The 101,119-nt window shown below is 48.8% G+C and overlaps 5 protein-coding genes and 1 long non-coding RNA gene across 10 annotated transcripts; 1 reads left to right on the plus strand and 5 right to left on the minus strand.

Moving 5' to 3' along the window:
• G6PC (glucose-6-phosphatase, catalytic subunit) lies at nucleotides 28,599-38,497 on the minus strand. The gene is given in 5 exon segments (NM_001113445.1): nucleotides 28,599-29,110; nucleotides 31,029-31,144; nucleotides 32,028-32,133; nucleotides 34,666-34,775; nucleotides 38,268-38,497. Coding segments are annotated over 5 exon segments (1,074 nt in total).
• On the minus strand, nucleotides 59,038-69,720 carry LOC110256000 (membrane primary amine oxidase-like). Of its 3 annotated transcripts, none has more exons than XR_002337101.1 (4): nucleotides 67,209-69,720; nucleotides 61,056-61,733; nucleotides 60,190-60,319; nucleotides 59,038-59,926 (listed from the first exon to the last, which is right to left on the minus strand). XR_002337101.1 is itself a non-coding variant. In XM_021066974.1 (4 exons), exons 1-4 carry the CDS (start codon nucleotides 68,593-68,595, stop codon nucleotides 59,651-59,653), a joined length of 2,079 nt encoding a protein of 692 aa, XP_020922633.1. In that variant the 5' UTR covers nucleotides 68,596-69,720; the 3' UTR covers nucleotides 59,038-59,650. The 3 variants fall into 3 exon arrangements, 2 of the variants coding, with proteins under 2 accessions (XP_020922633.1, XP_020922634.1); XM_021066974.1 differs by having other exon boundaries at nucleotides 61,448-61,733; XM_021066975.1 differs by lacking the exon at nucleotides 60,190-60,319 and having other exon boundaries at nucleotides 59,771-59,926; nucleotides 61,448-61,733.
• Nucleotides 74,295-77,759, plus strand: LOC110256001. Its single transcript, XR_002337102.1, has 2 exons — nucleotides 74,295-75,218; nucleotides 75,587-77,759. It is a non-coding gene; the product is annotated as an uncharacterized LOC110256001 (long non-coding RNA).
• On the minus strand, nucleotides 76,330-84,221 carry LOC100520329 (membrane primary amine oxidase). The gene is given in 5 exon segments (XM_021066973.1): nucleotides 76,330-78,310; nucleotides 79,854-79,983; nucleotides 80,390-80,675; nucleotides 82,472-82,810; nucleotides 82,813-84,221. Coding segments are annotated over 5 exon segments (2,289 nt in total). The 5' UTR covers nucleotides 84,071-84,221; the 3' UTR covers nucleotides 76,330-78,034.
• Nucleotides 84,701-90,681, minus strand: AOC2 (amine oxidase, copper containing 2). The gene is made up of 4 exons (XM_003131393.4): nucleotides 88,378-90,681; nucleotides 86,115-86,400; nucleotides 85,749-85,878; nucleotides 84,701-85,409 (listed from the first exon to the last, which is right to left on the minus strand). The coding sequence occupies exons 1-4, from the start codon at nucleotides 89,960-89,962 to the stop codon at nucleotides 85,143-85,145; spliced, it is 2,268 nt and encodes a 755-aa protein (XP_003131441.2). The 5' UTR covers nucleotides 89,963-90,681; the 3' UTR covers nucleotides 84,701-85,142.
• Nucleotides 90,826-98,579, minus strand: PSME3 (proteasome activator subunit 3). 3 transcript variants are annotated; one of them, XM_021066248.1, is made up of 12 exons: nucleotides 98,510-98,579; nucleotides 98,018-98,397; nucleotides 97,300-97,332; nucleotides 97,114-97,176; nucleotides 96,814-96,918; nucleotides 95,564-95,612; nucleotides 94,517-94,629; nucleotides 94,216-94,284; nucleotides 94,002-94,069; nucleotides 93,848-93,902; nucleotides 93,642-93,728; nucleotides 90,826-93,043 (listed from the first exon to the last, which is right to left on the minus strand). In XM_021066248.1, exons 2-12 carry the CDS (start codon nucleotides 98,057-98,059, stop codon nucleotides 92,963-92,965), a joined length of 765 nt encoding a protein of 254 aa, XP_020921907.1. In that variant the 5' UTR covers nucleotides 98,060-98,397; nucleotides 98,510-98,579; the 3' UTR covers nucleotides 90,826-92,962. The 3 variants fall into 3 exon arrangements, with proteins under 3 accessions (XP_020921907.1, XP_005668846.1, NP_999513.1); XM_005668789.3 differs by lacking the exons at nucleotides 98,018-98,397; nucleotides 98,510-98,579 and adding an exon at nucleotides 97,435-97,524; NM_214348.1 differs by lacking the exon at nucleotides 98,510-98,579 and having other exon boundaries at nucleotides 92,911-93,043; nucleotides 98,018-98,060.

The raw sequence follows: 101,119 nt of genomic DNA on the forward strand, positions 1-101,119 counted from the left end.
CCTTGCTTACCTATAATAAATGGCTTCATTTACATAACAACAAACAAAGACAAAAAAGAAAACAGCACTCTAGATTCCCATTTTCCAAGGCCCCCTCTGTACCGATGTTATCAATGGCTACAGTAAGACAACAGGGAACATTTTTTTCTTTTTTCATCTTTTTAAAAAAGCTGAGGCTTAAATGTTCCTTCCATATTATCTCTCAATTTTTCTCCGTTTTCCTGAAATTCTACATCTTTAGCTCACTTTTTTTCCGGCTTCTTGACTTCCTCTAGCCCTCTCACATCCTGATGGTTGATGGAGAGTAACAGTGACATTCTGTATTTCTGGCTATTTCAGTTATCCTTAGCTCTAAGCAAATTTGCTCTATAAGATCTATTTATAAAACCTTCCACACGAGGCTTTTGTGGCTAAATATGCTTGAGTTTATAATATAACCTGATGGACACATACTCAATTTGCTTACTGCCTCTGAGTTTATCTATCTCAGAGACCCAGCTTCAATTGTATTTAAGTGGTTCCTTTTCTTTCTTCTTTTCTTTTTTTAACTTGCCGTATACATTTTTTTTTTTTTTTGGCCACATCCGAAGTGCGTGGAAGTTTCTGGGCCAGGGATGGAACCTGCTTCACAGCAGAGACCTAAGCCACTGCAGTAACACCAGATCCTTAACCTGCTTCACCGCAAGAGAACTCTGCCTTGTACATATTTTTATTCACTTTATTCCTGGTGAAGGGATACTGGTGATACATAAACATTCCAGAAAAAGATAAAAAGAACAACTCTAGGAGTTCCTGCTGTGACACAACAGGATTGGAGGTGTCTTGGGAGGGCTGGGACACAGGTTCGATTCCTGGCCCAGCACAGTGGGTTAAGGATGTGGCGTTGCTGCAGCTGCAGTATAGGTCAAATCTGCAGCTTGGATCTGATCCTTGGTCTTCGAACTCCAAGTGCCACTGGGTGGCCAAAAAACAAAACAAAACAAGAACCATTCTATGTGGTTTCATAGCCACGGTGAGAGAGGGGGACATGCGGGTGGAGAGGGAGCTTGGGCAACGTGTGAGGAAAGTCGTGGCTGCAGACTGGCCCCAGTGGTGTCGACAATCACCTGAATATGAACTTGTCAGGATTCTAGACATGAACAAAGCAGGGAGACTGCCAGACCAACAAAAGTTTACCACCTGTGCTTCTTGATTGGAGCAAACAAATAATATTTGATTCCTTTGATGTGTTGGACACACTCCAGCCAAATAAAGAATTCAAGAAAGAGAAAACATAGGAGGCAAGAAACTGAAACTGAGAAATGCAGAGAAAGAAAAGCGGCTTTACATGACCACGAATGTTGAAATCCTTCAAGAGCTGATTAGAAACTTCTTTAAAAAAAAAAAATAATAATAAATTCCACAATTAAAAAAAAAAAATCACAAAGGCGCCCTGTTCAAGAAAGTCACGCTCTGAAAATAAAGCAAGATATAGTTTTTAAATGACTCTGAGACTCAAACAAGCCAAAGAGCAGCACTGTCTAGACCACGAAGGCAATTACCTTGCCTCCCTCGGCCAGGTAATTCAGGGTGGGGGTGGGGAACAGGAGGACTAAGGGATGCTCTAATTTTGTGTACCATCGTTTTGGATTTATAATAGTAGCTAACCACACCCGTTTCCCCATGATGCTTTTTGGTGTTTCTTTTTCCTTTGACTGCCTTTTATAGGATGCTTTTACAGGATCTTTTTAGGTGATGTCTTCAAATTATTTGCCAATTGCTATGGCGTGAGCCGTGACCAATTTCAACAATTATTTACTGAGAGCCTCCGTGGGCCAGACATTATTCTAGGTGCTCAGTGAACAAAACAGCTCCTGCCCTCGTTGAGCTTACCTTTCAGCGATGCAGACACACCATAAACAGTCAGTGAGGGAAAACAAAAGGAAGGGAGCAGGAAAGGGAACGAGGCTGGGGAATGCAGAGGGTGGAAATGGGGAGAGGAAAGTAGTAGGGAGGGTGGAAATTTTAAATCAAGTGGTTGGTCATGGGAGGCTTCACTGAGAAGAGGAGCCTCAGGCAAGACTTGACAGAGATGTGGGCGGCAGGCAAGCAGGTGTCTGAGGGCGGAGCGTGGAGGCAGGGGGAACAGCTGGTGTCAAAGGATCAGGCTGGACCATACTTGGTCTGCTGCAGGGACTGCAAAGAGCCAGAGTGGGGACTGCAGTGGCAGGAGAGGAGCAAAATAAGGGGCTTTGTCTCTCCACTAGCCTCCCACCCCCGACCCTGGCCCATGGGGTGCGTGCAGCTCTTGCTCTGAGTGACATCCCACACACTGAAGCATCTTAAACACAAGGACCACTGCCCTTTCGCTATTTATTTATTTTTGGCCACGCTCACGGCATGTGAAAGTTCCCTGGCCAGGGCTCTAACCTGAGCCACAGCAGTGACCTGAGCCACAGCAGTGACCTGAGCCACAGCAGTGACAACAGCAGATCCTTAATGGCTAGGCCACCAGGGACCTCCAAGGTCCTATTTTCAAATAATCGCTGTGGAGTTCCTGTTATGGCTCAGCGGGTTAAGGACCCAACATTGTCTCTGTGAGGATATGGGTTTGATCCCTGGCCTCACTCAGTGGGTTAAGGATTTGGTGTTGCAACAAGCTGTGGTATGGGTCGCAGTTGTGGCTGCGATCTGGCATTGCTGTGGCTGTGGTGCAGGCTGGCAGCTACAGCTCCAATTTGACCCCTAGCCTGGGAACTTCCTTACACCCCAGGTGTGACTGTAGAAAGAAAAAAAAAATCACTATGGCTGTTCTACTGCAGGAGGCAAGCGAGGAAATAGGGGGTCTGTTAGCAGGCTGATTCTATAATCCAGGGAGAGAAGATGGAGTCTTGGATCCAGATGACAAGTGGTGGGTTCTGGAGAGACTTGAAAATTAGAGCCATTGGGATGTCCTGACCAAATAGATATGGGAGTAGGGAAGTCAGAGGGGGTGAAGGACCACTTCTGGGCTTGAAGAATAGCACCAGTTCAGGAGGGGCTGGGGCTGGGGCGCTGGAGCAGGATCCTGGAAGCCCCTTGCTGCACCGTTCTTTGCTGTGGTGGTCTTGGGGGAGTCCCTAGCAAGGCACCAGGACGAGGGCCACTTGGGGAGCTCTGCACAGTGTGTCTGCTCCTGTGATTACCTGCTAAAAACAGCTCTGGATATTGTGCTTATAGCTTAGCTTTCTCCATGCTTTTCTCTGGGAGAATGAACCTAAAAGTAGGCTTGGATCCTTAACCCACTATGCTACAAGGGAACGTCCTTAAACAGTTTTTTTAATTTAAAAAATAGGTTTTTGGAGTTCTATTGGCTCAGTGGTAACAAACCCAACTAGTATCCATGAGGATGCAGGTTCAATCCCTGGCCTTGCTCAATGGGTTGAGAATCTGGCGTTGCCGTGAGCTGTGGTGTATGCATGCTGCAGATACAGTTTGGCTCTGGCATTGCTGTGGCTGTGGCTGTGACTGGCAGCTGCAGCTCTGATTCTACCCCAGCCTGGGAACTTCCATGTACCATGGGTGCAGACCTAAAATAAGACACCCCTCCCCCCCAAAAATAGGTTTTCGATGATCTGGTTTGATATCAGAGAGGTCTTTTTTTTTTCCATTTTGCTTTTTTAGGGCTTCACCCGAGGCATATGGAAGTTCACCCGAGGCTAGGGGAGTAATAGGAGCTACAGCTGCCAGTCTGCACACCATAGCCACAGCAACGCAGGATCCGAGCCGTGTCTGTGACCTACACCACAGCTCACAGCAATGCCAGATCCTTAACCCACTGAGCAAGGCCAGGGATCGAATCCGAAACCTCATGGCTCCTAGTCGGATTTGTTTCTGCTGCACCACGATGGGAACTCCTCAGAGAGGTCTTACGATTTTTATGGGACAGTTGAATAAGTTTACCTGAAAACAAATGTTACTTATTAAGATATATTAGCTAATTTAAAAAAAAAAGTATAGTAAAGAAAGAAGAAGAAAATTAGGGAATGCCTGAGACCTTTGGACCCTACAGTTTTTATCCTGCCATTTTGCTTCAGAGGGTATTTTTAATTCAGGAGGCATTTTCTCATAAAAGTACATACTTTAAAACCAGAATGAGGTGTTCCCACTGTGGTACAATGGGATGGGCAGTGTCTCTGCAGCGCCAAGGTGAAGGTTCAATCCTTGGCCCCAGAACGGTGTGTTAAAGAATCTGGCATTGCCACAGCTGTGGCCTAGGTAGCAACTGCAGCTCAGATCTGATCCCTGGCCCAGCATCTCCATATGCTGTGGGGTGGCCCAAAAAGAAAAAAAAAAATCAGAATGATACCATCATTAATGACTTTTTATTAACTCCGTATAAGTTGGGGATTTAAAAAAAAGCACAGTGGTCCAACCTACTCTCTCTCTCTCTTTTTTTTTTTTTTTTGTCTTTTTGCCTTTTCTAGGGCCGCACCCATGGCATATGGGGTCCCAGGCTAGGGGTCGAATCGGAGCTGTAGCCACCGGCCTACGCCACAGCCACAGCAACACGGTATCCGTGTCTGCAACCTACACCACGGCTCACGGCAACGCAGGATCCTTAACCCCACTGAGCAAGGCCAGGGATCGAACCTGCAACCTCATGGTTCCTAGTTGGATTCGTTAACCACTGCACCACGATGGGAAATCCTGGTCCAACCTACTCTTAACATTTCCACACTTTTTTTTTTTTTTAAAGTTTTAGCGAAATCTCTAATATTATCTGATAAAATATTTGTCTCAGGTTCAGCAGTTCTGATTCATGTTGCTTTCTTTTCATTACATTCAATACTTCTTACTTCAAAATGTTAGCAGGAGTTATTTCTGAGTAATGAGCTTGGGGTGACTTTATTGTCATCTTTATACTTTTAGGTCGTTTCTAACACTTCTTAGGGAAATGGTCTTTGTAATTCCTTCATGTGATACTTTTCTATTCAGAAAAAGCCAGAACTATGATTTTTAAAAACAGAATTAAAAGGAGTTCTTGCTGTGGTTCAGTGGGTTAAGAACTTGACACAGTATCTGTGAGAATGTGGGTTCAATCCCTGGTCTTGATCACTGGGCTACGGATCCTCGTTGCCAAAAGCTGCAGCATAGGTCACAGATGTGGCCCAGATCCAGGGTTGCTGTAGCTGTGGCGTATACCACAGCTGCCTCTCCAATTTGAGCCCTAGCCTGGGACCTTTTCTATACCGTGGGTACAGCCATAAAAAGAAAAACAAATTGAATTAAAGTACCCTTCTAGAACAAATGTCAGTTTCTCAAATATTGACTCAGCAAAACAATAACAACAATAACCAAATGTTCTCTGAAACCCTCTCAGTTATGATCTTACTCCAGAAGGAGTCATTGTCTTAAAAGGATGTCTGGCTTTGGGAGGCCAGTGTGCTGGCCTTGGTCAGTGAGTGCGTGTGCGTGTGTGTGTTTTGGGGGTTTGCGTTTCCTTCTGTTTATGGAAGCACAGGTTGGTCAGTTAGAACAAGAGGACTAGTCCAATGGATATGACTGTCAACAAAGAGATGGCATGGTGTTTGCCAAGGCACATGAGGAATAAAAAAGAGAAGGAAATACGACTGTATTGTGGGTGAAGGAATATAACTTTAAGCAGACATATTATAGATAAGGTAAAATAAAAGATTGTATGTTGGAATTCCTGTTGTGGCTCAGTGGAAATGAACTCGACTAGTATCCGTGAGGATGCAGGTTCGATCCCTGACCTCGCTCAGTGGGTTAAGGATCTGAGTTGCCACAAGCTGTGGTGTAGATCCCACGTTGCTGTGGCTATGGTGTAGGCTGGCAATGGCAGCTCCAATTCGACCCCTAGCCTGGGAATTTCCATATGCAGCAGGTTTGGCCCAACGTAATATCAATTGGGAAAAATCATTGTGAATGCATGACCTTTAACAAAAATTTTTTCTGGTTCTGACCCTGACTGTAGCCCATTCTGCCAGCCCTTCTGCCCGCCCCGACTTTCACTAAAAGGAATTGAGGCTTTTTTTTTTTTTTTTTTTTTTTTTTTTAGGGCCGCACTGGCGGCATATGGAGGTTCCCAGGCTAGGGGTCAAGTCAGAGCAGCAGCCGCCGGCCTACGCCAGAGCCACAGAAATGCGGGAATCCAAGCCACGGCTGCAACCTACACCACAGCTCATGGCAACGCTTGTTCCTTAACCCACTGAGTGAGGCCAGGGATCGAACCCACAACCTCATCGTTCCTAGTCAGATTCGTTAACCACTGAGCCACAACAGGAACTCCCTGAGACTTCTTGAGGATGATTCTGCATCTTGGAGTACGGAAAACTTAGTATGGGCCTACAAAACAACGGTTTCAGGTATTTAATTTTGGGGGGTGCAATTTTAAAAGGTATTGTATTTTTGTATTCCTTTTCTAATATTTCATTGTTAGTATACAGAAATGTGACTGGTTTCTTTCTTTCTTTCTTTCTTTTTGTCTTTTTAGGGCGGCACCTGTGCCATATGGAGGCTATGGGTTGAATCCAAGCTGTAGCTGCCAGACTATGCCACAGCCACAGCAATACAAAATCCGAGCTGCATCTGTGACCTACCCCACAGCTCACGGCAACCCCAGATCCTTAACCCGCTGAGCTAGGCCAGGGATCGAATCTGTGTCCTCGTGGATACTAGTCAGGTTTTTTAACCACTGAGCCACGATGGGAACTCTGAAATGCTATTGACTTCTGAATGTTAATCTTATATCCTGCTGCTTTGCTGAATTTGTTGATCAGTTCGAGCAGTTTTCAGGTTGAGTCCCTAGGGTTTTCTGTATGTAGTATCATGTCATCTGCATACAATGACAATTTTACCTCTTCTCTTCCAATTTGGATACCTTTTATTTCTTTTGTTTGTATGATTGCTGTGGCTAGGACTTCCAATACTATGCTGAATAAAAGTGCTGAGAGTGGGGAAAAAAACAACCCTTTCAGACAAGTAGTGGTAGAAGAAGAAGGAAGCCAGTGACCAAATTGCAACAAGCTTTTTTATTTAATGGCCACACCCACGGCATATGGAAGTTCCTGGGTCAGGGACTAAATCTGAGTATGCTGCAGCTGCAGCAACGGTGGATCCTTTAACCCACCGCTCGGCTGGGGAATCAAACCCATGCTTCCTCAGGACCCCACCTGTTGCAGTTGGGTTCTTAACCCAGTGTGCTACAGTGGGAACTCCCCAAATGGCAACAATTTTGACAGCAAAAAGAAAAATACAATTATGATTAACTGAAATAAGTTGTGTGTGAAAAACCTCAAGACAAAAAAGTTGATATGTGATTTCTTAAAAGGATAAATAAATCAGAATATGTTAATTTTAATCAATAAGGGAGTGTCAATAAATATGGATTTTTTAAAATTAGTAGGCTTATACCATTTTACTGTGTAATCAGGAAAGAGTGACTACAAGAAATTCATGTGAAGCGAATAGTTCTGAGAAAAGTTAGAAATTGTATCAAAACCAGGAAAAACTGATCAAGACTGATGGTCACACAGTATGTGTGGGAGGTCTCACTGTTGATCAACCACAAAGTTTTCTAAGATGAAACATTACCCAAATATTCTTTTTTTCCTTTCTTTTATGGCCACACCTGCAGCATATGGAAGTTCCAGAGATCGAATCAGAGGTGCAGCTGTAGCCTATGCCACAGCCATGGCAGCACCGGATCTGAGCCACATCTGTGACCTGTGCCACAGGTTGCAGCAACGCTAGATCTTTAACCTGCTGAGCAAGGCCCAGAATGGAACCCAGATCCTTACAGAGACAACATCAGGTCCTTAACGTGCTGAGCCACAGTGGGAACTCCGTTATCCAAATATTCTAAAGACGAAAGCTGAAACATCCAGAGCTTACTGTTAATCATAATGAAATATGATAAAGTATGCATACATTTTTAAGAATTGCAGCAGGCCCTTTCAGTATGGCATGCCATCTGAATGAGAAGACAGTAGGATTGGGCTCAGCAAGACTGAAGAGGGCACTATTTTGGTGAGAGACACCAGGTTTCAAGGGATGAACTTGTACAATCTATTAATGTAAGGCAAGTTTAAACAGAAAACAGGAGCTTGCGTTGGAAAGTACAACCAGATCCATACCCTAGTCCAGAATCTAGAGGTTTATAATGTGGAAACCTAATCTTGGTGATCAGAGAGAGTATTCTTTTTTCTCCTGGTTCTGAAGGTTACTGTAACCCCACAAAGATGTAGGGATAGAAATTGCTGTCAAACTAGGGAAGTGGAAGGAGACCCCGAGAAAGTAAGACAAGAACACATAGGGATGATGGAGGTAAGAACTGGCAGCCATGCCATTAAGACTGATGTAACCGCTTAGGTGTAACTGCACACGAATGAGTTCTGTTATCTCTGTGGTGTTTTGTGGGTATTTTCTCTGCTTTTATGATGGGCAAAGCATCGTAAAGGGGACAGGGAACTGGAGCGTCGCAGGGGCTGAGGCAATGGCGTGATTGTTGGTTACGCCATCAAGAGGTCTGTGACCTTCAACAAGAAGATAAAGTCTCACCCTGAAAGCCCTGGGGTTGAAGCCGGGTTCTTGGTCTCACCCTCGAACCTTTGGGAGTGGATCTATCTTGAAAAAATAGCAGCAAGTCTTAGTCACGGCTTCCTGTCATCAGCTGCTTCGAGAGTTTGTTCCCCTCCTCCTGGGTTGTAATCGTCTCCGGGGAAGAGGCCAAAGTTTCTCCATGGCCGACCCTGTCCTTTGGGTTTTCAACTTCTTTCTAATGTTCACTTGGGAGCCTGTAAATGGCTTCATACTGAGTCACTTGCGGAACTCGGAGCTCCTTGAATCTGTAATTTGTTAGCTGGTTTTTCCAACTATTTTCTAGCAAATAGTTGTCTGTTTTTCATGCCGTCAACAGAGGCTTTCTGAGGCCTTCTCTGTGTTCGGCCCCGAGGTCAGGTTGGGTGGTGATCAGAGCAGGCACCCGTGGAAGGGGTGTGGGGAGCCATGCCCGGGCTTCGCAGGGGCTCTTGATCTAGGTTGGAGGGTGCAGGGTGGGCAAGGAGGTTTCCTTGAGACAGGGATTGAACGGGGAGGAATTTACTCTATGCGGTGGGGGAAGTGTTCTGAAAAGAGGGCTGTGCACACGCCGGGAGGTGCCCTCGGAAGAGCGCCCTGGAGGAACCAGACAGAGTACACAGGCCAAGGTGAAGGGGTGAAGGTGGTTAGGCAGATGAGGCCGGGATCTAGCTGACTCATGGAGGCCATATAAGACTTTCCTTTTCTTTTTCTTTTTCTTTTTCGGTTAGTGCTTTTTTGAGATCATTCACATAACGTAAAATTCTCCTTTTAAAGTATACAATTCACGTGGAGTTCCCGTTGTGGCTCAGTGGGTTAAGACTCTGACTAGTATCCATGAGGATGTGGACTGGATCCCTGGCCTTGTTTGGTGGTTAACAATCTGGCGTAGATGTGACTGTGGCGTAGGTCGGGTGGCTAAGGCTCCGATTCAACCCCTAGCCTGGGAACCTCCATATGCCTTGGATGTGGGTCCTAAAAATAAAATATAAAGTATACAACTCATTGGTTTTTAGTAGACCCACCAAGTTAAATAATCACTATAATCAATTTTAAAATATATTCATCACCTCCCAAAAGAATGCTTATACCTTTTGGCAGTTACCCCCATTCGCCCCGTTTGGGTTCTGGACCCAGTTCCAATGTGTCTGTGGAGGGCGTTTCCCAGTCCATCCAACAAGCAGTTATCAGATACAGCCTGAATGCCCTACGGTTCAATTCAACTCAATTATTATTATTTATTTATTTATATATATATTTTTGCCGTTTTTTGGTCTTTTTAGGACTGCACCTGCAGCATATGGAAGTTCCCAGGCTAAGGGTCGAATTGGAGCTGTAGCCGCCGGCCTACACCACAGTCACAGCAACACAGGATCTGAGCTGCGTCTGCGACCTACACCACAGCTTGTGGCAACACTACACCACAGCTCGCGGCAACACTACACCACAGCTTGCGGCAACACCCGATCCATAACCCACTGAGCGAGGCCAGGGATCAAACCCAAGTCCTCATAGATGCTAGTCAGGTTTGTTAACTGCTGAGCCACAATGGGAACTCCCAATTCAACTCAATTCTGACACTCACTGTCTTCCTGGAGACTGGGTCAGATTCCGAAGCTTAAGGGCTCAGTTCTCCAAGACTGCCCTCCCCTCCACCTCCCACTTCAGAGGCCAGTGGAGAACCCAGTTGTCGCCTGTGCTTCTGACACACTGGCTGTAGATCAGAAGTACCACTGATCCCCTCCTCGGGTTCAATTAATTTGCTAAAGTGGCTGGGAAAACTTGAAGAAATGTTTTACTTACTGAATTACCGATAAGAGGATATAAGCTCAGAAACAGCCAGACAGAAGGGACAGCAAAGCCAAGGTGTGGGGAAAGGGTGTGGCCTTCCAGGATCTCTCTATGCACCCCACTCTCCCCAAATCTCACAGTTCAGCAACCTGGAAGCTCTCCGAACCCTGTCCTTTTGGGTTTTAGGGAGGCTTCACTACAAAGGCACATCGATTGGCACACAGTCAGTTGATTGTGCCATTGACTGTCAACAGATTCAACCTCCAGACCCTCCAGTGACCTCCCAGGAGGATGGGACGAAAGTTCCAACATTGTAATCACGTGGTTGGTTCCCCTAGCAACCAGCCCGGTCCTCCATCCTCCAGGGCTTTCCACCAGTCACCTCATTAACATAAACTCGGGTGTGGTTGAAAGGGGTGTGTTATGAATGTCAAGACACCTTTATTGCTCTTATTGCTTAGAAATTCCAAGGCAGGAGTTCCCGTCGTGGCGCAGTGGTTAACGAATCCGACTAGGAACCATGAGGTTGCTGGTTCGGTCCCTGCCCTTGCTCAGTGGGTTAACGATCCGGCGTTGCCGTGAGCTGTGGTGTAGGTTGCAGACGTGGCTCGGATCCAGCATTGCTGTGGCTCTGGCGTAGGCTGGCAGCTACAGCTCTGATTCGACCCCTAGCCTGGGAACCTCCATATGCCGCGGGAGCGGCCCAAGAAATAGCAAAAAGACAAAAAAAAAAAAAAAACCAAAAAACAAAAAACCAAAAAACCCCCAGAAATTCCAAGGCTTTTAGGAGCTCTGTGCCAAAAACCAGGGACAAAGACCACATATATTTTTTATTATACCACACCAGGCTGGTATGTTTTGAATTTGAGGCACCTGGGAGAAATCCAAGTCAAATGGGTCGTTGAATGAACAGTTCTAGAAAGCAGTGGAAATTGGTCTGGACGAGAGATGTTAGTTTGACAGTCACTGGGGGATAGGCAGAGGCCCTGCAGGAAACAGGTGGTCTGCTCCAACTGGATACTTGGGGGAGAGTCTAAGAAAGGCACTGTTTATTAAAATGTGGCTAGGGGAGTTCCTTCGTGGTGCAGCGAGTTAAGGATCTGTCATTGTCACTGCTGTTGCTGTGGTTACAGCTCTGGCTCAGGTTCAGTCCCTAGCCTGGGAACTTCCACATGCTGAAAGTGTGGCCCCCCCAAGATGTGGATGGGTTTTTTATTTTTTTGTCTTTTCTAGGGCCGTACCTGAGGCATATGAGGTTCCCAGGCTAGGGGTCTAATCAGAGCTGTAACTGCCAGCCTACACCACAGCCACAGCAACGCGGGATCTGAGCCACGTCTGTGACCTGCACCACAGCTCACAGAAGTGCCGGATCCTTAACCCACTGAGCGAGGCCAGGGATTGAACCCTCAACCTCATGGTTCCTAGCTGGATTCGTTAACCACTGAGCCACGAGGGAACTCCAATGGATAGGGTTTTAAAAAAATTTTTGTTTATTTTTTTGTCTTTTTAGGGCTGCACCTGCAACATATGGAAGTTCCCAGGCTAAGGGTTGAATAGGAGCTGCAGCTGCTGGCCTAGCCACAGCCACAGCAACGCCAGATGCTTAACCCACTGAGTGAGGCCAAACCTGTGTCCTCATGGATACTAGTTGGGTTTGTTACCACTGAGACACAAGGGGAACTCCTGTGGATAGGGCTGAAGGAAATCAATTTAAAAAAAGGGCAGTAGCATGGGGCCTGCAAATAGGGAGTCATTGACCCCACCCCCTCCAGACCAGAAAGGTTACTGGAAGCCACAGAAGGCTGTGTGGAGAGGAGAGTCTAACAGGAGGCTTTGGTAAGGGGCACACCTTGGGGAATAGATACTCTGGCCTCCCTGTCCCCTCTCATCTCTTGCTTGTGCTTCCCACCAGCAAAACCCAAGTGCAGGCCCAGGAAAAGGAAGCCTGATGTTGTCTGTCCAGGGCCCCCTTCAGAGTCCAGAGTGGGAGGCAGAGGGCAGAGAGAGCCTCTGGAGGGGCAAACAGAAGTAGAGGGCGCAGATGGTAATTTAAACCTTGGATGGACAGGAGAACAAAAGAGGCCTGAGACAGAGCCTTGGGTCCTTGAGACATTGAAAGCTGGGGTGAAGGAGGATGAGCAAGCTGGCCAAGGAGGTACGATCACCAGGACTATCCTAGAGGCGAATCAAAGACTGAGACCAATGTCAGTGTTTTTTGTTGTTGTTGTTTTTGTTTGTTTGTTTTTTGCTTTTTAGGGCCAAACCCATGGCATATGGAAGTTCCCAGGCTAGGGGTCAAATTGGAGATACGGCTGCCGGCCTACACCACAGCCACAGCAATACCAGATCTGAGCCATATCTTCGACCTACACCACAGTTCATGGCAACGCCTGATCCCCAACCCACTGAGCGAGGCCAGGGATCGAACCTGCAACCTCATGGACACTAGTAGGATTTGTTTCCGCTGTGCCACAACGGGAAATTTGACCACTGTCAGTCTTTTTTTTTTTGGTTTAATTTTTTATTTTAAAAAATTCTTTGACTTTATTTTTATTTTTTATTTTATGATTTTTATTTTTTCCATTATAGTTGATTTACAGTGTTCTGTCAATTTCATTGTCAGTGTTTGCAGAAATAATTACCCCCACACAGAGGCATAATTTTCTTGCTTTTTACCTATTTTTTTCCTTTTTTCTCTTTTTAGCCCCACCTGTGGCATATGGAAGTTCTGGGGCTAAGAGTTTAATCGGAGCTGCCGCTGCCAGCCTGTGCCACAGCCACAGCAACTCAGGATCTGAGTCGCATCGGTGACCTATGCCGAGGCTTGTGGCAACACCAGATCTTTAACCCACAGATTGAGGCCAGGGATCGAACCCACATCCTCACAGAGACAACATCGGGTCCTTAACCCACTGAGCCGCAATGGGAGCGCAGATGCAGGGAAAATGGAATTGCTTTTTGGGTTTCCCTCCAGACCACAACCAACCCCGTCTGCGGCAAGAATCCCCGCTATCTCACCAGCGCTAGTGCCCCCACCTCCCTGCACTATTACCTGGTGCTTCTTCTGGACCATCTGGCAGACTGCCTAGGTCTGAATTCTAGCTAGCTGCAGGACCTGGCTCAAATTACTTAACTTCCCAGCTTACCCATCTGGAAAATGGGAATGGTAATAGTTGTGAGAATTAATTCAGGTATCCTAGGTGAAGTACCAGGGACATAGTAAATGCTCAAAACCATGCAGATGCTCAGTAAATACTTGTTAAATGAATAAATTACTTCAGTTGAAAAAACTATTAAATTAAGGGGAGTTCCCGTCGTGGCGCAGTGGTTAACGAATCCGACTAGGAACCATGAGGTTGCGGGTTCGGTCCCTGCCCTTGCTCAGTGGGTTAACGATCCGGCGTTGCCGTGAGCTGTGGTGTAGGTTGCAGACGCGGCTCGGATCCCGCGTTGCTGTGGCTCTGGCGTAGGCCGGTGGCTACAGCTCCGATTCGACCCCTAGCCTGGGAACCTCCATATGCCGCAGGAGCGGCCCAAGAAATAGCAACAACAACAACAACAACAACAAAAAGACAAAAGACAAAAAAAAAAAAAAAAAAAAAAAAAAAAAACTATTAAATTAAGGAGTTCCCTGTGGCACAGTGGGTTAAGGATCCGGTACCATCATGGCAGAAAGCTGGATAGCTGCTATGGCACGGGTTTGATCCCTGGCCCAGGAGCTTCTGTGTGCTGTTGCCGGGGCCAAAAAAAAAGATAAGATTCTACTTACCTATGTGGTAACCATAAGAAATTTTATGAAAAAATAATTGAAAATCTTTAGGGCTTAAAATTTCTATTACTGTAATAAATAAGTGTATTAGCTTTAATAGTAACCTAATGTTATATTAATTGAATAATCAACTTGCTGGCTTTCAAAGAAAGAAGAAAGTGTTGGTACAGAAACACTCAGAGCACTGAAAAAAAACTTGGGCTTGGAGTTCCCATTGTGGCCCAGTGGTAACGAACTCAACTGGTATCCATGAGTAGGCAGGTTTGATCCCTGGCCTTGCTCTGTGGGTCGAGGACCTGGCGTTGCTGTGAACTGTGGTGTAGGTTGCAGACATGGCTCGGATCTGGTGTTGCTGTGGCTGCGGCATAGGCCAGCAGCTACGGCTCCGATTGGACTCCTGGCCAGGGAACCTCCATATACTGCAGGTGTCCCCTAAAAGAAAAAACAAAAAAACCCGAAAAAGCTTGGGTTCACCAATATCCAAGGAGTCAAGTTCTGGAACTTTCCCCCGCAGGGATGGGGCACAGCTAGGCATGTGGACAAGGATAAGGCAGGGCAGGAATTCCCTGGTGTCTCAGTGGGTTAAGGATTCTGTGTTGTTCACTGCCATGGCCCAGGTCACTACTATGGCGTGGACTTGATCTCTGGCCCTGGAAATTCTGCATGCCATGGGCAGGGCCAAAAATAAACAAATATAAAGGGATAAGGCAGGGCAAGTGGGCTTCAGTGAGCAAGGAAAGGTCATTTGACCCAGAGTATTGCAAGGTATTGAAACAGAAAATATTTAGTTTGCCTTCGTTTATTTTTTTATTTTATTTATTTATTTATTTTTGTCTTTTTGCCATTTCTTGGGCCACTCCTGCGGCATATGGAGGTTCCCAGGCTAGGGGTTGAATCAGAGCTGTAGCCGCAGGCCTACACCAGAGCCACAGCAACATGGGATCCGAGCCACATCTGCAACCTACACCACAGCTCAGGGCAACGCTAGATACTTAACCCACTGAGCAAGGCCAGGGATCAAACCTGCAACCTCATGGTTACTATTTGGATTCGTTAACCACTGAGCCACGACGGGAACTCCTGCCTTAGTTTATTTTTAATTATTTGTTTTTCTTAAACTGAAGTTCTTTTGGATTAAAAAGGAACACCTGTGACTGTGCTTATGTAAGAGAATGTTCTTGTTCTTAGGAGGGAGATATGTGAAGTACTTAGAAGTAAAGGAGTCCTGATGTCTGCAAATTACCTTTAAATGAGTGATCAAAAATAACATGTAGGAAGTTCCCATTGTGGCTCAGTGGTAACGAGTCCGACTAGTATCCATGAGGTTGTGGGTTCAATCCCTGACCTCGCTCAATGAGTTAAAGGATCCGGTGTTGCCATGAGGGGTGGTGTAGATCTCAGACACGGCTCAGATCCCTTGTTGCTGTGGCGGTGGTGTAGGCCAGCAGCTGTTGCTCCGATTTGACCCCTAGCCTAGGAACTTCCATATGCTTCAGGTGCAGCCCTAAAAAGCAAAAAAAAAAAAAAAATTATATCTATATGTATATAAAGTGAGGCAAATAAGACAAAATGAATAGTTGATGATTTAGACGGAGGGCATATGGAAGTTCATTGCACTTTACTTTTTATTTAAAGTTTTTTCAAAATAAAGAGTAGGGGAAAAAAACAGTAATAACTGCTTAGTATAGAACAACTGAGAAAAAATAGAAACATGGAACGAAAAAAAATACCCATGATCCCACCACTAAAGATAGTCAGTGTTGACATTTTGGGGTATTTCCTCTCATTTTTTCTTAGGCATTTAAAAATCATATTTGCTATTACTATATATACACACAGACACACTGATAGTTTAAATGAGATGTTTGAATAACACATTCTTTCAATTTAGATGAGTAGACGGGAAACACATAAACATTCATAAGTTTTTAAAAGAACCTAAAATTGGATAGTCCAGTGCATCATTTAACCATGTACCAGTCCTTTAACCATGTAATACTCATTTTTCTTTTTTCTCTCTTTCTCTTTTTTTTCTTTCTTTCTTTCTTTCTTTTTTTTTTTTTTTTTTTTGTCGCTTTGCCTTTTCTAGGCCACTCTGGTGGCATATGGAAGTTCCCAGGCTAGGGGTCTAATCAGAGCTGCAGACGCTAGCCTACGCCACAGCCACACCAACTGGGGATCTAAGCTGCATCTGCGACCCACACCACAGCTCACAGCAACGCTGGATCCATAACCCACTGAGCGAGTCCAGGGATCGAACCCGCAACCTCATGGTTCCTAGTCAGATCCGTTAACCACCGCGCCATGATGGGAACTCCTTTTTTCTTTTTTTGCTTTTTAGGGCCACACCCATGGCATATGGAAGTTCCCAGACTAGGCATCGAAGCAGAGCCGCAGCTGCCAGTCTACACCACAGCCACAGCAACTTGGGATCCAAGCTGCATCTGCAACCTACACCACAGCTCATGGCAACACTGGATTGCTGACCCACTGAGCGAGGCCAGGCATCCTCATGGATACCAGCCGGATTTGTTTCTGCTACGCCACGACGAGAACTCCAACCAGTCATTTTTCTATTGCAGGACCTGAGGCAGACTGGTGGGGAGGTCAGAGCTGAGGTGTGGTGGTCTGTTGCTTGGCTTCGAATCTGGCTCAGGCATTTCTTGCTCTCTGACCTGGAGGTCTTAGATTTCTGATTCTGCTTCCTCATCTGTAAAGTGGGGATAATAATGGGTGTTGGGAGAATGAAGCAAGTTGTAAGTGTAAAGTCTTCAGAAAAGTAGCAGGCACATCACCACCCCATCACCATCACGGTTATTAGCTCGAGGAAGCGGATGGTAAGCATGACTCAGTGGGTTAGTTTTGACTTTTTTTTTTTTTGGTCTTTTTGTTGTTGTTGCTATTTCTTGGGCCGCTCCCGCGGCATATGGAGGTTCCCAGGCTAGGGGTTGAATCGGAGCTATAGCCACCGGCCTACGCCAGAGCCACAGCAATGCGGGATCCGAGCCGCGTCTGCAACCTACACCACAGCTCACGGCAACGCCGGATCGTTAACCCACTGAGCAAGGGCAGGGACCGAACCCGCAACCTCATGGTTCCTAGTTGGATTCGTTAACCACTGCGCCACGACAGGAACTCCTGACTTTTTTTTTTTAGGGCTGCACTCGTGGCCTATAGACGTTCTCAGGCAAATTAGAGCTGTAGCTGCCAGCCTATGCCACAGCCACAGTGGTGTGGGATCCAAGCTGCATCTCTGACCTACACCACAGCTCACGGCAACGTGGGATCCTTGACCCACTGAGCAAGGCCAGGGGACAGGGATTGAACCCACGTCCTCATGGATAGCAGTCCTCATGGATACAGCATTCACGTTAGAAGTCACCTACAGATGGCGATCAATCTGAACCACAAAGGCGCGGAACCCGTTGATTTCTCTCTCTGCTGGTGCCATCACCCCAAAAGCAACAATGACAAGAAAACACCTTCTTTCTTTCTAGTTTCCACCTCTCTCTCTCCCACCCTCCTTACCAAGTCTTCCCGATCACTTGTCACTTGCCAGCCAGTCTGAAACTCTCTCCGTCTCAAATAGTGTCAGCTGACATTACTTTGCAGAACCTTGAGTGTCATTTTCTTTTTTATTTATTTATTTATTTTTGTTTTTTTTTTTTTTTGCCTTTTCTAGGGCTGCTCCTGGGGGATATGGAGATTCCCAGGCTAGGGGTAGAATCGGAGCTGTAGCCACCGGCCTACGCCAGAGCCACAGCAACACCAGATCTGAGCCGTGTCTGTGACCTACACCACAGCTCACGGCAACACCGGATCGTTAACCCACTGAGCAAGGGCAGGGATCGAACCTGCAACCTCATGGTTCCTAGTCAGATTCGTCAACCACTGCACCACGATGGGAACTCCGTGTCATTTTCTATTCAGGTTGGAATAGAGCTGTTTCACTCCAGTGCTTGTGGAGCAGCATTCTATGAAGTTAGCCTTCCAGAGCTCTTCTCGGAGTGCAGAAAAAGTGCATCCGTCCTTATTTTTGTTTTGTTTTGAAAATTTCTAACTCCCTCCCCTAATGAAGCTTATGGAAGAATAAGAGAAGATAAAAGGTCATTTATGGTATATCGTGGGAAACCCAGTTAAAACATTTGAAATGACCCAATAGACCACAGTCTGCCTAGAGAAAATTCTGGCAGTGGGTACCAAGAACTATGAAACTTCTCAAACCTTTGACCCAGGAATACCAGTTTTGGGAATATACCCCAAGGAAATAACCCAAAAGGGAAAAAATGTAATTTGTGCAAGGATGTTCATGGGCTGCTATTTATAAGAGTGAAGAACTGGAAACACTCCAAATGCCATATAAGGGAACGGCTCGGCAAATTATGGTATAGTGACACGGAAACACCCGTGAGTGATTTTCAAGAATAGGAATGTAGACGCTGCTGGCTCTAGGGAATGTGTAGATTAATTTATTTAAGTGACAAAGAATACCGAATGGAAAGTTTACGGCTATGTAAAATGCGTGGTGCAAAAACGTTTGGAAGTGAATTTTTTTTTTTTCTTTTTTATGCTTTTTAGGGCCGTAGCCCCAGCATGCGGAGGTTCCCAGGCTAGGGGCTGAATCAGAGCTGCAGCTGCAAGATTACGCCACAGCCACAGCCACACCGGATCTCAGCCGAGTCTTTGACCTACACCACAGCTCAGGACAACGCCGGATCCTTAACCCACTGAGCAAGGCCAAGGAATGAACCCTGTCCTCATGGAGACTAGCCGGGTTCGTTTCTGCCGCGCCACAACGGGAACTCCTGGAAGTGAATTCTGAGGAACAGGAAATGCGCTTCAGAGTTGAGTTTACTACGTCTGCTGTAAAGTTGCCTGTGCCTTGCTATAAAGTTGTAATTACTGGAAAGTTGTAAACTGCTGTGAAGTTGCAAACATCTCTTGCAGTACCTTCCAGAGCCTGACCAATTTGACAGCTCTTTGAGCAGAGAAAACAGATAAGTGTGACGTAAATCAACCAGTGGGTTTTATTTTGCAGCAAACCCTCTTCATAGTTATGTGCCAAGGCCTGGGAAAATATGACCTCTGGCATCAGAAGTCTTTGCTCTAGAATCGAGAGTCACCACAAGTTGCAGAAAAGACATGCTAGGGATTAAAACCCATTTGGAATTAGTCCACTGACCCCTGGCAGATCAATCCTTAGATCTTGCTTAGGGCTCACCAATAATCAGCCAAGTGGTGGGAACCTAATTTTTTAATAAGGAGAGAGGAGGAAATTCAATTTCAGAGGCTAGAATGAATCAGAGATGCCAAAGAAACATTGACCAAAAGTAATACCGACTCTTCAATTACTATTACAGAGTCAGGCTTACAGTAGACTCACACTCCTTTTTTTTAAAGAAAAAAAAACACCCAAAAAACAGAAAAACAAAACGAGGAATACTAGGGTTCAGAATGGGAAACTGGACAGTCATATCAGGAAACTAAGAGGACATTAAATCAAGGAGCTGTAAAAGGAGTTCCCATGGGGCTCAGTGGGTTTGATCCCTCTCCTAGGAACTTCCACACGCTATGGGCATGGCCAAGGAGGAGGTGGATACATACTTGTGTCAAGTTCAGGTGTATATAGAGGTTTTTTTGTTTGTTTGCTTGTTTGTTTTTTTTGCTGCACCCATGCCATGTGGAATTTCCCGGAGCCACAGCAGTAATCTGAGCCATACCAGTAACAATGCAAAGTCCTTAATTACTAGGCCACCAGGGAACTCCTAGAGTATTTTTGAAATGATACATCTTGGATATGAGGTTTTTTGGTTGTTTTGGTGTTTGTGTTTATTTTTTGGCCACCCTGTGGGGCAGGTTGGAGTTGCTGGGCCAGGGATCAGATCTAAGCCACAGTTGCAACTTACGCCAAAGCTGTGGCAATGCTAGATCCTTTAACCCACTGTACAGGGCTGGGGATTGAACTTATATCCTGGCACTGCAGAGACATCTAAGATCCAGTTGTGCCACAGTGGGAAAGCCAAGATTTTTTATCTGTTTGTTTTTGTTTTTGCCACGTTGTACAGTGGCTTGATGTGGGATCTCAGTTCTGAGATGAGGGACTGAACCCAGGCCACAGAGGTAAGAGCACCAAATCCTATCCACTAGACCACTAGGGAACTCCCAAATATGAGTTAATTTTTTTTCTTTTTAGTTTCTACCTGCACTATACACACTTTATGAGTTAATTTTTAATGACTAGAAAGCAAGGAAACATGTTCATTGGAATGAACTGTTATTAGTTAAAGTTTATACATAATTTAAAGTCATTTTCCTAGTGAACCTTATGATCATCTGAAGGCTATTTGGCCTGGGATGGATTTTTTCCCTTTCTCCGTCTTAATTTGGGCAATAAGACAATCAAATTTGGATTTTTTTCATCAGGAACTAACAGAAATTAAAACAGCTTGTATCAACAGTATTGGACATTGAATTTTGCAGCAATGAGAATTATGTCATCTCCTCTGCCTTCTCTGAAGAAGTCAAGTCCAAGCTCAGGGAACTTAAGCACCAGTGTTAACGCCATGTGTCTTAACTACATTCTTTGTTTGTTCATCTAAGAATGTGTTTTGTTTTCCTCATTCCTCTTCCTGGTGATTTAACAGTGTTAAGTACATCCTGATCCTTTGGAGGGGGGACAGTTTGTCCACCAAATTCGTACAATTGGGGCTCCCTCCAGACCCCACTTTTCTTACTCTAATTCTCTGGCTCCCTCCAGACCCCACTTTTCTTACTCTAATTCTCTTACTCTAAAACTCTCAATCCGGCTACACAATTCATCCTGTGTTTAATGATGTCCACATCTGCGGACTCCTGGAAACACATTCAGCCTCAGGGTCTCTACAAGAGACTTGAAGTCAGAGTTCCCGTCATGGCGCAGTGGTTAAGGAATCCAACTAGGAACCATGAGGTTGTGGGATCGATCCCTGGCCTTGCTCAGGGTGTTAAGGATCCCGTGTTGCCGTGAGCTGTGGTGTAGGTCGCAGACGCGGCTCGGATCTGGCGTTGCTGTGGCTCTGGTGTAGACTGGCAGCTACGGCTCCGATTCAAGCCCTAGCCTGGGAACCTCCATATGCCACAGGAGCGGCCCTAGAAAAGGCAAAAAGACGAAAAAAAAAAAGGTGGGGGGGGATTTCCCGTCGTGGCGCAGTGGTTAACGAATCCGACTAGGAACCATGAGGTTGCGGGTTCGGTCCCTGCCCTTGCTCAGTGGGTTAACGATCCGGCGTTGCCGTGAGCTGTGGTGTAGGTTGCAGACGCGGCTTGGATCCCGAGTTGCTGTGGCCGTGGCGTAGGCCGGTGGCTACAGCTCCGACTGGACCCCTAGCCTGGGAACCTCCATATGCCGCGGGAGCGGCCCAAAGAAATAGCAAAAAGACAAATAAATAAATAAATAAATAAAATTAAATTAAAAAGGGGGGGGCTTGAAATCAAGAGTGGTTTTACTTACAGGAACCCCGATGCAATGACTCCTGTTACTTTCACAGGGTGACCTCGTTGGAGGGAAAGATTTTAGAATTTAGAATTTAGAAGAGTGATGATAAACCTCCCACCTCAGAGGGAACTGAAAGAGGGGTTTGCCTGGTCCACTAGAATGAGCACAGCAGTGCCCTGATGCAGAGTTGGCAGACATTCGCTGGAGGAAAGTTCTTCCAGGTCAACTGTGATCGAGCCTCCTTTTCTCCAGTTTGTTACAGGGTTTCTCAATCCTGGTGCTGCTAACATTTGCAACAGAATAATTCTTTGTTGAGGGTGGGGAGGAGAGCTGTGCAGTGTAGGATTTTAGCAGCCTGTGTGGCTTCTACTTGCTAGATGCCAGTAGCACCTCCTCTAGTTATGACAAAGTCTCTAGGTGTCACCACAGGTCACCTAGGAGGCAAAATCCCACTGAGTTGATTAGATATTTTGCGTGGATTGACCCCTGTCTCTGAAGACAATGGAACATCCCAACTTCTTCGACTCTGCCCTGGGCTTTTCAGCTGGATCAGCCCAAAATCAAGCTTGAGAGAAAACATCTTTGCATTCTTGACTCTTCCTCTCACCAAGCTCTTCTCCAGCATTTTCTTACTCTTTTTCAAATTCCTTTCCCCCAGTTAATCTTCTTCCTCAAGGGCTGAATATTCTAGGCATCCCCAAAGAAAACCTCTAACTAGTTGGAGATTTGAGCTTTCAAGTGAAAAAGACCAAAGTGGGCAGAATCCTCCCCAGGGATTTTATTTTTCCTGAAATGGGTTGAGTTCAGCTCCCCGCCCCCCAACTTGAAGTATTAACTCACTGGTCTGACAGTCATTCTGTTTGGGGTCACTTGCACTTTGGAAGTTGTTAGAAGCGTATCATGCCGCTGTCATGGAGCTTTGTAGGTAGGAAACGAGAAAGGGCAGAGTTCTGGAGATAACAGTTTTGCAGCCACTTGTAAGGAGGGAGTCTGCTGACGAAGCTGGGGGAGCCAGATCAAAGCCTGGAGCTGCTGTATCAGCTTTTCTTGTATGAGTTCTGATAGCTGTCGGGAGTGAGGGCCTCACCTAAGGCTTCCAGAGCAAAAGAGCCTTTTGGAGGCTCTGGGGCAGTGGCCATGGGGGTCTCACGGCAGTCTGCAGGGAGGCATGATGCCATTGAAATTCCACTGCAATCATCGTATAGAGGACAAAAATGGACGGATAAGGAGGGGCATTGACAAAGACACGGCCAAAATAAAGGAAAATGGTTTATGCCGCTTGGACTATCAAGTCAATTAAACCAAATCACACTTGTCCAAAGGCTCACTTGAGTTTGTTACTAGGCTGGATCAAATGGGGACCAGTGGCAGTATGGCCAATGGGCTGGGGTTGAAGGAGATTAGAGTAAAAGACAGAGGTGAAGAGATGAAATTCTGATGGCATGCCTTGGTCAAGGAGTCCAAAACAGTCCACCATGGAGGAGAAGGAGTTAGGTCTTCATTCTTTTTGCCCTAGAGAGAAGCAGTGCAGCTCATAAAAGATTGGAATCCTCGGAGTTCCTGTTGTGACTCAGTGCTAACAAACCAGACTAGAATCCATGAGGACAAGGGTTTGATCCCTGGCCTTGCTCGGTGGGTTAAGGATCAGGCGTTGCTGTGAGCTATGGTGTAGGTCACAGACATGACTCCCATCTGGCGTTGCTGTGGCTGTGGTGTGGGCTGGCAGCTGTAGCTCTGATTGGACCCCTAGGCTGGGAACTTCTATATGCCACAGGTATGGCCCTAAAAAGGCCAAAAAAATAAAAAAATAAAAAAAATTTGGAATCCACAGTTGTGTGATGGCACAGAATGTGAGAAGTCTGACCAGCCTTCAAATGTTGAAGTGCTATTGAGCTGATCGGAAGGCAATGACCATGGAATGCAAAGATCAAAAGAAGAAATCCAGAAGACAGCCTAAAAGAAAGCATTGAAATTTGCTGACTGGAAAACTACTCTCATGCTAAAAAAAAAAAACCCCAAAAGCCCATAAAAACATCAAGTTGTTTCTTGTTGTAGTTACACTCCTGCCCTGGAAAGATTTATGAAAGCAAAGGGAGAAAGGAACACATAATATAATTAGGAACAGGCTACCTTCAACACAGTTATTCTAGCTGTGGCTTAATTTGCTTAACAGACTCTGGTCCTTGTTCAAATAAGCTGGCTGTACTATTTATTCCCTTATGTCTTTCACTTCTGTTTCAATAGCTGATGACCCCGCTGCTCAGGTAAATGCAGGAATCAGGCAAAAGGGAGATTGTTCTCTGCTAAGAATCAGGAGACCTGAGGACAGGTTACTCATGTGACTTAAAAGAGTTATTTTACCTTTTTAGGCCTTCATTTCTATGAAATGAAATGAAGGCCATATCTATGAAATGAAAAAAATTTTTTTGAATAGAATTAATAGTGAGCCAGTTGAAAAAATTAGGGCCAATTCAGGAAAAATGAAAATATTAAAAACTTTTTTTTTCTTTTTAAGAAGACAGCAAATAAGAGGCAGTTGTTTGTGTTTTGTTTTGGTTTTTTTCTTTTTATAGCCACACCTGAGGCATATGGAAGTTCCCAGGCTAGGGGTCTAATTGGAGCTTTGGCTGCTGGCAGGCCAAAGCCACAGCCACAGCAACCCAGGATCTGAGCCATGTCTGTGACCTATACACAACTCATGGCTGTGAGTTCTTTAACCCACTGAGTTAGGGGATCTTTAACCCACTGAGCAAGGCCAGGGATCGAACCCACAACCTCATGGTTCCTAGTTGGATTCATTAACCACTGAGCCACAATGGGAACTCCCGTTATACCATTTCTAGTCAATTCTTTCCTTAATAACTTTATCAGAAGGCTATGTGGCCAGAGTGTTTTCCATTCTCAAGAGGCCTTTAAAAAACTCTTGTATGCAAATGATATTTTGCTAATTTATTTATACATATATAGGCCTTCAAGGTATGTGTCTTAGTCTGGCAGTTACTACAGAGTAAAATCAATAAACATTACTGATTCAGCAGCTAAAGTAATGATTTTCAGAAAACAGCTCAGCAAACTTTGCAGGTTACAAACAACGAGTCAGTTGATCAGGACTGGAGCTTCAAATATCCAGGTATGTCTTCAAATGAAATGCTCTTGGACCATGTATTGGAACAATAAAGCCATTGCCAACAAAAGTAGATGGAATCCACAGACATTTCATCATGTTAATCTGATCACCTGATTAATCTTGCTTTGAAACTTTTCCAAAGCAAAGAATCAGACAAAGTTTTCATATAGGTATGATCCTAGGAAATCAAAAGAGATGGCAAAATCAGAAATACTGCAAAATTTTTCCTTCCTAAGCCTTTGGGAAAACAGTCTGGTAGTTCCTTAAAAGGCAAAACATAGAGTTACCATTTGACTCAGAAGTTCCACTCCTAGGGAAATACCCAAGAGAAATGAAATCATGCATCCACATATAAACTTGTACACAAATGTTCATAGGTTCATAGTGGTTTTATTCATAAAAGCCAAAAAGTGGAAATAATCCAGATTTTCATCAACAAATGAATGGATAAACAAATTTATCCATACAGTGGAATATTGTTTGACCATTAGAAGAAATGCAGTACTAACCCATGTTACAGCATAGGTGAACCTTGAAAATATGTAAGTAAAAGAAGGCAGACACAAAAGGTCCCATGTTGTATGATTCCATTTATATGAAATGTCTAGAACAGGAGATCTATGAGATAGAGTAGATTAGTGGTTGCCAAGGGCTGGGTGGGTTGGGGTGAAATGGAGTTTGACTTCTAATGGGTATGGGGTTTCATTATGGAGTGACAGAAAATGTTCTAAAATCTATTTGTGTGGCGTTCCCTGGTGGCTCAGTGGGTTATGAATCTGGTGGTGTCACTGCTATGGCAGGGGTTTGACCCCTGGCACAGAAACTTCTGTATGCTGTGGTCACAGCTAAAAATAATTGATTTGAGGAGATGGTTGTACCATTCTCCAAATATGCTGCAAACCATTGAATTGCTCTTTTTTTTTTCTAATATGGAAGTTCCAGGCCAGATCGAATCTGCACCACAGCAATGACCCAAGCCATAGCAGTGACAGCACCAGATCCTGAACTGGCTAAGCTACCAGGGAATTCCAGAAGTTGCACTTTCTAAACGGTGTCTGTCTAGGGCAATAATACAACCATATAGTGTGTGTGTGTGTGTGTGTGTGTGTGTGTGTGTGTGTGTGTGTGTGTAGCATCCCCAAGGTATCTCGTCAAATCAGATTGACTGCTAAACCAATCTATTAAACTGTGCTGTAATATAACGTGGTCCTTAGTTTAAAACTGTCATTGATCATTTAAATTTATTTCTATCCTGAGGATTCACAAGTCCTTTCTTTCTTTCCTTCTTCCTTCCTTCCTTTCTTTCTTTCTTTGTCTGTCTTTTTAGGGCTGCACCTTCAGCATGTGGAAGTTCCTAGGCTAGGGGTCAAATCAGAGCTGTAGCCGCTGGCCTACACCACAGCCACAGCAATTCGGGATCCGAGCCGCATCTGTGACCTACGGCATAGCTCACAGCAATGCCGGATCCTTAACTCACTGAGCGAGGCCAGTGATCGAACCCACATCCTCTTGGATACTAGTCGGGTTCATTTCTGCTGAGCCACAAGGGGAACTCCACAGGTCATTTCTACGGCAAACATAAACCTGTACGTGGGGAGCAGATCTGTAAGGAGAAGGAGGAGGAGAAGCTCCCTTGAGAACCTTCAGACTTTCTTTAACTGTAGCCCAAAGCCTTGCTGACAACAGGTTACTGGATTCCATAGTCTGCCAGTCCTGCTCTGCCACTATGACTTACATTCCCGGATTGCTTAGTTTGGTAGCGACTCTGCCTATCTGCCCTCAAGTTGCAGTTTGACCCCATAGAGCAACTCATGCTCCCGGTGGTCTGCCAACTAATGTTCAATCTTGGCCAACGATATTGTTCCTACGTTGATATGCTCGCCTCTACCTGCGTCCCCTGTGGACACTTTATAAGTCTCCCCAGCCCTACTGGGATTTCTGGCCAGCCCAAGACAAAACACCTCCCTTCTCCAAAAAAAAACCTAAGTACACAGAAACCAAATTATTTGTTTAGGGAAATAGAGAAAGAGCTAGAAATTTAGCTGAGCCAGAATTAGAACCTTCAGATCACACTACATCTAAAATATAGTAATCAACAAGACTTCATTCTTAAGTAAAATGTTATTTTAATAAAATACTGCACGTATATATTTTTCTTTGCAAAGATGTTATGACCAGGCTGGTTGGTGTGAATATACGTTGAGCTATATAACTAGTAGCAAAAACAAGGACTCTCAAATAAATAGGCTTCAATATTTTTTTTTTTTTAGGACATATTCTGCAAATGAATTGAGACTGGACAACAGGCAAGGAGGAGGCATTGGCTTTTCCTCCAAGAATGTTCTTGATCGGCTTGGGACAGAGAAAGGGGTCATATCTGCCCTCTGGGAATCAAAAGTAACATTGGAGTGACCTTCTGGAGAGAAGAATCCTGCCCTGTCCTTGCCATTTTGCCCAAGATTTCAGAGCTTAACAGAAACATACAAAAGCACCACTTACAGAGTCGCCTTTAGGCATCTGAGGATCCAGCAGGGTGGGTGTGAAATCAGTGGAAAATTCTGGGGAAAGCAGAGCGAGGCTAAGGAGGAAGATCTCGTGTTATGGAGGAGAAGCTGACTTTGCCTGAATGTCCTGACCTAGTATCTGGGTTACTGCAGCCATTTGGAAATCCTAGTAAATACAAGGATTATGGGTATATAATAGGAAAATACAAGAAGCAGAGTTACCTCATTAACCATCTTTTTTTTGGGGGGGGTGTCTTTTTAGGGCCAGATCCACGGCCTATGGAAGTCCCCAGGCTAGGGGTCGAATTGGAGCCACAGTTTCCTGCCTTGTCTGTAACCTACTCCTCAGCTTGACTCATCACTGGATCCTTAACCCACAGATAGAGGCCAGGAATCTTCTTGGATACTAGTTGTGTTCTTAACCTGCTGAACCACAATGAGAACTCCCTAAACACAGGTTTTTTTTTTTCTTTTTGCTTTTTAGGGCTGCACCCGCCACATATGGAAGTTTCCAGGCTAGGGGTCAAATGGGAGATGCAGATGCTGGCCTACACCACAGCCACAGCCATGCCAAGATCTGAGCCACGTCCGTGACCTACACCACAGCTCATAGCAATGCTGGATCCTTAACCCACTGAGCAAGGCCAGGGATCGAACCCAAAACTTCATGGTTACTAGTCGGATTCGTTTCTGTTGGGCCACAACAGGAACTCTCCCACCCCCTCCAACCACTTATTTTTCCTGCCCATACCCTCGTCACATATAAGTTCCAGGGCCTTTTGCAGCCTATACCACAGCTGGTGTCATGCCTGGCAACACCCAGAGACAAGGTGTATTACTAACCCACTGCAGTATAGTGGGAACTCCATATTAATAGTACTTTAAATTGGTCCCCCCCAATTAAGAGTCCTTTACCTAAAGATTCTACTGTAATTGAAGCCATTCAGATATTGTTTGACATAGAATTTGCATGGTATACAAGATATTAAACAATCCTATCAAAACTACTGCTCCTTGCGCCTTTTTTGGGTAAGGATGAGAATGAGTAGAAAATTCAGTTGTGATCCCCAGTCTGGGATTAGGAGCTGGCCCTACCAAGGAATCTTGCTTTTGTATATTTAACAGAAGAATAAGTAAATATTTAGTGGGGGGAAGGAATCCAGAATGTCCCAGCTTCTAATAAGGCTTTCTCAAGAAGCCTCATTAACATTTCAAAAAACTGTCACCCAGTACAATCAGAATGGCAAAGGAGGAAGGAGTTCTGAGCTGATTCTAGCACCTCTGGCCTCAAAACGGGCTGGCAGAAAAGCCTAGAAGCCACCCTCTATCCTTGGCACAGTCATCGTCTTTCAATACTGAGGACGCCACATCTGTCTACAAAGTCTTCTTGTCGGGCTGGCCCAGGGCCCGGGAGAGGCAGTAGGGGATGAGGCTGACAGATGCCAGGGGCACTGCCGCGCTCTTGCAGAAGGACAGGACGTAGAAGATCAGCTCGATTTGGGATGGGGGTTTCAAGGAGTCAAAGAAGTGCAGGAGGACGAGGGAGGCCACGATGCAGCTGAGGCGGAACGGGAACCACTTGCTGAGCTTGCCTTTGCAGCCCTGCCTGTACATGCTGGAGTTGAGAGCCAGACCCAGGCCGAAGAGGGTCCCCACGTTCTTGAGGAGGCTGGCAAAGGGCGTGGTGTCGATGTGGACCCATTCTGGCCGCTCACACCTTCGCTTGGCTTTCTCTAGGGTCCACGAGAGGTCAACGCCCAGCCCCTTTAGCAGCAGGTAAAATCCAATGGCAAAACTGAACAGGAAGAAGGTAATGAGAAAATACTTCTTGAGGCTGGCGTTGTAGATACTCTGAATGTGGCGGAAAGTCTCAGCAACTGCAATGCCTGTGTGGAAGAAAATGACTGTGAGAAGCGGGGAGGACTCTGGCCCTTCAGCTACAAGTGGGTTTGGAGTGATGGGTGACACACCATCTATCCCACCACTGGGGAGTTAAGTCACCAATTAGGGGGTCGCTTGGTTTATTCCCGTGTATGACTCCAGCCTGTCCTCATCCATAGATCCTTTCAGGTGGAAGAGTCATGCCACATACTTCCTCCTATCACAGGCAAATTTCCTGTTGGGGGATCCTCCTGTCTTACTTGAATCCCTCTTAGAGACGAAGAGCTCATTCCACTCAAGCAGTCCATTGCATCTTTACATGGATTTGATCATTAGAAAATTCTTCCTCGGAGTTCCCGTTGTGGCTCAGTGGCTAACGAATCCGACTAGGAACCATGAGGTTGCAGGTTCGATCCCTGGCCTTGCTCAGTGGGTTAAGGATCCGGCACTGCCGTGAGCTGTGGTGTAGGTTGCAGACGCGGCTCAGATCCCGCGTTGCTGTGGCTCTGGCGTATGCTGGCGGCTGCAGCTCCAATTCAACCCCTATCCTGGGAACCTCCATATGCCGCAGGAGCAGCCCAAGAAAATGGCAAAAATACTAAAAAAAAAAAAAAAAAGAAAGAAAATTCTTCCTTGTACTCAGCTAAAACCTATCTCCTTCTAATGATATTGATTGGTCTCAGTTGTTTCAGCGAAACTTAATAAGTCGTAGGAGTTCCTGTTGTGGCTCAGCAGAAATGAACCCAAATAGTATCCATGAGGATGGGGCCTCTTTCAGTGCGTTAAGGATCTGGCGTTGCCATGAGCTATGATGTAAGGTTGAAGACTCGGCCTGCATCCCAAGTTGCTGTCGCTAAGGTATAGTCTGGCAGCTGTAGCTCCAATTCCACCCCTAGCCTGGGAACTTCCACCTGTTGCAGGTGCGGCCCTAAAAAAGAAAAAAAAAAAAAAAAAAGAATAAGTCATAAACCTAGAGCATCTCTTAGCACATTCTTTTGTTTTTTTGTTTGTTTTTGTTTTTGGCTACACTCCCAGCTTATGGAAGTTCCAGGAATGGAATCTGAGCTGCAGCTGTGACCTATGCCACAGCTACGGCAACACTAGGGCCTTAACCCAATATGCCATAGTGGGAACTCCTCTGTTAACACATATCACACTTAAAAGAGACATATTCTTCTCTCTAACTTAAACATTCCCGCTTGTTTTGAGTATTATGAGCTTCCAGACTCTTGCTCAAACATGGAAGGCAGGACTAAATGCCGTGTTAATTTCCTGGTTACCACGAGGCCATCATTTCCCTTGTTCTCAACATGCTTTGTGAGTACTGCTCTGCTCTGCTCTTTCAGATCTCCAGGGGGAAAACCCTCCAATTTCCCTAAGGCTTTATATTCCAGTGCTTCCCACAAAGTCATGAAATTCTTTCTTACACTTAACCTAAGTCTTTTCTGCCCTTTATTAACTGGATCTAAGAAAACAAAATATTCAAAACTCAGAACCTATAATAAAGACCAGCTGTGGGTTTCTATTAGGTTTGCAAATGAGTTTATTTAAAGAAAGAGCTTTTTCCAAGGACATTTTGTCAATTTGTTACCTTTGGTAGGTTTTCTTTAAATGAGCGGCCACTTTCAATTGAAGATCAGTAAGAAATAAAGAATGTAAAAACCTCGGAGATTTCAAGCGAATTCAACTGGGTAAGTTAATTTGATGTATTGCCACTTCTCTGGAACATACTCAATTGCATAGATCTGGGCACTCCTACAGAAATGAGTCATTGCAAATCACCCACCCTTGACTTTCAACCTACTAAAATGCTAACAGCATTGATTATACACAGAACGTAGCCGGAGTGCTGGGGATTTTGTCCTGATTCGGGAGGAAAGGGATAGGTGGGGGTTGGAGGGAGGGTGCCAGAGCAGCTGGTACCTGACAAGACTCCAGCAACAACTTGATGGGGGAAATGAGCAGCAAGGTAGATTCGTGACAGACAGACGTTCAGCTGCACAGTCCAGAATCCCAACCACAAAATGACATTCAAGCACCTGCAGCGGAAGAGGCAGCCATAATAGAACCCAGATATAAATCCTTCGGCAAAGAGAACAGTCTTGGCCGGAATGTTAGAACCTGACAAACTCAAATGCCATCAGTGGAATTTTTGTAAACTGAGGCTTGTATGCAAAAACTCAAAGATACCTGTGGCAGGTGGTGAACCCCTGTGTATGTGAATCTTTTTTTTTTTTTTTTTTTTTCTTTTTATGGCTGCACCTGCAGCATATGGAAGTTCCTAGGCTAGGGGTAGAATTGAAGCTGCAGCTGCTGGCCAACACCATAGCCACAGCAAAGCCAGATCCGAGCTACATCTGCAACCCACACTGCAGCTTTTGGCAACACCAGATCCTTAACCCACTGAGCAAGGCCAGGGATCGATCCTGCATCCTCATGGACACTATGTCAGTTCTTAACCGTCTGAGCAACAACGGGAACTCCTGTGTATATGAATTTTAACCTCTGTATTTTATGTTTCATAATTAGGGATTTACACACCCAGAATTCCCTGTAGTAAGAACGTCTTCTGCTTCTTTGTTTCTTTTAACCCAGATGGGCCAACTCAATGGTTAGTAGAGAAATGGGTTTTTACTTAAAGCCTGCTTTTGACCTTGCTAGCTGATCTTGAGAAACCCCTTTGCCATGTTCACCTTTATTTCTTCATCTATAAAATTAGGTGTTGCACCCGTGGGTCCCTTCCAGCCCTAACATTCTGTGACTCTCATGTTCACCAGCAGCAGAAATGCCACAGCTCTCATTAGCACCAATCCAAGGTATGGCAGGGGCTGGGGGCATGTGAGGAGAAGCACGTGGTGTGTCATCTACAGAGAGAGCCGGCTCCTGCCCTCCACCACCCACAACCCAGAGCTGAGTTCTCACCGAAAGCCGTAGGTTGGCTTTTTCTTTCCCCGAATGATAGAGAGGGCGGATGTGACCATCACATAGTATACACCTGCTGTGCCCATGGCATGGCCAGAGGGACTCCCTGAAGGACAGAAAAGAGATGAATGAAGGAACCAAAGGTGAAAATTCTCCATCTGGGAGATTGCTGGGGGCACCATCCATCCATCCATCCATCCCACCATTCATTCATTTATACATTTAGTCATTTATTTAACAAATATCTATTGAGCTCCTACTACATGCCCAGCACTGTGCTAGGCCCTTGAGGGCACAGAGGTAGGCAAAGTCAGAGAAGCCCCCAACTCTTGGAGTTATACATAGCCTAGAGATCACACCAAGAATCAGCAGGTTGGATATATAATTGCAAACCCATCTGCCCTTCCTTACCTCTCTTCCACTCTCTCTTTGCTCACTCTGCTCCGGCCATGCTGGCCTCATTGCTCTCTCTCTCTCTTTTTTTTTTTTTTTGGCCACACTCTTGTATGAGGAAGTTCCCAGGCCAGGGACTGAACCCGTGCTGCCACTGCGGCAATACCAGGTCCTTAATCCGTTCTGCCACACGGGAACTTCCATCGCTGCTCTCCTCTAAACACACTGCCACCTCAGGGTCTTTGTGATGTTGCTCTCTCTAGCCAGACACTTCTTCCTCCAGAAATGTATTGGCTAACGCTCTTGCCTCTTTCAAGTTTTCGATCAAATCTCGCCTTCTCAGCAAGTCCTGCCTTGAGCACCCTGTTTAATACTGCAAACAATTCCCATTCCGGATGCCTCTTCCCTGAGAGAGAGGGTCCTGAGATGTGCTGCCCAGATCCCTTCTGGACTGAAGAGCTGATTTTCCCTTTTTTCTGGTCGAGAGTGTGGCTGCAGACAGCCCTCAGCCCTCAGACTTCTCTGGGCATTGTCAAGCCATTTATCTTTCTCTCTCTTTCTCTCTTGATTTTTTTTTGGGGGGGAGGGGAGGGCACAGATGCCACACATGGAAGTTCTCAGGCTAGGGGTTGAATCAGAGCTGCAGCTGCCGGCCTACGTCACAGCCATAGCAACTCCAGATCCAAGCCACATCTGCAACCTACACCACAGCTCCCGGCAATGCCAGATCCTCAACCCACTGAGTGAGGCCAGGGATTGAACCCACATCCTCATAGATACTAATCAGGTTCGTTACCACTGAGCCACAGTGGGAACTCCTGAAGGGTCATCTTGATCAGGGCTACCTTCTCCTGTGGGGAGCCCGCACCCAATCGCTGGTCTCTATTGGGGCATAAAGCCCTGGTCCCCTTGAGTCAATTCAGAACTCCTGTAGAGTCGGCTGAGACCGAATCACAACTAGGCTTCTTCTGCCCAGGTGGCTTTGGTCCCTTCCTTCTACAAATCCTGCTCCCAAGAGTAGCTTTCCTCCTGCCTAATATTCTCTACCTGAGTCTGCTTTCCAGGGAACCCACAGGTAAAGCCTTGCTTTTCTTTTCTCCTCCTCTATTTCCTCCTCTTTCTTTTTCCTCTAATAGCCTATATATTTTACTTGTGTATTATGATTTGATATCTCTGTCTCTGTCTCCTCTCTCTCACACACACACCCCATTCAAATTTAAACTCCGCGAGGGAAGGGAGCTTTTTCCATTTTATTTACCGAGGTATTTCACTGCCTAGGACAGAGCCTGGCACAGAGTAGATACTCAATAAATAACATCTGGGAGTTCCCGTTGCGGCTCAGTGGTTAACGAATCCAACTAGGAACTGTGAGGTTCCCTACCCTTGCTCAGTGGGTTAAGGATCCAGCGTTGCCGTGAGCTGTGGTGTAGGTCGCAGATGCAGCTCGGATCTCGAGTTGCTGTGGCTCTGCCGTAGGCCAGAGGCTATAGCTCTGATTTGACCCCTAGCCTAAGAACCTCCATGTGCCATGGGTGCAGCCCTAGAAAAGACAAAAAAAGACCAAAAAAAGAAAAAAAGAAAAAATAAATAAATAACATCTGAACGAATGGATATGCTCTGAAGTGAACCTAGGGTTTGTGAGAACAACAAAGTTCCACGCCCTAGTCTGGGGGTCAAAGGTAGGGTCCCTGAGGAAGGGACACTAGTACAGAGACCTAAGGGTGAGCGAAGGGATTGAATATTCCTTTCCCTCCTGAACAATGAAATCTGTCATTTGACTGAACAGTGCCTGTTTGGGTATAACTAGTAACATCCAGGCAGGGTGTGGGGTCGGATGGTCAGCTTGGGAGGACATACGTCCCAAGGAAGCCTCTGGGAAGGATGGCTGGGGACTCAGGCCTCTGCCGAGTGCCCTGCCCTGGACCAAGGGTCTCAGCACAGTTACTCTCATGAGCCCTTTGCCTGTGAGGGAGCTCTTCCCTCTCTGGACGAGCAATTTCTGCTCGGGAAACATCAGGCTGATTTCCAAAGTGGCAGTTGTACCTAGGCTATTCAGAAAGGCCTCGCAGATGTGAATTCCAATGGAGGGGTCCCACCCCAAGACCATGGCCAGAGCTTGAAGGAGTGGCTCTGCTTGTGTCCCCTTCAAGACAACTTCGCCCACAATGAACGTTACTGGGTGTCCACAATGAGCAAGGTCCCCCCCGCCCCCAGCTTCTGTCTCTACAAGGACTGGGCTTCTCACCTGGGCCAGTCTCACAGGTGACTGGGAACTGCTTTATCAGTGGCACCGAGGTGTTGCTGTAGTAGTCAGTGTCCAGGACCCACCAGTAGGGGCGCTGTCCAAAGAGAATCCTGCAAAAAAGCAGAACCAGGGTCTGGAGTTACTGAAGAAGCCCTTTTGTTCCACGCGAGGCTTCCAGAAGAGAAAGTGGCTGGAGGAGAAGGTCCTTATGATTCTACACAGAAAACTGGTAGCCTGGCTGCCTCCAAGAAGGGGAACTGGACAGCTGGGAAGAGGTGGGCAAGGGAGATTTTTTATATAACTTTTGAATTTTGCAACGATTTGAAGGTGTTATTTAGTCAAACATAAATAAATAAATCCAGGAGTTCCCACTGTGGCGCAGTGGAAACCAATCCGACGAGTATCCATGAGGATGGGGGTTCGATCCCTGGCTTCGCTCGGTGGGTTAAGGATCTGGCGTTGCCCTGAGCTGTGGTGCAGGTAGCAGATATGGCTCAGATCCTGTGTTGCTGTGGCTGTGGTGTAGACCAGCAGCTATAGCTCCGATTCAACCCCTAGCTTGGGAACTTCCATATGCCACAAGTGCAGCCCTCAAAAGAAGACAAAAATAAATAAATACATAAATAAAATAATTTTTTTTTGTGTGTGTGTCTTTTTGCCTTTTTCTACGGCCACTTCCTGTGGCATATGGAGGTTCCCAGGCTAGGGGTCTAATTGGAGCTGTAGCCGCCGGCCTACGCTCGGGGCAACGCCAGATCCTTAACCCACTGAGCGAGGCCAGGGATCGAACCTGCAACTTCATGGTTCCTAGTCGGGTTTGTTAACAACTGCGCCATGACAGGACTCCTAATTTTTTTTTAAAGTATGGTTTTCATTGTGGAAACAGGTGTGAAAGTTTGGTTGGGAGGCCTCCTCTGTCCTGCGGTGGTGGGACAGTGATTTCTCACTTAAATGAGGGGCGGCCACTAACTCTGAGCTCTACTAACTTCGAGAAAATACATGGTTCTTTAACTGAGAACAAATGTTTGGAATAACCCTTTATCTTTTTATTTTTTAATTTTTTTTTCCCTTTTCACAGCCACACCTGTGGCATACAGAAGGAAGTTCCCAGGCTAGGGGTTGAATGGGACCTGAAGCTGCAGGCCTACAGCACAGACATGGCTGTGCAGGATCCAGGCCGCATCTTCGACCTACACAGCAGCCTGCAGTAACACTGGATCTTTAACCCACTGAGTGATGCCAGGGATTGAACCCAAAACCTCATGGAGACTATGTTGGTCTCTTAAACTGCAGAGCCACAGTGGGAACTCCCTATCTTTTAATTTTTTTATTTTAAAAATTTATTTTATTTTATTTTTTTGTCTTTTCAGAGTTGCACCCGTGGCACATGGAGGTTCCTGCTGGCCTACGCCACAGCTACAGCAGTGCAGGATCCGAGCCTCGCCTGCGACCTACACCACAGCTCACAGCAACACTGGATCCTTAACCCACTGAGCAAGGCCAGGGGTCAAACCTGCGTCCTCACGGATGCTAGTCAGATTCGTTAACCTGAGCCGAGACAGGAACGCCCCCTCTTTTTATTTTTTAAGATCATGTTCTTGGAATTCCCGTCATGGGGCAGCAGAAATGAATTCAACTAGGAACCACGAGGTTTCGGGTTCGATCCCTGGCCTCACTCAGGGGGTTAAGGATCCGGCGTTGCCATGAGCTGTAGGTCACAGGCGTGGCTGGGATCCTGCGCTGCTATGGCTGGGGCTATGGCCTGCAGCTGTAGCTCTGATTCGACTCCTAGCCTGGAAACCTCCATATGCTGTGAGTACAGCCCTAAAAAAAAAAAAAGTAAAAGATCATGCTTTTGAACACGGGAAGTTACAGACAAATCTCGGGTTTTTCAATAGAAGTTTCAGGATCCCGTCAATATGCTTTGGGCTTCTGAGCCCAATAACAATGTTTTCTTTCCTACTCTAAAGGACTTTTCTTATTTACGGCCAAAGAAAATTAGAGCTAGAAGAGACCTTAAGAATCACCCGACAGTGAACGAAGATAATTTCAGGGATGGGAAAGGTCTTAGAGGGCAGCTGGTCCAACCTTTTCATTTTCTAGATGAAGAAATAGAGGCCAAACCAGTAATATGCTAGAGTCAGCCGGTCCTGGCTAACAATTGTCAAATACGCAGGGTTTTTGCAAGCCAGACCCATCGGTAGCTTGGAAAAAGTCACAATGAGGTAATACACACAGTAGAAACTGGTAAATACTAAAATCAGGGCTTTTTACCCTGAAGAGCTGGTTTATCGGCAAGGAATAAAACATAATTCCTTTTTTTTTTTTTTTTTTTTTTTTTTTTTTGCTTTTCTTTTCACACCTGCACTTATGGAAGTTCCTGGGCTAGGGGTCAAATCAGAGCTGCAGCTGTGGCCTACACCACAGCCACAGCAACACTGGCTCCAAGTTGCCTCTTCAACCTACACTGCAGCTTGTGGCAACACTGCAGCTGTGGCAATGCCGGATCCTTAACCCACTGAGCAAGGCCACGATCAAACCTTCATCCTCATAGACACTGTGTCAGGTTCTCCACCCACTGAACCACAACAGAGACTCCTAAAACATAATTCATTTTTTTTTTTTTGTCTTTTTGTCTTTTGTCTTTTGTTGTTGCTATTTCTTGGGCCGCTCCCGCGGCATATGGAGGATCCCAGGCTAGGGGTTGAATCGGAGCTGTAGCCACCGGCCTACACCAGAGCCACAGCAACGCGGGATCCGAGCCGCGTCTGCAACCTACACCACAGCTCACGGCAACGCCGGATCGTTAACCCACTGAGCAAGGGCAGGGACCGAGCCCGCAACCTCATGGTTCCTAGTCGGATTCGTTAACCACTGCGCCACGACGGGAACTCCCTAAAACATAATTCTTAAGAGCCTTGCCCCTGAAGCCAGCCTGCCTGGGCTCAAATCTTGCCTCTGACACTTACTACTTATGTTTTTCTAGTTGTTTAACTCAATTCCTTAGTCTCTTCATCTATGACATAGTAGGAACTACCCTAGGGAAAAGTACTTAGCACATGGCCAGGCACATACTAAATGTTCAATAAATATTAATAATTATAATAATGGTTAAGGTGCCAGAGATAATCTACGTTTACAGATTATAAAACAGAAACTCAGAGTTTTGCTATGAGCTCCCTAGGACATACAGCTGGTAGGTGTCTGAACAAGGGCCACCTCCGGATTATTTCTAAATACCCCACCCTACAGATTTTTAAATTGCGGCATGTTTCCTTTTTTCACACCTCACCCCTCTTCTTTCATACATGTGTCTTTATGTCTCCTATGCTGCAAAGTAGTGAAACTGTTGCTTTGGTTATAACCTATAATTCACTAGGTCCAGCTGACCGTCCATCCAGATGAAACGGCCTTTCCTGTATCTTCAGCTCACTGATAAGGTTTTCTGTCTTCCCTCTTTAGGCAGATGATCCGAAGTCGAGGGGAGTAACCTGCGGCTTCCTGAAGAGCACAGAGAAGGCAACTTCCGGTGGACGGACATTTCCAGAGAGAATGCCGGCCTCCTTCCTTGCCAGTCTCCTCTTTGTCTGGCTCTTACTCACCACTTAAAGACGAGGTTGAGCCAGTCTCCAATCACAGCTACCCAGAGGAGTTTGATGCCCACAGCTTCTTGAAGATGGAACCAGATGGGGAAGAGGACATAAAAGGCATTTCTGAGGTCCGCGATCACAGATACCAAGATGAACCAATCCTGGGAGTCCTGGTAATTCACCTGGAGGTAGCGCGTTGATTGGATCCCAAAGTTATGGAGAAGGTTCATTCCCTCCTCCATCCTCACTCGCTGGCCCCGCAGGAAGCCTTCGGCTGCGCCCTCTCAGTTATTTCAGACTTGGCACTGATTGCTCTGCTATCAGCCTGCGCCTTGCCTCTGTTTTATACACCCTGTATCCAATCTGTAGGTCAACCCAGCCCTGATCTTTGGACTCAAAAACCACTTTTGTCTAAAATCTATTGATCAAAGGTGCATCACCAGGAGGTTGATGCAAACATGTTCAGCATGATTTACGTAAAATAGAAAAACATGCACACAAAAACAGCCTGATCAGCCATGGACTGGCACAGCCAATTATTAACTTTGGCATTGCTGCTTGACAGTGCAAGGGGCTGCCCTTCTGGCTCTGAAACCTGGCCAGAACATAGGACAGAGTCTAAATCCACGCTGGTTCTTGCGAAGATACCTGATTTCCTAAGTCTGCAACTTCACTTATTTGGGGACAAAGAAAAGTCTCTGAGCTCTAGCTATTCAACTGGTAAATCATTAATTTGAAAATGTTGGAGTTCCTGTTGTGGCTCAGTGGTAACAAATCTGACTAGTATCTATGAGGATGGGGGTTCCATCCCTGGCCTCATTCATGGGGTTAAGGAGCTGGTTTTGCTGTGAGCTATGGTGTAGGTTGCAGACTTGGCTCAGATCTGGTGTTTCTGTGGCTGTGGTGTAGGCCAGCTGGTATAGCTCCGCTTCGACCTCTAGCCTGGGAATTTCCATATGCCGCAGGTGCGGCCCTAAGAAGACTAAAATAAAATAAAATATTGTAAGCTCTCTTGTACTGGGAACTATCATCTTGCTGGGCCTTTATTATTATTATTTTTTCTTTTTCTACTGCACCTGCAGCATATGGAATTACTTGGGCCAGGGATGGAATCTGAGTCACAGCTGCAACCTAAGCCACAGCCACGGCAACACCAGATCCTTAACCCACTGCACTAGGCTGGGGATTGAACCCACGCACCACAGAGACAATGCTGGATCCTAACGCACTGTGCTAAAGCAGGAACTACTTGTTGGGGCTTTCTTAATTGAATTAGGGTCTGGGAAATGTCTCTGATTTGGGGATCAAATCCTCTTCCCAATATTGACTCCATATCTCTTAGGGCCAGACAATAATCATTGCTGAATGCACTGGTTAATTGTTTAATGTCCTTAAGTGTAAGCAATAAAGTAAATGTATGTTCATGAAAAACGATATGATGAATATATGGTTTTAAATAAAAACACCAGTAAACTGGGGACTCTGGAAAGGGCTTCTCTATTTATTTATTTATTTTTTTGTCTTTTGTCCTTTTAGGGCCGCACCTGCGGCATATGGAGATTCCCAGGCTAGGGGTCTAATCGGAGCTGTAGCCACCAGCCTACACCAGAGCCACAGCAATGCCAGATCCAAGCCACGTCTGCAACCTAAACCACAGCTCATGGCAATGCCGAATCCTTAACCCACTGAGCAAGGCCAGGGATCGAACCCACAACCTTATGGTTCCTAGTCAGATTCGTTTCTGCTGCACCACGACGGGAACTCTGGGCTTCTGTATTGTGAACTTTCTTTCATTTGTACTTGTAGAGAGATAGAGAAATAGAGAGATAGATCGATATAGATAGATTGATACAGATATAGATATATACAAATAGTCACCAGGAAGTCAATACAATGCTATTGCAGCCATGGATGTAGACAAGGAATAAATAAAGTAGCAAACACCAAATTAAGTGAAGCAAAGCTGCCTGCTCACCCCCAGGAGCAGAAACCATCCTGCAGCAGCACAGAGACCAAATCCTCACTCTCAGGTGACCTAGACTGTGAAGGGAACAGGGGTGAACTCAGGTGATGCACTGATGCCTTTTCAAAGATAAGAGCCAGTGGGATTAGAACTTGTTAAAACCCACCTGAATTCCTCATTAGTAAGTCCATGGTTGCTTTATAAGGGGTAGTTCGGGGACAGGGCAAAGAAACTCAGAGCAAACGAGTTTGTAGCAAAGGTTGACCACATTCCATGCTGGAAATGATTAAAGACTCATCCAGGAGCTGTGATCTGGAGTGTCATCTCCACCCCCCAGGCTCCTTTCCAGCTCCAGCAGAATCCAACTGCCCTTGACCGCATTGTCTCTGCTGGTCCAAGCAGCTCTGTCCCGCCACGCCTAGTTTGGAAAGCAGGGATAATGGTAGTGGTGGTGGCCATGGGTGGGCTGCAAATGACACACGTACTTGTAGCATGGGGGGGGGGGTTCCTGCATTGTCGGGACTGCTTGGCCAGAAGTAGTGTCCCCTGAAGAGGAGGTGACCCCTTCCTTCTACCCAGATAAGCCTTTCTCGAAAGTATTGAGTAACTATTGTGGTGATCCCTGGGGACTAGAGTTTCTCTGGTCTGAGATGAGTCAAGGGGAGAGCCTCTGACAATATATACAAAGGCCACTGTCTCAGTCTCCGCCGGGCTGCTAGGAGCCAGAGTGTCTGAGCTGGGTGGGGTTCCATCACGTGCTCAGCATATGGGCAGCCAGGAGGAGACCTGTCCCCTGGAGGCAGCTCAGGGAGAATGCTCCTGTAGACAAGGAGGTGACACAGGGCAGGGAGGAAGTCCCTCTGGCAGGCTGCCCACCAGGCAGGGGCACTCTCTTGGTCAGAGCAAGTGGTACATCATGAGACTCTTTGTCAGTCTCCCGCTTTCTAACTTCCAGCCCCTTCTTGCCACCTCCAGCAAATTTTTATCATGTCCGGACAGAGGTGAGGCCCCAAAGGACTTGAGTCTGCTAGAAAGCTGACTGAAGAGAGAAATGGTGGAGCTCTCAAATCCTCAAAGGATTTATTTGTGGCTATTTGTGGTAAATATTGTGGGAGAAGCCTTTGAGTTGCTGGAGGTTTAAGTAAGAATTTACTCTAGTATATGTGCTGCTGAAGTGAGCACAAGAATTCACTTTTTTTTTTTTTTTTTTTGGTATTTTGGGCTGCACCCATGGTATATGGAAGTTCCCAGAATAGGGGTCGAATCGGAGCTATAGCCACCAGCCTACACCACAGCCACAGCAATGCCAGATCCGAGATTCACCTGTGACCTATACCACAGCTCATGACAATGCCAGAGCCTTAACCCACTGATCGAGGCTGGCGAGTGAACCCGAGTCCTCATGGATAATACTCGGGTTCATTACCACTAAGCAACAACGGGAACCCCAGTATTCACCCATTTATAGAACTCTCTCCAGGCAATTCCCATTGTGGTGAAGTGGAAATGAATCCGACTAGTATCCATGAGGATGCAGGTTCAATCCCTGGCCTCGATCAGTGGGTTAAGGATCTGGCATTGCTGTGAGCTGTGGTGTTGATTGAAGATGTGGCTTGGATCTTATATTACTGTGGCTGTGGTGTAGGCTGGTAGCTGCAGCTCCAATTCAACCCCTAGCCTGGGAACTTTGATACGCCATGGGTGCAGCCCTAAAAAAGCAAAAAAAACAAAAACAAACAAACAAACAAAAAAAACAAATAAATAACTATCTCCAGAGAGGGGATCCCATTATCCCCCTCCAATCCCTGGCATATTTCAAGTTCTCCAGTTTCATTTAACAAACATTTCCTTAGCAAAGCACCACACCTGGCTCTCTGAGGAATTCAAAATTAAACCCCAGGAGTTCCCGTTGTGGTATAGCAGAAACGAATCTGACTAGGAACCGTGAGGTTGCGGGTTCGATCCCTGGCCTTGCTCAGTAGGTTAAGGATCCAGCATTGCCGTGAGCTGTGGTGTAGATCAAAGACATGGCTCAGATCCTGCGTTGCTGTGGCTGTGGCGTAGGCCGGTAGTTGTAGCTCTGATGAGACCCCATAGCCTGGGAAATTCCATATGCCTTGGGTGCAGCCCTAAAAAGACAAATAAAATAAAATAAAATAAAGCCCAATTGGAGTTCCCACTGTGGCTCAGAAGATTAAGAGCCTGACTATTATGCATGAGGGTTCGGGTTCGATCCCTGGAGTCACTCAATGAGTTAAGGATCCAGCGTTACCCGAAAGCTGTGGCATAGATCAAGTATGTGGCTCACATCTGCATTGCTATGTGGTTGCTGTGTTGACCCCTAGCCCGGGAATGTAGAAAGAAAAAAAAAAAAAAAAGAAAAAAGTTAAACCCCAGGTGTCCTCAGGGGTCTCCACACCCTCCCTAGCGGGGCAGGGAAGCCAGACACTTACTTAACTATGTCAACTTCGGGATCCTTCAATGGAAACCAAACCCATTTATACGAATATCAGCCAGCTCTCTATTATTTTGTCCTTGGCAGAGATGACTCAAGACTTATTAAAGCCCGCTGGAGAAACGACAGCTAAGTCTAGGAATCAATGAAGATGGAAAATTATGTGGATCCCTCTTTTCCAGGCCCAGGAGCTGGGCACTTCCCAGGCACTCTCTCCGCAAACAGAAGTTCAAAGGCTTGGGGATCTTGGTTTGGGAAGAACATGACGGCGAGGTGCCAGAAAGTACAGTCTTGTCTGCCCTTAAATAAGTGCAGCTGGTTCCAGTGTATTTGGCATCTTCTTGTCCCAGAGCAAGGTTGACTCATTCACTCAGACAAGCTTCTTTGCTGACGGGAAAGCAAAGGCAAAGGAGCCTTAATTGACCACGCACCTCGTCCAAAAATTGCTTTTATTACCCAAAAGAAACTGTGATTTTATCTGCAGCCAAGTCCTCCATTCTAGCTGGGGCTCTGGGTTCTTTTGAGAGAGGACTTGCCTTTCTGCTCTGCTGTGATCACTGCAGTGGGTCTTGTCTGCACATGGTAGCAGAAAGGCCAAACACGACTTCAGTCCAAAGCTTTGTCTGAGTATCAGCGCAGAAATCTCTGAAGGGTTACAGCCTCAACAGCAAGATGTACAATTTTATTTTAAAAATTTTAAGAAATTTCTTTTTTTTTTTGAGAAAATGAAAGGTTTTAATTAATCTTTCCTTTACATAGTTTTCTCGTTTATAGCCTACCAACAAATAAATTCAGGCATGTCTTGGGATCACTTTAAAACCTACCTCTATTATGTCGTCTTCTTTGTTTGTAAAACCTTAAAGCAATTGCCTCTGTTGAGGCAAGTTGGGATTTGCTATGTTTTGTTACCTTAACCTTAAGCTTTACTGTAAGCTGGGTAAACTAAAATTATAGATCTCTTTTATTTTCCAAGTTGTTTCCCTCTAAGAAATCCCTTCTGTCGTTTTCCTAAGTAAAAAGACTCAAAATGTTTTTGAATAGGCACTGTAACAATAATGACCTTGACTGAAGAAGAAATTTCTATCCAGGTACTTTTTTCCCCTACCAAGTGCTTGGTGGTGGCGGGTGAGGTGGTGGTGTTTAGGGATAGACAGAAGTTGGCTGGATCACTGCTGTCACCTTTGATATGAGTAACCCAGATCTTTTTTTTTTTTTTTTTTCTTCAAAAACATGTTGGTAAAAACAGGTGGAGGGAGAGGTGGATTAATCATTGCCAGCCAGTGAAAATGGCTGACTTATCTCCGGAGTGGTGAGAAAGTTCAACTGCAGGACCTTGAACTGTGCATCTGTTGACCATGTTAGATGAGCGTGGTACATGTCTCAGGATGTGCTGGACATTTTGTCCACAGAAAAATGATGGAGAGCATTTACTTCATCGTAAACAGTTCAGATTTCCTGGCTCATTATCTTCCTTCTGTCACCCTAGGGTCTGTCTTCTACCAAAATCGAATAAATCATCGGAGCCTCTATGGGAAGCACAGGCTGACCACCTGCTTCCTCTCCTCCCTCTTCCTTAATCCCCCTCCCCAGAGAAACGGTTATTCTCTCTAGAGATGATCCCATTTCCATAAATGGTCAACCAGTTCCCTTATGACCAGAAGGTAGACACTTCTGCCACTCTCCATCAGCCCTTTGATGGTGCCAGACTGCCCCAGAAGCTAGGAAATATTCTTGCTGTCAAATCCGATCCTTCCTGCCAGGAGTTAAACTTTGTTGATGGTACATGGAAGAGGCAGAGGCAAGGGAAGGAAGTCTCCAAGAAAGTGGTTGGGACTACTTGGGAGAAGCTCATTTTCTTCTTCATCCTGGTCTGTGCTTCAGAGTCAGAGAGGGGCTGGCCAAGGAGAGACGGGAAGGATGACTGGAACCGAGCATAAAACCCTGACCTGCTGTGCCTCCTTGCTTCGACTCATGGATTCTTTGGAAGAATTGGGACCAACTAAAGAAGGAGAGGAGGAGATTGAGGCGTCATCAATTGCGCAGCCCTAGCTCAGCCTGATGGCGGTGAAGTGAGGTGGGGGTTGGGGGGTGCGGGATAGATGTGGGGGAGAAGACAGAAACATCTTCAAGCTTCTAAGCAGGCAACCCCCATTGCCATTGCTGGGATTAAAAGGAGAAAACAAACCCCCCAAAAAAGCAAATAGGGGGATTAAAGAGCTGTGTGACCTTGGATGAGTCACTAGAGTTCTCTGAGTTTTATTTTTGTCAACTGCAAAATAAGACTTGGTGACTCTCATCTACTTTGCAGTTTTAACAGTCTCAGAGTTTTGGGTACTTCTTTGAAAGCAGCTCCAGTGATGTGGGGACTGACTTTTAATGATCTAATAGAAATAAATGATTCATTATTGCCAGAAGGAAAATATTATTTTCTTCATATCTTTTTTTGTTTGTTTGTTCATTTAAATTGAAGTGTAGTTAATTTACAATGTTCCGGGTATACAGCAAAATTATTCAGAAATATGTATTCAAAGTATTATACACTTTTTCAGATTTCTTTCCATTATAGGTTCTTATAATATATTGAATACAGTTCCCTGTGCTATAAGTAGGTCCTTGTTGTTTATCTCTCTTATATACAGTGGTGTGAATCTGCATATCTTAATTTTAATTGAAGTACAGTTGATTTACAAGGTTGTATTAATTTCTACTGCACAGCTAAATGATTCAATTATATGTACATTCTTTCTTAAAATATTCTTTTCCATTATGGTTTATCATGGAATATTCTGCGTATGTTTTATTTGGTTTGGTTTGGTTTGGTTTGGTCTTTTTAGGGCCATATCCGAAGCATGTGGAAGTTCCCAGGCTAGGGGCTGAATCAGGGCCACAGCTGCGAGCCTACACCACAGCCACAGCAATGCAGGATCTGAGCCACGTCTACGACGTGTACCACAGCTCACGGCAATGCCAGATCCTTAACCCACTGAGCAAGGCCAGGGATCGAACCCGTGTCCTCATGGATACTAGTCAGGTTTGCTATGCTGAGCCACAGTGGGAATTCCTCTGCATATTTGTTTAATGAAAATATTTTCAAAAGTAATGTATTCACATGGTTAAAAAAACTCAAAGGGTTTGAAAGATTATTCAGTGAAGTCAGTTCTTCCTTCCACCTCTGGGCATCTTCCAAACATTGGTGCTACCAGGACTTAGCCAAGCCCTGAGATGCACTGGGAGTCAGAGAAGCCCCCCACAAGTGGGAGCTGGCTCCCTGCATAGAGCCTGTCATCCAGCTGGGATCCAGAATGGGGGAGGGGATCATGCCTTCCACCTTCTTCTCTTCCCGCTGCTATTTTTCTCCCCAGCTCTGCCCTGTAGTCCTTTAATCAACTCTTTCTTTAATTTTCAGAATTTTCCTCCCAACCAAAACACTCATGCTGTACAGTCAGTTATTAGTCCTTCCCTCTTCCGGAGTCCAGTTAGGGGACATAATTAGGAAATTAGTAGTCTTGGACCCTCTTAACCCACACCTTACCCCCTCGGAGAGTTCCTAAATGAAGACCGTGATGCAGAGAAAGAGGAAGAGGTGAGGCCTGGAATTGTCAAGAAAACAAACTGTGAGGTTTTCCCCTCCCCCAGTCCTCAAGAGGGCCAAGGAACTATTCTGAGCTATAAAAACACAGCAGGGCTCTGCTAGGCAATAAACAGCTGTCTGTCCCGCCAACGCCTGTCTCCCTGGACACAAGTCCTTACTGTGCCTGATCTCCCGCCAGCGAATAGGAGAGAAGGGGGGAGAAGGGTGAGGAGAGCCTAGCATACCTCCCTCCTTTAGGATGAAAAAGAAAGGTTGGTTTTATTTTTAAGATTTGAAAGATTTTCTGCACTTTAGTAGGTTTGAGTGGAAGGAGGGAGGTGCCAAGGTCATGTAAATCCAGGGGATCTCTCCAACCTTGAATTCCAGAGAGCAGGATGTGAGTTGTTCTCTCCTCAACCTCAGCAACTTCAGCCTCCTTTTCTCTACTGGGAAGTCACCATGACCCTCTCACTGTCAGATCTGCTGCTTGGCTTTCTCTCATCCTTCTTCTTTGTTAATATTTCAGCCACATCCAACACTTTCGACAAGGTAACAGCCTTGGAACGCCCACCCTTGCTGTATTCAATGTTGCTCCAGCAAGGTCTACTCTCCTTTCTCTTCTTCTTCCTCCCATCGTCAGGGTGAAGTTAGACCCACTGGACACCGCCTGACAGTCCCACGCATTTCCCAAATGTACGAGTTCCTTCCAGATCTGTTCTTCCTGCAGACTTCCCTGCTTTGTAAACACATCTCTTCCTCCTCTGCCCTCCTGCAGGTATGGAGTTTGGCAACTTTTTTTCTTTTTCTTTTTTGGTTGCCCCACGGCATACGGACTTCCCAAGGCCAGGGATCAGATCCAAGCTGAAGTTGCAAACTACACTTCAGCTGTGGCAACACCAGATCCTTTAATCCCCTGGCCCAAGCTGGGGATCAAACCTGGAGCTGCAGAGATGCTGCTGATCCTGTCGTGCCACAGGGGAAACGCCTGAGCTTGGAACTTTTGGGTCATCCTTGACCCCTCCTCATCAAGTTTGGAGTCTTGCGTGATTTTCTTCTCTGGTGTCCACTTGCCAGTCTCTCTGACTAGACCTGTGAGTCTATTTATTTATTTATTTATCTTTTTAGGGCTGCACCTGAGGCATATGGAAGTTCCCAGGCTAGGGTTCAAATCAGAGCTGTGGCTGCCAGCCTACACCACAGCTGTACCAGATCCAAGATGTGTCTGTGACCTACACTACAGCTCTCGGCAACACTGGATCCTTAACCCACTGAGCAAGGCTGGCGATCAAACCTGCCTTTTCATGAATACTAGTTGGCTTCAATACAGCTGAGCCTCAATGGGAACTCCTTTTTTTTTTTATTTATTTTTTATTTTTGGTCACACCCGTGGCATTCAGAAGTTCCTGAGCCAGGAATCAAACCTGTACCACAGCAGTGACCTGAGCTGCAGCTGTGACAATGCTGAATCCTTAACCCCCTGAGCCACAAGAGAACTCCCTGATAGTTCCTTTATTACCTAATGATTGCCTATTCCCCTCCTTACTTCCCAACCCAAGCCATCTTACAGACCCCTGGCAAGAGCAAAGGACCCTTCTTATAATACTGTTCTTTTCACTTATCACCTGAAAAACATCCAGTGCTTCCCATTGCCTATAGAATGAAGTTCAAACTCAAGCTCACCCACAATCAGACCCCAGTCTTATGTCTTGCAGCTCCTCACGTTCCAGATATACTAATGGTCTTGGATTTCCCACAGGAGCCTTTGTTTGCCTAACTGTGCTCTTCCCTCCATCTGGAATATAATTCTCCCCAACTCCACATGTCTACAACTTTCAAGGCCAAACTAATGAAACCTTCCCGGTCCACTGGTGCCCACCTCTCAACAGTTATAAAGGCTCAGACTGACCCAAACTCCCTTAGCGTGTAACCATTCCTATCTTAGAGCACTTGGCTTGTTCAGATGTTGCATTACAGTTTTCTCGCATTTACCGTCACCCTTTTCCTGCTATCCTGAGCCCTGAGGACCAAGAAAGCATCCCTTCCAGTCTACAGAAAAGAGTTCCGCTTGCATCTCTGGTGTCAGTGTGGTGGCTTGTTTAGATGGCTGCAGTGATTCCTTTCATTGCTGACACACAACCCTTTGTATTATGACTTTGCCTCTCTTTCTGTCAAGATGTGAAGTTTCTGTCTCCATCCTTTGAATCTGGGGTTGATCTTGTGCCTTTGCCATTGCAACATTAACAGATGTGATATAAGCAGAGGCTTGAAAAGCATTCACTCACTAGGGCTTGTGGGCTTCAGCTGGAACCCTGGACCACAAAGGCAAGCAATCCAGGCTAGCTTACTAGAGACACAAGGCTGTATCACATGGCCTGTCTGACAGCTGGCCCAGCTCCAGACAGGTGAGGGAGGTCCATCTTAGGCCACCCAGCCCCAGTCCATCTGCTGGGTATCTGCAGCCACGTAAGTCATCCCAGGCTACTCCAGCAGAACTGCTCAAATGAGTCCAGCCCAGAGGACCAACACACAGAGTAATGAGCAAATAAAATTGTTTGTTGTTTTAAGCCACTATTTTCCAGGGTGGTTTGTTGCGCAGCAACTGAAACCCCCAGTAGATGCTGGTTAATAAAATATTAAATCATAGCATTCACTGAGCATTTACGGCATGCCAAGAACTTAGTCTTGGAAAATTACAGCAATTAACTCATTTAGTCCTCATAAAAATCCTGAGTTTGGAGTTCCTGTTGTGGCTCAGTGGGTTAAGAACTTGACATAGTGTTCCTGAGGATTTGGGTTTGATCCTTGGCCTCGCTCAGTGGGTTAAGGATCCTGTGTTGCTGCAAGCTGTGGGCACAGGTCGCAGATGCAGCTTGGATCCTGCATTGCCGTGGCTGTGGTGTAGGCTGGCAGCTGCAGCTCTGATTTGATCCCTAGCCAGGAACTTGCATGTGCCACAGGTGCAGCCCAAAAAAAAAAAAAAAAAAAAAAAAAAAAAAAAATCCTGAGGTTGAGTTCCCACTGTGGCACAACGGGATCCATGGCATCTCTGCAGTGCCACAACACAGGTTCAATCCCTGTCCCAGCGCAGTGGGTTAAAAGATCTGGAGTTGACACAGCTGCAGCATAGGTTAAAATTGTGGCTCAGATCGGATCCCTGTCAGGGAACTCCATATGCCACACAGCAGGGAGAAAAAAAAAAAAAAAAAATCCTGAAGTCGATTTTATTACTGTTCTCATTTTACAGGAGAGGAAACTGAGGCACAAGTGGTTAAATAAGTTGCCCAAGATCACGCTTGCCACCTCCAAACCTCAGCATCTAGCTCCAGAAACCACACTATAAAACACGATACCACGTTGCCAAATGAGGAAATCTTTAATTCATTGCTTTGCTGCCTCAGAAAAACCCTTCCCAGAGTTCCCTTCATGGCTCAGCCATTAAAAACCCGACTAGGATCCATGAAGATACGGGTTAGATCCCTGGCTTCACTCAGTGGGGTAAGGATCCAGCGTTGCCGTGAGCTGTGGTGTAGGTTGCAGACTTGGCTTGGATCCCGCATTACTGTGGCTGTGGCTGTGGCTGTGGCTGTGGCTGGCAGCTGTAGCTCCGATTCGACTCCTAGCCTGGGAACTTCCATATGCCTTGGGTGTGGCCTTAAAAAAAAAAAAAGAAAGAAAGAAAGAAAAAGAGGAATTCCTATCGTGGCGCAGGGGAAACGAATCCGGCTAGGAACCATGAGGTTGTGGGTTCGATCCCTGGCCTCGCTCAGTGGGTTCAGGATCTGGCACTGCCATGAGCTGTGGTGTAGGTCGAAGACGTGGCTCAGATTTGGCATTGCTGTGGCTCTGGCATATGCTGGTGGCTACAGCTCCGATTGGACCCCTAGCCTGGGAACCTCCATATGCCACAGGTGCGGCTCTAAAAATAAAAAAGAAAGAAAGAAAAAGAAAAAAGAAAAAACACCCTTCCCCACAACCATGCCAAATTCTATAGCACTTTGGGGTCCAGCATCCAGCTTATGCTTCTAAGCCTCCCACACCATGCCCCCTTGGGCCAACCCCAGGCTCTGAGCACCTCCTCTTTCAGGGAAAACCTAATGTGGGGAACTGGTTTACAGACCTGCCAGTGTCCACCAACTCAGAAACCTTTCTGTCCCATCTCCTCCCTCCTGCAACCTTGGCCAGATGGCTGGTTCCAGCAGTTCAGGTCTCGTCTGGAGAGGAAACACTCAGGCTCAGTGTGTCAGCATTGCCCTTTGTCCTTGTGTCCCGGCTTACCCTGTGCAGCAGGAGTGATCACTCACTCAGGATCTTTGGGCTTCCGTAGATCTTCCTTTGTAAAATAGATCAAGGGAGAAACTGGAGGAGTTCCCTTGTGGCACAGCAGGTTAAGGATCCAGTGTTGTCACTGCATCGGCCCAGGACGCTGCGGTGGCACAGGTTTGATCCCTGGCCCTGGAACTTCCACAGGCTGGAGGCACGGGGTGGGGAGGGGCGGGGAAGGAGGAGAAACTGGATATGAAGTGGTTTTTTACAAGACAAAGAATTACTTGAATATAACAACGGACATTGTTCAGATTTCAACAAAGATGTATTTATGCAGCCACGATAGGTGTGATCCCATACTGGGTGCCAGGCCGTTGAGGCCAATGGGACAGGCTTCTTTTCCCAGAGAGTTCAGGTTCCAGGATCGGGAGCGAGGGGAGGACATGTGTAGATAATGAACTAGAGTTCAGCCTGTGAACCTTCTTTGTAGAATTCTGTCCCAAGAATGAAGGAAGCAGGGAGAACAAAGGCACCAACAGGGAAAAGGGATGTGGATGATGTTTGAGTTAGGTTTTATTTTTTTCTTCTTTTAATTTTGTGTGTGTGTGTGTTTTGCCTTTTGGGGCCGCAGAGGCATGAGTGGATGGGAATGGGCTCGTTGGGGAATTTTCCATGGTTGGGGGCGTCTGGCGTGCAGCGCATCAGAATGGGTGTGGCTGATGAACCCACTGTGCAAATGATCTAAGATGCCCTGGACAGAATAGGAAGCTCTGAAGATTTGTAGAGGGCACTTAGCCCTTTATAAATTACAAAGGAAAAATTATAGGAGGGAGAGGGAAGGAAGATGGGAATGTGTTTACGTGGAGTCTGTGCTCAGGAAGTTAGACGCCAAGTCTGCGGCGAGGCTGGCGTGCCCTGTGTCTGGCGGATGCCTCCCGGGAAACCCCACGATGGTCACCTGGGAAATCACCACAGTCCGGGGGAGGGACCTAGATGGGAGACCAGCTTCTCAGCTCACCAAGGGGGATGGTCTTTTAGGGGAGGTCTAAGTTTTTTGTCTTTTTATGGCCGCACCTGAGGCCTGTGGAAGTCACAGGGCTAGGGGTCAGCTGGCCTATGCCACAGCCACAGCCACAGCCACGTGGGATCCAAGATGCATCTGTGACCCATGCCACAGCCCACGGCAATGCCAGATCCTTAACCCACTGATCAAGGCCAGGGATGGAACCCACATCCTCACAGATACTGTGTCAGGTTCTTAACCAACTGAGCCACAGTGGGAACTCCCATTATTATTATTTTTAATTTTTTAAAATAAATTTTATATACCATTTACACAAGAGCTATAACAGACTCGTCCCTTTTCTTTCCATGACTGAGATGGGGTGGGAAGCTGGCCCATTGAGCTATGAATCAGAGGCAGCATTTTGTCTTGAGGTCAGTCTGAGAAGGCCTGGAGCCTCCAGCCACGTGGCTATTGTGCCCTCAGGGCTAGACAAACCCTGATCTTGGGCCAGGTCCTCTTCTCCAGACGCGGGTGGACTGTCACTGCCAGGGCAGGCTCTGTCATGCTCCTTTCCTGCGCCTTCTGACAGACACATTCTTTTCTAGATTCTCTCGTCGGGCTCCTCTGGCTGGCTTGGAACTGATCTGCTGGTCCAAGGTGTTCTCAGCCTTGGCCACATGTTAGAATCAGCTGGGGGAAATTTAAAAGCTGCTAATGTCTGAGCTTCACCTCCAGAGACTAATTTTGTTGGTCTGAGGTGTAGCCTGAGTATGTAGTTTTACAAGCTTCCCCGTGACTTCAATATCCAGTCAAGGTCGAGAGCCTTTTTTTTTTTTTTTTTAATTTGCTTTTCAGGGCTGCACCTGAGGCATGTGGAGGTTCCCAGGCTAGGGGTCAAATTGGAGTTACAGCTGCTGGCCTACGCCGGAGCCATAGCAACACCAGATCCGAGCTGCGTCTGCGACCTACACCACAGCTCACGGCAACGCCAGATCCTTAACCCTCTGAGCAAGGCCAAGGATCAAACCTGCATCCTCATGGTTCCTAGTCGGGTTCATTAATCACTGAGCCACAAAGGGAACTCCGAAGGTTGAGAGCCTTTGCTAGAAGGCAACTGCAGTTTTCTGCTCTGGTCCACTGAGTGCTGGTTTTTGTCCTAGAGGGACACTTACATTGGAACAGGTGCCAAGTGCTGCTCAAGCATTACCTATTTAACTCTTTTCTTTCTTTCTTCCTTCCTTTCTTTCTTTCTTTCTTTCTTTATTTCTCTTTTCTATTTTTTTTTTAATTCTTCACCCGAGGTATGTGGACGTTCCCAGGCCAGGGATCAAACCTGAGCCATAGCAGTAATCCAAGCCACAGCAGTGACAACACTGTGTCCTTAACCACTAAGCCACCAGGGAACTCCCACCTGGTTTAATTCCTGCACAGCAATGAAGAAGAGCAACAGCGCAGAGGAAGATGTCAGGTGTAATTCCACAAAGACCGGGGTTCCACCTCAGCCCCACTACCTGCCAGCTAGGTGATTTGGGGGAAGTTACCTACTCCCTCTGGATCTTCGTGCCCTCATCTGTAAAATGGGAATAATAATATCCACTTCTTCAAGGCCATTGTGAGGAATAAATGAGGCAGCAAATGGAAATCAGCTAGCCCAGAGTCATCTCTGCTACCCCAAATCCATTTCAATGGGAAAAGTGGGAGAGACCTGAGATCACATTTCTTCTTCTTTTTCCTTTTTTAGGGTCACACCCGCGGCATCTGGAGGTTCCCAGACTAAGGGTCGAATGGGAGCTACAGCTGCCAGCCTACGCCACAGCCACAGCAACAACAGATCCAAGCTGTGTCTGCAACCTACACCACAGCTCATAGCAATGCCAGATCCTTTACCTACTGAGCAAGGCCAGGGATCGAACCTGCCACCTCATGGTTCCTCGTCGGATTTGTTTCCGCTGTGCTACCACGGGAACTCCCGAGAGATCACGTTTCTTGAGGGTCCTTGAGAAATGGGGAGGAGTTCCTCATTATATTCTTGCCCACAGACTACAGTCAAGGGGTACGTGTGGGTTTTTAACTATGAACATCAGGAATGACAGTAATCTTAACGTTATTTTCATTTTCTTCTGCTGCTCAACCATTTTACATACATAGTAGTTCATACGTTAAACCAAAAAAATTATAATAAGGAAGAACAAAGCTGATACTATCTCGGATCTGTTTCTTTTACTTTAACCTTTGTATTTGGTTGCTTTTGCCACAAGTTAAGAACATTGCCTCTAGCCTGAAATACACAGCACGGCCCATTTGCAAGGCTCTGACCTTTAAAGATATAAAACTCTTACATTCAGATAGAGATAAAAAGTGGCAGAACAGAGTTGTCAGAGGTTCCCAGGGACATCACGACCTGATCTAGTGAACAGATGCGAGAACAAAGGATTCTGACCCCAAAAAGTTTGCAACAACCAAGAACCCCCCTCCCTTTTTAGTATAAAAGGAGCCTGAATTATAACTCAGGGAAGATGGTTCTTTGGGACACTAGTCAACCATCCTCTTAGTCTGCTGGCTTTCTGAATAAAGTTCCTATTGCTTGCCCCAACAATTTCTCTCTTGATTTATTGGCCTGTTGTGCATGGAGCCAAGCAGTACCACTTAGACTCAGTAACAATGTTTGTGCACCAGAATTAGCAACAGACGCCCATGTAATGAGGTACACGGACAGCTGGTTAAAGAAAAATAATTTGCAGGAGTTCCCCTTGTGGCTCAGTGGTAACAAACCCAACTAGTATCCATGAGGATGTGGGTTCGATTCCTAGCCCTGCTCAGTGGATTAAGGATCTGTTATTGCCGCGAACTGTGGTGCAGATCGCAGACGCGGCTCAGATTTGGCATTGCTGTGGCTGTGGTGTAGGCCGGCAGCTGTAGCTCTGATTCGACCCCTTGCCTGGGAACTTCCACATGCTGTGGGTACGGCGCTAAAAATAAAAAAACGTTAAAAAGGAAAATAATTTGCAGAGTTCCCACAAATGCTTTGTGGTGCAATGGGATCGGCAGCGTCTTGGGAGCACTGGGATGCAGGTTTGATCCCCCGGCCTGGCACAGTGGGTTAAGGATCTGTTGTTGCCTCAACTCTAGCTTAGGTTGCAACTATGGCTTGGATCTGATTGCTGGCCCAGGAACTCCATGTGCTGCGGGGCAGCCAAAAGCAAAAAAAGAAAAATAATTTGCAATGGGAAGGTGTCTGAGACTCAAGCTCCACTGAGAACATTGCAGTCTATTGCTTTTCACAGGGCTCAGGTGTGGGGAGGAGGAACAGGACAGAAGCACCAGACACCCCCCCGCCCCGCCGCCTGCAGGGCCTGAATGGAGCAAGCACCGTCTCCCCCCACACAAGGCCAAGAATCGAGGTGGGGACATGAGGGGAGCACCTCTAAGAGGCCAGGCCAGGGAGCTCGCACTGATTGTGAGCACATGTGTGTGGTGCTCAAGGCTGTAGGTCCAATGGTTCTGGAGGGGCCACTTTCCCAAGGTCCCCTCCCCCTCTCCAGGCTCCCCTAGAGCTGCTCTGACCCTTTGGATCCCTCTGGGCTGCATTCCTCAGGGTCTGTTTGCTTCTCTCTTGTGGCTAGAAGGCTATGTTCCCAGGAGAGCCTTCCAACGGGGTCACTTCAGGGTCTGTTCCTCAGGGTTCCCTGTGCACAATTCTCCCTTGGGGAAGCTCACCCTGTGCCCTCTGATCCCCATGGGGAGCCCCATCGCACACCCATTGGTTAGCAAGTGAGCCCCCCATACAGACGTCAGCCTAGGACTACAGGTCCCCTCTCCCCATCCCTGCATATGGAGGAGCAGAGGTGGAAGAGCCAAGAGAAGGATCCCTGACACACCCTCCCCCAAGCATTTGTTTTAGGGGCCCAGATGAGAGCATCTGGATTTCTTTTTTTTTTTCTTTTTTTTTGTCTTTTTTGTTGTTGTTTTGTTGTTGTTGTTGCTATTTCTTGGGCCGCTCCCGCGGCATATGGAGGTTCCCAGGCTAGGGGTTGAATCGGAGCTGTAGCCACTGGCCTACACCAGAGCCACAGCAACGCGGGATCCAAACTGCGTCTGCAACCTACACCACAGCTCACGGCAACGCCGGATCGTTAACCCACTGAGCAAGGGCAGGGATCGAACCCGCAACCTCATGGTTCCTAGTCGGATTCGTTAACCACTGCGCCACGACGGGAACTCCCGGATTTCTTTAAACAAGAAAACACAGGAGTTCCCATGGCAGCTCAGCGGGTTAAGAATCTGACTAGTATTCATGAGGATGAGGGTTTGATCCTTTGCCTCCCTCAGTGGGTTAAAGGATCCAGCGTTGCCGCAAGCTGCAGTGTAGATAGATGGCAGATGTGGCTGGGATCCTGCATTGCTCTGGCTGTGGCTGTGGCTGTGGCTGCCAACTGCAGTTCTGACTTGATTTCTAGCCTGGGAACTTCCATATGTTGCAGGTGTGGCCCTAAAAAGACAAAGACAGACAGACAGACAGAAACAGAGAGAAATAAAGAGGAGTTTCCTTCGTGGCTCAGTGGAAACTAATCGGACCAGTATCCATGTGGACACAGGTTCGATCCCTGGCCTCACTCAGTAGGTTAAGGATCTGGCGTTGCCATGAGCTGTGGTATAGGTCGTAGATGCGGCTCAGATCTGGCATTGCTGTGGCTATGGCATAGGCCAGTGGCTACAGCTCCAGTTTGGCCCCTAACCTGGGAACCTCAGTATGCCTCGGGTGTGGCCCTAAAAAAAGACCTCAAAAAATTTTTTTAAATTAAAATGAAAATTAAAAAAAAAGAAAGAAAACACAAGAAAGCCAAAATATATTTATCTGGAGTGAGAGGGTAACGAGAAGTTACATCACTGAACCGAGAAGCAAAATAAAAATAAGAATCAGCAACAGCACACTGGCTCGGCTTAACCCCTTCCCCGCCTGAGTACTTTTCACCAGGTGCTGCTGCGGCTCATCTCAGAGCCAGAATGTGGTTCCCAGCGCTTTTAGTCTTCATAGGAAGGGCCCTTTGCCAGAACTTATTTTCTTCCCAACTCACTTGGTTAAACCTAGGTCAAGGCAGCTCCTGTGGGAAACAATGGGATTCTATGCGATCTGAGCTTCCGGTTTCCCTCCGGTCACAAGCAGAGTTGGACCCTAATCTCTGTGCCCTGAAATCCCCTCTTTCCTTTCTCTTTTTGGGCCACATCCACAGGATATGGCCTTTCCCTGGCCAGCAATCGAATCCAGCTGTGCAAACTATGCCGCAGCTGCAGCAACACTGGATTCTCAACCCACCGCGCTGCCTCAGCGACAATGTGGATCCCTAACCCGCGACGGCACAGTGGGAACTCCCTGAACTGCCCTCTTGCTGTGTCCTCCCCTAGGGCTGGGGAAGGCACTCTTTCTCTTCCTGACCTCATAGCCCCGTCTAGAAAAGCCTCTTACAGGACAGGGCAAGCTCTAGCGGCAGACATCGCAGGCCATGTGAGAAGAGCTTGGTCTTTGAGGGCCACCCCCCTCCCCACCTTACTCCTGCCTCCACGCCCCCTTCTGGGAAATGTCCCAGCTGATATTTACGTCCGTCCAAAGTCCATGCCCCGGGAAGGGCAGCAGGGGTGTGAGGCCCTGGAGGCTGTTGCCTGACCAGGTGGGGCCTGTCCCCACGGGAACAGCCCTGGTCCACACCACCCTGCATGTCCAAGGCTTCCCCAGCCCAGGGACAGAGAAGGACACCCAAACTGAGGGAATGGGACAGAGATTATTGGACCTGGGGTGGCAGGGCCAGCCCCCTAGCACATGAGGGAAATACCAGGGAGTGGAAGCTGAAGTCACAAGAGGAGGGGAGGGAAATTCCCCCTCTTGGCTCAGTGGTAACGAGCCCAACTATGTCCATGAGGACTCGGGTTTGATCCCTGCCCTCGCTCAGTGGGTTAAGGATCCGGGTGTTGCTGTGAGCTGTGATGTAGGTCGCAGACGCTGCTCGGATCTGGTGTTGCTGTGGCTCTGGCGTAGGCCGGCAGCTACAGCTCCAATTCGACCCCTAGCCTGGGAACTTGCATATGCTGAGGGTGTGGCCCTAAACAGGAAAACAAACAAAGAAAACAAAAAAACGATAGGAACAAGAGGAGGGGAGGCGGAGGAGACTGAAACGAAAGGAGAGGGGAGTAAGCTAGGATGACAGGGCAGGACAGAAGCACCTTCCTAAGTTCTGGGACACTGACCTAGTGGGGAGCCTGTGCTGGGGCTCTAGATGCCTCACCTTCACACTTAAGATCCAGGGCAGAGGCCCTAGGGAGGCCCAGGAAATCTTCTGAATGTACTTAAGGTAACTGAACTGTACATTTAAAAGTGGCCAAATGGCGGAGTTCCCACTGTGGCTCAGTGGGTTAAGACTCCAACTGCAGGAGTTCCTGTCGTGGCTCAGTGGTTAACAAACCTGACTAGTATGCCTGAGGACTTGGGTTCGATCCCTGGCCTTGCTCAGTGGGTTCAGGATCTGGCATTGCCGTGAGCTGTGGCATAGGTCACAGACATGACTCAGATCCTGCATGGCTGTGGCTGTGGTGTAGGCTGGCAGCCATAACTCCGATTAGACACCTAGCCTGGGAACCTCCATATGCCGTGGGTGTGACCCTAAAAAGATAAAAAGACAAAAAGACAAAAAAAAAAAAAGAATCCGACTACAGTGGCTTGGGTCGCTGCAGAGATGTGGGCTCCATCCTCAGCCTGGTGCAGTGGGTTAAAGGATCTGGCATTGCCACAGTGGCATAGGTCGCCACTGCAGAGCTGCATCTTGGATTCACTCCCTGGCCTGGCAATTTCCATGTGCCATGAGTGGGGCCAGAGAAGAAAAAAAAGTGGCCAAACAGTAGATGTTGTGTATGCATATTTGTGGAAAAGTTCTATGTTATGTTACACCAACAAAAAGAAAAAGAAACAAAAAGAGAAAAAAAGGAAATGATAACAGTTATTTTGGAAAAATGTCTGGCAGTTTCTCAAATGGTTCAACATAGAATTACCGTATGACCCGGCAATTCCACTGCCAGGTATATACCCAAGAGAAACAGAGGCATTTGTCCACGTGAATCCTTGTACACAAACATTCAGAGTGGAAACAAAATGTGGCCTAGCTGTAAAACAATATTATTTAGCCATAAAGTACTGATTCATGCTACAGCATGGGTGCCCCTCAAAACCCACTGTGCTTAGTACAAGAAGCCAATCACAGGAGTTGCCGTCATGGCTCAGTGGTTAACGAATCCGACTAGGAACCATGAGGTTGCGGGTTCAATCCCTGGCCTTGCTCAGCGGGTTAAGCATCCGGCGTTGCTGTGAGCTGTGGTGTGGGTCGCAGACACGGCTCGGATCTCTCGTTGCTGTGGTTCTGGCGTTGGCTGGTGGCTACAGCTCCTAGCCTGGGAACCTCCATATGCCACGGGAGTGGCCCAAGAAATGGCAAAAAGACAAAAAAAAAAAAAAAAAAAAAAAAAAAAAGAAGAAGCCAATCACAAAAGACCGCTTATTGCATGAATCTATTTATACTAAATTTCCAGAATATAGGTAAATCTTCAGTGACAGAAAGGCTAATGGTTGCCTAGAGCTGGGAAGGGGTTGGAGGGAAATAGGAGGTGACTACTAACAGGTTCTGGGGTTTCTTGCTGGGATGATGAAAATGTGCTGGAATTAGTGGCAATGGTTGCACAACTTTATGAAGGTTCTAAAACCCATTAAATTGTACACGTTAAAAGGGTGAATTTCACAGTATGTGAATTCTATCTCATTTAAAAATAAGATTAAAAAACTGTTAGAAAAACACAGGAGTCTTCTGGGAAAAGTTCAGCCATCACTCCAAGCTCCCATTTGGCCATTCCTCTCCTTTCTGCAACAGGAACCCAGCAGGTCTGGGGTCCACAAAGCTGAGTACCCCTGTGTCAGGCATCACAGGCTCAGGATGCTCCCAGCAAGGAGGGGAGGCAAGGCAGGGCGATGGAGAGAGAGGACCTTGGGGTCTGAGGAAGGAGAACAGGCGACACGCTGCCCGGCCCAGTGCCCTTCGCCCCCCGGCCCCACACCCCCTGGCCCTGCAGCCCCGGCCACATTCCCCATCCCAGGGACCCCCTAGTTGTGAAAGAAGCCCCCGTGGGAGAAGGCAGGGAGGTCGGGGGCGCAGGCAGCAGCCTCGGAGAGGCAAGCCAGGGGGTTGACATCACAGGCCCCAGGATCCTGGTCCTCCCGGAAGTAGATGGAGTCAGCAGAATTGATGGAGGGGTCCTGGTCAAAGAAGTTGTAGGGTCGGAGGAAGAAACCCACACTGTTCGCCACCGTCACCGTGTTGGGGATGTCCTCTGCGTGTGGGATGTGCAGGAAACCGGCTGTCACCCAGGCCACCAAGTCCTGGGGGGGGCGAAGAGAGAGGATCATGAGGCCTGGCTTTGCTAAGGACACGTCTGGCTCCCTCAGTGGCCTTGTATGGGAGGGTTCAGTTCACCAGCCCAGAAATAAAGTGAAATCATAACGCTTTCTTCCTTAGTGGAAGAATGCTTTAGAAGAATGCTTTTCTTCTAAAGACCCCCGAGGAATCTGGCTTGGGAGAGAGTAAGGCTCATCCTTGCTTCCCTGGCCACCCCCCTCCCCCATCCTCCTTCCTCTCAACTCACCTGCCCAGCAATGGTCTCATTGTTGATGAAGTCAGTGAAATCCAGGGTGGGGGTCCAGGGGTCATTCAAATTGTAGATGCTGCTGCTGCTGGGCTCCTCCTCCTTCCTCCGGGTCACGGCCAGCTGGTATCTGCCAGAGATTTAGATTTGACCCCCAAGGTCATCAACCCATCCTGCTACCTGAAGCTGCACTGAGGAGGGGATGCAAAGGGGGAATGGGCCCAAGGGGTATCCAGCCTCTTTATTCTCTGCCGCCTTCTCTCTCTCTCTCTCTCTCTCCTAAAGTTCCTGCATTTGCTCAACATCCTGTATCTCAAACGTCTCCCAGCCCATTGTTCAGACTTCAGGCAGGACTGTCGCTCCACGTGGGAGTCTGGGCCTGGATGCAGGTGCACAGGTGTGGCCTGATGTCCATCTTAGGTTAATTTTAGTATCTCATGTGTCTGGATTTGGGGGAAATTCTCCCTCAGATCTGGGCTCTGTTCTTCCTCTTTGTGATGGTGAACATTTTCTTTTTCTTCCTTTTTTTTTTCTTTTTTTTTTTGTTTTGGTCTTTTTAGAACCACACCTGTGGCACATGGACGTTCCTGGGCCAGGAATCAAATCAGAGCGGGAGCTGCCAGCCTACACCACAGCCACAGCAATGCGGGATCCGAGCCACATCTGTGACCTATGCTGCAGCTTGTGGCAACACTAGATCCTTAACCCACTGAGCATGGCCAGGGATCAAACCCACATCCTCATGGATACTAGTCGGGCTCTTAACCCACTGAGCCACCATGGGAACTCCCAAACATTTTAAAATACATAGAAAAGTTGAAAGAATAATCTAGGAAATGCTCACATACCCACATCCTCGATTCTACCTTGGACATTCCATCGTATGTGGTTCAGCATGTCTCTCTCCAACCAGGAGGCTTCATTTTGAGTGGCCTAAGATTGTGGCAGCAGGAGTGTGTGTGTGTGTTTGTGATCGTGAGTGTGTATGTGCACACACACCCATGGGAGGTGGGGGAAGCTGGGTTCCCAGTAACATGTAGCCTCCCAAACAGTCCGCCTCCCCCAGTGCCTCTCTGATCCCCCGCCACTCACCTTTAGCATTTCAGGGGACCGTGTATCCACTGTGGGACTTTCGATAACCAGGAAATCCTTTTCAAGTTTTTCCTACACCTCGAGTACAATCTGAATTGATTTCCCCACCCTCCCTTCTCACTCTCACCCCGACCCCCACCCCTGCCATCCTGGCCACACCACCCACCTCTCCCAGCTGAAAGCTCCTGCCATGGAGCTGCTCTGGGGCAGCGGCTCCCCAGAAAAGCTGACTATCTGGATGCGGTAGCCCCGCGGGTGCCCCCACTTGTTGCTCTGGTTGCTGGCCAGGTACAGGTAGCGAGGGGCCGCACCTCCCACGGGGAAGGCGGCCTGCTCCTCCGTCTCCAGCACCTTCCGGGTCAACTGCAGCCTCTGTATCTGGCGCTCAGGGCTCCAGGGTACCGCCGTGGGGACGAATGTTGTGTCCTCGGCCCAGACCCAGTTCTCCAGTCCTGCAGGGGGGGATGGAGGGGAGGGGCGGGGCGGGGGGAGAGGGGGAGGGAGGGCTGGTCACGCAGCTGCCCTGCCCCCTCTGGACTCTGCCCCCATCTGGCTCCAGAGTGGGGGCCAAAGAAGAGGCCAGAGTGAGTGTGCCCCCTGCTTCCCTCCCCTCTCCCAGGATAGCCCTGATTCAGAGATTTGGAGAAGCTCTTTCTCCTTGATTGCCTCTCTGATAAAAACCCCAGATGCCTTGTGACTGGGCTTCCCCTGACATTTTCCCTCAGAGGAGCTGAAAGGGGGGAGCTTAACCTGAGGTTGGAGCAGTCTAGCAGGCAGCAGGCAGAGTCAGGTTCTTTCTGACCTGAGGAAAGGGGTCTGGACCTTACATGGGAAGCCCTATGGCATCACCAGAACTGCTTTATCATAAGAATAATAACAGAGCAGCTCACTTACTGAACTTGGAGCTCTGCTCAGGCAGCGTGCTGAGGGCTTTTCGTATATTGATGTGTAAACTTATGAAGGAGGACATTGCCTTATGAAGATGGGGACAACTGAAGCTTAGACAATTTAAATAATGTGTCACTGGGAGCTCCCATTGTGGGGCAGAGTAAACGAATCCTACTAGCCATGAGGATGCGGGTTTGATCCCTGGCCTTGCTCAGTGGCTTAAGTGTCCAGCGTGGCCGTGAGCTGTGGTGTAGGTTGTAGACGCAATGCAGATTCCTCGCTGCTATGGCTGTTTCATAGGCTGGCAGCTGTAGCTCTGATTTGACCCCTAGACTAGAAACTTCCATATGTCATGGGTGTGGTCCTAAAAAAGCAATAATAATAATAAATAATAATAATAATTATAAAGTAGGAGTTCCCATCGTGGCTCAGTGGTTAACAAATCCGACTAGCAACCATGAGGTTGCAGGTTTGATCCCTGGCCTTCCTCAGTGGGTTAAGGATCTGGCATTGCTGTGAGCTGTGGTGTAGGCTGCAGACGTGGCTTGGATCCCGCATTGCTGTGGCTCTGGCATAGGCCAGCGGCTACAGCTCCGATTCGACCCCTAGCCTGGAAACCTCCATATGCTGCAGGAGAGGCCCTAGAAAAGACAAAAAAAAAAAAAAAAAAAAAAAAAAAGGATGGAAGCATGTCAGAAGGGACGCAGGAATCAACCTGAAGATCTCCTAAAGGCCCAAACCAGAACAATTTAAGGAATGAAATAAATGATAGGAATTCCTGCTGTGGTGCAACGGGATCAGTAGCCTCTCTACACGGCAGGTTGCAAGATTGATCGAGGCCTGGCACAGTGAGTTAAAGGATCCGGCTTGCAGCAGCTGCAGCGTAGGGCAACTATGGCTCAGATCCGATTCCTGGCTGGTGAACTCCATAAGCTGTGGGGCAGCCAAAAAAAAGAGAGAGAGAGAGAGAGAAATGACAGTACTGGGTTATAGCCCTAAGAATAAAATATTCATGAACACATAAAGTTATGAATAAATAATTACATATATAAATAGAGGGAAAAGGAGGGAATAACACTTTCTTATGGAGAACTACAAATAATGTTTAAAGAATAAGGGGAAATTTAAATGACTAGCAGAGAAATATAGCAATCATAATTGTTGCAGGGAAAATCCACCAATAGTTCTAAAATTAGTGAGCAAGAGTTTGAGAAGAAAAGAAATAGTATATTTGCATAATATCCAATTTTCTCCCAAATATTTATTAATTGCCAATGGAAGAAGATTAACTTTTACAATGCAGGAAAATAGAAGACACTACGTTAGCTAAGTGCCTGGGGCCAGAATAACTGGCAGGAAGACATATGGACACCCTGTGTCCCTTAGTATGATACTCGGAGAAGGGTATATAACTTCATTTCTGTGGTTTTCTTACCAACCCCCTCAACACAAAAACAAAACACAAACTCAATCTAATCATGCGAACATATCAGAGCCACCCAGATTGAAAGACATTCTAGGAGTTCCCGTCAGTGGTTAACGAATCCGACTAGGAACGATGAGGTTGCGGGTTCGGTCCCTGGCCTTGCTCAGTGGGTTAAGGACCCGGCGTTGCCGTGAGCTGTGGTGTAGGTTGCAGATGCGGCTCGGATCCCAGCGTTGCTGAGGCTCTGGCGTAGGCCGGTGGCTACAGCTCTGATTCGACCCCTAGCCTGGGAACCTCCATATGCCGTGGGAGCGGCCCAAGAAATGGCAAAAAGACAAAAAAAGAGGAAAGAAGAAAGAAAGACATTCTACAAATCGATTGACCAGCAGGGTCAGTTCATGAGAGGAAAGATAAACCTAAAGAACTGCTGCAGATGGGAGTTCCCGTCGTGGTGCAGTGGTTAACGAATCTGACTAGGAACCATGAGGTTGCGGGTTCGGTCCCTGCCCTTGCTCAGTGGGTTAAGGATCCGGCGTTGCCGTGGGCTGTGGTGTAGGTTGCAGACGCAGCTCGGATCCCGTGTTGCTGTGGCTCTGGCGTAGGCCGGTGGCTACAGCTCCGATTGGACCCCTAGCCTGGGAACCTCCATATGCCGCGGGAGCGGCCCAAAGAAATAGCAAAAAGACAAAAAAAAAAAAGAACTGCCGCAGACGGCAGGGGATGAAGGAGATGGGGATCCAAGTGTGATGCAGGATGCTGTTTAGATCCTGGAACAGAAAAAGGAAATCAGTGGAACAGCTGATGAAATTCTTCTAAGCTCTGGGAGGTGGGGGAAGGGATAAATGAGAAGGTTGGGATTAACACAGACACACTACCATGTATAAAATATATGACCAACAAGGACCTACTGTATAGAAGAGGGAACTACGCTCAATAGTTCATAGTAACCTATAAGGGAAAATAATCTGAAATTATTCAGCAGCAACTGAATTGCTGTGCTTTACACCTGAAATTAATGTGTCATTGTAAGTGAACTATACTTCAGTTTTATTATTCAAGTGTAGTTGATTTACAGTGTTCTGCCAGTTTCTGCTGTACAGCAGAGCGATCCAGTCACACATATATACACATTCCCTTTCCTATATTATCTTCCCTCAAGGTCTATTCCAGGAGCCTGGATATAGTTCCCTACGCTGTACAATAGGACCTCCGTGCTTATCCATTCTAAATGTAATACTTGGCACCAACTAACCACAAACTTCCAGTCCATACCACTCCTTCCCTGACCCCTACTTCAGTTTTTAAAAAGGAGAAGAAAAGGAGTTCCCGTCGTGGCGCAGTGGTTAACGAATCTGACTAGGAACCATGAGGTTGCGGGTTCGGTCCCTGCCCTTGCTCAGTGGGTTAACGATCCGGCGTTGCCGTGAGCTGTGGTGTAGGTTGCAGACGCGGCTCGGATCCCGCGTTGCTGTGGCTCTGGCGTAGGCCGGTGGCTACAGCTCCGATTCAACCCCTACCCTGGGAACCTCCATATGCCGCGGGAGCGGCCCAAGAAATAGCAACAATAACAACAACAACAACAACAACAAAGACAAAAGACAAAAAAAAAAAATGGAGAAGAAAAGAAAGCAAGGTACACATGAATCAAATAATTACACAAATAAATATGCAAGTATTGTCATTGACATTTTAAAAATTCAGCATGGGGAGTTCCCATTGTGGCACAGTGATTAACGAATCTGACTAGGAACCATGAGGTTGCAGGTTCGATCCCTGGCCTTGCTCAATGGGTTTAGGATCTGGCATTGCCGTGAGCTGTGGTGTAGGTTGCAGACGTGGCTCGGATTCCCTGTTGCTGTGGCTCTGGTGTAGGCCAGTGGCTACAGCTCCAATTAGATCCCTAGCCTGCGAACCTCCATATGCTGCAGGAGCGGCCCCAGAAAAGGCAAAAGACAAAAAAAAAAAAAAAAAAAAAAAAAAAAAAAAAAAAAAAAAAAATTCAGCATGGGAATTCTTTTGTGGTGCAGTGGGTTAAGTTTCCAACATTGTCACTGCAGCGGCTTGGGTGACTGCTGTGGTGCACATTCGATCCCTGGCCATATCCCATGGGTGCAGCCAATAAATTAAAAAAAAAAATTCACCGTGCTGTGTTCAGATGCCCCAGGGAAAATGTATCTTCATTTTCTATAACAGACCCCGGGGCCAGTGGGGTGGGCAGATGAGGGGGGAAATGCAGAAATAAAAATTAAAACTTGCTCAAAAAAATTCTCATAAGCTCTCAGGTTTATAGTATTGTAATAATGTTAATTTCCTCATTTTGTTCATCCTGTGGTTATGCAAAATTGTCAACATTAGGGGGAGCTGCTGAAGGGTACTTGGAAACTCTATAATGTCTGCAACTTTTCTATAAGTCTAAAGCTATTTCAAAAAAAATATTTTAAAATAGTCATTGTTAATCCTCACAACAATCCTATCAGGAATACACTATTACACTCTGTGTGTGCGTGTGTGCATGTGTGTGTGTGCGCACTCGCTTTTTAAGGCCCCATCCACGGCACATGGAAGTCCCCGGGCTAGGGGTTGAGTCAGAGCTATAGCTGTCGGCCCACACCACAGCCAGAGCACCACAGGATCCGAGCCGAGTCTGCGACCTACACCTACTGAGGGAGGCCAGGGATCAAACAGCACATCCTCGTGGATACTGGTCAGATTCATTTCTGCTGAGCCACGACGGGAACGCCTCTGACACTGCACTTTATGCTCGAGTAACTGAGGTACAGAGAAGCCAATCACAAAAATGTTCCTGTTACACACATTTTCCAGGAGCTCTCCACGTGCTCTTTGCTCCTCCATCAGAATGTAGGCCTCCTGAGAGCAGAGATGTTGTTTCCTTTATGAATCTGTTTTAGTGCCGTGCCTGCCACAAATATGCATTCATTAAATATTCGTTGCTTGTTCTATATGTTGTTATGTGAGAAAACAGAAGTGATCAAATATGTGTACATCATGATCAAAATTTGGTAACAAAATATCTTAAAAGGTATAATAAGTATACGGTATCATACACATAGAATACACCGTAATATATTCTAGAATTGCAGATGCACTGTTTTTAAAAAGGTAAGAATTTTTTTTGGCCATGCCTGGGGCATGGAGAAGTTCCCAAGCCAGGGATCAAACCCATGCCAGTGCAGGGACCAGAACCATAGCAGTAACGACATCAGATCCTTAACTGGTAGGTTACCAGGGAACTCAAAAAAAGGAAATAATTTTTTTTTTTTTTTGGTCTTTTCTGGGACCACACCCGAGGCATATGGAGGTTCCCAGGCTAGGGGTCCAATTGGAGGATTCTTAACCCACTAAGCGAGGCCAGGAATTGAACCCGCAACCTCATGGTTCTTAGTTGGATTCGTTAACCACTGAGCCACGACAGGAACTCCAAAAAGGAAATAATTTTAAGCAACAGAGAATCTACGGGTGACAATCTCTGAGGAATTTGATGATTTTCACATTCATATGTTTTTACATTTTTCGTGTTTCCATGACAATTTTTAAAGCTAGGCATGGAGACTTGAACTCCTACTGGAATCCTTGCTCCACCAATATGTCTTACCTCCCACATCCAGATCCACCTTGAAGTGGGCGCTATGGGTGTGGACGGTGCCCAGGGTGTGCTCCCCAACCCTGTTTCCGAAACTTTGGACATCGCCGAAGAGGAATGATGAGCCAATATAGCCCGTGGTGTGTAATTTGACTTCAATGGCTCCATTGGGGTGGAAGATCATGTCCCACACGTAGTCATAGTTGAGCATGGTGGACACAGATCTGACGACCAGCACTGTCTTTGCAAGGCCCCCAAAGTAGTGGGAGCGAATATCTGAGTGGTGTCGCCTCACAGGGAGGCCCTGGTTCTGTTCGAACACACAAAAGGCATCACGTAGTGTCTTGGAGACCTGAGACTCCAGAAGGAAGGGCCAGTCCACATAGGTGGCCAGATAGGGACAGTCCACCCCACGGGTCAGCGGGGTGGAGAAGTGGCCCAAGCCAAAACTGGCATCTGCATACCGACCTCTCAGGGCAGAAGGAGAATTACCACCATAGACAGCCAAGGCCTCCTGGACGCTGACTTCATAAGCCACTCTCTCCCCTTGGAAGCGGATGTCAAAGATCCTTGGGCCACTGAAAGCTCCAAGGCCAAAGGAAAAAGTCCACAACGAGGAGGCCACGTGACTCCCCTGGACACTGAAGCGGGGGCCCTGCGGATAGAACTGCAGAGGAGGAGCTGGACCTGGGGGCACCCGGGACTTCAGGGACCAGGACGCATCTGTGCCATTGTCTGGGATCACCACCACGTTCACCAGGCCGGCCTCAAACTGCTCCTCCAGATGGGCCAGGCTCTCATAGTAGCGGCCTTGAAAGAAGACCTTCTGGATGGTCCAGAGGGCAGGGTCCAGAGCCTTGTGGTCTACCAGCAGTTCCAACCCCACCGGGTGCAGGTAAAACCCGGCCCCTGAGATGTTGTAGTAGAGGCCAAACCAGGTGGCCCGGTCCCCTGACTGCAGACCACGGGGGGCTGAGTTCATGGTCACCAGGTTCTGACTTTGGCTGCTATAGAAGCAGCAGTGGTGGAGGAGACCAGCAGCCTGGGGCAGCTCCCTGCGGAAGATCATCTGGTCGATGTCCAGGTACTCTCGCATGAGCACGGGGCGTCGGTGGTAGGGCAGGGGGCCTCCGTGACGCTCCACAGTCACATCCCGCACGTAGGAGGGCTGGGGCAGCGGCCCCACCACCAGCTCGGTCACATTGGGCTGGGGTTGTCCGCCAAAGAAGATGATGGCCAGGGCCTCCCGGGCAGGCGGGGGACTCCCCCTGTCCAGGTGGGCCAGGGCTGCCGCCTTGGGGGGCAGCTGCAGCTCCACTGAGAAGATGCAGTTGTCTGCGGGTCGGGCCTGGGCGGCATCCACCAGGCCTGGCCCCAGCTTCTGGGTCAGAAAGTTCATCACAGCCGTCAGCTCTTCTCGGCTCAGGTCTGCAAACAGCTGGCTCTGGCCAGGGTGTGTCCAGGGCTGGGCACCGGGAGCTCCGGAGGGGCAGCGGGGAGGCTGGCCGGGTTTACACTCCCTCCCAACTCCTTCCTCACTCCAGCATCACCCGCACCCACGCTCATCGCTAGAACACTGCACAGGAACCAGAGAAGGGAGACTGCCATAGCTAGAGCTCCTAGCGGTCTTCAGGCTCTTGAATCAAAAGACAGAGTGCCTCTTTCAGTCTCTGGGGTTTCCTGGCTCTGGGTGGTGCCTTTGGGCAGTGGCATGATGGGTACTTTCAAGTCAGCCAAAGGCAGAGGGTTGGAGACACGGGTGGCGGTGGTCAGGCCAGGCTGGGGAGGTGGGGCTGAGGTGGCAACTTTCAGTGACCCACGTTAAACTTCTTCCGGTTCCAAATCAAACACTCAGGTTCAAGGTTGAGGGATGGAGTGGGGGAGGGGCGGGCTTTGGGGATACTGCTGGAGGAAGGCAAGAGGAAGAAGTGACAGGGGCAGAAAGGGACTGTCCTTGGGCTCTTCCTCCACCCTCCGGATGGAAACTTTGTCCCAGCTACACGGCTGCAAGCAAACCTCTGCGCACGCCCCCTACAGCCAGATCCCCTCCTTTCTTCCTCTAGTTTTTGAAGCTTTTCCCTGCTCCCACCCCCACCCCCCATCCCTGCCCCTGGTCATCCAGAATCCCACCAGCACCCACCAGAGGCTTGAGAGTCATGTTGAGAACACAGAGCACCTGGGAGGAGCTGGGAGGGCTGAAGGGCTGAGCCAGGTCAACGTTTTGGAGGTCCTGTCCCCAAATCCCTGGAGGGGAGCATGCAGGGGAGCGGGTCAGTCAGAAGCTGGAGGGGGGAGTTCCCATCGTGGCTCAGCAGTAAATGAACCCAACTAGTATCCATGAGGATGTGGGTTCAATCCCTGGCCTCGCTCAGTGGGTTAAGGATCTGGCGCTGTGAGCTGTGGTGTAGGTGGCAGACGTGGCTCAGATCTGGTGTTGCTGTGGCTTGTGACGTAGGCCGGCAGCTGCAGCTCTAATTCAACCCCTAGCCTGGGAACTTCCATATGCCACAGGTGCAGCCCAAAAAAGACCACAAAAAAAAAAAAAAAAAGAAGCAGCAGCAGGTAGGGGGAGGGGGCAGTGCAACAGAGACCCCGCACCCCTCAGGCAGGACTCATGGACCAGGTCAGAGGTCAGGGTGGCTGGAAAACTGGCTGTGAACTTAACCCCAACCCTCACCTCCAGGAAACCCTCCTCCTGGAGGAGGCAGAGAACAGAGAAGGAAGTGGCCTCCAAGCCTGGGCAAGTGACATTCCAGAGACCACCTTCATCTGTCAGCCTGTGGGTCCTGAGGGAAACGAGGAGAGACTGAGTCTCCCGGAGAGGGACATACTTCCTTCTTGGGCTTAGGGGAGACTCCTTTCCAACCTGGACATGCAGGAATACTTCCCCAAGAAACCAAGCTACACTGATCCTGCAGGCAGAATGCATTCGCCTGGAAGAGACCAGGCAGGACATTCCAGCCGCAGGGAATGTAGGTGCAAAGGTACAGAAACTCCAAACAGCCTGGACATGGTGGCCAGGGAAGGACCCAAGGTCAGCATCTCTGGTATGATGCGGGGACAGGAGGGGACAGGCAGAAGAGGTAAGGTCAGGAAGCCTTATGCGATGCGTGTTTTAAACAAAGTGGCAATTGCGGGAAGACATTGAGTAATTAAACCAGGCAGATCGACACCAGAAAGGTCAGATTATCCAGATATCAGCTGGTTATGCAACCAGCTCTATTTGGATATGGAAATTTGACACAAGGAGTCATTTTGTTACAGAGCAGGATCCTTGGACCCTTAATCGATAGAAATTGATCAAACTACTGCATTTGGAGTGGATAAGCAATAAGGTCCTGCTGTATAGCACAGGGAACTACATCCAATCACTTGTGATGGAACACGATGGAAGATGATAGGAGAAAAAGAAGGTATATACAGGGAGTTCCTGTCGTGGCGCAGTGGAAACGAATCCGACTAGTATCCATGAGGTTCAGTCCCTGGTCTTGCTCAGTGGGTCGGGGATCTGGTGTTGCCATGAGCTGTGGTATAGGTCGCAGATATGGCTCAGATCCTGCGGTGCTATAGCTGCGGTGTAGGCCAGCAGCTATAGCTCTGATTCAACCCCTAGCCTGGGAACTTCATGAGCCACTGGTATGGGCCCAAAAAGCCAAAAAAAAAAAAAAAAAAAAAAAAAAAAAAAGAATGTTCAGTCTGGTGGGGTGGGGCCCGGCTCTCAGATGGGAGGTGGGTAATGATTAGGGGGTGGGAGGAGAGGCTTTGCCCTGCATGGGTGGAGCCAGAGGGGACTGGTATGGAAGAAGGTGCCCCCTCTGCCACCTTCCCTGAATGTGTGGCTGTGACATTGCTTCCTCTGATATCATTTCATCCTGGGCTTCGCAATCATCATGTCAAAGACCCTAAAAACTTGTGGAAAATGTGCCCCTTTGGGGGGCATCACTCAGGAGACAGGACCACATGTCTGCTCCCCCCACGAGGTCTTATTTCCCTTTGGACAAACTTGGCCCCAGGCTCTGTGAATGGGATGAAGACGAATTTATCCCTGGTTGAGCCAGAGCTCCCCCCAGCCCACACGCTGAGGACTGGGCCTCAGGACCGGGTGCCTGAGCCGAGCTGCTGGCCCCGAGGCCCTGTGTGGTCAGCGGGACCGCCTCGTGCCCCTGGGTCCCTCCACTCTGATCTGCATTCCAGGGACACGGATCCGGCTGCAGGGTGGAGTGGGACTTGGACGTGGAACAGAACAGAGGCAAGGAGACCAAATAGGAGGCAAAGGGCCAGTGACCTTGAGGATGGAGGAAGGGGAGAAGTAGCAAATGTGGGGGATGAGGGGTCAGAATATGGGGAGGTCAAGATAGAAGAGAGGTTGGTTGTTTGTTTGTTTTAGCTTTTTGTTTTGGCCATGCCCACGGCATGCAAAAATTCCCAGGCCAGGGACTGAACCCAAGCCACGGCAAGGACTATGCCAGATCCTTACACTGCTGAGTTACTAGGGAACTCTCAGGAGAGAGGTGTTTTTGTTTGTTTGTTTGTTTTTTGTCTTTTTGCCATTTCTTGGGTCACTCCCGTGGCATATGGAGGTTCCCAGGCTAGGAGTCCAATCGGAGCCATAGCCGCCAGCCTATGCCAGAGCCACAGCCACATGGAGTCCGAGCCGCGTCTGCAACCTACACCACAGCTCACGGCAACGCCGGATCGTTAACCCACTGAGCAAGGCCAGGGATCGAACCCGCAACCTCATGGTTCCTAGTCGGATTCGTTAACCACTGTGCCACGACGGGAACTCCCTCCAGGAGAGCATTTTTAAGAAGGCAGACAACTCAGTCAATGTTGTCAAATGCCACTGAGAGGTCCAGAAAGCAAGTGGCTGGAAAGGCCTGTTGATTTGCACTTGGAAGTCGCTGGTGGTCTTTGTCAGAGCAGGGCCTGTGGCTTGAGGGTCAGCAGAGGGAGGGCAGTGGGTTGAGGAGGGACTCGGGGAGGAAGGGAAGCAGACCCAGCAGGGCTAGAACGCTCCTTGGACAAAGGCGTCTGGGAAGGCACAGGCTGGGAGAAGCTGTAGGCAGGGTCTTGGGAAAGGCTTAGCAAGATGAGAGTTGAGGAAGAGCCAGACAAGAGGGAGAAATTTAAAATATAGGGAGAGAGGAGTTCCCATTGTGGCTCAGCGGGTTAAGAACCCAACATAGTGTCCATGAGGATGTGGGTTCCATCCCTGGCCTCACTCAGTGGATTGAGGATCTGGTGCCGCAAGTTGCGGTGTAGGTCGCAGACGTGACTCGGATACGGTGTTGCCGTTGCTGTGGCTGTGGTGTAGGCCGGCAGCTGCAGCTCCAATTCAGCCCCTAGCCTGGGAACTTCCATAGGCCGCAGGTGCAGCCCTGAAAAGGGGGGAAAAAGTACAGGGAGAGGAGTGGATAACTGAGAGAGAACCTTCTGAAAGGAGCCAGAAAGTCTGGTCTCCCCTTAAAATAAGTAAAGAGCTTGTAGAACTAATAAGACCACCCTCACTGCCAAATCCCATCAGAGAAGCTATCAGGGGGCTTCAGACACTTTTTTTTAGGGGGTTAACTTTTGTCCAAACCCACCATGCACTGTATAAAATTTATAAGGATTGGAGTTCTCTTGCGGCTCAGTGGGTTGAGGATCCAGTGTTGTCACTGCAGTAGCTCAGGTTGCTGCTGTGGCACAGGTTCGATCCCTAGCCTGTGAACTTCCATAAGCCATGGGTGTGGCCATAAATAAAAAAAAAGTTTACAAGGATCATCTAAGCAATTATCCCATAACCACACCAACCACCAAGAGGACTGATTGTTGGGTGCGATTTTACTTTAATCAGCAACTGCCTTTCCCAAGTGGTAAGTGTTTCTTAGATACAGTCATGCTCTTCCATTCAGAAGGTCAAGGGCAGGAGTTCCCGTCGTGGCTCAGTGGTTAACAAATCTGACTAGGAACCATGAGGTTGCGGGTTCTATCCCTGGCCTCGCTCAGTGGGTTAAAGATCCAGTGTTGCCGTGAGCCGTGGTGTAGGTCTCAGATGCAGCTCGGATTCCAAGTTGCTGTGGCTCTGGCGTAGGCCAGTGACTACGGCTCCGATTCGACCCCTAGTCTAGGAACCTCCATATGCCACGGGAGCGACCATAAAAAGACAAAAAACCAGAAGGTCAAGGGCTGCACAGAGCAGATACCCAGACATCCTTCCTTCCTCTCTCTGTGATCACGGCAGCAGTTGGGGGGTAAGAGGGAGGCATCCCTGTACGGGGTTCTGATCCACTCTTTGCAGACGGGGCCTCCTCGGTCAGATTTCCCACAGGAGCCTTCCCCTGACCTAACCTTGCATTCAGGCCACCATCATTTCTGACCTCTGACGCATCTCTCAGTGCCTCGGCCTTCCATCAATGCTATTCTTTGTATCTGGACCCTGTCACTCCCTTACTTAGCATCCTTCCATGGCTCCCCATTTTCCTTAGGGTAACCATGGCTTGCAAGGATTTGCCTCCTCTGCCCCTGCTTGCCCCTTCAGGCTCTCATCACAGCCCACACACCTGTCCGTGGACTTGGGTATTTGGATGGTACCACCTTGTCCCCTCCTGACCTTTGAACGTGCTGTCCCTCTTCCTGGGGACGTCTCTCCACTCTCTTCCTTCTCCCCCACCAACTTCTACTCCTCCGCCAGGACCAGTTTGAACCTCATGACTCTTAGGAAGCTTTCCCCAGGCCCTAAGTCCAGGTTAAGAGCCCCTGCCTGCTATGTCCTCCTCTCAGCCCCCTCTAAAATCCTTGATGTAATCGACCTTTTACGTACTCCTCTCGCCCTGAGAGTAGATATTGTTGTTGTTGTTGTTGTTGTTGTTGTGTTTGTTGTTGACTTTTTAGGGTTGCACCTGTGGCATAAAGAAGTTCCCAGGCTAGGGATCGAAGTGGAGCTGCAGCAGCTGGCCACAGCCACAGCCACGCGGGATCCAAGCTGCGGCTGTGACCTACCCACAGCTCAGGACAGTGCTGGATGTTTGAACCACTGAGCAAGGCCAGGGATTGGACCCCTGTCCTCATGGATACTAGTTGGGTTTGTTACTGCTGAGCCACCATGGGAACTCCCCCTTTTTTTTTTTTTTTTAAGATACTATGTCTTATTCCACAGTGTATCCTAGTGCCTCCCAAGGTGCCTGGCAGGTAGGAGGCACTTGGGAAATCTTTATGGAATGCGTGTAGGAATCCTTCTCTCGCACCTGCAGTGGGAACCCTTCCCAGGGGCTGCGGGACGACAGCAGAGGCAGGTGGGCTCATCTTGTGCTCCTCACAGGGGCTTCCTGTGTCTACATTCCTAGAGAAGTCCCAGGTCTGCCCCAACTGAAGCCTTAGGCGTCCCCTTGTCCAGCTCCTCTCAGGGCAATGGACCCAAGTCCTAAAGCTCTTGGCCTTGGGGACATGATGACATCCTCCGTCACTATTCCCTCCTATTGCTTGACCCAAGTCTGAGGCTAACAATCCAGCCAGCCTGGGGGCAGAGGGGAGAGGGGGCTTAAGGAAGCCTGTGGGTGGGGAAGGGAGCTGGAGACCCCCTTGCTGCCGTCTTGACCCTGGCCGAGCTGACGTCTCACAATCTACATGTTCCCTGAGGCCTGAGACAGGGGTGTGGTCCCCAAGACAAGATGTAGAGAGACATAACCACGGTCCCTTTCTCAGATCAAACCTTGTGTGTGATCATTCACACACACTCACAGGCTCACTCATGCTCGTTGGTCTGGAGACGGGTTTCAAGGTCAACGAGCTTCAAGTTAGGAAAATGAGGTGGGGTGTTCCCTGCTCCGAGGGTTAAGGATCCGGTGTTGTCACGCTGTGGCTTGGGTCACTACTGTGGCACCTGTTCTATCCCTGGCCGCTGGCATGGCCAGAAAAACAAAAACGAAAACCAGGGGTTTGGAGGGGGATGGACACCAGCATTCCTTTATCCCTTTTCCTTCCAGCACTGACTGTTGTGCAACTGACCATCAAAGAAGAGCCAGAAGGAGGTGGAGACAAAGGGTAAGTGGGTAATGGAGAAGTCGAACAGGTCAGAGAAAGAAGTATAGAGTCAGCATCAGAGCCACACTGGCCACGACATCACTCCTTGTCCTCAATCTCCTACTGTCCTCTGTCACTCTTTTTTTTTTTTCTTTTTTCTTTTTTATGGCTGCGCCCACGGCATATAGAAGCCCCCAGACCAGGGATTGAACCCATGCCTCCAGAGCAACCAGAGCCACTGCAGTCAGATTCTGAGCCCGCTGCACCACAACGGGAACTCCAGCCCTCTGTCACTCTTGCTTCCACCCCAGGCCATGTGATAAATTCATCTGGCAATCACTGGCCCTCTCTCCTTACTGAAGTCTTTCTCCCTGTTCTTTGGAACCTAGTTTCTCTCCAGCTCACTGACTCATCTTCATCCACTGTTCCATTGACCCAGAAGTGAACTGGACCTGGGGCAAGACAGAAGGTAGCAGAAGCTTCTGTGATGGCTGAGCTCCCTGGATATGATCTTCCTCTGGTCAGAAGCTAAGCAGCATCCAAACGTCTGTTTCCTGGACTTCACCTCCTAGCCTGGCTTGGTCTTCCAACAGGCAGAAGTCACCCCTCCTCATTGCTCTCATTGCCCCATCTTATGAGAGAGGGAGAGAGAGCAAAAGACAGACAGACTGAAGTTTAACATTCTCCGCGGAGATATACACGCAAGAGAAGACACGGGAGTTACCCAGAGGCCACACCAATTTCTCTGGGTCTCAACAACTTGAGAAACTTGAGTCCTGGGCCCATCTCTTCACTCGCTTTACCCTCCCCACACGACCCCTTCCTAAAAGAAGACTCAGTTTTTAAAAATAATCAGGTCTGGAGTTCCCATCGTGGTGCAGTGTAAACAAATCCAACTAGGAACCATGAGGTAGTGGGTTTGATCCCTGGCCTCGCTCAGTGAGTTACAGATCTGGCGTTGCCGTGAGCTGTGGTATAGGTCGCAGACACAGCTCGATCTGGCGTTGCTGCGGTTGTGGCGTAGGCATTCAGCTGTAGCTCTGATTCGACCCCTAGCCTGGAAACCTCCGTATGCCATGGATATGGCCCTGAAAAAAATAATACCAAAAAATTAAAAAATTTAAAAATCAGGTCTTGTTTGGGCCTATTTTTTATTTGAATAACAATACAAGAATAGGTAATATTAGTCACATGGGTCAAAATTCAAACTGTACAAAAGGGTATGTAGTAGTAGATCTCCTCCCTCCCCTGTGCCCACCTCCTGGTTCCCCTCCAGAGGCAACCAGTGTTACCCGTTTCATATGCATCTATAAGATAAGAAAATACGTATTTATAATATCCTCCCTTGAAAGCACAAATGGAAGAGCCCTATACACATTTCTGTGCCTTGCCTTTTTCTTTGGAAGATTATTCCCTATAAAGAGATGCAATTAGGCTTATAGCTTCATAGTATTGTTTCGTAAGGCTATATCAGAAGTTATTTAACTGATCCTCTAGGGAAGGACAGCTCTGCAGTTTCCCATCTCTTGCTGTTTGCATACAAACCCCAACTCAGAACACCCACTTCCCACCATGACTAGGGACAACCTAGGGGAGAGGCTCCTCCCACAGAGGGCCCCTGCTCATTTGCATGCCCACACCTGATTGGACAGCCCGTGGCCCTGGGGCTGCAGTGCCTGGGTCTTCCTGCTTCTCAGGCTTGGTGCCCAGGCTCCCCCATGTTGGGTGCTGCAGAGGACAGGGGGCACTGGTCACACCCAGACCTGGCACAAAATGACCATTCCTCATTACCACTGCACATACAAATCCACCTAACGTGCTAACTTGAGCTGCTGATGTCTCTATGGCCATCCTTTGGTAGAGAATGCAAGGCAGGCCTATACGCATGGGCAGAAAGGACTGTGCGCACCGGGCCCCAGGACTGGGGTTGGGGCAGTGCCCAGGCACAGGGAGCCAGACAAGGACTGTCCTCTCAAACCAGAGGTACCTTGCATTTTCAGACTTCCACAGGCTAGAGTCAGGAGAGGAGATCAGAGCTGAGACAGGGGGGCTAGGAAAGCTTCCGGGCAGAGGAACAGTCCCTCGGGGCTGGAAGGGAAATCCCAGGAATAAGAACTGGCAGGAACAGTAGGAGGCTGGGCAAGAAGGAGAACTAGGATGAGAGGAAACTTGGGCCAAAGGGCCCCTTCCGGAGAGTTCGCGTGTGGCCCAGTGGCTTGGGTCTCTGCCGTGGCACGAGGTCAATCCCTAGCCCGGGAACTCCCACATGTCAGGGCACAGCAAAAATAAAATAAAATAAAATAAAATAAAATCCCCTTCCCGCCTTATTTGTGGATTCATCAGCCTGGCAGGATCCCTGCTCTGGGGCCTCTAGGGGGCTATCTCCATAGCAGAGCCCCCATTCTCACGTCCCAAGGGAAGAACTGGGGAGTCTCAGGAGAGACCTGGGATGGCCTAAAAAGATTTGGGAAAGCCAGAAAGCAAAAACAAAAGGAAAAACAGAAAACAAAAAGCAAAAAAACAAAGAACACCCCAAACAGGAGTCTTCTGGAAAGACAACCATCACCCAAGCTCCTGGCTGGCCATTTCTCTCCTCTCTGCGATAGGAACCCGGCAGGTCTGGGGTCCACAAAGCTGAGTAGCCCTGTGTCAGGCATCACAGGCTCAGGATGCTCCCAGCAAGGAGGGGGAGGCAAAGCAGGGCAATGGAGAGAGAGGACCTTGGGGTCTGAGGAAGGAGAACAGGGCACACGCTGCCCGGCCCAGTGCCCTTCGCCCCCCGGCCCCACACCCCCTGGCCCTGCAGCCCCGGCCACATTCCCCATCCCAGGGACCCCCTAGTTGTGAAAGAAGCCCCCGTGGGAGAAGGCAGGGAGACTGGGGGCACAGGCAGCAGTCTCGGAGAGGCAAGCCAGAGGGTTGACATCACAGGCCCCAGGATCCTGGTCCTCCCGGAAGTAGATGGAGTCAGCAGAATTGATGGAGGGGTCCTGGTCAAAGAAGTTGTAGGGTCGGAGGAAGAAGCCCACACTGTTCGCCACCGTCACTGTGTTGGGGATGTCCTCTGCGTGTGGGATGTGCAGGAAACCGGCTGTCACCCAGGCCACCAAGTCCTGGGGGGGCGAAGAGAGAGGATCATGAGGCCTGGCTTTGCTAAGGACATGTCTGTCTCCCACAGTGGCCTTGTATGGGAGGGTTCACCTTAGCAGCCTGCCTTCCCTGAAAAGGAAGTCGTGACCATTTTTCCTACCAGCCACATGTCAAAGCACAAAGAGTCAATTTCATATTGGGAACAACACCTGCCCCCATGTCCCAGCCTGTGCCCGCCACCTCTGACCTCCTCCATCACGTCCCCATCAGCCTACCCCCCCCAGAGAGATGGTGACACCACAGGCTGCTTCAGCTCCTCTCCCCTAACTATAACCAAGAGGAGGATGGGGGAGGGATGATCAGGGTTTGGGAGGCAGAAAAGGTTGACGTTTACAGAGTTCCTGTCGTGGCTCAGCAGTAACAAACCTGACTAGTATCCACAAGGATGCGGGTTCAATCCCTGGCCTCTCTCAGTGGGTTAAGGATCCTGCGTTGCTGTGGCTGGGGCATTGGCCAGCAGCTGTGGGTCCGCTTTGATCCCTATCCTGGGAACTTCCATACACTGCACATGCAGCCCTAAAAAGGAAAGAAAGAAAGAGAGAGAAAGAGAGAGAGAGAGAAGGAGGGAGGGAGGGAGGGAGGGAAGGAGGGAGGGAAAAGGTTGACATTTAGAAATTAATCTTTTAGTGGTCAGGCCAGGAAGAGAGATTTGGCTATAAATCTTGGTCTTGGAGTTCCCACCCTGGTGCAGTGGTTAACAAATCCGACTAGGAACCATAAGGTTGCGGGTTTGATCCCTGGCCTTGCTCAGTGGGTTAAGGATCCGGCATTGCCTTGAGCTGTGGTGTAGGTCGCAGACACGGCTCAAATCCTGCGTTGCTGTGGTTCTGGTGTAGGCTGGTGGCTACAGCTCCGATTTGACCCCTAGCCTGGGAACCTCCATATGCGGTGGGAAGTGGCCCTAGAAAAGGAAAAAAAAAAAAAAAGAGAGAGAGAGAGACACACACACAAAATAAATAATTGAAAATAAAATTTAAAAAGAGAGAGAGAGAGGGATGTGGTCTTGGCTTTCCCATCGTGCCTCAGTGTTTAACAAACCCGACTAGTATCCATGAGGATGACAGCCTCGCTCAGTGGGTTAAGGATCTGGCATTGCCATGAGCTGTGGTGTAGGTCACAGATGTGGCTTAGATCTGGTGTTGCTGTGGTTGTGGTGCAGGCTGGCAGCTGTAGCTCTGATTCAAACCCTAGCCTGGGAACCTCCATGTGCCTTGGGTGCAGCCCTAAAAAAAAAACAACCAGATGTGGTCTTTTCTGGTCACTTCCATGCTCCTGAGTCCTGGGGCCCCTAAAGGACTTAGTCAATGATGCCTCGGCCACTGTGGACAAATGAGCTCCCAGTCTGGGACGTTTTCCTCAACAGGTAATGATGAGAGTCCCCAGAGCACAAAAGACAGGAGTCAGCTCTACCCTGAGATCAGATGGTGTTCAGGGACCCCAAAGACAAGGTGGGGCTCATCTCTGGGTCCCCACACTCCTCCCTCGGCCCTCCTGCAGTCAACTGACCTCTCCAGCTATGGTCTCATTGTTGATGAAGGCAGCAAAGTCCACAGTGGGGGCCCAGGGGTCATTCTGATTGAAGATGCTGGTGCTCCTGGGCTCTGTCTCCTTCCGCTGGGTCACGGCCAGCTGGTACCTAGAGGTGCATGGGTCAGGCCTCCATGGTCACTAAGGCCATCCTGCTGCCTGATCATCATGGAAGGGAGCCAGGCAAGTGGGCCTCAGCTTTCCCATCGTATTCCCACAGTGACTCTTGACGCCACCCTAGTGGGTTGCCCAACATCTTCACGTGTCTTCCTGTTCATCCTTTGCCAATTCACAGCATGGCCCCCCCCAAAACAGAAAAGAATTTTCCCTCCTGGGCTTTAGCATCCCAGGGGACCTTGTATCCACTGTGTGACTTTTGATAACCAGGAAATCCTTTCTGAGCTCTTACCTCACCTTGAGTACAATTTGAAGTGATTTCCCAGTTGTCCCTCCCAACCCTCCCTTCTCACTCTCACCCCGACCCCCACCCCTGCCATCCTGGCCACACCACCCACCTCTCCCAGCTGAAAGCTCCTGCCATGGAGCTGCTCTGGGGCAGCGGCTCCCCAGAAAAGCTGACTATCTGGATGCGGTAGCCCCGCGGGTGCCCCCACTTGTTGCTCTGGTTGCTGGCCAGGTACAGGTAGCGAGGGGCCGCACCTCCCACGGGGAAGGCGGCCTGCTCCTCCGTCTCCAGCACCTTCCGGGTCAACTGCAGCTTCTGTATCTGGCGCTCAGGGCTCCAGGGTACCGCCGTGGGGACGAATGTTGTGTCCTCGGCCCAGACCCAGTTCTCCAGTCCTGCAGGGGGGGGATGGAGGGGAGGGGCGGGGCGGGGGGGAGAGGGGGAGGGAGGGCTGGTCACGCAGCTGCCCTGCCCCCTCTGGACTCCGCCCCCATCTGGCTCCAGAGTGGGGGCCAAAGAAGAGGCCAGAGTGAGTGTGCCCCCTGCTTCCCTCCCCTCTCCCCAGGATAGCCCTAGTCTTTCGGCCAAAGCTGTTGACCTGTGAAATATTTCTTCAAGGATTTCATCTAGTCATCCCTGCACATGTTAGTGGAGAGGCCTGTGCTCGGCGCTGGGGACCCTCTGATAAAGGAAGCATCATCCTTATCCTCCCGCTCTCACAGGAGTCCCAGAGAGGCAGAGCCCTGAGGGGCCTGCAGTGTGAGAGGAGCACATTCTAGAGTCAAGGTTGGAGGAATACAGGTACTGGCAGGAAGAGGGGCCTTCCTGGGCCACATTTCAGCCTGGCCTTAGAAGGTGTCACCAGCAGAGATGACATGGCAGGGCATTCTAGGCAGGGGCAAAACTTGAGCAGGAGTTCCAGTCGCGGCTCAGCAGTCATGAGCCTAACTAATATCCATGAAGACATGGGTTCGGCTATGGCCTTGCTCAGTGGGTTAAGGATCGGCTTGGCCATGAGCTGTGGTAGAGGTTACAGATGTGGCTCGGATCTGGTATTGCTGTGGCTGTAGTGCGAGCCAGCAACTCTAGTTCCAATTTGACCCTTAGCCTGGGAACTTCCATATGCTGCAAGTGCAGTCCTAAAAAAAGGCAAAAAAAAAAAAAAATTAAAAAAAAAAACCACCACGAGCAAAAGCAAAAAGCCTGACTGTCACGTGTGGCGTGTGTGTTCAGGGACGGGGAGGGTGTGAGTGTGGCTAAAGCAGCACAGGGAAGGATCTGAAAGGCAGGCAGGAGCTACACTCTGAAGGGAAGAGCCTTGTAGGTCCTTCTTAGGACAGGATCCTATAGGTGATGGGGAAAAGGGGAAGTGGGTGAGGGAGCTGGATGGCATAGGCTGGTAGGTCCCTCTGGGTGCAGGGTGAACCCCAGATCTGAGAAGAAGAAGAGTGAAGCAGCAAAGAGTAGGCTGGCGCCAACAGGGGGTTGGCACTATTTCAGAGGCAGAACAGGAAAAAATCTGGTGATTAACTCAATGTGGGGAAGGACAGTGAAATGACCAGAACACCAAGATATCACGTAGTCTTGGCTTTCTATGAGCACCAACGCCAGGAACTATCTGGAATGTTCCACAATATCCACTTTAGCCCTCACACTTAAATGTATTGTGCTTAGAGATGGAAGCTCAGGGAGGGGAGGGTCCCCTTCTCAAGGAAATAAACAACCTGGGGTGTTCCGTGGCTGGCTTGCAAGTGCCAGAGACACTGCAGAATGCAAACAGACCCTCCCAAACACCTGCACAGCAGGCCAGACACAGAGATGACACAGAGATGAGCTGAAAAACTTATGTCTGCCTTGCTGAAGTGGGGCTTCAGTGCCAGGGAGGGGAGAGGGCAAAGGGGACCCTTAGCCCCCCCTCTGCCTCCTCTCTGAGTTTAGCTGTTTCCCAAGATTTTCTGACGAGGTCCTGGGAGGGTGGGTGGCAGCTCTGCCCACAGCCAATGATCTAAGACCTTAGGAAAATTCAGCCCGCCATCTCCCATCCAGCAAAAGAGGAAACTTGAAACTCCAAAACCCACATACGCATGCTCAGAACTTCTTTCCCTGGAAAACCTCCAAAAAAACCCAAGGCAAACAGAGATCATCTTCAGCCCCCTCTTCTGGAACCCTTGCCTCTGGCGGCATATCTTACCTCCCACATCCAGATCCACCTTGAAATGGGCACTGTGGGTATGGACGGTGCCCAGGATGTGCTCCCCAACCTGGTTTCCATATTTTCGGGCAGCACCGAAGAGAAAGGCTGAGCTGATGTAGCCTGTGGTGTGTAATTTGACTTCAATGGCTCCATTGGGGTGGAAGATCATGTCCCACACGTAGTCATAGTTGAGCATGGTGGACACAGATCTGATGACCAGCACTGTCTCTGCAAGGCCCCCAAAGTAGTGGGAGCGAATATCTGAGTGGTGTCGCCTCACAGGGAGGCCCTGGTTCTGTTCGAACACACAAATGGCATCGTGTAGTGTCCTGGGACTTGAGACTCCAGAAGGAAGGGCCAGTCCACATAGGTGGCCAGATAGGGACAGTCCACCCCACGGGTCAGCGGGGTGGAATACTTGCCCATGCCAAAGCTGCCATCCATATAGCGCGTCATGATTGCTGCTGGGGAATTTCCACCATAGACAGCCAAGGCCTCCTGGACGCTGATCTCATAAGCTAGTCGTTCTCCCTGGAAGCGGATGTCAAAGATCCTTGGGCCACTGAAAGCTCCGAGGCCAAAGGAAAAAGTCCACAACGAGGAGGCCACGCGACTCCCCTGGACACTGAAGCGGGGGCCCTGCGGATAGAACTGCAGAGGAGGAGCTGGACCTGGGGGCACCCGGGACTTCAGGGACCAGGACGCATCTGTGCCATTGTCTGGGATCACCACCACGTTCACCAGGCCGGCCTCAAACTGCTCCTCCAGATGGGCCAGGCTCTCATAGTAGCGGCCTTGAAAGAAGACCTTCTGGATGGTCCAGAGGGCAGGGTCCAGAGCCTTGTGGTCTACCAGCAGTTCCAACCCCACCGGGTGCAGGTAAAACCCGGCCCCTGAGATGTTGTAGTAGAGGCCAAACCAGGTAGCCAGGTCCCCTGACTGCACACCACGGGGGGCTGAAGTCATGGTCACCAGGTTCTGACCTTGGCTGCTATAGAAGCAGCAGTGGTGGAGGAGACCAGCAGCCTGGGGCAGCTCCCTGCGGAAGATCATCTGGTCGATGTCCAGGTACTCTCGCATGAGCACGGGGCGTCGGTGGTAGGGCAGGGGGCCTCCGTGACGCTCCACAGTCACATCCCGCACGTAGGAGGGCTGGGGCAGCGGCCCCACCACCAGCTCGGTCACATTGGGCTGGGGTTGTCCGCCAAAGAAGATGATGGCCAGGGCCTCCCGGGCAGGCGGGGGACTCCCCCTGTCCAGGTGGGCCAGGGCTGCCGCCTTGGGGGGCAGCTGCAGCTCCACTGAGAAGATGCAGTTGTCTGCGGGTCGGGCCTGGGCGGCATCCACCAGGCCTGGCCCCAGCTTCTGGGTCAGAAAGTTCATCACAGCCGTCAGCTCTTCTCGGCTCAGGTCTGCAAACAGCTGGCTCTGGCCAGGGTGTGTCCAGGGCTGGGCACCCGGAGCTCCGGAGGGGCAGTGGGGAGGCTGGCCGGGTTCACCTCCATCTCCTCCCCTGCCAGCTAGTAAAACACACACCAAGGCAAAGATGGTGATGACAGCCAGAGCGAGGAGCACGAGGGTGGTCTTCTGGTTCATTGTCCCATAAACATAGAGACAGAAGATTGAACCAAAGTGGAGATGTGTATTCTCAGGCCAGCAGAGAATATAGTAGGTCTCTTTTGGCCGCTGTCGTGGGGGCTCCTGGACCCCGGCAGAGGTTCCCAGTATTCAGACGCAAAGGAGACTGAGGGTGGGAACAGCATGGGAAGGCTGGGGGGTGGGGGGCGGGCCAAGTTTGGAGGGCGGGCCTGAAGGAGGGCAGCAGCGATTTCCACAGACCTTACATGGCTTTGTCTTCAAAGCTCCAATTCAGTGTTGGAACAGGGGAGAGCTCGGGTGGGGGGAAGGGTGGTGGGGATTTCAAAATAATGCAGCTGACCAGCCTGAGCACAGAAATGCCCCACTCGTGAGGAGGCAGCCCCTAGTCCCTCCCCCTCAGACCCCCTTCTTCCCCAGCCCCCACTCTCCCGGAGCAGGATGTTCCCTTTCCTGTAACCTGGAACTACTGTCCTCCTGCCCCAAACCCCCCACCCCCAGCCCTTCAGCTTCCCAAGCAGCATTTCTTGGCCAGGTCTGTCCCCTTTTCCTCCACGGCTAATTTTCTTGGCCAGAGTCCTTAATATTCTCTGGGGGATTCCAGATATTGCAAAAGTCAAATAGAAGAAATTCAACTAAAAATCTTGGAATATTTTTATTATAAATTACAAACACCCATCAATTTTTACAAAGTTCTATCTCATCTTCGATGTCAATGTGCATGCATAAAAGAAATGTCTGGGATAATGTTCGCCAGAGGTTGAAGAGTGGTGGGTTTTGCAGTGTTTCTGCTTGGATATTTTGACAACAATATCATTTATATAAATTCCTCATTTTAAAAAATGAACTGGAAACAAGAAGTAACCAAAAGGATATATGGAGGTTTATGTGGTAGGAAGTTATTTCCCAAGGGTAGAGGCATCAGGGAAGCAGTAAGTGGAACAGAGAGGAAGGTACGAGTCTCAGCAACCCCCCTCTAGGTCCCACCACACACACACACACACACACACGCACGCACGCACGCACACACGCACACACGCACGCACGCGCACGCGCACACACACACTCAGGGCTACAAGTCTCGATAAGAGAAAGGGGGCAGGTCCGGGACACAGGCCGCCAGGTGGGGGATGCAGGCCACATGATTGACACTGCAGCGCCCAGCATCCTGGCCCTTCTCAAAGTAGACGCTGTCAGGAGAGAAGACAGAGGGGTCCTCATCAAAGAAGTTATAGGGCCGGAGCAAGAAGCCAACTCTGTTCCCCAGAGTCACTGTGTTGGGGACATCCTCGGCATGGGGTATGTGCAGGAAGCTGGCTGTAACCCAAGCCACCAGATCCTGCAGGAAGAGGAGGAGCTGAAGACTTTGGAGGCGAGACCCGGAGAACCTCCCCTCAGCCACAACCCCCACCCTCCAGGCTTGCCCCGCCTCCAGCTCCGCCCTGCCCTGGGTCCAAATAACAGGTGCAGTGACCCCTGTGAAACAGTGCAGGGTGGGCAGTGTTCCAGAGCTAATCTCACCTCAGGAGGGATGGCCCAGGTTGGTCATTAGGCAACTTCCTGGCCCTTAATCTAAGACCTGGAAACCTACAATTCCCTCCGCCCCACAGCCAGGGGCCAGGCAGCCAAGACCCCAGGCCCAGGGGAGCCCCTCTCCCCTGCTCCCAGGCCTACCAACCTCTCCCAAGAGGGTCTCATTGTTGATGAAGTCGGCAAAGGCCGTAGCAGATGTCCAGATGTCATTCTGGTAATAGATGCTGCTGCTCTGTGACTCCTCCTCCTTCCTCCGCGTCACCACGAGCTGGTATCTGACCAGGAGTGTTGTGGGAAGGTGGTGTCAGAAAATGTCAAGGGCCTTTACCAGCCCAGAAGTCCTTTGGATCAGATGCTGTGTGGGCCCATTTCCCATCCCATATCTACTTGGATCTGAGAGGACATCCGGGAATGAATGGGAAACCAATAGTAGTGAGTCGGGGTCTCCACGAGCAGGGATGGGAAGGGGACCAGGCCTTCCCTGCCACCCAGTGCCCAGGGTGCTCCTCACCTCCCCCAGCTGAGGGCCCTCTCCATGTCGCTGTCCAGGGGCATGTGTATGCCAAGGGGGCTGTGGATCTGGATTCGGTACCCGCGCTGGTGACCCCAGGCATTAGTCTGGTTGCTAGCCAAGTAAAGGTAGCGGGGAAGGGGGGTCCCCCAGAGAAAAGCTGTCAGGTCCTCCCTTCTCAGGACCTGCCGGGTCAGCTCTGGGCGATGCAGTTGGTGCTCCGGACTCCAAGGGGCTGCCACAGGTTTAAACACCACGTCTTCAGCTACCACCCAGTTTTTCAGCCCTGCCAGGGTGAGGGGAGGGAGAGGAGTTCCACAGCAGGTCACACAGGTCCCTCATCTCCTCTGTGATGCCCACCGCACCAGCCTGCCAAAGGACAGCTCATCAGAGAGCACCTAGTGCTGGGAGCCAGAGGTCTGGATTTGAGGGCTAGCCCCTCTCCTTTGAACCTGCCCTCTCTTGTCACAAGTGGCTGTGGCTATTGCAATACAAACGAAAATTTCAGATCCTCAGTCACACTAGGCTACTTTTCAAGTGCTCCAGAGCCACACGTGGCTAGTGGCTAACATGCTGGACGATGCAGACATACCACGTTTCCATCATTGCTGAAGGTTCTAGCGGCACTGGTTTACGCAACAGACCTTGGACCAATTTTTTGCTTCTCTCTGATCCTCATTTCGCCAGTCTCCACACTGTGCGTAATGAAAGCTGTTCTATGACTGAGCTCTATAAATGGAAAAGCACATACAGGTGCCTAGTAACATTCTCCCAACTATGAAAGGGATATTTGTCTTGGAGAAGCTGGCTGGAAAAACCCAATCCCCTTCCATGGTGCCCTGCATACTCTTCCTAGCTCTGAGACCTTGCTTTGTTTCTCATTAAGGCAGGGACCACTTTCAGTCTTTTTTTTTTTTTGAACAAGCAAGTACATTTATATCTTTAAAATATCTGGGAGATCCCTGAAACATTTATACTTTTTCTACAGGCTCAGACTGTTATTTTCTTTAAACTTGACTCATGTGAAGGTGCTGGCACAGGGAGGGGCTCTGCAGAAGCCAGTGCCCCTGCAGGTTGTCCTCTGTGCATGGAGTGGGGGTGGGGGAGCCCTGACACAGCCTCTCTGGCCCACAGCGGCAGCCTGGGCCACAAAGTCTAAGGATCCAATAAATGTTACTTGATGTTACATCTTGTCCCAGGACGTCTTTAATGCTAAAATGCTGGAAAAAAGCTTCAAGTCGGAAAATATATTCCAAATGTATCAAATAATCATCTAATTTAACATGCATGATTGCAAGCAGCATTTCAATCATGCTATTTTCTTAGCTCTCTCTTCCCTCCACCCTCATACCTCACACACAGGCGCACAGACACCAACTTCATACTCATATGAACATGTTTCACAAGAAATATACTGAGTTACAGTGCATTGTATTTAGGCAGCCACTTCCTGACTTGCCTCACACCCCCCCCTCCCCCGCCGCCTCCATCCTTAGTTTCCACTACTGAAAAATGGAGAGGGTCTGGCGGAGTCCCAATTATCGTTCTGGGTCTAACAGACTGAGTTGATAAGTTAATCATTTTCCATCCCGGACAAAAACCTGCCAGGAAGAGAAAACCCCCTCTGCGCTTTGAGCCCTACTTAAGCAATCCCTTGCTACACTTGCAGCAAGCCTATTGCATGCCTGCCCTGTCACCAGAGAGCCCACTGTCATGACATGTGCAGACAGGAATGAGCTGGCTTCCCCGGAGGATGGGGCCCCTATCCTGTGTCCCCAGTGGTCTGAGATCCTATAGAGCAGCCTCCAGCTAGGACCTCCTTTTCTCAGGTGCCAGGACCACCTCCACGCCGAAAACCTCTTTAGACAGACTGTGTCCTATCTTTGTCTCAGGCCCCCGCTTTTCCCACTTCCGGTGACTCTCAGAATTAGGAAGAACTCAGAGCCCCAACCCCAGCCTCAGACAGGGCAAGTTCACCACCCACAGACGGGCTAAGGAGGCTGGCTAGCCCAGCGCAGCCGCTGCATTTAGTCCCACAATCACAGCAGGTCGGAGCGGCTGGGCAGGGGAAGCCTCTCTAACTTTTGTCAAATAACCGTAAGCCCAGTACCTCAGGCTCATTTCATTCCAATCAGTCCCTGCTTTTGCCGCAACTGCAGTGCTGAAATGCCGCCCTCTTGCCACTTTGAGCTTCACGTGGCGGGGGGGCCTCCCTTCCCTCTGGCCCACCGCTGTTCCCAAGTCTCATCCCCTGGGTACTCACCTGCCACATCCAGGTCCAGCTTGAAGTGGAAGGCGTGTGTGTGCACCGCCCCCAGCACTCGCTCCCCTACTCGGTTCCCAAAGAGGAGGCTCTCCTCTCCGCTAAGGAAAGCTGTGTTGATGTAGCCCGTGGCACGGACCCGCCCTTCAAGTGCCCCGTTTGGGTGCAATACAAAGTCCCAAATGTAGTCATAGTTGCCTACGGAGGATACAGACCTGACTACAAGGGCTGAGCCAGCCAAACCACCATAGAAATGACTCTGAAGGTGATTGTGGTGCCTTCGGAGGGGTACCCCCTGGGCCTCCTCGAATACACACACAGCCCCTGGGAGCAGCTGGACTGCCCCTCTGCCCACTAACACGTGGATGTCCACCATGGTAGACTGATAGGGGCAGTCCACTCCCCGCACCAAGCCCCGGCTGTGACGGCCAAGTCCATAGCTGCTATCCAGGTATCGGGTCATCATTGTCTTGGGTGAATCGGCACCATAGATGGATACACATTCCTGGACACTAACTTCATAGGCCACTCGCTCGCCCTTGAACCGAACATCAAAAATCCTCAGGCCACTGAACACCCCATGGCCAAATGTAAATGTCCAGAGGGAGGATGCCACCAGGTGCCCTTGTACACTGTACCGGGAGCCTTGGGGTGAGAACTGAAGAGGGGGAAGAGGCCCGGGGGAGATCCGGGACCGCAGGGATGAGGCCCCATCTGGCAGGGGTAGAGGAACTCTAACCACCTCCAGCCGGCCAGCCTTAAACTCCCATTCCAACTGGCCCAAGTCGGCATAGTAGCGCCCAAGGTAGAAGACCTGCCGGACAGCCCAGCGGACAGGGTCCAGAGCCCTGTGGTCCAGCAGGAGCTCCAGCCCCACAGGATGAAGAAAAATCCCAACACCTGAGATGTTATGGTAGAGGGCCATCCAGGTAGCACGGTCCCCTGAGCGTAAGCCACGAGGGGTGGCATGCAGAGCTGCCAAATTGGAGCCATTGTAGCTGCAGACAGAAGCCAGGAAGACTGGTGCCTTGGGGAGCTCCACCTCTTTCAAATGCTTCCACATCTGGGCGGACTCATTTCCCAGCACGGGGCGTCGGTGGTAGGGCAGGGGGCCTCCGTGACGCTCCACAGTCACATCCCGCACGTAGGAGGGCTGGGGCAGCGGCCCCACCACCAGCTCGGTCACATTGGGCTGGGGTTGTCCGCCAAAGAAGATGATGGCCAGGGCCTCCCGGGCAGGCGGGGGACTCCCCCTGTCCAGGTGGGCCAGGGCTGCCGCCTTGGGGGGCAGCTGCAGCTCCACTGAGAAGATGCAGTTGTCTGCGGGTCGGGCCTGGGCGGCCTCCCCCAGGCCTGGCCCCAGTTTCTGGGTCAGAAAGTTCATCACAGCCGTCAGCTCTTCTCGGCTCAGGTCTGCAAACAGCTGGCTCTGGCCAGGGTGTGTCCAGGGCTGGGCACTGTGGGATACAGAGGGGCAGTGGGGAGGCTGGCTGGAGCCACCTTGGCTGGTCAGCAAGACATAGGCCAGAGCAAAGATGGTAATGAGGGACAGTGCCAGCAACACGAGGACTACCTTGAGGTTCATGGTGAAAGCTGAGAGCTGAAATGAGAGGCCTACCAGCAGCTCCTTCCAGTTACTGACATCAAATCCCAGTTTATATGCAGTGGGATGGAGAGGAATAGAGAAAACTCCGCCCTGTGGGTTGGACAGGAAAATTCTGACCTTGATTTATATCATTCTGCTCCAATTTTCTGTTCTGTGGTTTGGCTCAAGGTATTCCTTCCACGTGCACAGCCTCTCTCCTCCCCCTGAACTCCTCCCAGCAGCATGGTCAGTACCCATCACTATTATTTAGACCAGATTAGAGGGCATTTGTATATACGCTAAACTCTACTTTCCACCCTGAATGGGTCTGAGGAAGAATGCAAATCTCAGGTGCCCAGTCAAGTCCTGGGTGCTACATGCAGACACTCTGTCCATTTTCCTACCTCCTGGCAGGCACTACCCCCAACATTTCCAGGATCCACTGCCCAGTTCAGCGGTAAGCACTGTGTTCTGCCAGCTGCCTAAGGCCAAGCCCTTGATTTGTAGTCTCAGACCACTTGCATGTAGTTGGTGGGAAAGGAGCAGCGAAGGCCTAGGCGCAGCAGTCAGACCTGTACACCAATCGTGGGTTCCTAAGCTGTGTGATCTCAAGGGCATTACTTATCATGAATCTCAGTGTCCTCACCTATAAAGAAGGGATAAAACTTCCCCAGAGATTCATGAAAAGTAAATGTGATCATGCCCAGAATGCTTAGCGCCTGCCACAGGGGAGGTTCAAAAATTGTCAGCGATCTCTGAAACAGAACAGAGCAGATGAACCTCCATTGTTCAAGACCCTAAATCTTTTTCTGCAGAGACAATGGGTACCAGATCATCGGATATGAGAACGCTACTTTGCAAGGTGGAAGTTGAAGAAACTTTATTTCAGAGGGAGCTAGGGTCCTAGACAGCCCTCCAAGTCATTTGAAAACCAAAACCAGGGGTCCCTGGCATCACCTCAAGAAACTTAAGACATTATTCGAAGGGAAGTATTAGTATAAAGTAAAGGAAATGACCGAGTAGGTTGTGCCTTGAACCGGGTGATTCCCCACGCACGGATCTAGAGCAGCCTCTACTGGCAGTTCATGGGTATCGCTGGAGAAGGAAGGAAGGAGCTGGGGTCTTGTGAGGGTAGAAGGCAGCTTAGGTCTGGGAAGAGCTAACTTTCATGTGATTCAGCCTGAACACAAATGAAGGACCCACCCTTGCCTCTTGGGAGGCAGAAGCCTCCATCTTTCCATTATTCCCAAGAAAAGAGGCAGCTCAAATGGTATAAAGACACCCCATAGGGCGGCTGGAGGTATACACATGGAGGTGAGTATCCCAATGTGCACAGAGTACGGGTGTGTCCCTGGCCACCAGAGCATCGCATCAGGGTCTGCGGCTTTAGAAAGAGGTCAAAGTACCTGTATTTTTAATAATTTCTTGACATGGTAAAAGAATTTTACATTACGATCCAAGGGTGGTAAGGTGGGGAGCAGGGGCACTAGAACAATCCAACAAACAAAAAGGGAAACTGAGAAACACATGTTGGGAGGAAGGGAGGGTTTTCGTTGAAAGGGGTCTGAGGGTGGGTAGGAGCACTGCCCAACTAAAATGCAATTGGTTTGTTACTGAGTACTATTCACGGGAAGACCACACCCGAACTCCTTCTCTACAGCGCACTGGGAGTAAAGATGATGCATCCAGGTGGAAATATGATTGGAGGTTGGAAGACAGAGACAAGACAAAGAATAAAAGTCAGAATTAGACACCGAGAGAGTCACCGACAGACTCTCTCTCCAGTGGTGAGAATAAAAAAGTGGGGGTTGATGAGGGTCAACACAAAAGCTGTAACAAGTGATATCTCCAGACGATTCGAGAGATAAGAGGCAACTCTTCTATGGTTTTGACTTGCCCAACAGATGTCCACATACACACAACGTGTACATGCCTACGTGTGCATGCACACACATACACATACAAGTGACTGCTTTCCCTGGAAGCACAACACTATAAATAAGAGAAACATTTTTCCCAACGGGAAAGCCCAGTAGGAGCAGCAGCTTCTGGTCACCCCCACACCAATTTCAACTCGTCCAAAAGGACCCGAGTCACAGAGGAAGGGGCCTTCCCCACTCCCTCTGCTTCTCATCTCTCAGCTGTCTTCCAACCCACCAGCCTCAAGCACCAAGAGGCTAATGTCAGGAGACAATGGGTCCCAGCAGATAAGGACTTAAACAACTATCACCTTCTGAACGGTGTATGTGTGTGTGAGACACAGACAGACTGACAGACAAGGTCTGTGGGTGGGGCAGAGTGGGGGAGGCATCAAGTAACAGAGTCGGAGGGCGCGCATGTACGTGTGTGTGTGTGTGAGATGCACATCTGTGTATGTGAAAATCCTACTTATAAAAATATCTGAAGGAGCTAGGGACTTGGCAGAAGGTCTAAGGTGTTTCTTGTCGTGATCAGGTTCAAGGTGTCATGTATGTGGATGGGAAACCCTAAGTCATCACCAGGGCAACTGTGGCAGGGAGGATCCAATGTCCCACAGAGGCAAGAGATACTAACCTGCCATCAGGAAGAGAGAAGCTGGTTCCCCCATCCAGCCCCAGTTCCTACAAAATACCTAGCACTTTCCTTCAAGTTCCCTCAACTTCTAACCAACTGAACATCAAAGGGAAGAAAACATAAAGCCCAAGACACAGAAGGGAAGTGGGGAGAGAAAACACAAGTAAACTTGTGCCAACATCCTGCGCACACAAACCTGGAGTACTCCAGAAATTAGGACGGGGGTCTGGGGTATGAGGGAAGGAAATAGAAGAGTTCCTGAGGCCTGAAAAAAGAGGTAAACACGTCACAGAACTACATGAGAGTTTCATTAGACTCTAACTAAAAACAGAGAGAGGTGTGATTACTATTTCCAGCCAGTTTCCCCATCACGATAGTCATGTAACAAACCAAGGCAATGTCGGTCTTGAGCCAGACTCACAGAGTCCCCTGGCCCTGGCCCTGGCCTCAGTACAGTGTCTCTGCATTGCTGCTCCGGGGCCGTTTGATCTTCTCGATGTTTTTCAGGATCATGTCATGTAGAGTGACCTGGGAGAAGACGGATCAGGGAATCACACGTCTGTTCTACCCCCACCTGCCTAGGGAAACAAGACAAACCCCCAAAGCCCCCAGCAATCGTTCACATAGCCCTGATCTCACTCGCTTGAACCTGAATTCAGGGTAGCTGCCCTATGACCTCTCTTATTCCCCCAACTGGGCACACCTGGGTATCTCCAAGGCCCCAAGTGTCCAATAACTAACACTTACTAAGCATTTAACACACTAAGAATTGCACCGGGTTCTTTAATGTGTCAGAGATGAAGAAATTGAAGCTTGAGGTTAAACCTGCCCAAGGCCACACATTACAGGCAGAATTGGTTCCAAACCCAAGGCTGACTCTCACACCCCCAGCTTCACCCCTATACTGTACTGCATATCGTGCTCCCTCCCAGCCAGGTACAAAGAAAGGATACCCGGCTAGATACCGTCAGTGACCCCAGAGTTCTCAACACCCGGTTGATGGGAGGAATTTGTTCCACTCATTTTACCTCCATCTCTCATCTCAACCCCCAGAGAGTGGCAAGAAAACGATCACCAGAACCAAGAGAAGCCAGAGCACCTGTGGGCGGGGACCAAGGTTACTTACATACTGATTCCTTAGCTCTGATATGATGAGCCGAAGGCTGATATATTCTTTCTCATCAATCTCTGTCACGGTGCGCCGATAGTCCTCCTGACGAAGGGCAGAGAAAAGGCTAGTCCTCGAGGGCTGACTGTCCCACGCAGCTCTTCCCAGGAAGGCATGCCTCCCTGTCCTACCACTTCCACCCTCGGCCACAAACCCTTACTTACCACATGGGGGTATTTAGCTATTTTAGAAACCAATTTGGCTCTTGTAATATAATATCTGGAAGGAGAGAGAAGAGGAGAAAGCTGCAGGGGACCCCAGACAGCGCATGCCATCTCACCAGCCCTCAATTCCTGGGCCAAGTCCAAGCAGCCCTACCTAGAAATCTGGTCCAGATAAGAAGCTGCTTCACTCTCAACAGTTCTTAATTCTGCAACTGTCTCTTCCTGAAAAAAAAAAACAAAACAAAAAGGTTAAAAGCCACTTCCACATCACCCCACAGCAAACCAAAGAGAAAGGGAAAACACAAAAGCAGGGGAGATGAGATTACCTCCCAAACCTTCCTCTCCCATTTCCAATGCAAGCACATTACCTGAATGGACACCCCAAAGTTGTTCCCATCTTCTATCCTAGGAATCAGGAGTTGTACCCACATTTTGACCTGAAGGGTGAGGGGACCAAAATATGCATATGAGGATCTTAGCCTTTTCTACTTAAGCCAAGACATATACAACTCATGCTGCTGGGGCCAGATGCCAGGAGCACAGGAGTCAAGATAATTAGTCTGCCAACTCCAACATCACCTCCACGCCTCTGGCCCCACATCCATTGTCTTGCATAGCTCAAGCCAGGCTATTTGGGGTCAGCCCCTAGGTCATCAGCCCCTGCCTCACCGTGTTGCATTTCTCGATCAGCAGCCGAATCTCAGGCTTCACTTTCTCAATAATGTCCACCAGCTGCTGGTTGCTTTTTAGCATCCCATTGGGCATCACAAACACCTTGGTTCCTGGCAAGGACACGAGGAAGGTCAAATGACTGGAGCTGGGTGGAAGGAGGCAGCATTCCCCACCTTTCTCTCTTTCCTAGACCCGTGAGATACTATGACCTCTACCTTTGTTCCTGGCCATGCCTGTGGCATGTGGAAGATCCTGGGCTCCACAGTAGCGACCTGAGCCACAACAGTGACAATACCGGATCCTTAACCCACTGCGCCACAAGGAAAAGCTTATGACTTCTGCCTTTTATCTGTCACAAAGCTATCTATAAACCGTGACACCACCAACAGAATTAAAAAAAGAGAGAATATGGGGATTAACAGATGAGTGTCTAAAACATCCGGAAAGTCTAAAGAACAAGATTAAAATATGCTCTACAGACTTAACGCACCAAGCATTATTGAAGAGGAAAAAATGATATGAACTGGGGTTTTGCGAAAAATCTGTGATGTGTAGCCACCTCCAACCTCTCCCTTGGTAGTTCACATTAAGTCCAACCCTCCCTGTTAAATGGAAAATTACGGAGTTCCAGTCCTGGCACAGTGGAAACAATCCAACTAGGACCCATGAGGTTGTGAGTTCAATCCCTGGCCTTGCTCAGTGGGTTAAAGGATCTGGCGTTGCCATGAGCTGTGGTGTAGGTCGAAGATGCGGCTCAGACCTGGCATTGCTGTGACTGTGGTGTAGGCCAGCAGCAACAGCTCTGATCAGACCCCTAGCCCGGGAACCTCCATATGCCGTGAGTGCAGCCCTATAAAGACAAAAAAAGAGGAAAGGAAAATTAGGTTTAGAGTACTAGACAATGTCTGGAGAGCTTAGGAATGCTAATGCTAGGAAATAAAATCAGATCCTGCTTGCTGGACAGGAGAGCACCAGATCCATCCTGCTTCTCAGGGCTGCAAGCCAGGAAGGGTTGGGGTAGGGGACAGTGAAGGTGGCTCTTACCTTGGAAGGCCTCTTCACATTCATCCAACCTTCGCTTCTTGTAAGTGGGCTAAGGATACAAAGAGACAAGAATCAGCCTATTCGACACTCACATCCCCACTGCAAGTTACCCTTCTAGCAAGTTTAATCCCTACCTTGACTTCACAGGTTGTCTTATTAATTTACCCACAATTCACTAAGCACACACAAAGCTTTAAGAAAAGGTTCTTCCCACAAAGCAACTTACACTATAGTTGGAAAGACCAACTTTTCAAGAAATATAACACATTAGGCAACCAGGGGAGGGGTGGATACTATGAACAACAGAAAGAATGAACTACTGAATGCAGAGTGAGTATAACTAAGGGGATTATAAACAAATGTGCTTGTTCCACAAAGAATATTCAATCAACAAACATGTATTTAGCACTTGCAAGGAACAATGCTAGGTGCTGGGGATACAAAGATAATTCAGATAGTTTCTCCTTTCCAAAAGTGCAAGTTCTACCCATGAGACACCGACGGATAAATAACAATATATATAGCAGATAAATAACAATATGGGGTCATCATTGTTATAACAGAATGTGGACATATTCTAAAGACTAGTTGCTAAAGATACAGAAAGACGGGGAACTGCAGTTATATAGCAAGAACAATTGCCCCCTCCCATAACAAGACTCAAGACACTGAAACAGGGATGAAAAGTCTTGCCTAGAGCCATGGTGACAGACCAGGTAACCTGAGGGACCTTGTCACTATTAGCCCTATTTTCAACTCACTCTAACAGAGTACCCATTAACACATGCTACAAATGAAAACCGGGGACCGAAGGGGGTGTACCAAAGTCATATGTCTGTAAGAATCCTCATTCCGGGAGTTCCCGTCGTGGCGCAGTGGTTAACGAATCCGACTAGGAACCATGAGGTTGCGGGTTCGATCCCTGCCCTTGCTCAGTGGGTTAACGATCCGGCGTTGCCATGAGCTGTGGTGTAGGCTGCAGACGCGGCTTGGATCTCGCGTTGCTGTGGCTCTGGTGTAGGCCGGTGGCTACAGCTCTGATTCAACCCCTAGCCTGGGAACCTCCATATGCCGCGGGAGCGGCCCAAAGCAATAGCAAAAAGCCAAAAAAAAAAAAAAAAGAATCCTCATTCCCAGATCCAAATCCCACTGTCCCCTGTACCCCTGTACACGTTCAAGCTGACCAGAGACTTGAGGACAGAGCGCCTACTGCTTCGGCACACACACAGAGATAAATACAGGATACTTACACCGTCCAGTCCATCATGGCTATTGGTGAGAAGAATGGGGTCAGGGACTGGGAGATTCATGTCTGAGTGGATCTGAGTTAGGTCATGGATGTTTAGGATTGGCTCCTGAAAAGAGACGCCCACCCCCAAAACATCAGTCTTTTCAAAATGAACAAAGAAGTATTTCATTTCAAGGGCAACATATGAAGACGGCTTTACAGCACAAAACAAGATAGAATCAACACGTCATTTGTCCCATTTGACAGAAAGACCAGGGCCAAAAAAACTGGGGACTCTGAGGAAAAGAAAAGGGTCTCTCACCTTCAAAAAACTATCAAGTTCTAACAATTTCTTTGGGAAAAAATTTGCCACCAAGTCTTCTGCCTAAAGATGAGGGAAAATATAGCTGAATTAGTAACTGAGGGAAGGTCTGTCTCTACAGACATCTCTTCTCTGGAGAACTCCCAACCATTAACCAATGCTCGATTTTCTACTTCTTTCACTCACCTCACTTGTAATCCGCTCCCTGAAAGAATCAACCTAAAATTAACAAAGAAAGCAATTCAGTAAGAGCAAGTCAGTACCTGGCAAGAGAAGTATGGGCAGGATGGGGAAACCCAAATCCAACTGTCTTTCCCTCACCTTGTAATTGTAATGAGAAGCTGAGAGGCCCCCAGACTGCAAATACTTTATTTTTTTAAGGATCCATTTCTCCATCTCAGGAGAGGGAAGCGGGGCTGGAGGGCAGCACCCACCTGTCTTCCCTCCCTCCCTCCCTTTGTCTGTAGCTTGTCTGAATTTGAAAGCAGACAAAAGACAGGTAGATGGGAGAGGCGTGAGCTCACAAACATGTCAACCCCCATACAAACCTGGCCTAGGATGTGAGGCAGGCCTGACGCCAAGGGCAGGGGCAGTAGCAGCGCCCAGAGATGGGGACGTTGCTGGGCTGGGGGGACTTCCAGCTGTCACTGGCCTAAAGCACTAAGTCCACCACGTGTCCGCGGAAGTCTCCCCGGGGCTCTCCACCATTAGACAGGGTACAGAAGGCCACCCCATAGTAGCGTCTCCCCCGATGCCATCTCTGGGAGTGGGGGGCTGGGCTGAGCCGAGCGGAAGCTCAGGGCTGGTGTCCCCAGGGAGACAAAGACGCCATGGGGAGTAGGGAGCCAGTCAGACAGCTCGAGGATCGAAGCAAGGAGTAAGGAAGCCCGGACCGTACCCCTACCTTGAGCTTTACTTCCTGATCCACCTTCAGCAACGAGGCCATGGCCGGGCCGGGCCGTGTCCGCTCCGCTGGAGACCGGAGGCGCTGTGGGCTCCGGGGAGAGGGTCAGAGGGACGGGAGGAATCTCGGCTGCTCTCGGGACGCGGCCGCTCTCGCTGGCCCACTCACTGCTCACTTGCTCCCTCCCTTCGTGCCGTCCGTCCGCCCGCCTGCTGCCTGCTGCCTGCTCTCTCTCGCTCGCCCTCCCGGCTTTCGCCGCTCACACCGGAAGTTACGTCACAGCCAATCGCCGGGACTCCGAGAGGATGTGCACGTGCCCTGCGCAGCCGCGCTGAGGTTCGGCTCTGAACGATGGTAGCTCTGCTCCTATCTCTCGGCTCCTGTGCCCGATAAGGGTGAAGTAAAAGGGAGGGCAGCAGAGGGTGGTGGAGTGAGATCGGAGTCTCAGAGAGACTCGAGGACCGTTTGCCTCTCTGTTATTCCGGCACTCACCTTCACCGAAGGGACCGTCGGAGGCGCTGCTGCCTGGAGTGGGGGACCCGACAGAAGACGCCGTCGCGCCCCGGTGACGTCGGCCCGAGGAAGCCGGTGGTACCCGCGCTGGGTTCGGGGCGTCTAGTCTCTGATTCCTGCTGTCTCCTCCTCTTGGTCCAAGCTCTCATGTTAGGTTGGAGCCTGATAGGAAACAAGTCCTGTTGTACCAGGCTTCCCCGCCTTTCTCTGCCATTTAGCCGCTTACTCCTAGACCTCAGAGATCAAGTGCCAGATGTATGGACAAATTGATGCCTGTAGTCTGGCGGTGCTTGTCCTAGGCTACACAGTGTTTACAGTATATCCAAGTCCAGAACTCACATCTCCTAACTTCTAGGGCAATGCTGTATCCATTTTCCTCGTGGAAGGCGGAGACTGTATTCCCCCCTACCCGACTTTTTGTCGCCCAGCCCCGCCCCCCACCCACCGGAGGCAGGTGGAAGTTCCTGGGCCTGGGATTGAACCCTGGAGACCGCAGGGAATGGAGCCTCTGTAGTAACAAGGCCAGATACTTAACCAGTTGCACACAGTGGGAACTCCCCAGGCTGTCTGTCTTAATTCACCCATTCATCTGTCTTATAGCATTGGTTATTTCGCACAACAAATCGGAGTAGGCTCTGGGACAGCAGTGTCTCAGAGGCTAGAAATATAATGTGAGTCACTTATGTAAGTTAAATCTTGTGAACTGGAGTTTCGCATTTACGGTTACTTGCCATCTGCCTCTACGTGGATTAAACCATGAGCCATGGCAGCTGCTGACCTGCAGAACCCACTAAGCAGAGCTCAGGGTGGAAACCAGGAGTGAGGCACTCTGTGCTATGGGAAAACTGGAAGAATAGGTCTTTCGGATAGTTAGATCTTTCTTATTTTTTATTTTCTCGGGCTGCACGTGAAACTTGGAAGTTCCTAGGCTAGGGGTTGAATCAGAGCTGCAGGTGCTGGCCTATGCCACAGCCACAGCAATGCCAGATCCGAGCTGCATCTGCAACCTACACCATAGTTTACAGCAAAGCCCAATCCTTAACCCCTTGAGCAAGGCCAGGGATTAAATCTGCATCTTTATGAATACTAGTCAGGTTCTTTTTTTTTTTTTTTTTTTTTTTTTGCTATTTCTTGGGCCGCTCCCGCGGCATATGGAGATTCCCAGGCTAGAGGTCCAATCGGAGCTGTAGCCACCGGCCTACACCAGAGCCACAGCAACACGGGATCCGAGCCGAGTCTGCAACCTACACCACAGCTCACAGCAACGCCGGATCGTTAACCCACTGAGCAAGGGCAGGGATCGAACCCGCAACCTCATGGTTCCTAGTTGGATTCGTTAACCACTGCGCCACGACAGGAACTCCCTAGTCAGGTTCTTAAGCCAAGAGTCACACCAGGAACTCCAGTTAGATATTTTTAGGAGAAGATTTTATGTGCCCAATTCTTGCATTTCCTAGTATCTAGGAAAACTAAAATCCTTCATGGTGATGTCTGCTCCTCGCGACTAGTAGTAATCTTCACGAGACCAGAAGCAAACTTTTGTGAAATGTGTGCGTGGCTGCACACACGTCCCCCTTCCCTTTATCACATATATCCTGATATTTCCCCTTTCCTCTTTGCGGTATTTCAGAGCTACAGCAGTTGGGCTGTAGTTAAGTCAACAAAACAAGGGATGTCACAGTCATCTGCAAATGCAGCCACCTCCAAGAGTGAGCCAGTGAGCCCTGAAAGAACTCAGGAAAGAATACCTGCCCTCTAATGGCCTTCAGACTGCAGCCACTCCTAACAGCTAGCCCTGAGGAAGCTAAGGCTGTGAAAACACAGGATATTGGCCCGGATAGCTGAGGTGCATATCAAAGCAATCATTTCAGTGAGTGCAGATCTCTTTTGTTCCTACGATCTGCTCTTTGTTGCAAAAACTCATATCCTAGCTCCCCCCTCTCCTCCTCAGAGCAGTTTTCTCAGGGATACCTCCTGAGGCTACCCACGCAGTCTCCTGGGCTGAAGTCCTAATTTTGCTCCAAATAAAACTTAACTCTTAACTTTCAGTTTGTGTGTGGGTTTTTTTTGTTTGTGTGTTTGTTTTTCCTTTTTAGGGCCACACCTGCAGCATATGGAGGTTCCCAGGCTGGGGTTGAATTGGAGCTACAGCTGCCAGCCTCCACCATAGCTACAGCAACACGGGATCCAAGCGGCGTCTGTGACCTATACCACAGCTCATGGCAACGCCAGATCCTTAAGCCACTGAGCGAGGCCAGGGATTGAACCCAAAACCTCATGGTTCCTAGTCGGATTCGTTTCTGCTGTGCCACGGTGGGAACTCCATTGATTTGTGTGTGTGTGTGGTTGTTTTCTTTTTTTGTCTTTTTGCCATTTTTTAGGCCACTCCCGTGGCACATGGAGGTTCCCAGGCTAGAGGTCAAATCGGAGCTGTAGCTGCCGGCCTAGGTCACAGCCATAGCAACACGGGATCCGAGCCGCGTCTGCAACCTACACAACAGCTCACAGCAATGCTGGATCCTTAACCCACTGAGCAAGGCCAGGGACCGAACCCACAACCTCATGGTTCCTAGTTGGATTCGTTAACCA

This window comes from Sus scrofa, chromosome 12 (assembly GCF_000003025.6).
Source record: "Sus scrofa isolate TJ Tabasco breed Duroc chromosome 12, Sscrofa11.1, whole genome shotgun sequence".
Lineage (NCBI taxonomy): Eukaryota > Metazoa > Chordata > Mammalia > Artiodactyla > Suidae > Sus > Sus scrofa.

Bases quoted from the DNA above. Each gene is read 5' to 3' on its own strand.
- AOC2 (XM_003131393.4), bottom strand. From the start codon at position 89,962: ATGAACCTCAAGGTAGTCCTCGTGTTGCTGGCACTGTCCCTCATTACC. The intron at 86,401-88,377 runs GTGAGTACCCAG...TCACCCTGGCAG, and splicing joins GCTGGACCTGGATGTGGCAG to GGCTGAAAAACTGGGTGGTA. The intron at 85,879-86,114 runs GTGAGGAGCACC...ACTCCTGGTCAG, and splicing joins AGGGCCCTCAGCTGGGGGAG to ATACCAGCTCGTGGTGACGC.
- PSME3 (XM_005668789.3), bottom strand. From the start codon at position 97,509: ATGGAGAAATGGATCCTTAAAAAAATAAAGTATTTGCAGTCTGGGGGC. The intron at 95,613-96,813 runs GTAAGTATCCTG...TTGTATCCTTAG, and splicing joins GCCATGATGGACTGGACGGT to CCCACTTACAAGAAGCGAAG. The intron at 93,903-94,001 runs GTAGGGCTGCTT...CTCTCCTTCCAG, and splicing joins TATCTGGACCAGATTTCTAG to ATATTATATTACAAGAGCCA.
- LOC110256000 (XM_021066974.1), bottom strand. From the start codon at position 68,595: ATGAACTTTCTGACCCAGAAGCTGGGGCCAGGCCTGGTGGATGCCGCC. The intron at 61,734-67,208 runs GTAAGACATATT...CCCCCCCTGCAG, and splicing joins GGTGGATCTGGATGTGGGAG to GACTGGAGAACTGGGTCTGG. The intron at 59,927-60,189 runs GTGAGTTGAGAG...CGCCCCCCCCAG, and splicing joins ATGAGACCATTGCTGGGCAG to GACTTGGTGGCCTGGGTGAC.